The following is a 144,179-nucleotide window of genomic DNA, read 5'->3' as shown; positions in this document are numbered from 1 at the left end:
GGTCAGTCTTAAAGTGGTACTTAAGTAGTTTATAAACCGTTAGTTATTAGTTTATAGACCTTTTGTAAATCTGTAATAGCAAAGTTATTCCATAATGGTTGAAATTCATTGCTACACCTATTGTCAAGTGTAGCCTATTACAGGGATCAACAACTAGATTCAGCCGCGGGCCAATTCTTTCTTCAGCGGATGGTCAGAGGGCCGGAACATAATGACAAATGATTTGTAGACTGCAAGTTGACCGCAAGAAGCCCGAACAGATATAATATGTGACTAAAACATAATCATTTTAAACCTTGCTTACATTTGTATACAATCACGTGTCTATTATGCGTGGGAATACTTGGGAACAGATGTACAAAATGAAAATCCCTTGGAGACGATTTCCTGGTGTTTTTACAGTCTTTTATGTCCAACAATGAAAATTCAACCAACATTAAAAAATATGTAATTCTCAGAAAACTTGGAGGCGAATGAAAATACCAGTTGCTGCCAGTTGGGGAACCCTGGCCTATAATCTACAAGCTAAAAAAACATGCATCATTGGCTGTGGAATCACATGACCAAATGTTCATTGTTCAAAGTCAGGTGATACTCATGTGTGTGGTGATGAGGATACTCAACGCATGAAGAGAGGACAGAAAGACCCGATATATGGTGTCACAGTCAACTGACAGTTGTGTCTGGGAGGGCAATCGAGCAAAGGGTGAGTCTGATAAGTGTATATGTCACTTAAATGGCATTAGGCAGTTATGAGGCGAGGGTATGTGATAGTAATGTGTATGGTGGGAGTCATAGTTGTGTAAATAGACATGACGGCACTAACCCGGGAGCGGCTGTGTACGAAGGTGTGTGTGATCCTCAGCATGTGCGTGTACTCGGTCAGCTCCAGAAGATTCCGCTGCAGCTTCTCTTTGTTCCTGGCCACCTCGCTAAGCTCCACCTCCAGCCTTTGGAGCTGCTCCTGGGGGACCACAGCAGACAGACCACACACGGTCAACACCCCTTGACCACAGCAGACAGACCACACACGGTCAACACCCCTTGACCACAGCAGACAGACCACACACGGTCAACACCCCTTGACCACAGCAGACAGACCACACACGGTCAACACCCCTTGACCACAGCAGACAGACCACACAGGGTCAACACCCCTTGACCACAGCAGACAGACCACACAGGGTCAACACCCCTTGACCACAGCAGACAGACCACACACGGTCAACACCCCTTGACCACAGCAGACAGACCACACAGGGTCAACACCCCTTGACCACAGCAATCATATGGGAATTAGTTCCCCTCAACCATTAATAACACACAATCAATACCCTAAACCACACATGGTCAATACTATCTTCAAACATTTACCAACTCAGCGATTCATCCACAGTGAACATCAACCACAGCACTCGTTCATTACATGACGAACAGAATCTCAGACCTACCATGATTTCAAGGACATGTTTGGGGGGAGGGGCGACTGGACAGATTTCATCATCTTCTGGCACAGCAATATTTGCCTTTCGGATCTCTCTCAAAAGGTACCCTGTATAAAGAAAAAAAAACGTTTTTTAATTGTTTAATCAGATAAACAAACACTGATTGAGCACAAAAGAACAGACAATCATCATGGGGATCTGTTGAAACATCCAGAGTATTTACAGTTATAAAATCCAGACATGTTTGATCAAAACATAAAGAGGTCTTGCTAAAATTATCTGTAGAAGAACAACTGAGATCTATATCTAGCACAAAGCCAGTATTTCACAGCGGAATGACTTGTAATTCAATCCCACTGCATTGCTGTTACCAAAAGCAATATGTAATTCTCTGTAGAGGTAACCAGAGCTTGATCAAACCGCACCAGTAAATCAAAGGTACAGATGTAGGATCTTAATTTGATCTCTCTTTTGTTGTTGAGAATTTTCCTATACCGCAGGAAAGGCAAACTTGTAGTCTATTTTACGTTTAAAAAGGCTTCTAAAGATTGTAATTTCCACTTTGAAATGTCAGACTTGATTTGCCCTAATAAAAAATGTATCAACCCCTACAAAAATGTCCATTAGTTATAATTCACATAATAATTCACAGGATTATTGTGGGGCCGCAGGTGGCCTAGTAACCAAAAGGTTGCAAGTTCAAATCCCTGAGCTGACAAGGTAAAAATCTGTCATTCTGCCCCTGAACAAGGCTGCTAACCCACTGTTCTGAGGCTGTTGTTGAAAATAAGAACTGACTTGCCTAGTTAAATGAAAAAAAATATGCAGAATTATTTTCCCGCTGTAGCAAACTGGCTCAAATTAGGATCCTCAAATTAGTATGGTAGTAGTAGTCTTGGTCTAGTGTCCATCTCAGTGACCTCACCCAGAATTCTCTCCATCTCTTCACATCTCTTGATTTCGCTGACGAAGCGTCGCTGGAACGAGTTGACACTGGGGTTGATCTGAAACCAGAGGAGCACAGTGGTCAGTGACTTTGCCAGGAGGCCCAATACTCACATCCTGGAGTTTATGAAATAGATTCCTTTCCAGTCCATTTTATTTTGCAGAATATTTCATCTAAATATCAACATTTAATTTTGAAAGGTCCAAATGAATTTGCTTTTGAAATCTAGGTTAGGTCACAACAATGAAATTAAACAAACCCAGTGAGCAAGGTACATGGGTAACAGGTTTTTGGAGCCCCTGAATTATATAGACAGACAAACCATATGTAGTTGCATAGAGACCTCCATCATGACTACCAGACAATCACAGAATAGGGGGATATGTGATCAAATAAGGCTTTTATTGATTTGCTTAATCAGTTTGTGCTACATTGTATTTTATTTTTTACAAATAATTGATCCACGAGTAGCACATTAACTGGACTGATAGACACACTTAGGCATAACCCTGGGTGCACTGGTAGTCCGATACAGACAGACAGACACACACAAAGAACAGTTTTGGTCCTGACATATAATTGACAACTGACAGACACTGAGTAGGCCTAACTAACTGATATACACTATGCTTCTATTATTGCATTGCAAGTCTGCACATTGGCCCGACAGACAAGTGCAATAGCCTACTTACATCTCGAAACTCGACCAGACCCATTTCTCCCAGCTCACTTATGCAATCGTATGCTGAACCGGACTGTAGAAATAACTGCGCCAAGCACATCTCTTCACTTCGGAACACCGACCCCATCTTATCTGCCACCGGCACCTTGCTGACGAAATCTCCTCCGGCCTATTAATTCACTCTACGACAACTGTAGCAGTAGTTGCATCCAATAAATCATACCAACGCAAAATCACAACTCTGCCGGTGTCTATAATGCCAAGCTCCGCAATAACGTTTCCGAAAATTAATACATTGTATCGAGTATGAGCTCTCTCAATTTGGCATAATTACTCTGCCTATTAGTTATTTCATCGATAATAACGCTCGAGCTCTTACACTAGATCATTAGGTCTGCTAAATTGTAAGAAAACAAACAATACACCCTCACCCTTCTATCGCTTCGCACATATTTTATCGAGCGTGTCAGATAATACGCGTCATCCTGTGTCGCTATCACAAAGAGTCAACTATATCCCCGTCGCAATGCTATGTGTAAGATTGCTCATTATGCAAAATAGAAAAGAAAAATATATTTCAGTCATGCCAGAAGACAATATCCAATATTGTACATAAAAAGTACAGGTTAAAATGTGGGTAATTATAAATAAAATACTTTCCTTTAATCGCAGTATGTTGGCTGCCTATATAGTACGAGCGTGCCTGCAAGTTGCCAGATATTTATATTTTAGTCCTCAAATTGAATCTTGACACCCGAGTATACGCCGCTATTATCAAAAGTGTATAAAGGTAGGGTATGGCCTACACCCACTATAGTCTATACACTCAAATAATAATACACTTTGATAGCGAAATTACCAATACGAAAATACCACATTATTTTCAATAAAGCCTATGACTCATAGGCTATGAGCCTTTCTGACAATATATAAATAAACACACAGCCATTAGGCCTAGTACAGTCAATGTATGTCTATAATATTTCCAAAAACACAGAGAATTGTAGATTAATTTCTATTTGAATGTTCATTTTTTATGCTAGCTTATATGGAGGGCGAAATTGCCTTACAGCTATCATTTAGTTTGGGGGATTGTATAAAATCTGGCAACCAGAGCGTCCTTTCATTTATTCAGTTCCATCATTCAAATTAGGGTGAACCATCTGCCCTTTCTTTGTGTGTGTAGGCCTGTATAAGGATTGTAGGTGGTGGTAGGTTAATAAATGCTGTCCAATAGGTTCTCTTTTTAAATCAAGTCAAGTGTCAAACTGTTTACTTACTGTGATCTTTTTTCTTTTTACATTTTCTTACCCACTTTGATCTCATCAGCACTCTGACTTAGTCTAGTGAATTGTGCAGTTTGTGTCATCATGGTTCTTTTGATCCCCATCATTGATCTTTTTGAATCCTTAACCCAAATAGCTTCAGAATTTCAGTTAGGTAACATGCAGAACTTGTGAATAAGGCAGGGCCGGGTTACCATGACATTATCAATATTATTAATGATGCTAGTAACACTTACTAATGTACACCATTAGAATTTAATGCGTAAGTGTTCACTAAATATTGGTATTGGATGTTATCTTACATGTTTGATAAATCATTTTGTCTATACACAGGCTTTACATAACTTGTTTCAACATCTGTGTATACAAATATTCTCTGTTCCGACAGCTTAAAAATCAGTAACATAACATGACAGATTGATGTCCAGTGTCCATCAATGATCCCTAACCAACTTGGCAAAACCTTTGCCAATAATGGATAAATGTTGCACCCCTAAGAGGTGTGCATAAAGATTCATGGCGGTTTGCTGCCAAATGTGCCTCCTCCAAGTATTGATTCAAGCAACACTTATGCGATCAAGATATAACAGGTTATTTATTTTTAACTAATTTGAAAAATGTAACAAGGCAAACACTTATTCTCTCTAGCAACATCATCTCTTACATCAAGTCCTAGTGCCGAGAAGTACACAACACAACACTGAGAAATATGGCATTCACTCAACACTTTGGCATGGTGACAAGAATAAGAAGCTTAGCCAAGTTTATCCAAGAAATTAGGTGCTTCAAGTGGAAATTAGTTTTGACAGATCAAAATGACTGACCACCACTGGAAACAACCACTGCCCTGCATGTACAGGACCGTGAGTTGCTAAACGACAGACTGTTCAACGTCTCATAAGGTCCTTTCCAGTCTGACATTGGCTCAGAGCCTCAGGTGACAGTCTATTGAGCTCCTGTGAGAGAGCAGTGACAGTTTCCAGGATCCTCTGCTTGTCTCCCTCCTCCAGCCGGGTCCCACAGCGCTGGGCAAACCTATCCGGGTGCCAAATGGTCTGCTGGCGCCTGAGGAGTTTACAGAACACTGGCATGTCTTTCCTATCTGCACCATGCAATCACCTCCACCATCTCCTCCACTGAGCCCTTTGGTGCCGGCCAGGGGATGTCCCGATAACTCAGTTTTGTGGTGGCCGCTGCTGCAGTGTCAGTGTTGAAGGTATCTGCACATCGCTCCTCGTAGCGCCGCTTCTTCCCCTGACGCGTCTCCTCCTCTTTCTGTGCGGCACGCGCCAGGTACTCTTCATGCTCCCTCTGTAGCCTCTCATGCAGCTCTCTGTTAGCCCGATCCTCCTCATCCACCTCTTTCTTCCTCTTCCCATGAAAACCTGAGGATGCCAGTCTTTGAGCCTCTGCATGCTGTTTAGTGACATACTCCTGTCTAATTCTATCTGCCCAGTCTTGAAAGTCCTCCTCATTGGTATCTTCCGCAAATAAATCATCTGCTGAAAAAAAAAAAACATAAATATGACGATGTACAATTATTTAAATCAAATTATTCAAGAGTGAAATATTACCATCATATTGTCCAAATGTTTCAAAAATCTCATCCTGGCATTCCCCAATGAGCTTCTCTTGCCACTTTCTCAGCGTCTGTCCCTTTTGAAGACTTTTCCCTAGGTGCAGTCTTTGGGAGAAAAGTAACATCAGAAACAGTTCTCAAGGATGTACACACCATACAATCATGTCCTAGCTCTCTCCTAAAACACATATTACACATGCATATGGCAGAGACATTCATACCTTCTCAAATTTCATCCATTGCAGCAGGTCCCGAGGTGTAATTCCTGCATTATTTGGTGCACCCATGGCATCTGGGCAACTCTTTTGAAGGGGCAAGACGAGGTCATCCTAAACTACATGATAAAAGGGGATAAAAAAAAATAGGTTAGAAGGCATGTTTTATCCTAGCTGCATCTTTTTGTTGTTAGTAATACTGGCAGACCTTCACCTCTTTTGCCATGTTTCAGAGCCTTGTTAGCAGCAATGGGTAGGGGCGTGTCCCCTTTCTTGTCTTTCTGAAGGATGTTGGCTCCATACTTCAACAAAAGCCGAAGGATGGCGTCATCACGGAGCGAGCAGACCAGATGCAGGGGAGTCCTGCGCTTTTTACCCTGGGAGAAGTTGACGTCGAGGTCGGAGTGTTTCCGGAAGTAGGACTTCAGCTTCATTAAACTGCTATCTTCCACGTATCTTATCATCTTTTTCTGTTTACGAGTCGCCATGATCTCCCTCCGTATGGAGACTTACTCTAATTCTAATTTAATTCAACAAAGACTTAACAGCTGTAACAATACATAGCTAGCAGCTTCCAAAGTTAGTTAACCAACAACAATCAATAACGTTAGCTATAGGTTGTCATAAAAGAGCACAACAGGTGGCGTAATCCTAATACCCGTCTTCGGTGCATACTAAAATGCCTTTGTCAGTTGATCAAGCCAATTTCAATGTTTCGCAACCCCCATTAGTTAGCTAGCATGTCGATTAGCTGATGTTACCTCGACCACATTTGCGGAAACACGGACTAATAACAATGTAACACCGACGTCAATATGCTGTCCTGTCGTTAAATTCCCCTGTATATTTATTCGGAGTCTTTTAGTTCCGGATGGGTTGTAATTTCGAATTCAATCACTAAGTGGCAGTATACTGCTGTAGTATACATGGCTTTGACTTGCAATGCAGTTCATTTAAATCTTAAACTTAAACCCTTGCATTTATTGCTCGTGTAAAAAGTTTAAACCATTCTTTCACCGAGTGGATAATGATAAAGCTGATTTTATCGTAAGTGATCATACTTTTCTAGGCAGACAGCGTATAAGGAGAAGCAGGGGGTAGAGCAGGTGACCCCCCTGTGCTGGTTTAGCAATGTGAATCATTGAGACGTTGATAATTTGTAGGAACTATACATCTACTCTATAAATTACATAAAACAATATTACCATGGGTTATGTTGCTATAGAGCTAAAGTTTGTTGTGTTTTTCACTTTTAAATTGTAGGTTCCCTTACAAAAAAGTCCCACAGGATTTTCAGGGCCATTTTCCTGTAGGACAACCTGCAGGATCTCTTCCTCATCCTTCATAGAGAATTTACTGTAGGACAATACACAATTTCAAAAGAATGGACAGAAAGCGCAGGATATCAGATTGCATGACAATTTTATTATTCAATACAGCAACAAAGGATGAGTTTTATTGTCCATTTCAGCTCCAGCGCTGCATAAAAGATGATTCCTTGGAGAATCGCCTGCATGGCTGTCCAGTGCTGCTGCCTGTGTTAGTCAGTCTCACTGTTGTTCATAGGCTTGGTCTTAACTGGGGAGGAGATTAAAGTGATTAGATGGGCAGCGTTCACAGGATGTAACGGCAGAAACGGTATGTGTGCGTGTGTGTTACATGAGGAACAGTGACAAAGGAAATAACAGTTAGGTCATACTTACCAGAATCGTACTTACTATCATAAATCGTACTCAATGAAAAGTGTCGAACTTGGAACAGAAACAAATTTGATCGTTTTTAAACATGGCTATTATGGCCAAATCGGTGGTATTATTAATAGGTTGTCAACTCAGTCACATGGGTAATGATTAGCCTATGTAATGATATAGGCCTACTATTAAACATGTTACAAAAGAACACTGAAGAAATAACTTCCTTTTTACTTTTATTAAATATTGATATTCTCTTGTCTCTCTATCCTGAAAGAAAAAAAGCACAACTCTTTGGTCCAAACAGGTGTATAAAATCGAGCACACAGCCACGCAATCTCCATAGACAAACATTGGCTGTTTAATGGCCTTTCTGAAGAGCTCAGTGACTTTCAATGTGTCACTGTTATAGGATGCAACCATTTCAACAAGTCAGTTCGTCAAATTTCGGCCCTACTAGAGCTTCCACGGTCAACTATATGTGCTGTTATTGTGAAGTGGAAACGTCTAGGAGAAACAACGGCTCAGCCACGAAGTGGTACACCACAGAAGCTCACAGAAGCTCGTAGCGCAAACAAATAAAAAGCACAATAACTGTTCATCTGGAGCTTCATGAAATGGGTTTCCATGGTCGAGCAGCCGCACACAAGCCTAAGATCACCATGCGCAATGTCAATCGTCGGCTGGAGTTGTATAAACCTCGTTGGCATTGGATTTTGGAGCAGTGGAAACGTGTTCTCTGGAGTGATGAGTCACGCTTTACCATCTGGCAGTCCGACAAGCGAATTCTGGGTTTAGTGGATGCCAGGAGAACGAAACTTGCCCGAATGCATAGTGTCAACTGTAAAGTTTGGTGGAGGAGGAATAATGGTCTAGGGCTGTTTTCATGGTTCGGACTAGGCCCCATAGTTCCAGTGAAGGGAAATCTTAACACTACAGTATACAATGACATTCTAAATTATTCTGTGCTTCCAACTTTGTGGCAACAGTTTGGGGAAGGCCCTTTCCTGTTTCAACATGACAATGCCCCCGTGCACAAAGCGAGGTCCATACAGAAATGGTTTTTCGAGATCGGTGTGGAAGAATTTGACTGGCAGAGCCCTGACCTCAAGTCCATCAAACACCTTTGGGATGAATTGGATGTTCCAATGTTCCAACATGTAGTGGAAAGCCTTCCCAGAAGAGTGGAGGCTGTTTTGCAGCAAAGGGAGGACCAACTCTATATTAATGCCCATGATTTTGGAATGAGATGTTCGACAAGCAGGTGTCCACATACTTTTGGTCAAGTAGTGTATATACAGTTGAAGTCGGAAGTTTACATACAATTAGGTTGGAGTCATTAAAACTCGTTTTTCAACCACTCCACAAATTTCTTGTTAACAAACTTGGTTAGGCAAGTTGGTTAGGACATCTACTTTCTGCATAACACAAGTAATTTTTCCAACAACTGTTTACAGACAGATTATTTCACTTATAATTCACTGTATCACAATTCCTGTGGGTCAGAAGTTTACATACACTAAGTTGACTGTGCTTTTAAACAGCATGGAAAATTCCAGAAAATGATGTCATGGCTTTAGAAGCTTCTGATAGACGAATTGACATCATTTGAGTCAATTGGAGGTGTACCTGTGGATGTATTTCAAGGCCTACCTTCAAACTCAGTGCCTCTTTGCTTGACATCATGGGAAAATCCAAAGAAATCAGCCAACACCTCAGAAAAAAGATTGTAGACATCCACAAGTCTGGTTCATCCTTGGGAGCAATTTCCAAACGCCTGAAGGTACCACGTTCATCTGTACAAACAATAGTATGCAAGTATCAACACCATGGGACCACGCAGCCGTCATACTGCTCAGGAAGGAGACGCATTCTGTCTCCTAGAGATGAACATACTTTGGTGCGAAATGTGCAAATCAATCCCAGAACAACAGCAAAGGACCTTGTGAAGATGCTGGAGGAAACAGGTACAAAGTATCTATATCCACAGTAAAACGAGTCCTATATCAACATAACCTGAAAGGTCGCTCAGCAAGGAAGAAGCCACTGCTCCAAAACCGCCATAAAAAAGCCAGACTACGGTTTGCAACTGCACATGTATGTAAACTTCTGACCCACTGGGAATGTGATGAAAGAAATAAAAGCTGAAATAAATCATTCTCTCTACTATTATTCTGACATTTCACATTATTAAAATAATGTGGTGATCCTAACTGACCTTAAGATCATTTTTACTGCGATTAAATGTCAGGAATTGTGAAAAAGGAACTGTATTTGGTTAAGGTCTATGTAAACATCCGACTTCAACTGTATAACTGGAAACTTGTTTTGTGCAGTTTTTACAAATCCAAATTTGATCAAAGTAAAACATTTTATGAGTTACTAAAGGGGTCCGGGCAGCCGAGCGGAAATGGAGGAAAACTCGCCTCCCTGCGGACCTGGCATCCTTTCACTCCCTCCTCTCTACATTTTCCTCTTCTGTTTCTGCTGCTAAAGCCGCTTTCTACCACTCTAAATTCCAAGCATCTGCCTCTAACCCTAGGAAGCTGTTTGCCACCTTCTCCTCCCTCCTGAATCCTCCTCCCCCTCCCCCCTCCTCCCTCTCTGCGGATGACTTCGTCAACCATTTTGAAAAGAAGGTCGACGACATCCGATCCTCGTTTGTTAAGTCAAACGACACTGCTAGTCCTGCTCACACTGCCCTACCCTGTGCTTTGACCTCTTTCTCCCCCCTCTCTCCAGATGAAATCTCGCGTCTTGTGACGGCCGGCCGCCCATCAACCTGCCCGCTTGACCCAATCCCCTCCTCTCTTCTCCAGACCATTTCCGGAGACCTTCTCCCTTACCTCACCTCGCTCATCAACTCATCCTTGACCGCTGGCTACGTCCCTTCCGTCTTCAAGAGAGCGAGAGTTGCACCCCTTCTGAAAAAACCTACACTCGATCCCTCCGATGTCAACAACTACAGACCAGTATCCCTTCTTTCTTTTCTCTCCAAAACTCTTGAACGTGCCGTCCTTGGCCAGCTCTCTTGCTATCTCTCTCAGAATGACCTTCTTGATCCAAATCAGTCAGGTTTCAAGACTGGTCATTCAACTGAGACTGCTCTTCTCTGTCACGGAGGCTCTCCGCACTGCTAAAGCTAACTCTCTCTCCTCTGCTCTCATCCTTCTAGACCTATCTGCTGCCTTTGATACTGTGAACCACCAGATCCTCCTCTCCACCCTCTCCGAGTTGGGCATCTCCGACGCGGCCCACGCTTGGATTGCGTCCTCCCTGACAGGTCGCTCCTACCAGGTGGCGTGGCGAGAATCTGTCTCCGCACCACGTGCTCTCACCACTGGTGTCCCCCAGGGCTCTGTTCTAGGCCCGCTCCTATTCTCGCTATACACCAAGTCACTTGGCTCTGTCATATCCTCACATGGTCTCTCCTATCATTGCTATGCAGACGACACTCAATTAATCTTCTCCTTTCCCCCTTCTGATAACCAGGTGGCGAATCGCATCTCTGCATGTCTGGCAGACATATCAGTGTGGATGACGGATCACCACCTCAAGCTGAACCTCAGCAAGACGGAGCTGCTTTTCCTCCCGGGGAAGGACTGCCCGTTCCATGATCTCGCCATCACGGTTGACAACTCCATTGTGTCCTCCTCCCAGAGTGCTAAGAACCTTGGCGTGACCCTGGACAACACCCTGTCGTTCTCCACTAACATCAAGGCGGTGACCCGATCCTGTAGGTTCATGCTCTACAACATTCGCAGAGTATGACCCTGCCTCACACAGGAAGCGGCGCAGGTCCTAATCCAGGCACTTGTCATCTCCCGTCTGGATTACTGCAACTCGCTGTTGGCTGGGCTCCCTGCCTGTGCCATTAAACCCCTACAACTCATCCAGAACGCCGCAGCCCGTCTGGTGTTCAACCTTCCCAAGTTCTCTCACGTCACCCCGCTCCTCCGCTCTTTCCACTGGCTTCCAGTTGAAGCTCGCATCCGCTACAAGACCATGGTGCTTGCCTACGGAGCCGTGAGGGGAACGGCACCTCCGTACCTTCAGGTTCTGATCAGTCCCTACACCCAAACGAGGGCACTGTGCTCATCCACCTCTGGCCTGCTGCCCCCCCTACCTCTGAGGAAGCACAGTTCCCGCTCAGCCCAGTCAAAACTGTTCGCTGCTCTGGCACCCCTATGGTGGAACAAGCTCCCTCACGACGCCAGGACAGCGGAGTCAATCACCACCTTCCGGAGACACCTGAAACCCCACCTCTTTAAGGAATACCTGGGATAGGATAAAGTAATCCTTCTAACCCCCCCTAAAAATATTTAGATGCACTATTGTAAAGTGGTTGTTCCACTGGATATCATAAGGTGAATGCACCAATTTGTAAGTCGCTCTGGATAAGAGCGTCTGCTAAATGACTTAAATGTAAAAATGTTAAATGTACTGTAAATGTTTTAGTGCTGCATTATGGTCAAATTTTTTCCTTCACCAATTATCAGTTTGACTTTTCCCTCATCAAGGACCGGCTTTCCTGAAGTCCCTTTATTGGCATTTCCAATTTTCCAGATAATCCATGAGTAGCAATCACCTCCCTCCCAATCCCAGCCACAGCCAGGTCTTTCACATAGCTGTGCTGGAGGTGCCACCTCTACTGCAGGCCTGCAGTGTGGCATTACTTATGCCCAAAGGGGTCATCCCCTCTGCTGATGGTCTTGGCTGTATAAATGTTAACATAATCATACACTAACATCTTATCACACTGTTCAACGTTAAAACATGATAAAGAATAGCAAACAATCTAATGGTGAACATGGGTGCAATTGGTGCTATCATAAAGGAGAGGGGGTAGAAAAGGGCAATGGGTCCACTAGAGTGTATCCTACTGTTTAGAATGAGCCAGAGCCACGCACAGACACCAAACACCGCAGAGAGGTTGCCTTGGTGGTAGAGTCAGGGAACATCATACATGGTGTTAAGGGCCCATCTCCTTTAGTGTTCCTTACCATTTCCAGCGGGATTGCAGGGTTTGCTTTTGATTGCATGCACGGCATCTTACTAGGCATATGTCATCAAATGACTACACTGTGGTTTGAGTCCAAATATCACCATGAGTCCTGGTACATTGGAAGAGAAGTAGAGCGCATAAACAAAATATTGCTTGCCATAAAACCACCTGTAAATGTGACAAGACCACCATGCTAAATTCATTTACTCAAATATTGGAAAGCCACAGAGTTCCAACACTTCCTGCTGCTCTATAGCCTCCCCTGTTTAAATGGGATTTTACCCAGGCAGTGCTTACAACATTTGCTGCTACTGGTGCAGGGTACAGTACAGTATCTATTGTCTACTGAAAGACACAGTTACCTCTCATGACATTGATATGGCTGCGATGTCCTTTGAGAATTTGTTATTAGGTTTGAACAATTGTATGGGAAATGTCAAGTCAGCTACAATGTCCACATACTTTTGCATGCACCTACATCTGTCCGAAACTGGGGACCTTTGTGGGCTCAAAGTGCATTAATCTTTGAAAGTAGTAATGGGAGACTTGGTACCAGGACAAATAGTGGAAATGTTCACTCTCTACCAACACATCCCAAGATTACTCACTATTACATTCACCACAGAATCAAACCAAGCTAGCAAAAGGTTTGTTGAAGAAATATTAAGGGGCTACTATCTCGCCAACAAATGTGAAAAAAATAAGTGTATTTTTACTAGGGTATCCTGTTGCACAGAGCCCGACATCAAGGGAGGCTTTTCTCCTTGAAGAGTCAGACGTTACTTACAAAAAACATGATTATTTCACCATAGAGCGATCATTAATGGGAATCACATTTATTCCAAAACACCAAGTACCTTATCGAAACTAGTAAACCATGTAGTGGTCACCCAACATGGGTCAGTGGGATGGTCATGTTTTTTGTTGACGTAGGCAGTGAAGTGGGCTACGCAGTGATGACAACAAGATGCACAGTAAGAGACTAAGAGACAGGAGGCACTGCCTCTTGGATTCTTAAAGAGATTGGCAATTCAAATAAGGTTCAATAAATCAAATGCACAGACATCTGTACCACCTGTGTTTACCTGAAAGGCATCCAAGGTGTACAAGGGAACTACATCTGTTTACAACACAACAAGTGGGAGGTAGACTGAGAAAGGGTGGAAGCGCTGAACTTAACTATTTATTTATTTGTTATAAAAATGTATACAACTTTTTACATTATATTTATACATTCAGAGTATGTATGAATAAAGGTGTTTCTTAAACTGGCAGCATGATATATAAATACATTATTACATTGACTGAAACCTACTGAAACCATTATTAATTGTGTTGGTATCTATCAAATAAAAGTAGCGTACACTATATTTATTGCATGTGGACATTGTCATTTATACATTTGAAATTGCCATATCCTGCAGCCAGGAATATCAAAATCCTGCAGATTTTGGACCTGCAGGAATGTACTTGGTCCTCCAGGAATGACCAAATCCTGCAGGAATATATATATTTTTAAAGTTTTTTAATTTAACCGTTATTTAACTAGGAAAGTCAGTTAAAATGACGGCCTACCGGGGGAACAGTTGGTTAAATGCCTTGTACTCTCAGGTATCAAGGTAAGACCCAGATGCAGACTGTGTCGAAGTAACAATATTTATTACAGCAACAGGGGCAAAGGTACAGGATGGCAGGCAGGCTCAGGGTCAGGTCAGGCAGAGGTCGGTAATCCAGAGGTTGGGCAAGGGTACAGGATGGCAGGCAGGCAGGCTCATGGTCAGGGGCAGGCAGAGTGGTCAGGTGGGTGGGTACAGGGTCAGGAAAGGCAAGGGTCAAAAACCAGGAGGACGAGAAAAGAGAGACTGGGGAAAAGCAGGAGCTGACACAAAAACGCTGGTTGGCTTGACAAACATGATAAACTGGCAACAGACAAACAGAGAACACAGGTATAAATACACAGGGGATAATGGGGAAGATGGGTGACACCTGGAGGGGGGTGGAGACAATAACAAATACAGGTGAAACAGATCAGTGTGTGACATGTTCAGGGGCAGAACAACATATTTTTACCTTGGCAGCTCAGGGATTCAATCCAGCAACCTTTCGGTTACTGGCCCAACACTCTAACCACTAGGCTACCCGCCAACTCTGCAGGACCAAAATCCTGTAGGTTTTGGTCCTGCAGGATACCTGCAAGAACGTACATTGTTGTGCAGGATTTTCTAAATTTCTCTAGGACAAGTCATACTCCTACTGGAGTCCTGCAGGAACATCAGGGCTTTTACCTTCAGGATTTTGTCAATACTACACGATTTCTGCTGGACACCTGCACAATTCATGCACAAAGGGGCAAATTCCTGCTGGATTCCTGTAGGAGTTTTTTGTAAGGGTTGCCCCCCCCCCCCCGTACATCTTTATATTCATTATATTTGTCTGATCATTGCTTCTCATCTCTAGTTCCTCCTTTCCTCTCCTTTGGGGTTGATTCTCTGCCATGAATCTGTTCTGGGGGTCCTTATTCAGCTTGCCACCTGTCAGGAAGAGGAAACTGTGTAGGCTATAAGAGAGCATCTGTGTGTGTGTGTGCGTGCGTTGCATGTGTGTTGTTTGTGTGGTGTGTGTGTGTGTGTGGTTTGGTTGGTTTGGTTGGTCGGTCGGTTGGTGGGTGGGTGGCAGCTAGTTGTTGTTGCAGGCACCAACACCAATGGCACTTGCAATAATAGAACCCAAATACTGAAATGTGGAACAGCAAAATGAATTGTTTTTTACAAGAGTTTGTGTGTGTGTGTGTGTGTGTGTGTGTGTGCGCGCGCGCGCGTGTGTGTGTGTGTGCGTGCGCGCGCGTGTGTGTGTGCGTGTGTGCATGCATGCGCGCATTTGATAATGTGTGTGTGTGTGTGTGTGTGTGTGTCTGTGTGTGGTGTGTGTGTGTGTGTGTGTGTGTGTGTGTGTGTGTGTGTGTGTGTGTGTGTGTGTGTGTGTGTGTGTGTGTGTGTGTGTGTGTGTGTGTGTGTGTGTGTGTGTGTGTGTGTGTGCATTTCATCGTGCATGTGTGTGAGGGAATTTTTATATACACTGATTCTGTAACATATTTTTATTCAATTTGTATTAATCATACTGAAATTGTCTATGCATAGAAAATAACGCATCTTTGCATTACAAACTTACTCTGATCAAATGAGGATGGAATTAGCTAATGCACCTCTTGACCTTAACACATTTGTACCTGTCTCCAGGTCTGTCTGTCTGTCTGTCTGTCTGTCTGTCTGTCTGTCTGTCTGTCTGTCTGTCTGTCTGTCTGTCTGTCTGTCTGTCTGTCTGTCTGTCTGTCTGTCTGTCTGTCTGTCTGTCTGTCTGTCTGTCTGTCAGTGTAGCTGTCAGTTCCTGAGATGGAGTAATGTTATGCTCAGAGGGCTTGAATGGGTCCAGCTGAACTGGCTCTGTGCTGGGGCTGATGACAGAGGCTTCATTTAGTCCTTGGGTGGGCCTGAGAGAGGGAGATGGCTTCTGTGCAGAGAGAGGGCTCCCTCACAATGGGGATAGAGAAGGAGATGAAGGGGTGCTTTGTGCCCTAGAGAGGAGGATCCGTTCAGGATAATTCAGTTCCTCACACCCGTAGTTCCGGAGTGGTCCCCTAGTCAGAACCCCTTCTTCCCCCATGGCTGTCGGAAACTACGTGACTCCCTTAACGATACCCCTCTTGTGTGAAAGGGCTCCACTATGTCACCTCAGGTGTTTGGGTCACATGCTCACGTCTATGTGTAGACTGGGCTGAAAAGCAATAGATAGGCAGGGTGAGGATGCATTCTTTGGTTTCTCACAGACAGTCTATTTCAGCAGGGTGAGGTGGATCAACCCCCCCACCCATCCCCCCTATCCCACTATTCAATTGCCTCAGAGTGGGGTCGTGTGCCAAGTTTGATCAGATCCTATCACAGCATTACGTAACTGCTCCTGCTAACACCCTGAACTCCTATAGGGTCAGGTGGGGCGTGTGTCTCTCGCGCCAGGGGGATGAAGCGGAGCGATGCTGCTGAAAGACAGGATATCCCTGGACAGGAACCCCTACCTTGCCGCTTGTCTTTCCTGCCTGGCCTGCTGACTCTATCCTGTCCACTTGAGGTCCATCACCCTCCAGAGAGGGAGGAGGGTAAGGCAGGCAGCAGGAAGGCAGGGGTCCTCCAAGACGCTCCAGGGGTCATCTCCCCATCCCGCCACAGCACGACCAGGCCTGGTCCAAGGTCCGGTTTGTGGCCTGGGCTACCTTCTCCCCATTGTTCAGATGGAGGAGAAACGTGCACACACTTCCTCTGGATCTATATTTGCTTTTGCCTGGCCTGGTTTCTTCTGCTCTGATTTATGACAGCTGGAGATGTATGACAAGAGGCCTGACTTTATACCTGTTTTAATAGCATTACCCCATTGTGATTTTAACTCGGGTCACTCAAAACAGGTAGAGGAGTTGTGGAGGTCTGTTGGGAGGGAGAGGTGTTTGGCTGAAATGGCTCATCTCCTAACCTAGGGTCCTAACCTAGGGTTAGAGCGTTATCTACAATGATTTTGAAACACAATGCTGCTAACAAACAACACATCAATGTAAGCAAAAGAAGAAACTGTTAGTTGACCCACAATGTGCTGGGGTTGGTAAATATTCACAGCGGTTTGCCTGGATGTGGTAACACCTCTCATACAGTGTCATGGGCGTTTTGACATGTCCACGGACGATAGCCATTAGGGCAAAGGATATAATAACTAGCACACTGCAACTCAACTTCTCTCCCCTAGTCTAATGACATTCTGTGGTATAATCAATTGGCCACCTATTTTATAAAGGTGAAATGATTTCTATGCTGTTTGATATGTTTCTATGTTGTTTATTAAGTGTGAGGTTGTCTTTGCATAATGTGTATTGCACTGGAAATGCCTGTAAGGACTTGATATTGATAAAGCAGATTGTCACATATTCTATTGCTGGTGTTGAATTTACCTCTCAAATGACTATTCTATATGTTTTCAAGTATTATAAGTACCATTGATGCTTGCCTTTAGCTAGGTAGGGGCTACATTGGTCATCTAGATGGCTCAGTGGGGTGTTGATGTGTTTGTCTTGAAACAGGAGAACTGGCTAACAAGGAGAAGATGAAAGAGCAGAGACACCAGTGCCACTGCAGAGCTGTCCCAGCTAGCACATAATGTTCTGAGAACCATATGTTTCTGAGAGCTTGGTGAGAGCGTGGTTGTCCAATGGTTATTTTGCAAACAACCTTCCCACAACTTTTTGGGAATGATGCAGGATAGTTGCTTGGCTTTGGAACATTCTCAGCACATTTAAAGGATTCAAGTTTTCAAGCTATATAACTTACAAAATACAGAAATAAAGCTGGTATGATGCGTTTTGCATTATATGATGCTGCATTTTGCTTCAAAGAACGTTCTAAGAATGTTATTTAAAAACATCCAAAATTTGATTGCTGACATATAAAACATTTTTGGAGTGCATCAACAATAGATTAATGAAATAAATACCAAAATATGGTTTTTGGGTGAAATCTTCCTTTAAGGAACTTGACAAAAAAAAAAAAAATTATTGGTATTTCATTACTTTAACAGAACGTTATCTAAAGGTTTTAACATGGTTACATTTCATTTCAATTTTGGAACGTTTGATATTGGCAATGTTCTTAAATAGTTCAGGGAACATCAAGAAACAATGTTCTTCTGTGGGAATTTCAGTACTTCAGGATAATGTTTCCTGCAGGTTTCCTCATGGTTCTATTTAAAGGTATGTTTTCAAATTGTTCCAAGACCGTTAAGAAACAACATTCTTCTGTGGGAATTTCATTACTTTAGCATCAAGTTTTATTCAGGTTTCCTCGTGGTTCTATTTAAAGTCATGTTTTCAAATTGTTCTGAGAACGTCAAGAAAACTTTCCATAAAAACCTCAAGAAAACTTTAGTACCGTTCAGAGAACGTTCTAAGAATGTTATTTGAAAACATATACATTCCGTTCTCAGTATCAACAAAACTCTCTCTATCCTCTATCTTGTGAAGTGTGTTCAGGTGTGTTGGCCATGCACACTCATTGACCACACCTGATCTTAATGAGTGCTTGTTTCCTATGAAATGGGGTCTGTTTGAATAGACTAAAATGAACAAACATGGCATGCTAGCTCCATCCTGGTGGTGCAGTGGACTAATTCCATGGATAGAAAACAGAAGATCATAGATTTGAACCTTACTCACGCTGTGCCACAATAAAAAAGGGATGTGTTTGCATGATTAATGCCTAAGCATATGAATGTCCATGTGTCTGATCTGTGCTTGGAGTTCAAAACAGTTAACCTAAGCTAGTAGTGTTATTAGAAGTCTTATTGAAACATGTTCTCAGAACGTTATTTTATTACCTTCAAATAACCTATAATTTCCATTCTCAGAATGTTAATAAAACCTCCCTCTCACTAAAGGCTTCAGTCATGAAAAGATTCTACTTAAATCTGAATTGGTTCTCCAGCAGATTAGTATGAATGGCTCACCCTGTGGTCAAAAATAGCCTTTTCCCCTTTATTCAGATTGCAACCTCTCACTTTCGGTTATTTGAAAATGAAATAATTTTTGAAATATAGCTCTTTTTAAAACAAGCCATACAAAGCTGTTTGCAATTTCAGTTTAATCCACCAGAAAAGACAGAACAAATATTTCAACAAATATTATGATTAAACTCAAATACACTAATTGATAAAAAAACATTTTAACGTTTTTTTTAAACGGTTTAATCTTTGTTAATGAGTTCGTAAATTCACTCTGGCTTTCTACTCCGATTTCAGAACACTCTCCTCTGAGTGTGCCAGAGTGCAGAATAACTGAGGAATTTGCAAATGTGCAACACCAGTTGAGCGCACTCTGAGTCTGAGCGCACTCTGACCACACTCTGAGTCTGAGCGCATTCTGACCACACTCTGAGTCTGAGCACACTCTGACCACACTCTGAGTCTGAGTGCACTCTGACCACACTCTGAATCTGAGCGCACTCTGACTGTACTCCGAGCGCACTCCGAGCGCACTCTGGCACTCCAAAGTGAATTAATGAACACACCCGATATCATAAATAGGACTGATGGAGTTATGTCACACATGCAGTTAACAAAAATATATGGAAATATCTGCTCTATCCAAAATTACAACCAACTGATTGTAGCTATACCGCGAAACTGGAGGAGGAAAGTGGAAGAGGGAGAAGCTAAGGAACTTGTCTGTTGGCCCTGCAAGACCAAAATGAGTTAAAAGAAAATTGATAAAGAAAAAGAATACCAGTTCCATTTAAGGACAAAATAGTTGGGAAGAGATTTTCGATGTGCCGATTCCATGGCACAGGGTTTATGAACTGATATACAAAACAACACCGGATTCAAAACGTAGTCTTTCCATTTAAATTATTATATACAAAATTCTTGCAGCCAATAGAATGTTATGTACAGTATATGGGGGATACAACCATCCCAGCTCTGCTGTTTTTTTGCAAAGAGACAGAATCATTAGATCACTTGTTTTGGTACTGCCCATATGTTGCTTGTTTTTGGTCACAGGTTCAGGAATGGCTGAAAAATTACAACATTCACCTAAAATTAAGTCTGTAAATAGCACTGCTGGGTGACTAGAAAAGCCTTAGTCATTCAATCAATAATATATGAATACTCTTAGTAATAATGTTCATCTTTAATTTACAATCTGTAGAAACTATGAGAATAGAAAGGTTCAGAACTTTTGTGAAACATCACAGCACAGTTGAAAAATATATGGCAAGTAGAAATCAAAACTGGATGGTTTTTAGAGATAGATGGGAGGGGTTGAGGGGAGCTGAAGGGTAGGACTAATTATTATTATTTTTAATTAAAAATGAAACTAGTTTAAAATGTACAGTGTCTGTGAAATGTATATAGAATGTACAAGCAAAACATATTTTTTTAAATATCCAGGAAAACTTTCAGGGAACCATAATAAAATGTTCACAACCGTTCACAGAATGTTTTTAAAAACAGTTTTATTGGTCAGGAAGCGTATGGCTTCATTCCTAGAACCAATGGGAAACCAAAAACGTACATTCCCACTATTTCCAAGGAACCAAATGTGCTAGCTGGGGTGTCTTTATGCCATGATCAATAGTTCCAACATACATCATACAGTGTTCATTTTCTCGCCTGTTAGAAAAAAACGACATTCACTATCAATCTCAAATGAGTCTGTTTGCTAAAGTGTCAGCAAAGCTGTATAGATCAAGTCCGGGGTAGCTCAGTTGGTAGAGCATGATGCTTGTAACGCCAGGGTTGTGGGTTCCATTCCCATGGGGAACCAGTATGAAAAGGAATGCTCTCACTACTGTAAGTTGCTCTGGATAAGAGTGTCTGCTAAATAACTCAAATGTGAAGAACCTATGAGACTAACATTGGAGCTATTTGCCCTTTGAGAAGGAAAACTCTATTTAGTTGTTTTGTCAACTTGTTTGTCATCCCATGCGAAGTCCATTAAGGGAATCAAATGAGAGGATTTTGAATGAGAAATCCCTATGGTAAGACTGCTGTCATAAATATAGGCCCACTTGAAACCCACACACTGTTATTATATAGGAATGTTGATTGGAAATCTCTTGTGTAATCTATTTTGAAAAGCATTGTGGCATACCATCCATGCCATCTCACTCAAACTTGTAACCCAGTGGGGTGCAGGGACCAGAGGGACGAATGTCTCTCATGTTGCTATGGCTAAACGCCCTCTTTAGCTCAAAGAGAAGCTATGTTACCAAGCATATGCAAGGTTCAGGCTGTGAAATCTGTATAATATGATCAAATTACATCCATAAAACTTGAAAACCTCGGAGTATAATCTATTCAGATTGTCTTTCACACTTTTCTCTGACCGTGCACAGTGGTGTCGGCAGATGGGGGATAGGGCTGTGTTTTTACACAGAGCGATGCCAGGTGTGTCTGATGTGGACCCAGTCAAGACAGCTGCTGATGAGGAAGACATGGGGACTTGAAATCTCATGTCTGATAAATTAACTAACCATTCAATATCGTCTTTATCTCGACTAAAGTCTCTATCAGACATGAGATTAGTCCGTAGTGTAATAGTGCTTGAGTTTAACATGCATGAGGCTCTGGAGCTGTGAAGAAGCAGAATAAACATGTTTGCATTATCGGGCTTCTCAAACACGCAGAGAATTCCATGACGAGGAATTCCAACATGGTGCTGTAATGATAGAGAGCATGTCTAGTTTGTAGATAAGCGACAGGGATGCGGTTTTCTAATTGGGAAGAGTTTGACTGGTGTCTGTACATTTTGAGACAATGAGAAATAAACAACTTATAACAAGTCTCCAGGGCCACACTTTAACTGCTGAATCAGATTCAGCTTCCTCCAAGCCCAATTTATCATGTCAACAAAGGCAAATATTGTCTCACAGGAGGAGTGTGGTGTCTGTAAGTGGCCCAGAATTATTAGCCCACTCCTCCTACCCCCCCGCTGTTACTGATTATGTCCAGAACAAAGCTCATTACAGCCAAATCTGTTAATCATGGGGATGGTCTCTTACAGGTCAGTGAACTGCTGTACCCACAGTGCTTGTCTGCAAATGACTCATACAATAGTTAAATTATCTTTATTGGCTTAAACTGGTCTCAGTGCAAAGCATCCCAACAATGGAACAGTGAGTTGATAATGGTACACTGCAATACTTTGACATTACACATGGGGAGTGAATCTTAGATATTTGCTTTAAAAGAAGCTACTCAAGCTTACATGTTGCTGAAGGGAGCGAGGGAGAGATGTGGTAGCATGGTTACACTGGTTTACATGATCAACACAGTTCTCTGAGAAAGAATACATTGTCCTCCATCATTTTATCAACACATTTTCAAGAAATTTCTGTTAATGGTCTGAAGGGGAACACTGTCGTAAAGGAGCAAAGCGGGAAATAGAACTCATATGTATTTCCCGTAGACACAGCTTTGATTCTGTTCTAACTGCACACAATGGGAGGGAGACTGTCACCCTTCAACTCTGTGTGCTTACAGGACAAAGCATGTCTACATTTAAAAAAAAACATTTTAGTCATTTTAGCAGATGCTCTTATCCAGAGCGACTTACAGTAGTGAATGCATACATTTTTTTCTTTTTGTACTGGCCCCCGTGGGAATCAAACCCACAACCCTGGCGTTGCACACACCATGCTCTACCAACTGAGCCACAGGGAAGACAGTCTACTGAATAGTGTTTGCATGACATTGTAATAAGTAACACAGTGACACAAGAGAGGATTTTAGTTCAACAGAAAACTTTTTATTTCAAATCATCACATAAAAGCATTGTACAGCATGTATTCACATCTTTGTCAAATAAAAACAAGTTAATTCATGCCTTCCCCAATCCTGATTCAATAAACACATACACACACAGACTCATACCTTCACACACACACACACACACTAGAATGTAATCTGTCAGAGCAGCCACCTATTAGTTGGCTCTCCTCCCTCGACAACATTTGTCAGCTGCCATCTGTCCATCTGGGACCACCCCCCTCCCTCCATGCCCTTATTTCCCCTTACAACTTTTTAATCAAGCTGCAACACCTTTCCTGGACCTACACACACACACACACTTACATCATGACTGGGGCAGAGGAAGAGGTCTCACCTCTTTCCAATGAGCAAGTGCTTAAAAGAAAACAAGAACACCATGGTACAAATGCATGTATAATACACTCCTCCAGTGTTAAAAGCCAGAGCCATGGGACAACCCACCCAAGAACTTGCCTTAAGTCAACACGGAACACCAGGAGAACAATATGAGCTGCTTTGTCCCTTTGAAATACATTCAACTCTGTCCAAAATGTCTGGGGTCTGGTTTGTATCACCCTGGCATGGAGCTTGGCCCTCTGTATCAAGCAGTTCAAGGGGTTTGTACAAACTACCTAATCACTGAGAGGGAGCTTGGAGGATGTCAGTGGTCATGATTACAGCCAGAAGACTGACTATCAATTTCCTCAGTCACACAGTCTGGAGGACACGTACATTTGCACTCAGTCTGCAGTCCACATGTATGTGGCTGATTAGGTAATGATATCATTTTGCTGGATAGGTATTGATATCATGCACCTCTGAAATCTTAGATTTACCTGCAGTGTTCAGGTGACGATGGAGGCAGGACAGGAAAAGGCAGCTGGAGACCTATTCCCTCTGGCTGGCATCCCTCTCCCATGCCCTGACCCCAGCATAAACGTCACACCTTAGTGGCCAGCGACTGGGCCTCTGTCTTCTGGGAGGACATGGAGCTGGCGGGGCTGGTGTGCATGGCCTTCTTCAGGTTGAGCAGACAGAGGCATTGGGAACGGAAGCGGAGGTCGAAGAAAGCATACAGGAAGGGATTGAGGCAGCTGTTGACGTAGGCCAGGCAGGTAGCATAAGGGTGGGCCAGCAGAAGGAAGCGGAGAAAGGCGCAGGTGTTTGGAGCCAGGTTCAGGTAGGAGAGGGCATCAGCGCTCTTCAGCACGTGGAAGGGCATCCAGCAGGCAGCAAAAACAACCACCAGGGTGGTGATGATCTTCAGCAGACGCCGCTTCCTCTGGTCTTCCTTACGCAGGCTGTTGAAGTGGCGTGTCACGGTGCAGCCGATGAAGCAGTAGCACACCATCATGGCCAGGAAGGGCAGGAGGAAGCCCAGGGCAGAGGAGGAGATGCTGAGCCCTGCGATCCACATGGACTCCTTCTGCTTCAATTCATTTGATTGACTGATTGTTTGATTACCCCCACCCAACACCAGGCTGAAGTCCATGCCACAGGAGATGAGGTCGCTGTTCTCGTCATCCTTGGTGGTGCGGAAGATGAGTGTGGGGGCAGCCAGTAGGCCGGAGAGGAGCCAGATGGCCGTCAGGGAGGCCTGCATGTGGCCACGCGTACGCAGCTGGGTGCTGGACAGAGAGTGCACGATGGCCAGGTAGCGGTCAAAGCTCATGGCGGTGAGACAGAAGACGCTGGCGTACATGTTGAGCAGCACCACGTAGCTGCTGATCTTGCAGAGGGCCACACCGAAGGGCCAGTGGTAGCCCAATGCGGTGTACACTGCCCACAGTGGCAGAGTCAGCACGAAGGTCAGGTCAGCCATGGCCAGGTTGCCTATGTAGATGTCTGCTGACCGGCGCTTGGCCTGAGCCCTCCACACAGTGAAGATGACCACACCGTTGCCAGAGAGACCTAGGATGAAGATGAGCATGTAGAGGACTGGGATGACTGAGTAGGACGGCTTCCACTCAGAGTAGTCACACATGGTGCTGTTCTCCTGCTCTTCATAGTCATAGTCATAGTATTCAGGGGTTGTCCACTTCTCCATTCTTCTTAGAGTGTCCTTTTCTTCGTTAAAAATGTATATTATTTTATCAGGTAAAATAAGGTTGATCGAATGGATCAATAACGTTTATGAAGCAATTAGAAACTTGGTCCAAATCCGTGTGCAAGAAGTTCATAAAAAGCGCATAAAATAGTTCCTGCGCAGCCGAGGGTGATTTCAGGTCTGGTGTCACAGCGCTGGGCAGGTTGCCTTTTTAAACCCCGGCAGTTCCTCACACAACCCTCTGTCACCTCCTCCCAGGCCGATCCCAGCACCCCCCTTTCCCTACCCACGCCCCCCGCGACTCCATAACGTTGTGAAGAGAACTCTCCAATAAACGGTAAGCAGACCTCAATTTAAAAGCGAAAACGTAATGAATATACAAATAGGGCATTGAAAGAACATTATTGCAACTCTCATGACGCACACTTTTAATACATGTTAAAAACTGTAGGCGAATTGTGGGATCTGCTCTACATGTTTTACAGCCTTCAGAAGTCCTAAAAAATATAATTGAATTGATATGGAATTGATTTGAACAATATTCGTTTTCCTGCCTGTCTAGGCAAGTCGGGGCAAGCACCTAGTCTAAAAGTAGACAATTACAATAATAAAGTGGCAGCATTTAAGGGGAAACCACTGCCAAAATAGGCAATTGTACACTTGAGCACCCAAATTAGAATAACACATTTCCATGTCAATGATCGCACAATTGCATAGTACTGCTTGTTCAAACATGTTGCGTGTGTCGTGTGCAATGTATCAAATAAAATATTATGTTATTACTGCAGTGCTACAGGATGAGTATAATTTAGTAGTATCAAACTTAATTAATTTTGAATTATCAAATATCATGGTCCAGCAAATGAACATTGATAGAGAAAATTTGACCATGAAATATTATATTATAAATATCCTATTCTCTTTCTAATGGGAATTTGTTGTGCTGCATGAAATAGGACAGAAAACGTTATTGGCCTATGTTTTACATATATATTATTTACATGTTTCACTTACTGTTTTCTTATCTGGCCATTAGATGTCCCAGGGTGGGGTTTGCCCTATGTTACTTATTTAAGAACAAGAAAATATAATGTATTATAATTGACCAAAACAAAGCAACCCAAAAAGCACCATACTTTTTGGATATAGGCAGCCAAGAGACTTGGCCTGCCAGGGTTCATTCCAGTATTCCCACATCCAGAACACTGTTATTGTTGACAGTCACTGCCTGTTATTTCTTTAGTAAATATTGGCTTAATTCTATTTCATGAACTGCATTGTTGGTTAAGGGCTTGTAAGTAAGCATTTCACAGTAAGCATTTCACAGTACCTGTTGTATTCGGCGCATGTGACAAATACAATTTGATTTGATTAGATGTTAGAATTGTGTCACTGCAGACTGTCATCATAACAAAGTAAAAGGTTTTTTTCCCCTGACTAATCTGCTGCTTAAGGGACAGTTAGACATGTTCTGTATCCTGTGGGTCAGTGTGTGACGTGGGATGAGACAAGACAGAGGTAGTGAGTTGAGACCAGGTATATGTAGGCCTAATATTGTATCATTTTAATACAGGTGCTCAGTAGTTTGTCTCATATCCACTCAGAAATAGGAATCTGTCCAAATGGTTTAGTTGGTGAGAATCATCAGTTGACTGATGTAAAGTGAATCTGATCTAGTCCCTGTGTATCCATGCTGAAGGAGCCCAGGTTGGAGGGCTCATTCTCCACCCTCCTCTGTCTCTCAGCAGTGTAGCAGCAGTGGCGCCATGGCACTGACCTTCTCAGACACAACTATCACTCAACAATCTGCTCAGCCGGTCCCCTCCTCCTCCATCCCCCTATTCCTGTCTCACCCACAGCTCTCTCTCTCGCCATCCCCCTACCCCTCTCCACCCATCTCTCTCTTCCTCTGATGATGAGCCAGAACCAGGCTGTGTGGAAGTCTCTGGTTCTCGGCAGCACTAGTCTTCAAACGTCACTTACCCTATATTAAGCAGTTTGTTTTTGCTACTTGTTTTGGTAGTTTGTGTGGTGATTAAACTGATTTAATTGTGTTTCTCCCTCTGCTTTGACTCCCCCCCCCATCTCCTCTGCTCTGTCCCCCCCCCCCTCCTCTGAGCTGTCTCCTGAGTACTTTTGCAGGACATTTGGCAGCTCTGAGCAGGAAAGGAGCAGAGTGAGTTGAGTCAACCCAAGCTTTCCCTGTTCTAATAGGATTCTATTTATATGTGAGATTGTGTTTTGTGCGGCATTGTAAGGGCGTTGGGAGGATATGCTGGTCAAGGCAGTGAAATCTAAAGTTAAATCAAATATTACACCTAATCCAATTCACACCCACCCACCATCCAGCACTAAATAAGTTATCATCCCTTTAATGAGCAGACAGGCTAATTTGACAGGGATCAGAGATAAGAAACAGATGGTTAATGCTGATGATTAACATGAATGACATCTTCCAATGTTCCTATGTTCCAAAGGAATTTCAAGTCCAAAGGAATTTTAACTTTTCATTTTGTCAGTCAGTGTGAGCATAGTTCTGTTTCTCCAACATTCCATTGGTGTTTTTGCTATTGCGCTTTTTATTTTTGCTCTCATCCTCTCATGTGTGGTCTTGTGTTGTAAACCACACACAGGTAAGGCACCATAAATCTTCCTATACATGTACAGTATGTCCTGCTGCTGATCACATCACATCTCTTGTCATCTCCTTTTCTCACACCCAAGGTCTTCATCCATCATCCATTGGTTTAGAGCAAGTAAAAAAAAATATTGAGAGATATTGCATAACGACAAAACCTATTCCCCCTCAGGAGACTGAAAAGATTTGGCATGGGTCCTCAGATCCTCAAAAGGTTTTACAGCTGCACCATCGAGAGCATCCTGATATGCATCACTGCCTGGTATGGCAACTGCTCGGCCGCTGACCGCAAGGCACTACAGAGGTTAGTGCGTACGGCCCAGTACATCACTGGAGCCAAGCTTCCTGCCATCCAGGACCTCTATACCAGGCGGTGTCAGAGGAAGGCCCTAAAACTTGTCAAAGACTCCAGCCACCCTAGTCATAGACTCTTCTCTCTGCTACCGCATGGCAAGCGGTACCGGAGCGCCATGTCTACGTCCAAGAGACTTCCAAACAGCTTCTACCCCCAAGCCATAGGACTCCTGAACAGCTAATCAAATGGCTACCCAGACTATTTGCATTCTGTGCTCCCCCCTCACCCTCTTCTACACTGCTGCTACTCTCTGTTATTATCTATGCATAGTCACTTTAATAACTCTACCTACATGTACATATTACCTCAATTACCTCGATTAACCGGTGCCCCTGCACACTGACTCTGTACCTGTACCCCCTGTATATAGCCTCGCTATTGTTATTTTACTGCTGCTCTTTAATTATTTGTTACTTTTATTTATTTTCTTTAGGTATTTTTCTTAAAACTGCATTGTTGGTTAAGGGCTTGTAAGTAAGCATTTCACAGTAAGGTCTACACCTGTTGTATTCGGCGCGTGACAAATACAATTTGATTTGATTTGATAAGAATGGAGACCACTCACAAACACATACACACACTCACGCACAAATGCACGATTACACGAAAACATACACACACGCGCGCTACACATATAGACATCCAGACGGTCTACATCTGTCTGCATGGCTGCTGAGAGCCCCTTTGATCTTTCATCGTCACATGACCTGTGTGTTAAAGTTTGTTTATGAGCCAGGGTTCTGTTGTGTCTTTTGCACCAAATGAGCAGGAGGTGATACGGCCGGTGTGATGTGTGATGTGTGAGAGAGAGAGAGAGAGAGAGAGAGAGAGAGAGAGAGAGAGAAAGAAAGAGAGAGAGAGAGAGAGAGAGAGAGAGAGAGAGAGAGAGAGAGAGAGAGAGAGAGAGAGTCGGCCCAGTTGTTTGATGTGTGTGTGTTAAGCTGTCAGAGACCACATGCATTGGTCCACTGTAACTTACTGTGACAGCTGGCTCTGCAGGGATTGATTTGCGAGCTGACCAACACAGAGCCAGTCAGTCCCGACTACAGCCAGTGACATTACATATCTGTTTTATAACTTTATATTGAGAGTGTACAAACACATTACACACAGTGAGGAAAATAATATCAAAGTCACACTAGTGAAGCACCGTCAATATCAAAATAAGATAGATATGGTGTGTGGACAGTCTCAAAAACAAGCTACCCTTCCCAGTTGGAGAGTGCGAACATTTGGGTAACTTTACGGTCCATCCCACTGTCCTCTCCACCTCCCTTCAACCAGGGGGTTGAGATGATTGACACCAGCCTGCTAAGCACTGGAGCCACCAAGATGGACGAGGTTACACCTCCTACAGCCCAGCCCCCACTCCCCACTCCCCACTCCTCACCCCTAACAACCCTACTCATTCACATGGACCACTAATGGGGAGAGGAAGACCACATGATGGGCAGTGTGACCGTCTGTCTGGACATGTCCAGCAAGTGATTGACTGGACACGTCTCTGCTTCTGTGAGAGCTCAGACTGCCTGATACCGTTGGCTAGCGCCGAATGTTCACGCGAGAACATGTCATAATACTGTGGAAGTGGTCTACCACACAAATCACAACAAAACACAAACCCCAAACCCATGGGAATGCTCCAAAGATAGATGAGGGATGATCGTTTATGAATAGTTCAGGCAGTGTAATGTCATGTCATGCCCTTCATGTCTATAAGGAACATGGGTTACCTGTGAGAAACACTTGGACAAACTATCCAAAACCTGTACGTCTTGTGCCACTTAATAGGAAAGAACCCACAAGATAGTAGTCAGAGAGAGGGGATCCAAAGGGCTGTGAATAACTGACCTCATAACAGGCCTCTCTATTGAGTTCACCTCCAGGCAGCTTTGTAGGGTTTTAAATATTTTAATGAATTCCAAAGAGCATAGTTACAATTAAATGTGCATAATTTCCTTATTTTCTTAACTGCTTCCTGCAGTATGTTCTGTCCTAAATTGTGCTTTGTCCCACAGTGACCTAAGCACTTAGAATCCTGAATGAGCTTTTTGAGGCTCATCTCCTAATTTCTTTCTCTGCATCTCTTCTGCATTTCCATTTCAGCTTTCTCCAGCAAGACTTTCCATCCATCTACTGTAATCCTTTATACACCCCAAACACAGACGTGTGGCCGGATGACAACACGCATCCAGACCTCCGGTCTTCATCGTCCTGACGACAGAGTACCGGTGATTATAAATCTGCATGATTGGGCCTTTCCCTTGGCCAATTAGATGAGGTGAAATATAGGAGGTCACGTCTGCTGTGGAGGCAGCATGCAACCAGTGCTCTGTTCACTTAAATGTCCCTTATCAGCCCCCATCAGAGGACCTGGGACACAAAGAGAAGGGGCCCAGAGTGTGTCCCTTTGTTCACAGAAATGTGTCCTTTCTACAAGATTTCCTCCCTTGCATTTTGTGGCATTCCTTTAGCAACGGACATCCACATTGTTAAGATAAATAGAGCAGTTGGATAATGGATGAAGATACTCTAAACTTTTTGAATTTGTATAGTTCATCAGATATTGACTGAATTATAGTTCAGGTATTCAACTTATTATCAAATTGCACTTTTTGGGGGGAGGATGCACTCATATATACATTTTCTTATTGTATCAGGTATTTTTTTTTATTATTTTATGTTAAAAATAACGAAAAACAGATGTGACTACTTTGCATAAACACACTGGGTGTATTTGCATATATGAATATATTAACATAAAGGGGTGGCACAGGGCTGCAATGACCAAACACTTGCTCTGTCTACTCTACCTGCACTCACCTGCTCTGTCTAAACTGTCTCATAAATTACTGTTGTTGTCCCGATTCAAAATCAACACACTTGGCTCTAGATTACACCTATCTGTACATACTTTACGTTGTTTGCAAGATCAGACGTAATATCACTTTAATCCAAGTGTTAAGTTGCTTTCATTTCAGAGAATCTAAATTGTACACATTTCAACTGTATCTTTATTTTTATTTAACCTTTATTTAACTAGGCAAGTCAGTTAAGAACAAATTCTTATTTACAATGACGGCGTACCTCAGCCAAACCCGGACGACGCTGGGCCAATTGTGTGTCGCCCTATGGGACTCCCAATCACGGCCAGTTGTGATACAGACTGGATTCGAACCAGGGTGTCTGTAGTGATGTCTCAAGCACTGAGATGCAGCGCCTTAGAACGCTGCGCATTAAATTATAACTTTTTTTCAAATCCACAAAAAATGTGTTATCTTTCTTCTGTTTCTTGGGATGTGTCAAGATGGTGCGTTAAATCCCGACAAAGCTCTACAGAAAGTTTTCACCAACAACGAATTTGGCAGGAGAAGTACCGCCCCCATTCATTTTCAATGAGGGCAGGGGATTGGGGGAAGCAGTGGAGGTCGGTGACGTTTAAGATGAGGGAGGACGATTATGTATTTTATGAGCATGGCCTTATTTTTATTACAACATATTGGATGACTGTCATTGATATTCCATTCACCCAGCTCAATGTATCATCGATAGGTTTAGGCTACTAGATGATACTCAAATTGTCCCTATACCCATCATGAGGTTGCTACAACCTAGTGTAACCGATGTGAAATGGCTAGTTAGTTAGCGGTGGTGCGCGCTAATAGCGTTTCAATCAGTGACGTCACTCGCTCTGAGACTTGAAGTAGTTGTTCCCCTTGCGTTGCAAGGGCTGTGGCTTTTGTGGCGCGATGGGTAACGATGCTTCGTGGGTGTCAGTTGTTGATGTGTGCAAGGGTCCCTGGTTCGAGCCCAGGTTGGGGCGAAGAGAGGGACGGAACCTACACTGTTACATTGATGCTGTTGATGGCAAAATCCCTTGCATCACATTTTCATACTGGGTCACAAAATACAAAAATACAATACAAAATATAACCTGTGTAAATACCTGCTGTTAAATGGGAAACAGCACGGTAGTTGTGCAGGGCTTAATGATACTGATGGCTGTCGATGGCAAAATCTGTAGCATGAAGACAACTGTGTTAGCAGTGGGCTTATGTGACCATTACAACGGTGTATGCTAGCTAACACACTTATCTACAGCAATCATATGCCAAAGCACATCCCAGAAAGCGGGGCCAATCACAACACACCTTATTGTCAATCGTTGAACCAACCAATACGAATGCTTGAACATTAAGTACACATTTCTTTAGAGGCAAGTGGAAACATAACCAACCCTGTTACACTAGCCTATGAATCAAAGGTTACAACATAGGTGCACAAGTCGAAAGAAAAACTAGAGTAATCAAGGTGACAGACAGTGACACATTCAATACTGCCTTGCACACTGTTGCCTGCATCTAGCTGATCTAGGGTGTAATCGTTTGTCCAAAAGTTGCAAACGAGAGTTTCTATTGGACAGATTCAGGTAAGTTTCTCATATTTCGTTCCGTTTCCTTCCGTTTAAGAAACATTTTTCCAACAGAATCGGCTGAATGAATACACCCCTGATCACACGCAAACACAGTCCACTTTCATAGCAGCCACATACAAACAGCATAATTATTTTGCTCATTGTATAATTCCTTCTTATGTCTACGCGCTCTCCTCCTCTCATCTTTTCCCTTCGCTTGTGGACTTCAGTGCACAACACATCAGCTGTCTGAGACCATGTGAAACCTTCATATCATAACCGCTAACCGTTACACACAGCCTACATCGTTGTAGCCATATTAGCTAACGTCATAGTCAACATAGCAACTAGAACTAACGCTTTAGTAAACCCACTACAATCATGCAGTACAGTGTACAGTCAACAAGTAGTTTAGCAGTTACACATGCGGGCCCAGGTGGCAATAAATTAATAAAACCAAAAGCTTACCTTGACTTGGAAGAGTTCCAGGGTTGGATAGTCATAGCCAGCTAGCTAACATAGAATCCCTCTCTGTTTGAGTCAGGTGTTTGAGTCGGCTAAACTAGCTAGTGAAAGTGAGAAAAAAAATACAAAATATAGTTAGCTCTTCCTCTCTCTCTTGCTTCTCCTTAATTTTTAAAGAAATTCATTTGTTCAAAATTGTTCAACTATTGTCTTTCTCTTTCTTTGAGTCAACTACTCACCACATTTTATGCACTGCAGTGTTGGCTAGCTGTAGCTTATGCTTTCAGTACTAGATTCATTCTCTGATCCATTGATTGGGTGGACAACATGTCAGTTCATCCTCTGAAAGTTCATCCTCTGAAAGTTGTCATAATTACTGTGTAATTCTATGGAAGGGGGTGAGAACCATGAGCCTCCTAGGTTTTGTATTGAAGTCAATGTACCCAGAGGAGGACGGAAATTAGCTGTCCTCCAGCTACACCATGGTGCTACCCTACAGAGTGATGTTGAGGCTACTGTAGACCTTCATAGCAAAACAGTGTGTTTTAATCTATTACTTGTGACGTGAATATATTTAGTATAGTTTTATCTAAAAAGGATAACTTTTTTAATGTTTCACTGTTTTTATTTTTATGAAATTAACTGAGGTGGATGGCCTTCCCCTTCCTACTCTGAGGAGCCTTCAGTGGTGGGAAGGTGAGTGGCAAGAACCCTTCTAGCGGAGCAGTAGAAAAAGTTGAGCTCCGCTGTACTTTATGCAAATTTTAAGCGAAGTGAAGCCTTGGAGCGAAGCACTGTCAAGAGGAGGCTCCGCCTCTGGTTAAAAGCCACTGTTAGTGTTCTTATAGATTTAACGGAAAGACAATGTATTCCATTGAGTCCATTTCAGCCATTACCAAGGTGTGTTTGACAGGTAATTAGTTGCATGTCACGCCCTGACCTGAGAGAGACGGTTTGTTTCTCTATGTGGTTAGGTCAGGGTGTGGGGTGGGCATTCTATGGTGTCTATTTCTTTGTGTTGAGCCGAGTATGGTTCCTAATCAGAGGCAGCTGTCTATCGTTGTCTCTGATTAGGAATCATACTTAGGCAGCCTTTCCCCACCTGTAGTTGTGGGATCTTATTTTTGTACTGCTTGTTGTAGCCTGCAAGACGTGATGGTCGTTTGTCATAGTTTACTCTTTTGTTGAAGTGTTCTGAGTTAAAATAAATTCAAGATGAACATGTACCACGCTGCACCTTGGTCTACTCCTTTTGACGATCGTTACAGAAGATCCCACCACCAAAGGACCAAGCAGCGTGGGCCGGATGACTGGACCTGGAAGAAATCCTGGATGGGGCAGGACACTGGACAAGGCCTGGGGAGTATCGCCGTCTGCAAGAGGAGATAGAGGCAGCAAAAGCGGAACGGCGATACTGGGAGGAACAGGCAAGGAAACAACGGAAGCCCGAGAGGCAGTGGCAAAAACATTTTGGGGGGGACACACGGGGAGATTGGCGAAGTCGGGGTTGAGACCTGAGCCAACTCCCCGTGCTTACCGTGGGGAGCGAGTGACCGAGCAAGCACCGTGTTATGCATGGATGCACACTGTGTCGCCAGTGCACACTCACAGCAGCCCGGTGCGCTCGGTGCAAGCTCCTCACCGTTGCCGTGCTAGAGTTGGCATTCAGACAGGAAGGAGTGTGCCTGCTCAGCGTTCCTGGTCTCCGGTGCGTCTCTTCGGCCCAGGTTATCCTGTGCCAGCTCTACGCACGGTACCCCCCCGTACAGGACGGTGTGTGCCAGCCAGGACGGGGTGTGCCAGCCCTAAGCTCCAGACCTCCAGTGCGCCTCCACGGCCCAGTATACCCTGTGCCTGCTCTGCGCACCCATTCTCCTGTGCGTCTCCCCAGTCCAGTGAGACCGGTTCCAGCTCCACGCACTGTCACGCCCTGACCTGAGAGACGGTTTGTTTCTCTATGTGGTTAATGTAAACTAGATCTCTTTCCTCCATTGAAAAAGCCTATAAGACTATCCTACTTTAGTTGCTTCAAGTTGTCTTACTTTAGTTGCTCCAAGTTGTCTTACTTTAGTTGCTCCAAGTTGTCTTACTTTAGTTGCTCCAAGTTGTCTTACTTTAGTTGCTCCAAGTTGTCTTACTTTAGTTGCTCCAAGTTGTCTTACTTTAGTTGCTCCAAGTTGTCCCACTTTAGCTGCTCCATGCTGTCCCACTTTAGCTGCTCCATGCTGTCCCACCTTAGCTGCTCCATGCTGTTCCACCTTAGCTGCTCCATGCTGTTCCACCTTAGCTGCTCCATGCTGTTCCACCTTAGCTGCTCCATGCTGTTCCACCTTAGCTGCTCCATGCTGTTCCACCTTAGCTGCTCCATGCTGTCCTACTTTAGCTGCTCCATGCTGTCCCACCTTAGCTGCTCCATGCTGTCCTACTTTAGCTCCTGCACCTAAATATAAATGGTACTGGCACCCAAAATCTGTACCGGCATCTATTTCAGTCCAAGTCAAGCTTTGGGCACAGTGCATTATTTATGACAGTTTTATAGCCTTAACTTCAAAGCAGAAAAAAATAACTATGTCACTGATCTTACCGTGAGCTCCCTATCTAAAACTTGCTCTGCCCCCCTCTATGATGTCACAATAAAGTGATGTGATTTTGATCATGTGGTTTCTCTGCAAGGGTTTAGCAACAATAGTTAAAATGTTCTCTTGTCAGAACAAGAAATAAACACGTCAGGATTAAGCTGTCCCAGTTTATATGATGTTCCACTCTTTCAGAATTCACCCTACATGTAGTTCAACTTGTAATTAAATTACATTTAGCAGTAGCTTGGTGGTAGTTGAAGTAAATTCAAATCTTGGTAGTGTTTTCAGTAGTTTTTTTTGCCATGTAGTGGTGTAGCTAACTACTGGAACTACACTCTACTTTATTTGCTAATATAAAATACATATGGGTGAAGTATGCAAGAATTTCCTTTCTTTTTCGGTAGTTTTGTGTTTAATAGGCTAAATTACACATCTGACTCCAGAGGAATCAGTTCTTGAAATGTGTAGTCTAGATATCATTTAGATATCATCATTTTTTTTTTTACAGTGACTTGGAAGTAGTGAAGAACTTTCATGTGGGATAGACAACCAGGTGAGGGGAGTTCCTTACTAATTACTAATTCGTGACCTTAAATCATCAATCAAGTACTCGGCCCTCAGTGGAATGAGTTTGACATGTGCTCTAAACCTTGGCTGACGCACCAGTGTCCGGTCTCTGTTTGTGGGTCACACTTCACTATTGTCACGCCCTGACCATAGAGAGCCCTTGGTTCTCTATGGTGTAGTAGGTCAGGGCAGTGGCGGTTCTAGACCATTTCAACTGGGGGGGCCAAGCTTGGGCCAGTTGTACTGTTAGAGGGGCCAGTTACATTAGACGTTATTGTTGTCATATCTTTTCTTCACATTGCAGGCATTAGCAGGCAAAAGACCATGTTCATAATCATCATCGTTGCCACTGTCTAATAACATATGTAAAAAAAGAACGATAGCAAAAATTTGTTATGTAAAAAGTATTTCATACTCCACATTTAGGGGGGCCAAAATTGTTGTCACAGGGTCACTGCCCCCCCCCCCCCAGAACTGCTAGTGTCAGGGCGTGACTAGGGGGTGATCAAGTATATCTATTTCTATGTTGGTGCTAATGGGGTTCCCAGTTAGAGGCAGTTAGCTGTTTATCGTTGCCTCTGATTGGGAACCATATTTAGGTAGCTATTTCCCCACCTGTGTTTTGTGGGATATTGATTGTTTGTTAGTGTGTTTGGGCACTACGTCCTCACGGTCTTTGTAAGTTTTGTTATTTTGTTTTGTTAGTTTCACATAAATATGTGGAACTATACTCATGCTGCGCCTTGGTCCGCTCATTTCTAAGACCGTGACAACTATGCTGGCCACCTTGTTTAGATAAATCATCCTCCTTTCACTCAGTTGTTTTAATAAAGAGGGACTGTGCAATATGAATATTTAGAGTAAACATGTGCACAAGAGGGAAAATCCCAATCCATTGTTTTCATATTGGGTATAAATAGCTAATACAACAGAGAATACAACAACCATCATATGAAGGTGGGGCCCCAACAAGTCTTATAAGCAGGAAGGAAGAGAGAGTTTAGACCCAAGAGGGAAGAGAAGATAGAGATTCAGAGCTAACAGGGACTTCCTGTCTGGCACAGGATGTGGACCAGTGCTTCAGGCCATGACCTCAGGTTTGGGTAAATAAGATGTTGGGGACTGGGGAGCACCCTACAGTATATGATCATGTTTCCCATAACACTGTGATTGATCCAAGCAGTGGCAGTTGGCGGTAGGAGCACAGGAGGGGCAAGACGGAGATAAAGGATAAAAAGAAAGATAATTGCATTGAAATACTCAGGATGATGAGAACATGGTCTCTGTCTCAATCACTTTGGCCTCTTCCCCTGATTTGAGGATCCCATCTGATTCATATAAACCTGTTCAGGAGGCGATGGAGATAAGAACCGGGGCCTTGGCCCATGCTGTCTAAAACAACAACAACAGACCTGCAATAAAGTGCCAGCGTTTTCCTCTTCCTATGGGTAATATCTGGCATTGTATTGGACCATGAGGCCCTTCCTCCCCCTGCTTTACTACTCTTCTCTCCGGGGTCTAATTAGGACCGGTATCGTTCCCACCATCTGAACTGGTGGGCAGGAGAAAGGGAGGAATTCCAACGTTTTAACAAACTGTGAGGAATATTCTAAATGTATGGTGAGATTAGTGGTCCTCTGGTGTGTTATCCTCCCTATGTAACATGAGAATCGTCAAAGCCGTTTTACGGTAGGTCTTGGTTTCGAGGCATTTTTGTAACCCAACCCTACATTTTATCTGAGGTGAAGTTCCAGAGAAGAACACACACACACACACACACACACACACACACACACACACACACACACACGTGCTATGGCGTTTGTACGTAACACCCATGACCACACCAGTTGGAACAAAATAAGCTATTGTACCCTGAGACCAAAGGTCCTGCCGCCCATATGGTTTTGTCATCAGTCTCAATTATAATAGAACTCTGAGGTCGCTGCAGTTACCTCTCAGGTTCAGGTTCTGTATCTACCAATTCAACCCTTATATGCTCCCTGCAACACACACATGTATGACATCATGTACCATTTTGCCTATTGTTTACTGTAATCAGAGTTAAACGCACTTCCTGTATGTGTATTCATTTCTACCACAAACATTTGGCCTCTGTTGTACCATTGACCCCCTGGCGTAGCTCTCCCGGGGCCGTGGCCCCTCCCGTCGCCCTAACTCATTCTTATCACTGGCTCCTCTGCTGCTGTTGCTGCTGCAGTTCCCAATTCATATCAGCGTATGTCTGTCTGTGTGTGTCCCAGCAATTATACTGTATATCTATGGTCCCAGCTTTATCAGGGCAAGTGTTCCATGGTGCACACGACACACACACACACACACACACACACACACGTCCCTATTCCCCTCTGTGCGTATGCTCTCTGAGCCCCTGGTTTCCTTGCTGGGGGAGAGAGGACTGGATGGACGGGAAAAGGGGAGACAGTGGGGATGTGACACAACAATGGCAGGAAAAGACTCGAGATCAAAAACAGATTAGCGGCAAACACATAGACAGATAAACACAAAACAAACTTCCCCAAACGACAAATCAACAAAAAGCAGTATATACAGGGAGTACCAGTACCAGATCAATGTGGAGCTATATACAGGGAGTACCAGTACCAGATCAATGTGGAGCTATATACAGGGAGTACCAGTACCAGATCAATGTGGAGCTATATACAGGGAGTACCAGTACCAGATCAATGTGGAGCTATATACAGGGAGTACCAGTACCAGATCAATGTGGAGCTATATACAGGGAGTACCAGTACCAGATCAATGTGGAGCTATATACAGGGAGTACCAGTACCAGATCAATGTGGAGCTATATACAGGGAGTACCAGTACCAGATCAATGTGGAGCTATATACAGGGAGTTCCAGTACCAGATCAATGTGGAGCTATATACAGGGAGTACCAGTACCAGATCAATGTGGAGCTATATACAGGGAGTTCCAGTACCAGATCAATGTGGAGCTATATACAGGGAGTACCAGTACCAGATCAATGTGGAGCTATATACAGGGAGTACCAGTACCAGATCAATGTGGAGCTATATACAGGGAGTACCAGTACCAGATCAATGTGGAGCTATATACAGGGAGTACCAGTACCAGATCAATGTGGAGCTATATACAGGGAGTTCCAGTACCAGATCAATGTGGAGCTATATACAGAGAGTACCAGTACCAGATCAATGTGGAGCAATATACAGGGAGTACCGGCACCAGATCAATGTGCAGAGGTACGGGGTACTTGTTGCAGATATGTAAAGTGACTAGGCATCTGGATAAATAATAAAATAAAGAAAAGAGTAGCAACAGTAAATGAGTGTAAAAGTGTGTGAGTGTGTGTGTGTATGTACAGTTGAAGTCGGATGTTTACATACACCTTAGCCAAATACATTTAAACTCCGTTTTTCACAATTTCTGACATTTAATCCTAGTAAAAATTCCCTGTCTTAGGTCAGTTAGGATCACCACTTTATTTTAAGAATGTGAATTGTCAGAATAATAGTAGAGAGAATTATTTATTTCAGCTTTTATTTTTTTCATCACATTCCCAGTGGGTCAGAAGTTACCATACACTCAATTAGTATTTGGTAGCATTGCCTTTAAATTGTTTAACTTGGGTCAAACATTTCGGGTAGCCTTCCACAACCGCCCACAATAAGTTGGGTGAATTTTGGCCCATTCCTCCTGACAGAGCTGGTGTAACTGAGTCAGGTTTGTAGGAATCCTTGCTCGCACACGCTTTTTCAGTTCTGCCCACAAATTTTCTATAGGATTGAGGTCAGGGCTTTGTGATGGCCACTCCAATACCTTGACTTTGTTGTCCTTAAGCCATTTTGCCATAACTTTGGAAGTATGCTTGGGGTCATTGTCTATTTGGAAGACCCATTTGCGACCAAGCTTTAACTTCCTGACTGATGTCTTGAGATGTTGCTTCAATCTATACACATACTTTTCCTGCCTCATGATGCCATTTATTTTGTGAAGTGCACCATCCCTCCTGCAGCAAAGCACCCCCACAACATGATGCTGCCACCCCCGTGCGTCACGTTGGGATGGTGCTCTTTGGCTTGCAAGCCTCCCCCTTTTTCCTCCAAACATAACGATGGTCATTATGACCAAACAGTTCTATTTTTGTTTCTTCAGACCAGAGAACATTTCTCCAAAAAGTATGATCTTTGTCCCCATGTGCAGTTGCAAACTGTAGTCTGGCTATTTTATGGCGGTTTTGGAGCAGTGGCTTCTTCCTTGCTGAGCGGCCTTTCAGGTTATGTCGATATAGGACTCGTTTTACTGTGGATATAGATACTTTTGTACCTGTTTCCTCCAGCATCTTCACAAGGTCCTTTGCTGTTGTTCTGGGATTGATTTGCACATTTCGCACCAAAGTATGTTCATCTCTAGGAGACAGAACACGTCTCCTTCCTGAGCGGTATGATGGCTGCGTGGTCCCATGGTGTTTATACTTGCGTACTATTGTTTGTACAGATGGACGTGGTACCTTCAGGCGTTTGGAAATTGCTCCCAAGGCTGAACCAGACTTGTGGAGGTATAAAATCTTTGTGGAGGTATAAAATAATGTCTTGGCTGATTTCTTTGGATTTTCCCATGATATCAAGCAAAGAGGCACTGATTTTGAAGGTAGGCCTTGAAATACATCCACAGGTACACCTCCAATTGACTCAAATTATGTCAATTAGCCCATCAGAAGCTTCTAAAGCCATGACATAATTTTCTGGAATTTTCCAAGCTGTTTAAAGGCACAGTCAACTTAGTGTATGTAAACCTCTAACCCACTGGAATTGTGATACAGTGAATTATAAGTGAAATAATTTGTCTGTAAACAATTGTTGATAAAATGACTTGTGTCATGCACAAAGTAGATGTCCTAACCAACTTGCCAAAACTATAGTTTGTTAAAAAGAAATTTGTGGAGTGATTGAAAAATGAGTTTTAATGACTCCAACCTAAGTGTATGTAAACTTCTGACTTCAACTGTATGTATGTGTGTGTGTGTGTGTGTGTGTGTGTAGTGCTTGTGAATGTGTGAGGGTTTTGTGTCAGAGTAACAGCCTATTGTGTGTGATTGAGTGTGTATATGATGTGTATGTATAGTTTAGTGAGTGTGTGTAAGGTCAGTGCAAGCTGGAGTCAGTGCATATAGTCCTGGTACCATTAATTGACAATTTAGCAGTCTGGCTATTTAGCAGTCTTATGGCTTGGGGGTAGAAGCTATCTCGAGAGCTGACATTCCAATATGGTTTGCTGGATTGTAGCAGAGTAAGCAGTCTATGGCTTGGGTGGCTGGAGTCTTTTGGGCCTTCCTTTGACACTGCCTGATATAGAGGTCCTGGATGGTAGGGAACTCTGCCCCAGGGATGTACTGGGCTGTCTGCACCACCCTTTGTAGCACTTTGCAGTCAAGGGCGGTGCAATTGCCATACCAAGCAGTGATGCAGCCAGTCAAGATGCTCTCTATGGTGCAGCAGTATAACCTTTTTAGGACCTGAGGGCCCATGACAAATCTTTTCAGCCTTCTGAGGGGGAAGAGGCACTGCTGTACCCTCTTCACTACTGTGTGGGTGTGCGTGGACCATGTGAAGTCCTTAGTGATGTGAATGCCACGGAACTTGAAGCTCTCAACCCGCTCCACAACAGCCCCGTTGATGTGGATTGGGGCGTGCTCTCCCCACTTTTGTCCTATAGTCCACAACCAAAGATAATAAGAGGAGACAAGAAGAGTTTGGTCTGTTTGCAGTATGCATGTTGAAGGGGGTGTGTCGTCTATGATCATTCATTTCCCTTCATTCACTTCCGGAAGTTTACTCGAAAGATGAGTGAACCATTCCTTCACCTCATTATAGCATCTTTGGTCTGACAGACTTTTATGTGACACCCAGAAGGCATTGTATAATGTCAACAAACATGGCACCACACATAGCTGGCAAATAGCTTAGCATTAGTTCATTTTAATCAGTACAACCTTCAAAAAAGTATTTTACACACATCATAGGTGTCCATTACAATCTATGCAATAATCGGAATACATTATTTGTTACCAGTACTTGAAAACATTTGAATAAAACTGTAAATAGAGTATGCTCCATATAATACACTACCGTTCAAAAGTTTGGGGTCACTTACCCGCAAAACACCAGTCTCAATGTCAACAGTGAAGAGGCGACTCCGGGATGCTGGACTTCTAGGCAGAGTACCTCTGTCCAGTGTCTGTGGTCTTTTGCCCATCTTAATCTTTTCTTATTATTGGCCAGTCTGAGATATGGCTTTTTCTTTGCAACTCTGCCTAGAAGGCCAGCATCCTGGAGTCGCCTCTTCACTGTTGATGTTGAGACTGGTGTTTTGCGGGTACTATTTAAGAAGCTGGCGGTTGAGGACTTGTGAGGCATCTGTTTCTCAAACTAGACACTCTAATGTAATTTTCCTCTTGCTCAGTTGTGCACTGGTGCCTCCCACTCCTCATTCTATTCTGGTTAGAGCCAGTTTGCACTGTTCTGTGAAGGGAGTAGTACACAGCGTTGTACCAGATCTTCAGTTTCTTGGCAATGGAATAGCCTTCATTTCTCAGAACAAGTATAGACTGACGAGTTTCAGAAGAAAGTGCTTTGTTTCTGGACATTTTGAGCCTGTAATCAAACCCACAAATGCCGATGCGCCAGATACTCAACTAGTCTAAAAAAGGCCAGTTTTATTGCTTCTTTAATCAGAACAACAGTTTGCAGCTGTGCTAACATAATTGCAAAATGATTTTCTGATGATCAATTAGCCTTTTAAAATGATAACTAGGATTAGCTAACACAACGTGCCATTGGAACAAAGGAGTGATGGTTGCTGATAATGGGCCTCTGTATGCCTATGTAGATGTTCCATAAAAAATCTGCTGTTTCCAGCTACAATAGTCATTTACAACATTAACAATGTCTACACTGTATTTCTGATCAATTTGATGGTTTTTTTATGGACAAAAAGTTTGCTTTTCTTTCAAAATCATGGTCATTTCTAGGTGACCCCAAACTTTTGAACGGTAGTGTACATACATACATACATACATACATACATACATACTGAATGCTACAGTAGAAACGACAACACAATATACAGAAAATAAGGCACTTACCTTGATAGGAACGCACACATGTCCAAAGTTATTATTTGTAAGGAAAACAACAATGAAGGCAATGCGACAGCCAGCCAGAAAATATACCAGTTTGTGCAAGACTGCGCAAATGTCTGCATACTTGATCTGCGGAAACACTGGGTAAGTGCTTGGGCTCTCCTCGAAGAGAGTGAGAAGTTTGTTCGGCTCAGTAAAGCCTCAAACATAAATTGTCCGCAACACTGAAATGGCTACTTCTATGTGAATTAATGAGGAGGCGGAAGACACCTCAATTCAAACTGTTGTTAGAAAATAAAAGTTATTAGAAAATAAATTGAAATTGACAAGTTGAAACATAACCTATAATGCATCGCGTGTTAACTGTTCTGTTGCGTAACAATCACATTTTGGAACAGTGAGTACATTCTGACATTACTTGCATAAAACAACTCACGCTGGGACGACCATTAGAGATATTTGGAACTCACAGGTGAAAAGGTTAGCAAGATATAGGCTAGAAAGAGTTTTGTTGATGCTGAGAACGGAATGTATATGTTTTTAAATAACATTCTTAGAACGTTCTCCGAACGTTAGAACATTTTTCTTGTGGTTTTTATTGAAAGTTGTAACATTCTCGGAACAATTTGAGAACAGGAAACCTATAGGAAACGTTATGCTGAAGTACTTGTTGGGGGTTACCCTGGGGGTCAGGTATGGGGCTACACCAATGCCATGATTACTGTATATATGTGATAACCTTTGTATGCTTGCAATGCACAATGATGGAAAAGTACTGGGTACTGCTTTAGTTCTCAGGCTGAGAATTGTCTGCACCTGCTGATAGTCACACAGGCTCAAGGCCGAGATAGCAGAGAAACCACAGTCTAGACATTTTTTTCTCATCTTAGATACTTTGTATCTAATCCAATGCAACAATGTTAAGATATGATTGACGGTAGGTTGTATAAAGAGTGTGGTCTCCTGTTTCGCCACACAGATCTTTACTATTGACTACTGAGGTATTCTGTATGTGAATCTTTGTCTGCAATTGCATTTTATTACTAAAGAGTTTTAGACCAAGGTTCCTGTGTCTTTGTCATCTATCTGGAAGACTGATTGTTAAAGGAAACTTACATCACCCAATGCAAAGGACCTCTCAACATACTTAAATTGCCACAGAAGTATGTTGTTTCTTAAGGTTCTTGGAACAATTTGAGAACATGACTTTAAATAGAACCATTTGGAAATCTGTAGAAAATGTATCGCTGAAATACTGAAATTCGCACAGAAGAACATTGTTTCTTAACGTTCATGGAACAATTTGAGAACATGACTTTAAATATAACCATGAGGAAACCTGTAGGAAATGTTATGCTGAAGTGCTGAAATCCCACTTAATGTTCAAGCAACTATCCTGCACCATTCCAAGAAAGTTGTGGGAAGGCCGTATGGAAAATAACAACTACGCTCTTACCAAGCTCTAGTAAACATATGGTTCTCAGAACATGACATGCTAGCTGGGTAGTGTTATCTAGTGTGCACAATAAAAATGCACATACACTTCCTGTCCTTGGTCTACTGTAAAAGCATCTGTTTGACCCCTGACCCCTGCTACTCTGAACCAACTTCCTGTCCCACACGCGCAGGAGGAGACTACTGAAATTTGGGTTCATCAAAGCTGTTTCCCAAAGACATGAAGGACATGGAAACATCATATGAATGGATTGGGGAAATCCATTTCATTCAGTGGCGGCATTGAATCTCATGGTTTAGGACAATCAGATGATGAATAACAAAGTGACAGTTATAATTAACTTGCCCCTCCTCAATGGGAGTGTTCCATTTTACATTTGTAAATATAAAAAGAGAACTTTGCACTCTTTTGCATGTGACAACTAGAGTAATATGCTGCAGTGTTTTATGGCCTGTATATATAAATGTACTTTTGCACATTTCAGACAGCATCACAATAGTAGTGGTTCTCACTATAAAGGCAAGATTATAATTTTTTCTTCAGATGTTGCATGTCAGATTAACCAATCAAGACAAAAAGAGTGTCGTAATAACATTGACCTGTGCCCTTGAACTCTAGATTCTCTCTGCACCCCTTCATGAACAGCGAGACAGTGGGCCGAATGACTGGGATAACTGGAGAGGGAGACCCTCAGTCACCAAAAAGCTTTTGAGGAGCATTAGGGCTCATTAAACCAGACTGTAATCCCCCAGACAGACACTGTCCACATATGGCCATGTGAGATCATCCCTCCACACCACCATACATCTCCCTATAAAACATTTATCACATAATGGAAATATGATGAGCAAGGGATTCATAACACAGGATCCTAATCTTTTAAAACATGACTGTACCACTTTGAGAAGGAAATGTTGAGAGTCTGTACGGGTGGCTAGTTATAGTCATACCTCAGTGGTTATGGTGGGCTACACTGCTACAGTATGTCTGGGTCCCATAGGTTGGGTTGGTTCTAGGGGCATGTCTGGGTCAAGTCTTGTTCTGCACAGATTAGCTAAGAGGCTATTCACTGGTCTCCTATTACGCCCCCTGTAGTCTGGGCCTCTGTCTGAATGTCTCTGTGGAGCAGGGGGGGGGGGGGGGGGGGGGGGGGGGACAGGTGGAGAGCAGAAAGAGATACATTGTTTACCCCGGTAAACAGGAGAAAGGCCAAAAGAAGACAAGAGAGAAGCCATGGAAAAGTTTCCAAAGACAGGCATCCTTGATAGTTGGACACAATGATGGCAGCTCGGAGGAAAGAGAAAGACATAGACTCCATCGTCTGATCTCTAATTCATATCTTATCTTTTGGCCATCTGTGAAAGAGAGGATTCCCTCTCTCCTTTTCCTTGGGGTGTAGTAACTAAATCATCTCCACGGAAGAAACTATCCACAGAGGCCCTAAAATGTATTCCGTTACAAAGGATTGTAAGTGTATGGAGAGGACACACCACAAAATGAAGAGCAGACATCTCAGGTCTGTGTTACCTTAAGTTACAGTGTATCTATGGCAGTGAGACAGCTGCAACAAAAAGTCAAAGAATATTTCAGGATGTTTTGATGTAAAAAAAAGAGTGAGAAAATTGCTTTTCTGATCATTATGACTGTCTAGATCAGGGTTTCCCAAACTTGGTCCTGGGGCCCCCCTGGGTGATTCAAATAATCAAAGTTTGATGAGTTATTTGAATCAGCTGTGTAGAGCTAGGGCAAAAACCAAAACGTTCACCCAGGGGTGGCCTCAGGATCGAGCTTGGGAAACCCTGGTCTAGATAAATGCATCAGAGCGAGGGAGAAGGCTGTCCTTATTGTTGTGCTGCTGCACATTTTACAGGCTCTGCACATCCATTAACGCGAGACGTGTTGTGGGATTCCGCCGTCTTTGAGATGCAAATACCGCTCAGAGCTGAAAGACCCAGAGAAACAGGTGTCCAAGGAAGTGGCTAATGTGTGTATGGGAGGGTGGGGGACTGGGGGAGTATATGGAGATCACATAACCCTCTGTCCAGTCCTCTCTGGTCTTTCTGTTCTGCCATCACTCTCCTTTGCACCAAATATCCCACCATATCAAATGAGAAACAGACAAAACAGATTAGTCCAAGAGTATTGAATTGTATTCATGTAAACATGATTGGTTTGGTAGAGATACAGCAAGTAGATACAGGGAGATGTAGTCTCATAAGCAAACAAAAAGGGTGAAAGGAGTGCTTTTACTATGTAATCATCATCACCCATGGCCATGTGGAAAGTTGATAGCTTGACTATTCTGATTCTATTCTGAGTATTACTTACAATGAGACCAACAAGGCCTAACACTTCAGCATTTAGGTTGCCACAATTTGAAATGTTTACAGATTAAGTTCCAGCAACAGAGAATCTCCCAAATGTCCCCCTGAGTGCTTCATTTCTAACCGTTTCACCATTAGTAGCCTATTCACTATTCCCAAATGTGGTCCAAGCTGGAAGAGATCCATCCACACTTAACGTGGGTGTACAAAACATGTCCCAGGATCAACGCTCATTAGCACATTTCAATAGGATTGGACCCATGCTAGTTTCCTGTTCAAATGACAATGACACCCCCTACTGTATACACAAGTATATGAAAAACTGCTGTAATCTCTCCACAGCTCACGTATAGCTTTGTAATATCATCTGGCTGCCAGTTCCTGCTCTTTTGAGAACATCATGTGAGGAGTGGAATAGAATGGGAGATGGAGGAATCCAGTGGAGGCAGAGGGCTCGTAGAGAGGACTACTGGCTACTATTCTGAACTTTGTGTGGCGAGTTTTCTAGCGGCCAGAGCTGCTAAGGCATCACCTAAGTGGGTGTTTTACAGAGTGGAAGAGAAGTCCAGTGGCTATATGACTCAGGCTGGTTCCCAGACTTGCCCTCTACAGGATCAACAGCAGACTCCATCACCATCCTCTGACCAGTTCTCTCCACTCAAGCCATGAACTGACCCTCTATCTGCAGAGGATGCAGCTGTCAAAGACTTGGCCTCTTTTGGTTGACCGGTCATGATATAGCTTGTTTGTTAGTCTTTTGCTTATGAAGAGCTTTGAGATTTCTATTATGAAAAGTGCAATAGACGTCTACTACATTATTGTGGTGTGTCAGAGTGTTGGTTAAATGTGTGGCAGAGGTTACGTGGATATAGACGTCACACAATAAATAAACACATGCAACTTTACAGAAGACAAACAAAATACATTTTATTCTTAAAGGAGTTGACCAGGGACAAAGTGCTTCATCTTAGACAAATATAAATCTATAGTATGTGAAGTTCTAAACTATGTGCAAGTGTGAAAATCAATAGCAATTGACAGAACTCACCCTTTTACCATCTTTTTTTTCCTTTTTTTTTAATCTAGTTACTTCATATAAAACGATCCCTTCAGAAAATAACTTCTGCAGTTCTAATCTAAAGGCAAATATTTGACTAACACACCTGTGTGTAATATTGACGATTACATATATGCAATTATGCACAGATCTAATAAACGAGTATACACAAATAGCGTATACTTAAGCTCATTATATAGACAACGCTGAATCAACATGGCTGAGTATGACATGAGCGTCATCGTTTGGCATTCTCCCACTACATAACTACACACGCTCTGTTCCCTGGAGCTCTGCACAGAATCATACACACTAAGGAATGATTTAGACAGCATGGCTCTTACAACACATAAACATGGTAAACCATCAAATCGTTGGTCTAGTGACAGGAATTGTCCAGCAAATGTTAATTTACTTCATTAGAAACTATAAAAGATGATACGGATGATTGGTTTCCCCTTGAGCCTGTTGTTCAGGTCCTTCATTGGTCAGGGCTGAACAATGGCCCCACAGAGCCCTCTAGTGTTCATCAACATCAACTACAACCAGAGAGAAAGGATGCACCAATGAGTGAATGAGAACAGCATTTATCTTTATACAATATGTTGGCAACCTACGCTATCCAAACCATATTCTATTGTGATTACAATTTAACTATTAACATTTCCTGTTAATCTAACAATGCAGGATTGGTGTATGTTGGCAATGTAGTGTCTCATACTACAGTACATATTAAGTGACAGACATTAAGTGACAGAAACAGGCATAGTGCTCAAGCATCCAGTAATGACCCCGGATCAGCTGGGACAGGGCCAGGACTCCTGGCTAAACAGACTTCATAGTTATGGCACCTGATCTTGAATCAGCCTAAAATACTTAATTAAATAAGAAAAAGATTGAGATAAACTGACGTGATTGTACAGTCTGCCGCTGAAATCAATCTACCCTAAGCCAAAGTGCCTGTATACCCGTATGGTCCACTGAACGAAGTGCTGCACTCTCCCAACTGATGATTAAATTGTCATTCCCCATACATGTGTGAAAAACAACAGTCTGCTTGGTCTACACTTGTAGTAGCACCCAGGGCAATATGGAAGATACACTAAGGCCAGAGGCTTCCATTCTTATGGAGTGTTTTGCTATAGATGCATTTGGCTATAATGGAAAGAGTCAGTCAAAAGGGTGGGAATGGGAAGGGGCAGGGTCAGAGGTTAAGGGTATACTGGGGATCTGGAGTCAGTGAGCAGTAAACAGGCTTTGTAATCCCCGGCTGGTCCAAGCCCTTTCCATCTGCTACAGGTAGGTGTCATGTTCTGTGCTAATCAGGCTCTGATTGGAGCCCTGCAGGGGTGTGTCTTTGAGGGGTGGGGAGGGCTTGGTAGAGGTGTCGCTGGGTTCAGGGTTGGCTGCCACCGGGGTAACGTTCTTCTTCCCATTCTTCTGCTCTTTGGTCTTTTTCCTCGGCTTGTCCTCCTGCTGGCCCTCCCCATTCTTATTGGTTGCCAGGGATGACTCAACTATGATGGTGGGGTTCTGTCTCAGGTCTTGGCGATTGGGTGGTTCAGCGGCCATGATAGCCTTGGCGCCATGCATTCTGGGAGGGGACTTGCAGTGCAACTCACCCCGGGTCTCCTTCCAGCGCCGCAGCTGGGCCAGGTGCTCCTTCTCAATGTCCCGCTCTGACAACGGCAGCTCTATAACCTTGGACAGAGCATAAGAGGCAGTGGTTAACCTAGCGGTCTTAAACTCTTGTCAGCTTGACAAGGTAGCAGAAATCATGACTGTAATATCATAGTTTTATTAAAGTGCCACTAGGTGGCAGCAGGGTCTTTTCAGTTTACACCATAGCCCTTAGCATTTAACCTGTTAGGGCTAGGGGGCAGTATTTGCACGGCTGGATAAAAAAATGTACCCGATTTAATCTGGTTACTAATCCTACCCAGTAACTAGAATATGCATATACTTATTATATATGGATAGAAAACACCCTAAAGTTTCTAAAACTGTTTGAATGGTGTCTGTGAGTATAACAGAACTCATTTGGCAGGCAAAACCCTGAGACATTTTCTGACAGGAAGTGGATACCTGATGTGTTGTATTACCTTTAAACCTATGCCATTGAAAAACACAGGGGCTGAGGAATATTTTGGCACTTCCTATTGCTTCCACTAGATGTCACCAGCCTTTACAAAGTGTTTTGAGTCTTCTGGAGGGAGATCTGACCGAACAAGAGCCATGGAACGATGATGGCCCATTAGACACCTGGCGCGCGAGTTCATGTTGGGTACCCTCGTTCCAATACGTTATAAAAGAGAATGCATTCGTCCACCTTGAATATTATTCATGTTCTGGTTAAAAAAGGCCCTAATGATTTATGCTATACAACGTTTGACATGTTTGAACGAACGTAAATATATTTTTTCCCCTCGTTCATGAAGTGAAGTCCGGCGGGCTTAGATCATGTGCTAACAAGACGGAGATTTTTGGACATAAATGATGAGCTTTTTTGAACAAAACTACATTCGTTATGGACCTGTGATACCTGGAAGTGACATCTGATGAAGAGAATCAAAGGTAATGGATTATTTACATAGTATTTTCGATTTTAGATCTCCCCAACATGGCGGCTAGTCTGTATCGCAACGCGTATTTTTCTGGGCGCAGTGCTCAGATTATTGCAAAGTGTGATTTCCCAGTAAGGTTATTTTTAAATCTGGCAAGTTGATTGCGTTCAAGAGATGTAAATCTATAATTCCTTAAATGACAATATAATATTTTACCAATGTTTTCTAATTTTAATTATTTCATTTGTGGTGCTGACTTGAATGCCGGTTATTGGAGGGAAACGATTTCCTGAACATCAACGCCACAGTAAAACGCTGTTTTTGGATATAAATATGAACTTGATAGAACTAAAAATGCATGCATTGTCTAACACAATGTCCTAGGAGTGTCATCTGTTGGAGATTGTAAAAGGTTAGTGCATAATTTTAGCTGATTTTATGGTTTTGGTGACGCCTGTCTTTGAATTGGCACAACATTACACACAACTCTTGTAAATGTACTGTCCTAACATACTCTAAATTTATGCTTTCGCCGTAAAACCTTTTTGAAATCGTAAAACGTGGTTAGATTAAGGAGATGTTTATCTTTCAAAGGGTGTAAAATAGTTGTATGTTTGAAAAATTTGAATTTTGACGTTTATTTGGATTCAAATTTGCCGCTCTTGAAATGCACCTGCTGTTGATGGAGTGCACCACGGGTGGGTCGCTTGCGTCCCACCTAGCCCATAGAGGTTAACACAGCCCTGAGATTCATCACATTCATGTCAGCAATTGTCAAAGTGGCTAAAAACCATGACACTGAGCATTTTCCAGTATGGATGTTTCTAGAAGTCTGGCTGTGAATGGTGGTTGCGCATCACTACCTCCCGCACTAGGAATCCTTCCAGCATGTAGCGTGTGTCTATGGTCTTGAGCAGCTCCATGGTCTCGTACTGTCCCTGACACGTCTTCAGCTTGTCCTGGGAGCCCAGCATGCACTTCAACAGCACCAGGCCCACCCGGAAGATGATCTTCACCCCTGGACGACCGGACAACACCAGACAAACAGATGAAGTCGCACTGTGTCCTGAGAGTCTTGACATATTTGTGTGTGTTTTTTTTGTATGTTTGAATGTGTCTGTAATATAGGTGATTATGAGTATGCTGGGGTGTGTGTCCATGTCAGTGGAATGTAAATGTGTGTTTACTGTGTGGAATCAGCAAATTACATACATTGTACGTGTTTCATATAGCCACATGCATTAAACATATTGCACTCCACAAAGATCCTGTTAAATTACATTCTGCATCTCACCCTCACAAAGGAACATGTCCCAGACACGTAGCACAGAGGCCCAGGGCAGGGTTCTGGAGAAGGCACACATAAACCACTCCGTCATGTACAGGATGGGGTCCAGCTTGTGCTTCTTCAGGTGGCGGTGGGCCAGAGGAGACACCCGCTTCAGCAGAGCAAACAGGATCTCCCCATCCAGCTGGATCGCCTCCTTCAGGAGCACACAGGAACCACCATCAGAATGGAGGGGTTGAGAGGCAGAGAGGGGTGAGGGGGAGAGAGAACAGACTCCTTCCTCTTTTTTAAATGTAATAGTTTCATTAACCGGCCCACATTGCCTGGTCACCCGCTCACTCAGGGCCATTTGTCATTAGCTGGTCACAGACATCAGGCTACAGGACACGTAATGACAGCAGCACATGTCAGCTAAAGAGCTTGCCCAGTCATATGATACCTGCATTCAACATGTGTCACCTAACATTGTACAGCTTTTCTTTTCCAAGACACGGTGGTTCCAGACAATGATAAACATGCTGAATTAATGTTTAACTGTATTTTAGTGACAGGTAAGCTCATCCGAGTTACTCTCTAGCTCTGCCCTTGGGAAAACCCAACGAACTGCCCGCGGTAAGCCTGATCTTTAAACCCCAATATAAAACCTCTCCCTGTCCCAACCAACAAACAGCGGATTCTCTTCAACATGGGACCTGGGTTCCTTGTATTCTTTGTGTTCGAGTATCAGTGTGGTACGCCTGTGGTCAGTCTTACCAGCCCTACACTGTAGTATCCAGGAAGGTACTTCTCACAAATCTGCACCAGACCCCAGAATGCATCCTGTTAAATAAAAGCGCAAACATGAATTCAGCACGGCTGTGGTGTATGCCACATTCCTCTAGTGTGAGTAACAAGAGTATTCAACATTTTTTGCATATACAGGGATGGTATGCGTGGACTGACCTCAGCAGGCATGTGCATTAGCAGCACAGCAGCGATGGGAGCTTGAGCTTGGCAGTAACCCTCCTCAGGCCGGTGCAGTGTGTAGGCTTTGAGGACACGGTACAGGTCCTGCTGCCTACACACGCACATGATTTTGGGTTACAAAAAACAAACATGTACTGAGAAACAGCCATGGGTCCATGTCAAGTGAGCTACTCACCCATGGCCTCCTCTCGCCACAAACATCTCATGGAAGGGGAACTGTCTGTGGAGGTCCTTCTCGATCACATCCACCCACTTAGGGTCTCCTGCCTGCCTGTCCAGCTCCTTTAAAAACCAGTTAGCTGAATTCACATGCTTCATGTGTAAAAGTACAAGACTGTGTGTATGAATTTGTGTGTAGCGATGGTGGTTAGTGACCGACCTCGAACTTGCCCTTGTGTTGCTCCCTCTTCACCTTTCCTCCTGACAGGTAGAGCCACGCCCGGCCTCGCAGAGAGGGGGGGATGCCCTTCTGACAGCGCAGCTTCATCTGGGGGGCAGGGAGTTAGTGCTTCTGTCACAGCCACTCAATCATGCACAGTGAGATTAAAAATCATGGCAATTCATTCAGTGGAACAGATTCAATATGAGGCAAGGGGGGTAGATTGTTCAAGTATGTGTTCAATTACTTTCCTTACATACTTTCTGGTGCTTACTGCATAACAGTCACTCAATAAGAGGAGAAGGGGTGACACATGAAACCTTGCAATGTTATTAACATGCTTTCGATAAAGAAAGCGGTTATGGTCAGCATTGGGATTTCGGTATCCTATCAGCCGGTGTTGAGCAGCAGATGTTGGACTTGCTGACCTTCTTGTGTCTCTTGGCCATCCATTTGTCCCAGTTGTTGAGCATGTCCAGCCATTTGGCCTCTCTCTGTCTCAGCACTTCAGGAGGGATGTCTTCAGCTCTGTGGGAGTCAGGGGACAGACAGAGGGTTAGTCTACAGCTACACACCCGTCTCCAAAACACAATGCATACACCAGCGAAACCAGAGGCAAGTGAGGGAAGGAGGGAGGGCCAAACAGGAAGACCCATCCCACACAGGAAGCTGGTTCCTGTAGCTTCCGAAAATCATTCGCCAGAGGAGCGTACTTTCTTTTTCTTACAGAAAAAAAACTTTTGACTAGAAAAGTGGAGCCATATGATCGTAGTGTCCATTGGAACCAGAATGGAAATGGAAAAAGATAAGAGACAAGGACAATAGCTGCCATTGTTGCGCCTCTCCAGATGAAAAGAAGAGAGAGAAAGCTGACAACATAGTTCTGGAGGACTGCTGGGCTTGGGCTCCTTCCCTTGGTAGGAGGAGAGTGCGGTTCAAAGGGGCCCTAAAGAGGCTGCGTGTGTTTCAGTGTCGCTCAGAGAAAGAGCATCTTTACTGTAACCAGCTGACGGACACACCCAGTACACTGGACCGACTGTGGTCAAATTACCAAGGGGGATGCAGAGAGGAGGGGAGAACACAACACCATGACAGTATTTTTGCACTCATTAAGCATAGCCTATCCTTTTTCTCTGGAATGAATGAAACTAGGTTGTCTGTTATAGGGCTACATGAATATGAGAGACAGACAGAACCCCAGGACAGCAACATAATTAGACCCAACCAAATCATGACAAAACGATAATTACTTGACACATTGGAAATCATTTACAAAAAAAAATGAGCAAACTAGAATGCTATTTGGCCCTAAACAGAGAGTACACAGTGGCAGAATACCTGACCACTGTGACTGACCTAAAATTAAGGAAATCTTTGACTATGTACAGACTCCGTGAGCATAGCCTTGCTCTTGAGAAAGGCCGCCGAAAGCAGACCTGGCGCTCAAGAGAAGACAGGCTATGTGCACTGTCCACAACATGAGGTGGAGACTGAGCTGCACTTCCTAACCTCCTGCCAAATGTATGACCATAGAGACATATTTTCCTCAGATTACACAGAGCCACAAAGAATTTGAAAAGTCACATTTTGATAAACTCCCATACCTATTGGGTGAAATACCACAGTGTGCAATCTCAGCAGCAAGATTTATGGCCTGTTGCCACAGGAAAAGGGCAAACAGTGAAGAATAAACACCATTTTAAATACATCCTATATTTATGTTTATTTAACTAGCTGCACATCATTACATCGTATATATAGACATAATGACATTTGAAATGTCTTTATTCTTTTGGAACTTTTGTGCGTGTAATGTTCACTGTTCATTTATTATCCATTTCACTTGCTTTGGCAATGTAAACATATGTTTCCATGCCAATAAAGGCCCTTAAATGGAATTGATTTGAGACACACACGTTCTGTCACAGTGGTGGCAACTGTGGTAACCGTAGCAACATTAGGAGAAGGACAACATGTCCTTCCCTTCCAATGGAGCAGGACCGAACAGCCAGATAAGCCTGCTACAGAACCCACAACAAAGAGGCTTAACAATAACACATGACAGATTGGACAGGCTAAAACTAACAAGCTCTTAGCCTAAAAGGCTCTGTCTGACAAGTCTGCTTTATGTTTGCGTTTGTTTTATTTCCTTTTAGGGACAGCCCTGCAGTCATTAGTCTACATCCAACCAAATGGGCTGAACACTTAGGCCTAAATTCTCTTTCCGTCCAGCAGGCCAGATCAGATCACATGACATAGATACTAGACCTAAAACCCCAGAGCGGAAGAGTGGCCACTCATGCTGTGTACACAGCAGTGCCTCACAAGCAATTGCTTTACAAGGTGGAGAAATAGCAGCAAGCACAGGGCTAAGCACAGTGATTAGCATTAACCTTGCTGGATTAGTGAAGACTATCATATTACAGGTATCCCGGGTCGAGGTTGATCTCAGAAATGGAGACTAGGTAAACAGGGACAGGTGTAGTCCAAAGATGATCATTCTGAGCTAGGGTTGTGCGATATGTTACTCCAAATGTTGCGATATCCGATATAAAATAATTTGCGTCGTTAACGACTAAATCATTCCAGACTGTGCATTTTGTGCTCATTTACAATATTAGTCAGATTCTCATGAAATATTCTGTGTGGCAACAAAAAAACAAGGCTTAGTTAATTAATTTAGACTTCATTTTCAACATCTTGATATAGCCTAACTGATTAAACTGCATAGTTTTGATTTGTAAAGTTCAAATAGAGTATAGTCTTGCACATCACGTTAGATGTCAAACATCACAATAAAATCATATAATCAGCCCAACCCTATTCGGAGCACTCACTCTCAAATACAAAACACCATACAAACAGCACAGTGCAGGGATGTGGTATACTTCATCACATCCTGGCACTCTTGGGGGAAGGGGCGGGGCAACGGCCGATCCCTTCCTACTCCTCACAGGAAATCCATCCTCAGACAAAACAGTGGGACACTTGCCACGACCCGCAAAGCACACAAAAAACAGGAAATTATCTCGCCATTCCTACTCTTGCTCAGCAACCACTCACTGGGAGCCTAAACACTGGAGAGAAATGCACATCACAATAGGCTGTAAGCAGATGAGTTAGAAGGCGTTTGTTCAGAACAAGAGGTGACACATCAGGCCTGTATTCTGTTTTGCAAGGCAGCAGTACCCGGTCTAACATACCACATTGGTAAGCAAAATGAGAGGGAAAACAATGCCATAATACACAAAAAGGTTGTCAAGTCACCATGGCAGCAGTAAACAACTAGAAAACAACAAACTAAGAGTCTGTATGGTGATCTTGCTTTTTACAATGGAGAAAACCTTGTCATACCATGTAGACTAATCTACAAAAGATGTAATGTCTGAAACTGATTATTTAAGGTACTGCAGGACTTCCAGAATCTTATGCAGCGAAAGGGCCCACTGAGAATAATCTGTTGGATTGTCCTAAACGCCTCCATTTGTAACAGTACAGCCAACAGTGACTTGGCTGAGACAGTCTCGCAAAAAATTAAAATGGCTGACAGTCACCAGAAGAGGCCAATGAATTAAAACAAAGCACCCAAGTCTACTATAGTCTATAAACAACTACCCTATCCTAAGTGTTGATGGGCAATTTCAAGGTAACAGAATCACTTAAAATGTATGCCAAACAAAACAATTTATTTCAAAGTTTAACCACACAACTGTACTCAAAAGGACATATTTTAACAATTTACACTGAAATTGTACAAAAACACATTCACTGGAAGAACTGTGCAGATACAAAGTTTGGTAACAAAATGTCTGTATAATCTCACCTTCAACGCTAAATATCTGCTCCAAATTAAGATTCAACGAGGTCCGCATAAAGAATGGGGTGTCAGCTATGACATGACACCTTGAGTTTGAAAAAAAAAGTAAAGTGGATTTACACGCAGTAACAGAATTACAGTAACATAATTACATCATGGTCCCTGATCTGTACTACAAAGAAATGCATAATTATGGATTTGAATGTCATTCTCTTCATGGTGATGTATCCTAAATAGGTACACAAATGTAGAAATATGCAATATCCTGCTTTGCATATATGGGTATTACTCTACACACTGTACTTTCCAAACTTGTGAAACAGACATCTGATTGGTTCAGATTCATTCCAGACCAAAACTCTATCTATAGACGTTCAAATCAAGGCCGGCCTGGACCGGCCCAAGTTTTTTGGTCTGCGGACATCGAAATCAAGGCTAGGGCGGACTGATCAAATTTCAACTACTTTTCAACGTCCATGGACACCAGTGTCGGTTCGGTACAGATGCTGGTTACAGTTAATGGAAGAGAGGAGGCTCATGGGTAGGTGTCAGTAAGAGCCGGGAGAGGTAACATTAAGCAGCGAGACGCAAAGAGGGAGCGAGGGAGGGGTTGTCCAGACTGTTTTAACACTCTCGCTTAGACCACTAGACTGACAGAAAGAGAAAAGAAAACACTTATGAGCTGAACATAACAGAATGCCAGTGGAAGGAAGGACAGTAGCAGGTGACTACTATGATATGCCATTGTAGACAATTCAATTGCAGTAATTCCTTTACTGATTTTTTTGGTAATTCGGTTACCGATTTGTTAACAGAATTACAAGTTTTAAATCAATTAATAAGTTAGGGCTTGGCGATGTCAAAGACATTTTTTATTTCACCTTTATTTAACCAGGTAGGCAAGTTGAGAACAAGTTCTCATTTACAATTGCGACCTGGCCAAGATAAAGCAAAGCAGTTCGACACATACAACAACAGAGTTACACATGGAGTAAAACAAACACAGTCAAAAATACAGTCGAAAAATAAGTCTAAATACAATGTGAGCAAATGAGGTGAGATAAGGGAGGTAAGGGCAAAAAAAAGGCCATGGTGGAGAAGTAAATACAATATAGCAAGTAAAACACTGGAATGGTAGATTTGCAGTGGAAGAAAGTGCAAAGTAGAAATAGAAATAATGGGGTGCAAAGGAGCAAAATAAATAAATAAATACAGTAGGGGAAAAGTAGTTGTTTGGGCTAAATTATAGATGGGCTATGTACAGGTGCAGTAATCTGTGAGCTGCTCTGAGAGGCGGTGCTTAAACCTAGTGATGAAGATAAGCGTTTCCAGTTTCAGAGATTTTTGTAGTTCGTTCCAGTCATTGGCAGCAGAGAACTGGAAGGAGAGGCAGCCAAAGGAGGAATTGGCTTTGGGGGTGACCAGAGAGATATACCTGCTGGAGCGCGTGCTACAGGTGGGTGCTGCTATGGTGACCAGCGAGCTGAGATAAGGGGGGACTTTACCTAGCAGGGTCTTGTAGATGACCTGGAGCCAGTGGGTTTGGCAACGAGTATGAAGCGAGGGCCAGCCAACGAGAGCGTACACGTCGCAGTGGTGGGTAGTATATACGTTTTTACGTTTTAGTCATTTAGCAGACGCTCTTATCCAGAGCGACTTACAGTAGTGAATGCATACATTTCATTTTCATTTCATAATTATTATTTTTTCTCTGTACTGGTCCCCCATGGGAATCAAACCCACAACCCTGGCATTGCAAACACCATGGTCTACCAACTGAGCCACACAAAGAACCATGTCTTTGACGACAGTGCTTCTTTATAATAAATTGACCCATAGCCATCTGTGTTTTCTAGAGAACAAACTGAAGGAGGCGTTTGTATATATTTCATAATGAACTCCTATCAGTTCAGTGACCTATCACAATTGGATAAGACACAAAACATGTGATTGGTAAATGAGTTGCAAAAACATGACCAAAAAAGGCGATCTTGAAGCATATAAAACACATATTTTATTTAAATTATCTTTGATATAAAAGCCTCCTTCATTTTCTATCTGTAAATGAAACTGATGAAGGTCCACACACACACACACACACACACGCAAACGCACACACACACAGTTTGCACAGGGCAGTGAGGGCACATATCTAGCTAGCTGTGTTTTGTAGTTGTTGAATGGGTTAGGGTTAGTTGTTGAATGGGTTAGGGTTAGTTGTTGAATGGGTTAGGGTTAGTTGTTGAATGGGTTAGGGTTAGTTGTTGAATGGGTTAGGGTTAGTTGTTGAATGGGTTAGGGTTAGTTGTTGAATGGGTTAGGGTTAGTTGTTGAATGGGTTAGGGTTAGTTGTTGAATGGAATATATGAATATATGGGGCTTTGGTGACAAAACGGATGGCACTGTGATAGACTGCATCCAATTTATTGAGTAGGGTATTGGAGGCTATTTTGTAAATGACATCGCCGAAGTTGAGGATCAGTAGGATGGTCAGGAATGTTTGGCAGCATGAGTGAAGGATGCTTTGTTGCGAAATAGGAAGCCAATTCTAGATTTAACTTTGGATTGGAGATGCTTGATGTGAGTCTGGAAGGAGAGTTTACAGTCTAACCAGACACCCAGGTATTTGTAGTTGTCCACGTATTCTAAGTCAGAGCCGTCCAGTGTAGTGATGCTGGGCGGGCGGGCAGGTGCAGGCAGCGATCGGTTGAAGAGCATGCATTTAGTTTTACTTGTATTTAAGAGCAGTTGGAGGCCACTGAAGGAGAGTTGTATTTCATTGAAGCTTGTCTGGAGGGTTGTTAACACAGTGTCCAAAGAAGGGCCAGAAGTATACAGAATGGTGTCGTCTGCGTAGAGGTGGATTAGAGACTCACCAGCAGCAAGAGCGACATCAATGATGTATACAGAGAAGAGAGACGGCCCAAGAATTGAACTCTGTGGCACCCCCATAGAGATTGCCAGAGGTCCAGACAACAGGCCCTCCGATTTGACACACTGAACTCTATCAGAGAAGTAGTTGGTGAACCAGGCGAGGCAATCATTTGAGAAACCAAGGCTATTGAGTCGCCGATGAGGATGTGGTGATTGACAGAGTCGAAAGCCTTGGCCAGGTCAATGAATACGGCTGCACAGTATTGTTTCTTATCGATGGCGGTTAAGATATCGTTTAGGACCTTGAGCGTGGCTGAGGTGCAACCATGACCAGCTCTGAAACCAGATCGCATAGCGGGAGAAGGTGCGGTGGGATTCGAAATGGTCGGTAATCTGTTTGCTGACTTAGCTTTCAAAGACCTTAGGAAGGCAGGGTAGGATAGATATAGGTCTGTAGCAGTTTGTGTCAAGAGTGTCCCCCCCTTTGAAGAGGGGGATGACCGCAGCTGCTTTCCCATCTTTGGGAATCTCAGACGACACAAAAGAGAGGTTGAACAGGCTAGTAACACGGGTTGCAACAATTTCAGCAGATAATTTTAGAAAGAAAGGGTCCAGATTGTCTAGCCCGGCTGATTTGTAGGGGTCCAGATTTTGCAGCTCTTTCAGACCATCAGTTGACTGGATTTGGGAGAAGGAGAAATGGGGAAGGCTTGGGCGAGTTGCTGTGGGGGGTGCAGTGCTGTTGACCGGGGTAGGGGTAACCAGGTGGAAAGCATAGCCAGCCGTAGAAAAATGCTTATTGAAATTCTCAGTTATAGTGGATTTATCGGTGGTGACAGTTTCCTATCCTCAGTGCAGTGGGCAGCTGGAAGGAGGTGCTCTTGTTCTCCATGGACTTTACAATTTGATTAATTCAAAATGTTTTTGCGCAATATTCCAAATGCCTGTATAGCAAGAATCAAGGTTTTATTCTTTTTTATGAGCTCTTAAGTCCGCTTGTTCTCATGCTGTACATTTTACATTTACATTTTAGTCATTTAGCAAACGCTCTTATCCAGAGCAACTTACAGTGGTGAATGCATACATTTCATACATTTTTTCCCCGTACTGGTCCCCCGTGGGAATCAAACCCACAACCCTGGCGTTGCAAACACCATGCTCTACCAATTGAGCCACACGGCTCGTCTCGTCTTCTTCGCTCCTGTGTGCACCTTCCGATTTATACCAGAGATCTCGTGGAGTTGCAATGATCATGAGAACGGTGAGGAATCAGCCCAGAACTACACGGGAGGATCTTGTCAATGATCTCAAGGCAGCTAGGACCATAGTCACCAAGAAAACAATTGGTAACACACTACGCCGTGAAGGACTGAAATCCTGCAGTGCCCGCAAGGTCCCCCTGCTCAAGAAAGCACATATACATGCCCGTCTGAAGTTTGCCAATGAACATCTAAATGAGAGTCGTCCCAAAGGCAGGCGACAAGCTTAGGTCCAAAATAAGCCCATAGAAACACACGCCTCATTTTGGAGAAACAAATTTGCGAGAGTGAAACCACTCGCTTCGCCTCTTCCGCTATGGTCTACACACACACCAAGCCCCTCCCCCTGCCTCTCACGCCAACAAAGTTGAGCGATCACATCTTCCTCTCTGACAAGAGGTTTCAACTCAGTATTTGCATTCGAGGTTTGGTCCAACAGAGTCGGTCATATGGACACCAAAACATATTTACATTTACATTTTAGCAGACACTCTTATCCAGAGCGACTTACAGTAGTGAGTGCATACATTTCATATATTTTTTCCGTACTGGTCCCCCGTTGGAATCGAACCCACAACCCTGGCGTTGCAAACACCATGCCCTACCAACTGAGCCACACGGGATATTGACTGTAATAGAGAAGTTAAGTTTTCTAACGATACCCTTTTATTGTCTCAACTACTCAAGTTGCGAGCAGAGCAGACACCTAAAACAAGTATCAATGAACATTGATTCTAGAAAATACTCAGTTTGTCGAGCACAGCATTGGGGTACCACATAACGCTAGCAGTATTTTATCCAAAGACTGTTATACTAGCAGTTTAGTCTGTTTTATAAACGTGCAGTAAGTATAAAACAATTATATAAAGGAATTTCTCATTGAGAAATAATGTAGGCCACTTGATTTCAACATCTGAACAAAGTGCAGAGGTCAACATGCTTTTCAAACTGTTGGGAGACAGAAGGGTGTGTTCATAACAATTTAACTGTTCAACGTTGTTAGCTAGCAAATAGAGCCAAGTTGGCTAAACTTGAAATATAAAAGAATAGCTGGCTAATCACATGGCCTTGAGAGATTATTGATGAGACCCATGTTAATTTTCCATAGCCTAATGCAGGGATAATCAACTAGATTCAGCTGCGGGCCGATTATTTATTGAGCGGATGGTTGGAACATAATTACAAATAATTTGTAGACTGCAATTTGACACAAACATAATTTTAAACCTTGCTTACATTTGTATATGATCACCACTCTCTATTATCCGTGGGAATACTTGGGAACAGATTTGCAAAAGTTGATTTTGGAATTTTTACAGGTCTTATGTCCAACAATGAAAATTCTAGACTAAACAAAAATTATAAATGCTGCATGTAAAGTGTTGTTCCCATGTTTCACGAGCTAAAATAAAAGATCTGATATTTTCCATACGCACAAAAATCTCTCAAATTTTGTGCACAAATTTGTCTACATCCCTGTTAGTGAGCATTTTGCCTTTGCCAAAATAATCCATCCACCTAAAAGGTGTGGCATATCAAGAAGATGATTAAACAGCATGATCATTACACAGGTGCACCTTGTGCTAGGGACAATAAAAGGCCACAGTAAAATGTGCAGTTTTGTCACAACACAATGTTACAGATGTCTCAAGTTTTGAGGGAGGGTGGAAATGGCATGCTGTCAGCAGGAACGTCCACTAGAGCGGTTGCCAAAGAATTTGATGTTAATTTCTCTACCATTAGGCGCCTCAAACATTGTTTTAGAGAATTTGGCAGTACATCCAACCGGTCTCACAACCGCAGAGCATGTGGAGATCCTGGCGTGGTACACATCCGGCTTCATTTGCGGGATCGTCTGAGACCAGCTGATGAAACAGCTGATGAAACAGAGGATAATTTCTGTCTGTAATAAAGCCCTTTTGTGGGAAAAAATAAATAAAATCATTCTGATTGGATGGCCTGGCTCCCAAGTGTTTGGGCCTATGCCCTACCAGGCCCACCCATGGCTGTGCCCTGCCCAGTCATGTGAAATTCATAGATTAGGGCATAATGAATTTATTTGAACTGTAAGTCAGTAAAACTATTGAAATTACTTGTTACATTTATATTTTAGTTCAGTATAAAAAAATTAAGTAAAACCACGTGGGCCAAATTCAACCCTCAGACCACCAGTTGGGGGACCCTGGCCTAATGCCTGCTACAAGAAGTTAGTCATTATTATTGAATGTGCATTATGAATAGAACTAGTTAAATTTGTAACAAAAAAAAGGGGCATTGTCATTGACTTGAAAGACCAATCAGTGTTTATTGCAACAAAAAATGCAGGTTAAACTATTTTCATAAAATAAATTATTAGTGGGTCCCATGGTTGTGGAAGGCTTCGATTAAGCCTAGGTATAACTTCCCAAGCCCTGAATTCATTAGATTACTGCTGATTGTTTGAAATGCAGTGTATTTGACCTTCAATTTTACAACAATTATTTAGAGAAGATATTTGAAAAAATGATATAGTACCCATCAAAAGTTGGGACACCTACTCATTCAAGTGTTTTTATTTTTACTATTTTCAACATTGTAGAATAATAGTTAAGACATCAAAACTATGAAATAACACTTAAGGAATCATGTAGTAACCAAAAAAAGTGTTCAACAAATCAAAATATATTTGAGGTTCCTCAAAGGTGCCACCCTTAGCATTGATGACAGCTTTTCACACTCTTGGCATTCTTTCAACCAGCTTCATGAGGTAGTCACCTGGAATAAATGTCAATTAACAGGTGTGCCATCTTAAAAGTTAATTTGTGGAATTTCTTTCCTTCTTAATGCATTTGAGCCAATCAAATCAAACTTTGTCACATGCGTTGAATACAACAAGTGTAGACCTTACCGTGAAATGCTTACTTACAAGCCCTTAACCAACAGTGCTGTTCAAGAAGAGTTGTGCTATATTTTTCATTGTGCTCCTAAATTTACTTGTGTGCGTCTACATTTTTCAACATAGGAGAACATGTCACCATAGAACCCTGAATTTATGTTAGTCAAGGAGGTTTCCTCTTCCTGCGACAACATTTAAGCAAACACATGCCCTGGTCACCTCAACTGCATTGTGTTTTGTAAACTAGACGCATTTATGAAATTGCTTCTTCTAAAGAGAAATTATATAATGGATGACAGTCAAAATGACATTTTGGCCAAAAAGTCAAAGTCCGCTCGATCCTTCATTGAATCAGATGACTCATTCATCACAAAACCCTCTGATATGGCGAAATACTTTAATGACTTTCATTGGCAAGATTAGCAAACTTAGGCATCACGTGCCAATAAACTCTGAACCTTCAAATCCATGCATTACTGATCAGATTATGAAAGACAAGCATTGTCGTTTAACTCTAACGTGAATGTGGAAGAGGTGAAAAAAATTGTCCATCAATAATGACAAACCACCTGGTAATGACAACTTGGATGGAAAATTATTGAGGACGGTAGTGGACTATATTGCTACTCCTATTTGCCATCTCTTCAATCAAAGCCTACAGGAAAGTATGTGCCCTCTGGCCTGGAGGGAGTCAAAAGTCATACTGTTAACCAAAAATAGCAAAGCAGCACCCTTCACTGGTTCAAACAGCCGACCAAATCAGCCTGCTACCGACCCTTAGTAAACTTTTTTGGGAAAATGTTTTTTTCACCAGATGCAATGCTTTTTCACAGTAAACAAATGAACAACTGACTTTCAGCACGCTTATAGGGATCGTCAATCAATATGTACGGCATGAACACAAATGACTAATGATTGGCGGAAAGAAATTGATAAGAAGATTGTGGGAGCTGTTTTGTTACACTTTAGTACAGCTATTGACATTATCGATCATAGGCTAAAAAATGTATGACTTTACGTCATCTACCACACCATGGATCGAACGTTACCCATCTAACAGAACACAGAGGGTGTTCTTTAATTAAAGCCTCTCTAAAGTAAACCAGGAAGAGTTAGGCATACCTCATGGTAGCTGTCTTGGCCCCGTAGGTTTGTGTATTTTTACTAATGATCTACCACTAGCATTGAGTAAAGCCTGTGAGTTTATGTATGGGCATTTCCATGTAAAAGGACCCATGAGCACCAACATGTAAAGTTCATAGGAGCATGTCAAATTGGGTGTCAAATGAAAGCTAAAAGTCTATATTTGAGAAATGAAGGCATACATTTCCTACCACTTTTCATCCCAAACATGTTGAATAAGCAACATATGGAAAAGGGGTATTTGAAAACAAACTAGAAAAGGTATTAAGGTATTAGAAATACATCAAAACACAATAATGCTGAAGTAAAGATCCCCGCCAACTAACATCAACACATATTTAGTTTTGGAGAAAATGTTCTGTCTGAACTAAGTTTAAGAAACATTGCCAAAACCCACATATATTTAAGATACACTACATGACCAAAAGTAGGTGGACACCTGCTTGTCGAAGATCTCATTCCAAAATCATGGGCATTAATATGGAATTGGTCCCCCCTTTGCTGCTATAACAGCCTCCACTCTTCTGGGAAGGTTTTCCAAAAGATGTTGGAATATTGCTGCAGGGACTTGCTGCCATTCAGCCACAAGAGCATTAGTGAGGTCGGGTATTCTGTTTATTCATGGTTACAGGGATACTATGAGCGGGATATCAAAAAGGTCCATGTAAACAGCTTACCCCGAATAAGACCTTAGGCGGGATTTGAGCAACTATCCAGAATACTGTGCGCATGTAAATGTGGTCAATCTTTCCTGGCTCAACGTAGAGGAGAGATTGACCGCAACACTAGGTCTTTGAGAGGGGTATTAGTGTTGAAAGCTCCAAACCCTCTTTCCAAACAGCTAACACAGATCAAAACACCTATACATACCTGACAAGACATGCCACCAGGGGTCTCTTCACAGTCCCCAAGTCCAGAACAGACTGTGGTAAACGCACAGTACTACATAGAGCCATGACTACCTGGAACTCTTCCATGTCAAGTAATTCAAGCGAGCAGTAAAATCACATTTAAGAAACTGATAAAACAACACCTCATGGCACAACGCAGACTGAGGTGACACACACAAACCCTGATGTATTGGTATTCTGGATTTTATATAGTAAATGTTTAATATTAGAGTAATATTGTATGATGCATTGTTTTATTTATGATCTAAGTGGTTGTGTTTTGTGGTGATGTAACTGTTTTAACCCTGTTTGGACCGCAGGAAGAGTAGCTGCTGAGAGGGTGGAAAGATAGAATGAGGGTTGATACACCCGGGGACCGTGGCAGAACTGCAGGTCCTTTTTCTATCAGTTACTCTGAGTGATGCAGAGGCTTACATGACAGAGGCTTTCTCATCCATCTTGTCTGACCAGACACTCTGTACACAGCTTCCTCAAGGAGGTTCACAGAGCAGCAAACTATAAACTTGCTAAGGGTGGGGTAGGGGGTCATTCTGGACAACGCAGGTGTTACCAAAGGCTAGTAAGGGACTCTAGACAGAATATGGCAGGTCATTTTTTGACAAATTACATCTGAGTAACACAGAACATGAGAGGAATAACTGTTTCTGTTGACCTCCAAGTCCTCCTGTGGGGCTGAGTTGGTAGAGGATGGCGCTTGCAACGCCAGGGTTTTGGGTTCGATTTCCACGGTGGAAGAGTATGAAAAAGTACCAAAATATATGTACTCACTACTGTAAGTAGCTCTGGATAAGAGCGTCTGCCATTTTCTGTGTCTTTGGTGGAGAGCATCCACTGGAGTTATACCGCAAATAACAGGCTACTGATTCAAATGTGAAGTGAATATTGGAGAATTACAAACAATAAAAAGTGGTGTGTTTAGTCAGATGAAAAGGGTGCCTAATCTGGAAGGAAGATGCCTTTGACAATTTTGTCAGCCACAGATCTTGGCTACTTCATTGCTGGTGGAAAGTTATAAACAGACGGGTCATACTTACGATTGTTCTGAATATTGTTGTGCACCCCCAATAAATCCATATTTATCCGTCTGTCTCTCGCTGGTATAGCCATTTAGTTCTGAGTCCGAGCCGAAAGAGTTGCCTTCATCTGGCAGTGCCAGGCTTTCTCTGGTGCCCCGCAAACTTTTGATGGACTCTGCTGACTGAAGTCCATTACCTGGCTCAATTCTAATTCTTGCCATTTAAACCACCCTCTCTCTAGCTTAACTTCTTCTTCTAATACCATTAGTCAAGTAAACCTCCAGTTATTTAATTCTAAGTCAAACATTTCAGTGAAAACCTTAGCTACTGTCTGAAGTGAAGTTTATGGCCGTCAACTATCGTAACTATCGTAACCCTAGTCAGCTATCGTAACCCGCATAGCATCGTCGAGGTAAATTAGAGCGACATAGCTAGCTAACTAGTCTAAATCAAAAACCACTCGACTAGCTACAGTTAGCTAACCAACCAATTAACGTTAACGAAAACTAAAATGGAAAGTTAGAATCAATGAACTGGATAGACAGCTAAAGAAGCTAGCTGGCTAGGTTAGCATTAACGGTAGCTAACCGCTAGCAGTGAGAAACATGCCACTATTTGTCAACAACACCATCACAAATCAGAGCAACACAAAAAGCAGTCTAATTGTACCGTTACTAGCAAGCAAGATGGTGTTGTTGAACGACTGGTCAGCCAGATAAAACCATTGAAATCCAGTATGAATCAACCTCTCATCAATAACTCGCTCTGACAGGCCTAGAGCAGATTAATTAGACCGAGACACTGCTTGCTAGCGTCAGCTGACAGTCAGTTTAGCAAAGACCATGTTCGAGGTCGTTTATTTATAAACTGGGTTGTTCGAGCCCTGAATGCTGATTGGCTGACAGCCGTGGTATATCAGACCGTGTACTATAATAAAAAATAAAACAAATACGTTGGTAACCAGTTTATAGTAGCAATAAGGCACCTTGGGGCTTTGTGATAAGAAGAGCCCTTAGCCTTGGTATACTGGCCACATACCACACCCAGGCGTTATTGCTTATATATATACTGAACAAAAATATAAACGCAACATGTATAGTGTTGGTCCCATGTTTCATGATATGAAATAAAAGATCCCAGAAATGTTCCATATGCATAAAAAGCTTATTTCTCTCAAAATGGTGTGCACAAATTTGTTTACATCCCTTATAGTGAGCATTTCTCCCTTGCCAAGATAATTCATCCACCTGACAGGTGTGGCATATCAAGAAGCTGATTAAACAGCATGATCATTACACAGGTGCACCTTGTGCTGAGGACAATAGAAGGCCACTCTAAAATGTGCAGTTTTGTCACACAAGTCTCAAGTTTTGAAGGAGCGTGCAATTGGAATGCTGAATGCAGGACTGTCCATCAGAGCTGTTGTCAGAGAATTTCATGTTAATTTCTCTACCATAAGCCGCCAACCAACGTTGTTTTAGAGTATTTGGCAGTATGTCCAACTGGCCTCAACGGCAGACCACGTGTATGGCGCCGTGTGGGCAAGCAATTTGCTGACGTCAACGTTGTGAACAGAGTGCCCCCATGGTGGAGGTGAGGTTATGGCAGGCATAAGTTATGGACAACGAACACAACTGCATTTTATTGATGGCAATTTGAATGCACAAAGATACCGTGATGAGATCCTGAGGTGAATTGTCGTGCCATTCATCCGCCACCATCACCTCATGTTTCAGCATGATAATGCATGACCCCGTGTTGCAAGGATCTGTACACAACTCCTGGAAGCTGAAAATGTCCCAGTTCTTCCATGGCCTGCATACTCACCAGACATGTCACACATTGAGCATGTTTGGAATGCTCTAAATTGACGTGTACGACAGCATGTTCCAGTTGCTGCCAATATCCAGAAACTTCACACAGCCACTGAAGAGGAGAGACAACATTCCACAGGCCACAATCAACAGCCTGATCAACTCTATGCAAATGAGTGTTGCGCTGCATGAGGAAAATGGTGATCACACCAGATACTGACTGGTTTTCTGATCCACACCCCTAACTTTTTTTTAAAGGTATATGTGACGAACAGATGCATATCAGTATTCCAAGGCATGTGAAATCCATAGATTAGGGCCAGAGGAATTTATTTTAATTTACTGATTATAAATCTAACTCAAATTGTTGCCTGTTGCGTTTATATTTTTTTCAATATATACATATATATGTATATGACAAAGATTGGATAAGTTTAGTTCTTGGAAACCATATCAATATGGTATAGACATATTTTGCAAGTGTTCATATTTTTATTTTATTTTATTTAACCTTTATTTAACTAGGCAAGTCAGTTAAGAACAAATTCTTATTTACAATGACAGCCATATAATATGAATGTGGTTCCAGACAAGCCAAACACTTGTCCAGGGCTCGTGAGATCATCTGCGCAGCGCAACTACAACAAAGATGACCTGGAACGCGCCCATAAATCTCGGATGTTTGGTTTTAATGTCTATGGCTGTTGTCAGCAAATAGTGTTAGTTGATATTTGTCGCCACCTATCGATGCATTTAGCTAACATGTCCTAAATTACTGCTCCATGAGATGAAAGTGAATGTCTCTTTTTCAGTGGCTACAATGAATTTTGAGTGCACTGAGGTATTGATTCCACAGAAATGGAATGATAACACTTTAACGCAATGGATGATTCTCAAAATGGTGGTTTGGCCTCAAACCTTCCAAAATGACTGGTGCAGGTGGTAGGGGATACTGTCAAACTGTCAACAGACTTTGTTTGCTGTTAACCCTCTTGATGTTGTCCTACCATGAGGGCCACAAATGGCTCAGAGAACGTGTGGGTTTGGGGAGGACCGTATTTAACCTCTTCTGTGCAAGTGCAAATAGCTGACCTTATTCATATCAAGCCCCTCCGGCACAAATATGGGAGACACCTTTAAGGTTAATGTTTGAAAAATTGTCTTGGATAATGCCTGATAGGAATAGAGGAATATAATGAAAATGCATTTTATTCATAAATAAAACTACTTATAAATAGCCAAATAATAATAGCTAATAATAAATTACTTATAGTGCTCAGGGCTGTTTGACTGGAAACACCACTAATCAACCTGGACACTGTCCCAGTTATGATTACACACAACTCACTTATGAGTTGCCTCTAATTTGAGATGTCAGTCTATATTTGGTAGTATAAGTGGGCCTATATGTGGAGGACAGAAAACCCCTGATCGGTTACCAGTGTGTGGCACCCTGGCACTGGCACAAATACAATAGGTCGGCTAGCACATGTCTGTCTCGTGGTTTCCGTGCAGTCCTTTCACACTCTGCTTCCACTGGGTCTGTGAAGAGCTCAGATCACAACACACATCACATTTAGCATTGTTCATCATGTGGGTGGATATGGAAATTGGTTTGGCATTTGTATTCAATACATAGCCTGCAGATAGGGGGCTGTTTGGGTGGTGACACAGAGGCATGTGAGTTTGTTCAAGGTCACAAAGGCTCATATGCCATATTGTCTGAAACGTGTGGGAAAAGAGAGAAGATAGAGCGATGAACTGAGAAAGATATTAAAGACTGAATGAGATACAATGACAAGGTGGAAATAGGATTATAAAAAGGGATGTGCAAGACAATGATTGAGAGAGGGGTAGACAGAAAGAGAGGACTCTAGAGCAGGTATTCCCAAACGGGGATACGCGCAATGCCGTCGTGGGTACGCCAAATAAAAATATTATGAACTTTTTCTATTTTTTTCCTTCACATTTTCAAACAGTACATTTATATTTTCCAACGGGGCTATACATTTGGGTGAGTTTTTTTTATCGCCTGAGTAGCCTCGTTTCACTGCCAAAAATCAAATTAAACCATCTAGTGTTCAGCGAAATAACAATACAATGTCAAATACAGGTAGCTTAGTCAAATAATTAACATCCAATCACATTAACCATTGCTCTCTCGCGGGAAACCTTCACTCCTGCGCAGACATTTAGAAACGAAACATGACAATTTGAAAAATAAGCCACAGGAGTTTTTGAGCGAGAATAAAGACGTCTTTCGAGTAGTAAGACATGTATAAAAGCAACAGATACCATTAATAAGAAGGGCTAGAAGTGTCTTATATGGTGAGCTAACAAGTGGCTAGGACAGGCAAGCACCTTACTAGTGTGGAGGACTTAATGCTTCCTGCTGCCATGGATATCGCTGGGGGGAAAAGGCCAAAAACTATACAGACAATTTCTTCATCAAACAACATTGTTTCACGACGCATCAGTGACATGGCAGGAGATGTTTTGAAACAATTACTGCTTCCCATACAAGCCAGTGAATTATATGCGTTACAGCTGGATGAGTCAACAGACGTGGCGGGCCTGGCACAGCTCCTGGTAAATGTCCTTTATGTTTATAGGAGGTAAATTAAGGAAGACAACCTCTTCTGCAAACCACTGGAAACCAGGACAACAGGAGAGGATATTTTTAAAGTACTGGACAGCTTTGTGACATCAAATGGACTTTGGTGGTCAAAATGTGTTGGTATCTGTACTAATGGCACAAAAGCCATGACAGGGAGGATATAGTGGAGTGGTAATGCGTATGCAAGCAGTTGCACCCGATGCCACTTGGGTACACTGCAGCATCCACCGAGAGGCTCTTGCTGCCAAGGGAATACCTGACAGCTTGAAAGACGTTTTGGACACTACAGTGAAACTGGTTAACTTTGTTAAAACAAGGCCCTTGAACTCTTGTGTATTTTCTGCATTATGCAATGATATGGGCAGCAACCATGTAACGCTTTTACAACATACAGAAGTGCGCTGGTTATCAAGGGGCAAAGTATTGACACGTTTTTTTCAATTGAGAGACAAGCTTAGTTTTCTTTACTGACCATCATTTACACTTGTCGGACCGCTTGCATGATGACGAGTTTCTCACACGACTGACCTATATATGGGTGATGTTTTATCTCGCCTGAATCATCTGAATCTAGGATTACAGGGACTCTCCGCAACTCTATTCAACGTGCAGGACAAAATTGAGGCTATGATTAAGAAGTTGGAGCTCTTTTCTGTCTGCATTAACAAGGACAACACACAGGTCTTTCCATCATTGTATGATTTTTTGTGTGCAAATGAACTCAAGCTTACAGACAATGTCAAATATGATACAGCGAAGCACCTGAGTGAGCTGGGTGCACAATTACGCAGGTACTTTCCTGAAACGGATGACACAAACAACTGGATTCGTTATCCCTTTCATGCCCTGCCTCCAGTCCACTTACCGATATCTGAACAAGAGAGCCTCATCGAAATTGCAACAAGCGGTTCTGTGAAAATGTAATTTAATCAGAAGCCACTACCTGATTTCTGGATAGGGCTGCACTCAGAGTTGCTTACCTTGGCAAATCGCGTTGGTTAAGACACTGATGCCCTTTGCAACCACGTACCTATGTGAGAGTGGAATCTCGGCCCTCACTAGCATGAAAACTAAATTCAAGCACAGACTGTGTGTAGCAGTTTAGCTTCCGGCCCTCTCCTCGCCCCTACCTGGGCTCGAACCCGGGACCCTCTGCACACATCGACAACAGCCACCCTCAAAGCATCGTTAACCATCGCTCCACAAAAGCCGCAGCCCCCCAACTACTTCAAGGTCTCAGAGCGAGCGACGTCACCAATTGAAACGCTATTAGCGCGCACCCCGCTAACTAGCTAGCCATTTCACATCGGTTACATGTGTGTGGAAAATGACTTAAGACTGAGACTCTCTCCAATACAACCCAACATTGCAGAGTTATGTGCATCCTTTCAAGCACACCCTTCTCATTAACCTGTGGTGAGTTAGCTACAATTTTTGATGAACAAATAAGGTTTTATATGTAAGATGGAAAAATAAAACCAAATTATTGATTATTATTATTTGTGCCCTGGTCCTATAAGAGCTCTTTGTCACTTCCCACGAGCCGGGTTGTGACAAAAACTCACACTCATTATGTTTAATAAATGTATTGCATAGTGTGTGTGTGGCAGGCTACAATGATGGCAAAAAACAACATTTTAGAGTACGCTGACCCTGGTGCTAGAGGGGGTACGCAGCTGGAGGTTGGATGTTTGAAGGCGTACGGAACTATAAAAAGTTTGGGAACCGCTGCTCTAGAGAATGATTTAGTGTTATACATTCATCCACGGGGCAGATTTCAGTCCCCTCCCTTCGGCATCCTTCCATCTCCTTTTCCCTCTCATTCTCACCCTCATGTTCAGTCACATGCTGCTGCAGGAGCGCACAAATAAAAAAATCACAAGCTTGGCCTCACACACACTCAGACACAATGCCAATGCTCATTAATGTATTTGCACAAAGTTCGCTGTATGTGGGAAATACACAGGAATTGTATTGTCTTTTGTCACAACAGGGTCCAATCTGTTACGTTCAGAACTCTAGAAATCTGGTGGATTTGCAAAGATGGGGAAAGCTTCCTAAGACCTGAGGGGAAATGAGGTCAGCCTTATTTGCAGTAATTCTGAGGGTTTTTCCCTGCCTTAATCCTCTCACTCAAACTGCGGGATCATTGGTTGGGCACATAATTGCAAAAAACAAACATGAAACAAAAATAAAATGGTAACTAATCCAGACCAGTGGTTTTGGGTTTTGATAAGCCGTCTTCCACGTGAGGGGAGATCATCACACAGATGATGGTCAGGTTAGCTCTTACATTATACCAAAGTCCTTTGACGAATGCTTGGGAGGCAATCAAGAACATTGCAAGGGGTTGATTGACAGCCATGCGATCCCTGATGGGTTGAGGTGACCAGCATTTGACCGTGACCGTAAGGCAAACTAATCAAGTACCTTCCCATCATGACATGTGAAAAAGATCCCAGCTTTATAGAGCTGACCTCAACAGGGGAAGTTAATCTGCAAGCTAGGCAATGTTTCACACTGCTAGTGAAATTTGTCAGAGGCAATGCCATCACAGTGAAGGCTGCAATCAACAGCCATGCATAGTGTCCTTTTGAATGACGGCTTCATATAGTAACACAGGGGGAAAGCAATGCAGTATAAAAACTAGGTATTATGTGATAAAGATAAATTAAGTCTTGAGATGGTTTAATGAAATTCCAGTTTTAGCCTTTACTCTGCATAACCACAAAAACCCAGAGGCATGCATCTTAGTATAAATACTATATTCTTTATTTAAATATTTTGCAACTTTGAAAACATATTTACAGAAACTAGTCCTGCATTATTACACTGCGCACACACATGTAGCTTTCATACTCACAAACATTGCTTAGAGAAAAACACACAGACCTTGTCTTGACAGCAGAAGCACCATTGAAAAACTGTCATGAGTGTGGACAGAATTACAGGGACTTAATTGACATTGAGCAACATACAAGATACATCTATTTGTTAAGGCGGAATCGGTGCTCACCATTATCAATAAAAAAAACACTTCAACCTGCCTCGCCCTTCCTGCTTCAACACAGAGTGTCCTTAAACCATAGAGGTTAACTGTCTCAAAATCAGATCAGGTAATAATTCATTAACACAGTGCTGTCAGAAAGAGCAAACTGGAAATATGAGAATTACCAAATGAACATCGGTGCATGTTTAAGTGTTTGAAGGACAACCTTTAAATTAAGGGGAGCTGATCAGACATTGAGGCGAGGCAAGCTGTGAGTGACAGGGGCACCTTTGCAGGTAAGCAAATTCCAGTAGTTCAAATAGCTGGGACAAAGACAGCTTGTCATGCAAATACAGAACATATAGGAGACGATATTCATGAAATGAAGTCAAAGGCTACAGAAAATTAACTTAAACCAAATTGAAATAGTATTTAGTACACAAACATACATTTAATTGTACCCATTGATCTTGCCTGTATGATTGCTTGATGTCCTTTTAAATGATTTTTTATGCAAAACTAAGCAAGATGATACATAGTGACAACTTAATTGGTCTCCATTACACTATGTTAGCCTGACTGTAGGTTTTAGATGGTCATGCTTGTGAAGTTCAGCTCTCCTTCTTTGGTTTCTTTAAGGATTCAAAAGCCTGCATTGTAGTTTGTTGCTCACAGACTACCTGTCACATACAATTTTATTTATTTTACCGTTATTTTACCAGGTAAGTTGACTGAGAACACATTCTCATTTACAGCAACGACCTGGGGAATAGTTTCAGGGGAGAGGAGGGGGATGAATGAGCCAATTGTAAGCTGGGGATGATTAGGTGGCCATGATTGTATGAGGGCCAGACTGGGAATTTACCCAGGACACCGGGGTTAACACTCCTACTCTTACGATAAGTGCAATGGGATCTTTAATGACCTCAGAGAGTCAGGACACCCGTTTACAACTAGAGATGCCAATACAACCCTGTTCTGGTCACATTGCATTTTAGGCACAAATATAAAGACACCTTAGTGGTCTTTGACTGTTGTGCACCGAAAATACAACCGGGCATCATTCCCCACAAGCAAAATGACAGATTACCTCTCAAACAGATTGACAGATATGCTCTCAATGTGAAAATACAGAGACATTTCATGTTACAGTATTGGTGCATGTTTTACTCCAAACCCAGATAAAATCAATGGGGCAAAGATAGTGAATACTTCTCTTTGGTGCACTGGCTTCATAATCATAACAGAGCAAACACTGGCTAACAATGAAGAGAGGTGTTTGTATTCTGCTATTATGCAGAAGAATCAACAGCATGCCAAGACCAGTACAGGATGATCAAAAATAACAAAATGGCGCACACACCATTCACATAAATAATGTACAGTCAAACACATTGAAATGACAAAATAAAAGCAGCAAGTAAATCATTATTGGGAGACAGAACAAATCTAGAAAAAAATATTTTTTAGAGATGACACACCCACCACACAGACTACATATGATTCCTACGGAGTAGTAAGATGGTGTGATTCCTGCTGTGTAGTAAGATGGTGTGATTCCTGCTGTGTAGTAAGATGGTGTGATTCCTGCTGTGTAGTAAGATGGTGTGATTCCTGCTGTGTAGTAAGATGGTGTGATTCCTGCTGTGTAGTAAGATGGTGTGATTCCCGCTATATGGTGTGATTCCTGCTGTGTAGTAAGATGGTGTGATTCTTATTTGCCATCCATGGCGCTATATAAGGCGTCACAAAATAATCACATGGTGAATCCATATGTTGGATGACACATTTCAACCGTCACATCATGGCTCTCAAACTAATAACATTAAAGTTATAAAAATAAATCATTTTTTCTTTATATATAATTCATACCTGCCCTATTGGTTCGGTTGAAAGCATTCCCAGATGCTAGCATTAGCTTTGCAAGTTAACACGTATCAACAGCAAAGACATTCAAACAAGAACCTACACCCACTTAGTGCGCACGTACGCACGCACAAATCGACAAAGACATGCCACGCAGACATGCCGTCAGTTCTGACACTACTATCGAGTCAAACGTGTCCATGTCAATGTCGTGGTTCTTTCGGCCCACGGAAGGGAGGGATTGAGAATATTTACCTTTATAGATTGTGAATGCTCGTTCGTACACATCTGTCACAAAGCAAAATGATCATCCTTATCAGCGTCAAAGTGAAGACACACTCTGCCTTGTTTCACAACACACAATATTTACAAATCCATGAGGCTGTGTGCACTGACAGAACTTTTCAGTAACCTCAATGTGGTGACATTTCAGACTAGCCTAAAGGTGGCACTCTGGAGAAATCCCTGCTAGGAGGCGCTAGTAAATGGTACTGGCCAGCTACCCCTTCATACAAGTCCAAGACAACACCAAACTCATACTGTATCTACATCCTTTCTTATTACAACCCACAACCCTCTCTAAAACCCACAACAACACAGTCCCTCTCAATTCCCCAGTCTTAGTATTCAGTCACACACATAGAAGACTTGGAACAGATCATCACACAGCTACGACATTTACAACACAGACACTCAAATCTCCCTAACAACCACAAACCATGTCTTACTTTACTTATAATACCACTGCTTGTTTCAGGGCGACTGAGCCCAACTCTATCCCCGTATCGGGTCCCTCCCCGCAAAAGCAAACCCCCCTGCATTCAGGACTGCACTTCGGTCACAGTCCCAATGAAGTGATGTTTTGAAATAAGATATGGGAGAATGGGAAGAAAGCAGTGTGCTGTTCTACACCGTGTGCATCATGATTAACACGAGAAAGTCTTAACTGCCTGCCTCCTCTCACTAATACAGTACCAAAACAAAATGGAAAAATACAGAGAGCTAAATTCTGTGGTGAGGAGTTTGTATTCCATGTTGTGGCGGTGAGATAGGAAGGTCAGTGAGGGGATATGGGGGGGGTCTGCAGTCCATCCGACAGGAACCAGTGCACTTGAGGAGGCAGGTGGAAGACTTGAATGGCGGGAAGTAAACGGATCCAATAAGCATCACACACTTAGTCTGTGTATTCTGCCACAATGGACAGCAGCACCGTGATGTCATCAGGCTTCCCCCCTGCAGGACACAAGACAAAAGAGAACGTGTCAATTGGCTTTCCAGAGATTCAAAGTCAACCTTGAATAACCCAATCTGCAAGCTGACGGTGGGCATAAAAATACAGTGGAGCTGGAGGTGCCATTAGGGACGTAAAGTTCTTCCCAAGAACCCGATACGTACCTCTTACATTCAGGCCATTGTCACAGGCAAACTGAGCGAAAGGGGACATGTAGTTGGGGTCATAGGCCAGTTCGTGCGCTTGCTTTGCAATGCTCTGTGCCGTCTGCTGGATGCTGTCATAGTTGGCGCTCTGAGAAATACAAGCATTAGGACAAAGAAATGTGTGCAGGTATTTACTAAGGTGAATGTGTAGATTTAGGTGGGTGTGCAAGCAGCTAGGAGGTACTGCGATGTGTTACCTTGAGCTTTTTGAGCTCTTGCAGGATCATGTAGTCGGGCATGTTGTCGAAGAGGCCATCCGAGGCGGTCAGGATGATGTCACCCAGCTGGACATCGAAGGAGGCGCTATCAGCGGCCTCAGGGCTGGGGAGGAGAACACAGGACAGCACTGTTAATCAGGGCCAGCCAGAGGGCACCAGAGAGCTGCAACCAGATAGACAGTACAAGTGATCCTCACAAACATGATCAGGAAGAATCAGGTCAAAAGGTGACTGTGCCTCAGAGGGATATGATGGCTGGGTAATAAGACAGCCAATTCCTCCTGGCACACAGTGCAGCCTGCCCTGCTCCAGCCCCACCCACCCACCCAGCACCATATCTGGCTCCTAGCCAGGGTATGGGAGCCGGACGTAACCCTCTGCCCTTGAAACTGTGGAATTGCCCCTTATTCAACCCCTACCATACCAGAAAGACAGAGAGCAAATGTGAACGTGTGTGTGTGTGTGTGTGTGTGTGTGTGTGTGTGTGTGTGTGTGTGTGTGTGTGTGTGTGTGTGTGTGTGTGTGTGGGAGAAGTACGTATGCATGGAAGCATAGTGACGTTGTGCAAGTTTGCGTGTTAATGCGATCGTTATAGGAGAGCCCGAAGGTCTTGCAGTGAGGACTGCAATATAAAACAATAAAGGTCTCATTTAAATGTAGAAACACATGGAGCTCAAAATAATCCCTATTTTTCAGAGATTCCTGGAGAGAGAAAAAGAACAAGCCCAGCGGAAAGAGGTCTGGCGGGTCTGCCCCCTGTCTGCTACTGGCCTGTGTGTGTGTGTGTGGTGTGTGTGTGTGTGTGTGTGCGCGCGCGTCTGGCATGGGCCCAGGCACTACACACTGTTGGCAGAACAGCTGAAGTAAGGGGTTGGTTGCTGTCACATGGTCCCTCAATAGAAAAGAGAGAAGGAAAACATACCCTGCCAGCACCTAGGAGCTCACGTGGTCTCCAGGCCAGGCTGAACATTGCTTGAGGGCTATTGGTGGGTGGGCTGTTTGGCCTAAACTAACTAACGAGGGCACAGCGTCACATGGCTGTTATTGAGCCAATAATAAAGTCCTAGAATGAGGACAAAGCTTATTCGTTATCTAGCCAACGTTCCTTTCAAATCCTTCTGTGAACTGAAGAGAAATTCTAGATACGATTTTATTTAACCTCATTTCCAATGACAACCTGTCATTTGCTCCAGGTATATCGTCTAAAGCAGGGATGGTCAAACTCATTTTTGCCCCAGGGGGCGCAATCGGTCTTCCACGAGGTCCGGCGGGCCACACTGAAAATGTGTTATCTTTCCTCACCATCAAAATTAGACAAAAATAGTAAACTATCTATAGTTGTTGGAATTTCCAATGCTCTCTGACTGTCTAGCTTTAGCAAGCTGGACACAGTGAAGAAACAGAATAACATTCTACAGCTTTAATTTGGTGTTAGTCATTTTAAAGTCTATGGCAGGGCCAGAAAGCCAGTTCTCTCAATACCAATGGTAATTTGAGACCAGGTGGAGGGTCAGAGAAGGAGGTGAAGGGGACTGACCTGTCACTGAGTACCACTCCCTCTGCCCCTGGGGGAGCAATGGACAGCTGGAAAGGGGTGTTGAAGTAGTGCTGCTGTTCGTCTGAGCGGTGCACCACCTCTCCCCCTCGCACCACCAGGAAACCAGAGTCCCCTAGATTACACGTGTGCAGTTGGTGGCTCCTTCGGTCCAGGACCACGATACATGCTGTGCTGCTCCCTGGGAGGGGGAGAAGAGAGGGAATATACCAACATATGGTGGTTAGCCATCACCTGATATCCATTTCTCCTTGTGTTAAAAACTGTGGGGTTACCAGTACAGCAGGGAAGGGGTGTGTGAGATCACATGCCGGACCAGTCAGTCTGGCACAGTCTAAAAACAGAAGTCCTTCCCCTGTCCCCACTCTGCAGCTCCTACTCTACCACTGTCCTTCAGAAGGGACGGTCAAGCACAGACTTTGGCTTTAGCTGCTATCACACTATCCCAAAATAAGAAGCGGGACACTTTTGATAGGCAAACATCGTGTGACTTGGTGGACAGGAGTGTCTCAGAGCAGGCAGCCTTGCCTGTGGTGTCGGGTCTCAGTTGAAAATGTGCCCTCAGTCTGTCACGTTTTTTACACGCCAGTGCCGTTAAAAAAAAACATGTGGACCCGTGAGCGGAGTCAGTAACTGCTCCTTCCACTGACCTTTTAGGTGCTCTGGAATGGACCGAAATGGTAACTGAGAGGGGGGGGGGGGGGGGGGGGGGCTAGAGACTGGGTCAGGTGTTTGTCCCAATGACCTCTGTGGAACTGGACCTTGGAACTGGGTGGTGGCAGACTGAAGGACGGCACCATTTCAGCTATATGATTATTACATCACCCAGTTCCAAGGTCCAGTTCATAATCAAAGAATGATCTCCAGCCCCTTTAGAATTAGAACACAGGGAAGTCAAAACAACCAGTAGCGTTAACTTTATTTTACTTGGGGAGCAGACAATTTTTTAATTAGGGCCACATTGAGGGAGGAAAGCTTTGTTATAATGATCTTTTTGGATGGATTGATAGTGCAGCTCAGCGGGCAGGGAAACCCAGGCAACAGCACACAGTCTCATGCTGCAGATGTTATTTACCAGAGCACAATGCATGTGTTAGTTGGAGTGCGTGTTACTCACCTGGCCTGTCCCCCCACATGCATTATACTGTGTGTGTGTGTGTGTGTGTGTGTGTGTGTGTGTGTGTGTGTGTGTGTGTGTGTGTATGTATGTATGTATGTATGTATATATATATATATATATATATATACACACACACACACATACATACACACACACAGTATAATGCATGTGGGGGGACAGGACAGGCCAGGTGAGTAACACCTATATAAAAATAAGATATATATATATATATATTCTGATTTTCAACGCCGACACCGATTATTGGAGCAGCAAAAAAAAGCCTATATCGATTAATCGGACGATTTTGATATATATTTGTAATAATGACAATTACATCAATACTGAATGAACAATGAACCTTTTTAGTTTAACTTAATATAATACATAAATAAATCTATTTAGTCTCAAATAAATAATTGAACATGTTCAATTTGGTTTAAATAATGCAAAAACACAGTGTTGGAGAAGAAAGTAAAAGTGCAAATATGTGCCATGTAAAAAAGCTAACATTTAAGATTAACATATGAAAGCTGGTGGTTCAATATTCCCAGTTAAGAAGTTTTAGGTTGTAGTTATAGGAATTATAGGACTATTTCTCGCTATACCATTTGTATTTCATTATACCTTTGACTATTGGATGTTCTTCTAGGCACTATAGTATTGCCATCCTAATCTCGGGAGTTGATAGGCTTGAAGTCATAAACAGCGCTGTGCTTCAAGCATTGCTAAGAGCTGCTCGCAAACACAGTAAAGTACTGTTTAAATGAATGCTTACGAGCCTGCTGCTGCCTACCACTGCTCAGTCAGACTGCTCTATCAAATCATAGACGTAAATATAATAAACACAGAAATACGAGCCTTTGGTCATATCCTGAAACTATCATTTCAAAAACAAAACGCTTATTCTTTCAGTGAAATACGGAACAATTCCATATTTTGACGAACGGGTGGTAACCCTAAGCCTAAATATTGCACTACCTTCAATGTTATGTCATAATTATGTAAAATTCTGGCAAATTAATTACGGTCTTTGTTAGGAAGAAACACAGTTCGCAACGAGCCAGGTGGCCCAAACTGTTGCATATACCCTGACTCTGCTTGCACTGAACGCAAGAGAAGTGACAATTTCCATAGTTAATATTGCCTGCTAACATGCATTTATTATAACTAAATATGCAGATAAAAAAATGTACCTCTGTGTATTGATTTAAAGAAAGGCATTGATGTTCATGGTTAGGTACATTTGTGCAAGGAATGTGCTTTTTTTTGCAAATGCGCTTTTGTTAAATCACCTGTTTGGCAAAGTTGAAGTAGGCCGTGATTCGATGATAAATTAACAGGCACCACATTGATTATACGCAACGCATGACAAGCTAGTTAACCTAGTAATATCATCAACTATGTGTAGTTAACTAGTGATTATGTGAAGATTGATTTTTATAAGAAGTTTAATGCAAGCTAGCAACTTACCTTGGCTCATTGCAGCTATAAGGTCCTTTTGACGCTGCACTCGCATAACAGGTGGTCAGCCTGCCACGCAGTTTCCTCATGGATTGCAATGTGATCGGCATCCAAAAAGGCAGATTACCGATTGTTATGAAAACTTGAAATCAGCCCTTGAAATCAGCCCTTGAAATCGCACATGCCGATTAATCGGTCGACCTCTAGTGTGAATTACTCACCTGTCCCCCATATGCATTATACTGTGCGTGTATATATTACTCACCTGGCCTGTCCTGTCCCCCCATATGCATTTATACTGAGATTGAGTGAATGTAGTATGTGTACTCACCAAGCAGGGGTACTTTGTTTTGTAGGAGCTCATAGTAGCCAGAGGTGAGGATGCCCACAGGGCTGCTGGGGGTGAAGCGGCCCTCCTTCACCAGTCGCTCACATGTCCTCATCAGGGTGGCAGAGAACTGGGACGGGTCCACCCCGTAGTCCCTCCATCCACCTACACCATCCGCCACACCTGAGACACACAGAGAAAAATAAGTGTATAAGTATCAGAACAGTGAATGGTTATGGACAATTCCACGGTAAAGCATTAAAACACACAGAGAATCTCCCTACCGATAGGTACTTATCACAGTGGGAGGCCGTTCCTTCTCTTGCTAGAACAAAAGCGGTAAGTGCTGTGTGCCGACCCGGTAGCGACAAATCTACCATTTCTCCTTGTAGAATCCCAATGCTTGTCAGTTTCCGACAACTTAACTTTGAGCACATCAGAAAGCATGCACCCCAGGCCATTTTCTCCGTACATCCACGGATGAGCCAGTCACACTTCATACGCAATGTAGTCTATGGGATGGCAGCTAGCCAAGTGCACACGACACTAAATACCTCCTCCAAGATAGCTAACCACTACGGGTGTAACAGTACACTTATTCGTACCAAAACGTTCGGTACAGGGACCTCGGATCGGTCTGGAATGTGAACCCAAATGAATACATAAAAAAATAAATACTTCTAATTAAAACACTAGGCCTAGGGCCTCCCGAGGGGCGCAGCGGTCTATGGCACTGCATCGCAGTGCTAGAGGTGTTACTACAGACCCGGGTTTATTCCCCGGCTGTGCCACAACCAGTCGTGGCCGTGAGTCCCATAGGACGGCGCACAATTGGCCCAGTGTCGTCCAGGTTAGGGGAGGGTTTGGCTGGGGGGGGGCTTTACCTGGCTCATTGCCAGTTGAACGGTGTTTCCTCCAACACATTGGTGCAGCTGGCTTCCGGGTTAAGCCGGCGGGTGTTAAGGAGCGCGATGAGAGAAGATCAAAAATTGTGAAGGGGGTAAAATACAAAACAAATGTAAAACACTAGGCCTATAGGCTATACACTACATTGCCTGGAGTAAATCTGAACTGAAAAAAACTAGAGCCTAAGCGCATGTTGTAATCAAAATACTAATCTTAAATTGGTGCATTTCAAAACAGTCCTTTTGTGACAAGCAGCCAGGAACTAGTTGTGTACAATGGCGGGTGGTGGGGTCAATAAACCAGGAGGATTCTCCATCATCATCATTTAAATCTCCAGTTTGGGAACATTTTGGCTTCCCAGTATATTACAATGGCGATGGACAGAGAAAGTATGCTGTATGCAATTCCACGGTAACAGCATTGCCTCGTCATTTTCTACTATCAAAGCTGTAATAACACCAACGTTGTCCACTCCATAAACCCTGCACAAAAGGGGTTCTCTCTCTCTCAGCACAGTCCGTCAACCCTCAACTACAGCAAAAAAGAGAAATAGCCGATCCTTAAACACCAAGCAATGGAACATAGCAAAAAGCCATGAACCGCTCATTCTAGACCTATCACTACTGACTGCCCAAAAGGTACAAGACTGACAATATAAATAAATAGAATTAAACCACTTGATTAAAACTGGCCTAAAAAGAAGAACTCGGGGTCCCTTGCCTTGATTTACAGCCATGTGACCGGCCGGTTAAGCATCTCTAGAACATAGTACACAAAAACAAATGACTAGGAAAATAACATCCATAAGGTCTCTCCCTTTTAAACTGGTTGTAGCCCATGAAGCAATAGTCAGGGCTGCAACAACATTCTCAATGTAGGCCACAAGGTGGAGGTATGACCGGTGACCACACACCTTGGAGCCTCACTATACGATTAACCACACAATGTGGTTTCCCATTACAGCCAGTGCTGCTACCAGGGTAAGGGCCTCCCTGGACACCGCATCCTCTTCCTGGGAGCCTACTCTGCCGCTCTGTGAGCCTGAGAGACAGTCTGATAAGCACCGTGGAGTAGGCTGATAGTGATACGTCTTGTGGTCTACTTAGCTACAGTGCTTAAGAGTAATTTGGGGATTTGGCAGCATGACGGACACTGTTGACCTTTGAACTTGGCTGTCTCAGGTCAGGTGTTACATCAGTATCAATCTGGAGACTGGGTCAAATGAGCCACACAGACTGACAGAAGTGGCCTGGCATCGGTGCGCACTGCAGTGCTGTCACTCCTCCCTGCACAGACCCAGAAAGACCAGTTCTACTGGGCCCTGTTCTCCCTCAGATGGGCTCTGTCTGCTGCTTAATAACAAAACCTTCAGTCTTTGTGGAGCTGACTCAGAGGAGAGAGGTGAGAATAATATTTCAAAGCTTCACTTTCTTTGCAGTGCTGCAGGGTGGAAGACCTTTGGTAAAAGGAGGGAGAGAGGGCAGAGAAGAGAGAAGCCATGAACACACACTGCATACCTTGATAAGCTTCCCCCTCCCTCCCTACCTCCCTCTCTCTCTCTCCCCTTCACAGAGAGCACAGTGCCAGAGGACAGGTTTCCAGGGAAAAAAAGGACATCCATCCAACTACTCCATACAAACAAACAGACACACATAAATTCAAGATTCCACAGTGAGGGCCCATACAAGGAGAGCCCCCTCTGCTAGCTAAGCAACGTTGTTTGTTGGTGCCTAAAACACACTTTCATACACTGAACAAAAAATATAAAACGCAACATGTAAAGTGTTGGTCCCATGTTTCATGAGCTGATATAAAAAAAATGACGCATTTCACACAAAGCTTATTTTTCTCAATTTGTGCACAAATGTGTTTACATCTGTTAGTGAGCATTTCTCATTTGCCAAGATAATTCATCCACCTGACAGGTGTGGCATATTAAGAAACAGATTAAACAGCATGATCATTACCCAGGTGCACCTTGTGACCGGGACAATAGAAGGCCACTAAAATGTGCAGTTTTGTCACACACACAACGCCACAGATCTCAAGTTGAGGGAGTGTGCAATTGTCATGATGACTGCAGGAAAGTCCACCAGAGCTGTGGACTTGGCAGTACGTCCTACCAGCCTCAAAACCGCAGACCACATGTATGGCGTTGTATGGACAAGCGGTTTGCTGAAGTCAAGGTTGTGAACAGAGTGCCCCCATGGTGGCGGTGTGGTTATGGTTCGAGCAGGCATAAGTTACGGAGGTATCCATGACCAACAAATGCATATCTGTATTCCCAGTCATGTGAAATCCATAGATTGGCTGATTTCCTCATATGAACTGTAACTCAGTAAAATCAATGACATTGTTGCATGTTGCATTTATATATTTTTGTTCAGAATAATTTTCCTGAACATCACCAGATTCACAGGGAATATATTATAGTATGGAGAAGCAATACACCCTGCAACAGCTTCATAATACTTGTCAAACAGAGAACAGATACGGTATAGTGGTTGATGGGATTGGCATGGGAGGGGGGTCCGTGGGTGGCTTTTGACAACTCATGTGTTACTCATTGGTACGTTTGGTCCAAATCGAATGTTGGGTACTACTATTTACTGAATGTTGTTATCTAAATCCTATAAATAAATAAAATGTGGTGGAAACAATTATAGCTTAAAAGGGAAACGTCGCCCCTGCCGAGGTGGATCCAGTTGAGAATGGGTGTCAACAGGTAGATAATGTTACTCACTGGAACAGCCACTCGTTCATAGAACATCAGCTTGCGGATAACTATTCATTTTTGTATCGATAACTGTAATGTTTAGTCATGGTGTGGTGTTCAGTACCTAGATGTGCAAACTGCAAGGAAGCACAGGCTGCTGGGGTAACATTTCATCAGTTACCTTACTAAGAAGACGAGCAGAGGTAACGTAGATAACTTCGCTAGCTAACGTAACTAGACAGCGAACTACATTTGTTTGTCTAAACCAAAATCTAGCTAGCTTTCAGAAAACGCCGGCAGGACATGCCAAAGTAAATAGCCAGCTGCTATTTGGCAATGTGAGCTAGCTAACGTGAGCTAGGTTAGCTACAGCCTACTGGACCGTATCTAACTGTTAGCTAATTAACTAATGCAGAAAATAACGTGAGTTTGATCCAATCAACATCAAGCTCAGCACCAGGAACTAGTGTATGTCATCTTGACTCTATGATTAGCAAATACATATACTGGAGCTAGACATAAACATGGTATGTGTCTTATGGGGATAACGTAAACTCACTCATTTTTGTACATCGCCTTGGTCTGTACAATTGACGTAATACTTCCAGATCAACTGTAATGTCAATTCCATTGTAAAGCACAATTTCTCCCCTTTCCAACAGAATCAATTACATGACCTCCACGCTGCCTGTTTCTGCATGAGTCAAGAAGGCAATGAGCGCTGTCGGGTCTTTTTAAAAATGGCGGGTGGGGAAGCGAAACTAACGCGTGGTAGTGAGAAGGAGAGGTGTGTGGCAAAACGGCTTCTTTTTCACTCGATCTGTCCAACTTAACGCCTCTAAAATGTAAATAAAACACTATAAAGAGTTTATATAATGTGTCATTACATACATACCTAAAGTGATCTTCGGAAGTAAACAGCGGCTTTGAGAGTCATGATGTTTGCAGTGATGACGCAAAAAATGACTAGGTATCCCCCCCTTACCCCCGTCACTGTCCATTTCTTGTTTTTAAACGATGAGAGAAGTGCTACACCTGGTGGAGAGAGATTGTAAGACAGAAATAGTTGCTTTATGCGTGCTGTACGTTACGGCATGACACGTCACGATGTAACGGAGAGTCTGTTTTTTCAACTTTTCTCCAATACTATAGAGCCATTCCCATGTCGATCAACGCTTGAATAGAAACGTAGTTCACACCCCAGATGTTGAAGTCAACACAGTCGCTACAGTCCCATTCGTTTTCTTTGCAGCCTTGTTTGAATGTCGCGGTTGCGCACATTTGTACGGAGTGGGGTGAGTTTACGTTACTTGGTGTTTAAGTAGGCTACAACGTCTACTGTAGTTTTATCTGTAGACTTAGTTGATTGTTTATGCAAAGTTTGAAATCTAAATTGGAGAAAAGCAGAGTTATTAGTAAGGAGGGAAAGGTGTGGGTGACCGACTGGTGTCTTTTTTCGGGGGGGTTGTTTTGTGTGTGTGAAGGTTAGTATGCATGATCTATTGACACGAGGGGGATGGGTGGATATAGTACCTTGTTTGAGTGTGTATTGATGGTTACAGTAGTAAAATATTGTCCTGCAGACTAATCCTGCTTCTGATGACACCAGCTTTGGTAGTACAGATCCTGTAGAACCATTGGATGAAAGCTTTCAGCCGGGAACAAGCTCAAAATCATCTGACACGGAAGAGGGGGAAAAAAACTGCACGAGGCTGGCAAGAGCCAAAGTGTCATGGAGCTCATGAATCATGGAGCTCATGAATTTCTGCCAGACCAGCTGCCATTGCCCAACACAAGACAGAGTTCACCAGCTGAAGAACATTCAGGACCCTGCCTGGAACAGTTTGATTGATGTTGTAGTACAATATAGAATCCCTAGTATGATCACAACTGTATTGTAGTATAGATATTGTTTGATCTTTCACATATGGAGTTTAATCAAATGTTTTATATGTTATACAAGTGTACTGAGAAGTGACTAAATGATTCCAGCTGAATCAGAAACCAATAAAGTGTTGACTTCACTTCTGGATCAATTCATTGTGATATTCATGAAATGTATTTGCAAGTAACTAGATACAATCTTATTGCTAAAACAAAAGATGCGATGCAAGGAGGTGATATATAATTTTCATTTGATGGCAAGTAAACATGTTTCAAATAAAACCGATTAGTCGGTCAATGTAGGAAATAAGTAGACATGGCGTGTATTCAAGATAGTTTATTTGCTGTGGAAACCGAGGTGAGTTTACACAGCAGTATGCAGGAACAGTAATGTATGACATATACAGTACCGTTCAAAAGTTTGGGGTCACTTAGAAATGTCATTGTTTTCCATGAAAAATATATAGGAAATATAGTCAACACGTTGACAAGGTTATAAATAATGTTTTTTTAAATTTAAATAGTGTCCTTCAAACTTCGCTTTCGTCAAAGAATCCTCAATTTTCAGCAATTACAGCCTTGCAGACCTTTGGCCTTCTAGTTGTCAATTTGTTGGGGTAATCTGAAGAGATTTCACCCCATGCTTCCTGAAGCACCTCACACAAGTTGGATTGGCTTGACGGGCACTTCTTAATAAGTACCATACGGTCAAGCTGCTCCCACAACAGCTCAATAGGGTTGAGATCCGGTGACTGTGCTGGCCACTCCATTATAGACAGAATACCAGCTGACTGCTTCTTCCCTAAATAGTTCTTGCATAGTTTGGAGCTGTGCTTTGGGTCATTGTCCTGTTGTAGGAGGAAATTGGTCCCAATTAAGCGCTGTCCACAGGCTATAGCATGGCGTTGTAAAATGGAGTGATAGCCTTCCTCCTTCAAGATCCATTTTACCCTGTACAAATCTCCCGCTTTACCACCACCAAAGCACCCCCAGACCATCACATTGCCTCCACCATGCTTGACAGATGGCATCAAGCACTCCTCCAGAATCTTTAATTTTTTTCTGCATCTCACGAATGTTCTTCTTGGGATCCGAACACCTCAAACTTAGATTCGCCTGTCCATAACACTTTTTCCCCAATCTTCCTCTGTCGCGGGTACTATTTAATGAAAGTGCCAGTTGAGGACTTGTGAGGCGTCTGTTTCCAGCTACAATTGTCATTTTACAACATTAACTTCTCTAGGGTAGGGGGCAGTATTTTCACGGCCGGATGAAAAACGTACCCAAATTAAAACGGCCTACTACTCGGGCCCAGGAACTAGAATATGCATGTTATTAGTAGATTTGGATAGAAAACACTCTGAAGTTTCTAAAACTGTTTGAATGATGTCTGTGAGTATAACAGAACTCATATGGCAGGCAAAAGCCTGAGAAAAATCTAACCAGGAAGTGAGAATTCTGGTGCCTGTAGTCTTTTCAAGTCATTGCCAATCGAACACACAGTAAGTTAGGGTTCATTTTGCACTTCCTAAGGCTTCCACTAGATGTCAACAGTCTTTAGAAAGTTGTTTGAGGCTTCTAAAATGAACATAGAGCGAACAAGGTGGGGAAGTTGGTGACCCAGGGAAGGACATCAGTTCATTGGCGCGTCTTCACGTGAGAGTTGGCTGTGTTCCAAAATGTTTTTCAAGACACTGGAATCGTCCGGTTGGAATATTACTGAAGTTTCACATTATAAAGGCCCTAAAGATTGATGCTTTACAACGTTTGACATGTTTGAATGAACGTAAATATAACTTTTTTTTAAACTTTTCGTCGTGACATTTTCCGCGCGCTTCCTACACTTGGAGTAGCTAACCGAACGCGCTAACAACAAGGAGCTATTTAGACATAAATTATGGACTTTATCGAACAAAGCAACATTTATTGTGGACCTGGGATTCCTGGAAGTGCCTTCTGATGAAGATCAAAGGTAAGTGAATATTTCTAATGCTAATTAATATTTTAGATGAGTCCGAAATGGCGGGTATCTGTATTGCCTAGTGTATTTTTCTGAGCGCAGTACTCAGATTATTGCAAAGTGTGCTTTTCTCTTGAAGCTTTTTTGAAATTTGTCACAGCGTTAGCATAAAGGAGATGTTCATCTATAATTCTTTGACAGTTCAATATTTTATCAACGTTTATGACGAGTATTTTTGTAAATTGTTGTGCTGATTCAACGGCAGTATTGGAGGCAAAATATTTTCTGAACATCACGCGCCAATGTAAAATGGGGTTTATGGATATAAATATGAACTTGATCGAACAAGAAATGCATGTATTGTGTAACATGATGTCCTAGGAGTGTCATCTGATGAAGCTCGTCAAAGGTTAGTGCTGCATTTAGCTGTGTTTTGGGTATTTGTGATGCATCTAGTTGCTTGGAAAATGGCTGTGGTTATTTGTGTCTATGTACTCTCCCAACAATCTAATGTTTTACGTTCGCTGTAAAGCCTTTTTGAAATTGGACAACGTGGTTCAATTCAGGAGAAGTGTATGTATAAAATGGTGTAAAATAGTCCTGTTTGAGAACTTTGAATTATGACATTTTGTGGTTTTGAATTTGGCGCTCTGATTTTTCACTGGTTTTTGAATAGTGTGAACCGTGGGTGGGACGATAGCATCCCACCTGCCCGAGAGAGGTTAACAATGTCAACACTGTATTTCTAATCAATTTGAGGATCACCACTAAGATTGTGAAATGCCAGAATAATAGGAGAGAATGATTTATTTCAGCTTTTATTTCTTTCATAACATTCCCAGTGGGTCAGAAGTTTACATACTCAGTATTCGGTAGCACTGCCTTTAAATTGTTTAACCTCTTACATCTAGACGTTCCGCTAGCGGAACACCTGCTCCAATATCCAATGATGGGCGTGGCGCGAAATACAAATTCCTCTAAAATCCGAAAACTTCCATTTTTCAAACATGACTATTTTACAGCATTTTAAAGACAAGACTCTCGTTAATCTAACCACACTGTCCGATTTCAAAAAGGCTTTACAGCGAAAGCAAAACATTAGATTATGTCAGCAGAGTACCCAGCCAGAAATAATCAGACACCCATTTTTCAAGCTAGCATATGTTACAAAAACCCAGAAGACAGCTAAATGCAGAACTAACCTTTGATGATCTTCATCAGATGACACACCTAGGACATTATGTTATACAATACATGCATGTTTTGTTCAATCAAGTTCATATTTATATCAAAAAACATGTGACGTTCAGAACTAGCATAGCCCCCGCACACTTCCGGGGAATTTACTAACAATTTACTAAATTACTCACGATAAACGTTCACAAAAAGCATAAATTATTTTAAGAATTATAGATACAGAACTCTATGCACTCGATATGTCCGATTTTAAAATAGCTTTTTGGTGAAAGCACATTTTGCAATATTCTAAGTACATAGCCCAGCCATCACGGGCTAGCTATTTAGACACCTGGCAAGTTTAGCCTTCACCAAAATCAGATTTACTATAACAAAAATGTTCTTACCTTTGTTGTCTTCGTCAGAATGCACTCCCAGGACTGCTACTTCAATAACAAATGTTGGTTTGGTCCAAAATAATCCATCGTTATATCCGAATAGCGGCGTTTTGTTCGTGCGTTCCAGAAACTATCCGAAATGGTAAATCAGGGTTGCGCGCATGGCGCATTTCGTGACAAAAAAATTCTAAATATTCCATTACCGTACTTCGAAGCATGTCAACCGCTGTTTAAAATCAATTTTTATGCAATTTATCTCGTAAAAAAGCGATAATATTCCAACCGGGAATCTCCTTTTCGGTAAACAGAGGAAAAAACACAAAGACGGGGGCGGCCAGTGCACGCGCCTAAGCCCACTGTCCCTTGATCGGCCACTTGAGAAAGGCGATAATGTGTTTCAGCCTGGGGCTGGAATGACGACATTCAGGTTTTTCCCGGGCTCTGAGAGCCTATTGGAGCCGTGGGAAGTGTCACGTTACCGCAGAGATCCTAAGTTTTGGAATGAGATGTCAAAGAAAGACAATAAATGGTCAGACAGGCCACTTCCTGTAAAGGAATCTCTCAGGTTTTGACCTGCCATTTGAGTTCTGTTATACTCACAGACACCATTCAAACAGTTTTAGAAACTTTGGAGTGTTTTCTATCCAAAGCTAATAATTATATGCATATTCTAGTTTCTGGGCAGGAGTAATAATCAGATTAAATCGGGTACGTTTTTTATCCAGCCGTGAAAATACTGCCCCCTAGCCATAACAGGTTAACTTGGGTCACACGTTTCAGGTAGCCTTCCACAAGCTTCTCACAATAAGTTGGGTGAATTTTGTCCCATTCCTTCTGACAGAGCTGGTGTAACTGAGTCAGGTTTGTAGAACCTCCTTGCTCCACACGCCTTTTTCAGTTCTGCCCACGAATTTCTATAGGATTGAGGTCAGGGCTTTGTGATGGCCACTCCAATACCTTGACTTTGTTGTCCTTATGCCACCTTGCCATACCTTGGAAGTATGATTGGGGTCATTGTCCATTTGGAAGACCCATTTGCGACCAAGCTTTAATTTCCTGACTGATGTCTTAAGATGTTGCTTCAATATATCCACATAATTGTCCTTCCTCATGATGCCATCTATTTTGTGAAGTGCACCAGTCCCTCCTGCAGCATAGCACCCCCCACAACATGATGCTGCCACCCCTGTACTTCACGGTTGGGATGATGTTCTTCGGCTCCCCCTTTTTCCTCCAAACATAACGATGATCATTATGGCCAAACAGTTCCATTTTTGTTTAATTTATCCAAAAAGTACGATCTTTGTCCCCATGTGCAGTTGCAAACCATAGTCTGGCTTTTTTATGGCAGTTTTGGAGCAGTGGCTTCTTCCTTATGTCGATATAGGACTCATTTTACTGTGGATATAGATACTTTTGTACCGGTGTCCTCCAGCATCTTCACAAGGTCCTTTGCCGTTGTTCTGGGATTGATTTGCACTTTTCGAACCAAAGTATGTTCATCTCTAGGAGACAGAACGAGTCTCCTTCTTGAGTGGTATGATGACTGCGTGGTCCCATGGTGTTTATACTTGCGTACTATTGTTTGTACAGATGAACGTGGTACCTTCAGGCATTTGGAAATTGCTCCCAAGGATGAACCAGACTTGTGGAGGTCTAAAAAAAAAAAATTGACGTCAAGCAAAGAGGCACTGAGTTTGAAGGTAGGCCTTGAAATACATCCACAGGTACACCTCCAATTGACTCAAATTATGTCAATTAGCCTATCATAAGCTTCTAAAGCCATGACATCATTTTCTGAAATTTTCCAAGCTGTTTAAAGGCACAGTCAACTTAGTGTATGTACACTTCTGACCCACTGGATTTGTGATATAGTGAATTATAAGTGAAATAATCTGTAAACAATTGTTGGAAAAATTACTTGTGTCATGCACAAAGTAGAGGTCCTAACCGACTTGCCAAAACTATAGTTTGTTAAAAAGAAATTTGTGGAGTGGTTGAAAAACGAGTTTTAATGCCTCCAACCTAAATGTATGTAAACTTCCGACTTCAACTGTATATACTTGTGATGATAAGAACATGTTTTTGTCTGAATTACAGCTGTAACGACCCTTTGGGAAGAATTAAACTTGGTTAAGCTTCTCTAGTGTCCGTGAGTTATTTACTCTGAAAAATTAGAACCTAATAGTATCCAGCATACTGTCCATCGTGTGAGGGATAATTTGTTCAAATGGCACCAACAACACAGTTCTCCCCAAGTAGAACAAACTCAAAAATAATCTGTAGGCCACAAAGCAGTATTGTCTGTTAGAGGATGACAAAAACGCTATTAGATCATGGGCAATCATTGTGTAGCGTCTGTATTCCTACTGTAGCAGCATGATGCTTAATATTACACACCTCCAGACACACGCTAGCTAACTACAACACAAAGGTAGTTACTAAGACTAATATGAGAAAGCCAAAGTCATGCATTTACTCTTCGTCAAAGCATTTCTTCAGTTTTGCTCCTAGTGAAATGCACTGAGGCAAGCTAGCTAATGTTAGCTATAACGTTAGGCTACAGTACATTTTGGGTATAGTAAACAAAGCTAGCTAGCTCATCTTGGCTAGTAGTGGCACTAGCAAGTCCCATTAATCAAACTTATACTGTACTGAACAACACTGCCTTGTGTAAAAAGAGAGATTATATTGCTAGCTAACTACCCAAAGCAAAACAACGTGTTTGTCATTTGCCTTCTTGGTCTGCAGTGACTAGGGCTGTTACGGTGACCGTATTACCGCTACACTTGCAGTCAGGAATCATGAACACAGTCAAATTCCATGTGACCGTTGAGTCACGGTAACTAAGCTTCTCCAAAACTGTGCTCTGATGGTCATTAGTAGAATACCAAACTTGCTAACAGCCAGTTGCTAATGGCCAGTACTCTGCGCTCTATTGTCCCTCTAATCACTCTGAAATGAATGCAAATCAAGTCGAAAATCAAAGCAAACACTTCATGAGAGCCCTGGCATTCTGAGTGTGAGCGAAGTAGGATAATCAATTGCGCAGCGAGAGCCAGTTCCTCATCGCTGGTTGATGCATAGAATAAAATGTGTTCCTGTGGTGCAACATTTCTATAGGATATGCAATTGCTTGCATGAGAAAACAGTTGATGGCCTCTATTAAAAATAGGATCCATTGAGCTTTCTGTAGGCTAAGCCTAGTATATTTATTTCTCAACTTTTCATACAGTGCATTTGGGAAATATTCAGACCCCTTGACTTTTTCCACAGTTACGTTACAGCCTTATTCTAAAATTGAATAAATAAAACATTTCCCCCATAAATCTACACACAATACCCCATAATGACAAAACTAAAACAGGATTCAAAATGAGAGATGTTTCTACAACTTGGAGTCCACCTGTGGTAAATTAAATTGATTGGACATGATTTGGGAAGGCACACAGTTGACAGTGCATGTCGGAGCAGAAACCAAGCCACAAGGTCGAAGGAATTGTCCGTAGAGCTCCGAGACAGGATTGTGTCGAGGCACAGAACTGGGGAAGGGTACCAAAACATTTCTGCAGCATTGAGGGTCCCCAAGAACACAGTGGCCTCCATCATTCTTAAAATGGAATAAGTTTGGAACCACCAAGACTTCCTAGAGCTGGCCACCCGGCCAAACCGAGAAATCTCAGACCATGAAAAACAAGATGCTCTGGTCTGATGAAACCAAGACTGAACTCTTTGGCCTGAATGCCAAGCGTTACATGTTGAGGAAACCTGGCACCATCCCTACGGTGAAGCTCGGTGGTGGCAGCGTCATGCTGGGGGGATGTTTTTCAGCGGCAGGGACTAGGAGTCTAGTCAGGATCGAGGTAAAGATAAAGAAGCAAAGTACAGAGAGCTCCAGAGTGCTCAGGACCTCTGGGGTGAAGGTTCACCTTCCAACAGGACAAGAACCCTTAAGCACACAGCCGAGACAAAGCAGGAGTGGCTTCGGGACAAGTCTCTTGGAATGTCCTTGAGTGGCCCTGCAAGAGCTCGGACTTGAACCTGATCAAACATCTCTGGAGAGACTTGAAAATAGATGTGCAGCGTCATTATTTGGTATTGGGTGTAAATGTCATTATGGGGTATTGTGTGTAAATAGTGAAAACATCAAATCTATTAAATAAAACACATGGAATCATGTAGTAACCATAAGTGTTACTCAAATCAAAATATATTTCAGATTCTTCAAAGTAGCCACCCTTTGCATTGAAAGCTTTGCACACTCTTGGCATTCTGCTCACCAGCTTCATGAGGAATGCTTTTCAACAGTCTTGAAGGAGTTCCCACATATGCTGAGCACTTCACTCTGCGGTCCAACTCAACCATCTCCATTGGGTTGAGGTCAGGTGATTGTGGAGGCCACCACTCTCCTTCTTGGTCAAATAGCCCTTACACAGCCTGGAGGTGTGTTTTGGGTTATTGTCCTGTTAAAAAATAAATGATAGCGCAAACCAGATGGGATGGCGTATCGCTGCAGAAAGCTGTGGTAGCATTCCTGGTTATGTGTGCCTTGAATTCTACATAAAATCCCTGAGTGTACACAGAAAAGCACCCCCACACTATCACATCTCCATGCTTCACGGTGGGAACCACACATGCGGAGATCATCCGTTCACCCACTCTGCGTCTCACAAAGACACGGTGTTTGGAACCAAAAATATGGACTCATCAAACCAAAAGGACAGATTTCCACCAGTCTAATGTCCATAGCTCATGTTTCTTGGCCCAAGCAAGTCTCTTCTTATTATTGGTGTCCTTTAGTAATGATTTCTTTGCAGCAATTCGACCATGAAGGCCTGATTCACGCAGTCTCCTATGAACAGTTAACCTGTTGGGGATAGGGGGCAGTATTTGCACGGCCGGATAAAAAAACGTACCCGATTTAATCTGGTTACTACTCCTGCCCAGTAACTAGAATATGCATATAATTATTGGCTTTGGATAGAAAACACCCTAAAGTTTCTAAAACTGTTTGAATGGTGTCTGTGAGTATAACAGAACTCATATGGCAGGCAAAAACCTGAGAAGATTCCTTACAGGAAGTGGCCTGTCTGACCATTTCTTGCCCTCCTTGATCATCTCTATCCAAAACTTAGGATCTCTGCTGTTACGTGACACTTCCTACGGCTCCCAGAAGGCGGGAAAAAGCTGAATGATGTAATTCCAGCCCCAGGCTGCAACACATTAGCGCTTTTGGCAAGTGGCCGATCAGAGGACAATGGGCTTAGGCGCGTGCACGAGTCGACCCCATGCTTTATTTTCTTTCGTCTTTTTACCTAAACGCAGATTCCCGGTCGGAATATTATCGCTTTTTTACGAGAAAAATTGCATAAAAATGGATTTTAAACAGCGGTTGACATGCTTCGAAGTACGGTAATGGAATATTTAGATTTTTTTTGTCACGAATTGCGCCATGCGCACGACCCTTATTTACCATTTCGGATAGTGTCTGGGACGCACGAACAAAATGCCGCTATTCGGATATAACGATGGATTATTTGGGACCAAACCAACATTTGTGATTGAAGTAGAAGTCCTGGGAGTGCATTCTGACGAAGACAACAAAGGTAAGAACATTTTTGTTATAGTAAATCTGATTTTGGTGAAGGCTAAACTTGCCTGGTGTCTAAATAGCTAGCCCGTGATGGCAGGGCTATGTACTTAGAATATTGCAAAATGTGCTTTCACCAAAAAGCTATTTTAAAATCGGACATATCGAGTGCATAGAGGAGTTCTGTATCTATAATTCTTAAAATAATTATGCTTTTTGTGAACGTTTATCGTGAGTAATTTAGTAAATTGTTAGTAAATTCCCCGGAAGTTTGCAGGGGGTATGCTAGTTCTGAACGTCACAAGCTAATGTAAAAAGCTGTTTTTTGATATAAATATGAACTTGATTGAACAAAACATGCATGTATTGTATAACAATGTCCTAGGTGTGTCATCTGATGAAGATCAAAGGTTAGTGCTGCATTTAGCTGTCTTCTGGGTTTTTGTGACATTTTATGCTAGCTTGAAAAATGGGTGTGTGATTATTTCTGGCTGGGTACTCTGCTGACATAATCTAATGTTTTGCTTTCGTTGTAAAGCCTTTTTGAAATCGGACAGTGTGGTTAGATTAACGAGAGTCTTGTCTTTAAAATGGTGTAAAATAGTCATATGTTTGAGAAATTGAAGTAATAGCATTTCTAAGGTATTTGAAAATCGCGCCACGGGATTACACTGGCTGTTGCGTAGGTGGGACGATTTCGTCCCACCTAGCCCAGAGAAGTTAAAATGTAATATTGTCATTCAAAGAATTATAGATTAACATCTCGTGAATGCAACCGCATTGCCAGATTTAAAAATAACTTTACTGGGAAATCACACTTTGCAATAAACGACGTGGTATGCTCAGAAAAATAGGCTAGGCGATACATGTTAGCGCCATCTTGGAACCATCTAAAATCAAATATACCATTGTAAATATTCCCTTTACCTTTGATTATCTTCATCAGAAGGCACTTCCAGAAATCCCAGGTCCACAACAAATGCAGTTTTGTTCGAAAAAGTTAATAATTTATGTCCCAATAGTTCCTTCTTGTTAGCGCGTCCCGAAGGCTACTCATAATGTACTGAACCGCGCGGGACTTGTCGTCACGAATGTGCAAAAAATATATATTTACGTTCGTTCAAACATGTCAAACGTTGTATAACATAAAACTTTAGGGCCCTTTTCAACCAGAGCTTCAATAATAATCAAGGCGGACGATTGCATTGTCTTACTAAACGTTTCGGAACAAAAGGGTTCCCATGGGCACCCGCGTCATAGTAGTAATGGCCCTCCCCCTGTGACCAACTTCCCAAGCCTCTCTTTGGGTCAGTTTCTATCATAGAAGACTCAAACCACTTTGTAAAGACTGTTGACATCTAGTGGAAGCCTTAGGAAGTGCTAAATGATTAATAAGTCCCTGTGTGTTTCAATGGCAAAGGCTTGAAGTAATTCCACACATCAGATTTCCACTTCCTGTTAGGATTTGTCTCAGGATTTTGACTGCCATATGAGTTCTGTTATACTCACAGACACCATTCAAACCGTTTTAGAAACTTTAGGGTGTTTTCTATGCAAATCTACTAATTATATGCATATTCTAGTTACTGGGCAGGAGTAGTAACCAGATTAAAATCGGGTACATTTTTTTATCCGGCCGTGCAAATACTACCCCCTATCCCCAACAGGTTAAATGCTCATCACAGAATATCTGTGTGCGCACTCAAATTGTTTTGGGAAAAATATCCTTTCCATTTTATTCAGCTATGTTCAATCGTATTGTTTTTAGTATACAATCATTTAAAATAAATGCCACAAGAATTATATGCAAATCTTGCCTGCTAAATGAACTAGTGTAGCCCACAGCGATATGGCATAGCCAGATCAGAGCCTAACATAAGGACAACTCAGAATATGCTCTCCTGGTCTTCGGAAATAGGCTACAATTTCTTTAGACCTGCCTAAAATAAATTGATTTATTTTGATGGTGTAGACTATATAAAACAGGATGTATTAGACTTTTTTTTAAATGTAGATGTTCCAAAGGTTCTCAGCAGTGTCTTGTAGGATATGCATGGAAGCCGGAGATGCTTAAAGTGTTTGTTAATTAATGGTAAATTACAGATAGACCAGCAGTTATTTGAATGACAATCACCGGCTGTCATAATCTCATGACCACCACAGCCCTAGCAGTGACCACCGTAGGGATGGTGACAAGTTTCCTCCAGAAGGGACGCATGGCATTCAGGCCAAAGTGTTCAATCTTGGTTTCATCATTCCAGAGAATCTTGTTTCTCATGGTCTGAGAGTCCTTTTGGCAAACTCCAAGCGGGCTGTCATGTGCTTTTACTGAGGAGTGGCTTCCGTCTAGCCACTCTACCATAAAGGCCTGATTGGTGGAGTGCTGGGGAGATGGTTGTCCTGGAAGGTTCTCCAGTCTCCACAGAGGAACTCTGGAGCTCTGTCAGAGTGATCATCGGTTTATTGGTCACCTCCCTGACCAAGGTCCTTCTCCCCAGATTGCTCAGTTTAGCCGGGCAGCCAGCTCTAGGAAGAGTCTTTGTGGTTCTAAACTTCTTCTATTTAAGAATGATGGAGACCACTGTGTTCTTGAAGACCTTCAATGCTGCAGACATCTTTTTGTACCTTTCCCCAGATCTGTGCCTCGACAGAGTCCTTTCTCTGAGCTTTACGGACAATTCCTTCGACCTCATGGCTTGGTTTTTGCTCTGACATGCACTGTCAACTGCGGGACCTTGTATAGAAAGGTGTGTGCCTTTCCAAATTATGTCCAATCAATTTACCACAGATGGACTCTAATCAAGTTGTAGAAACATCTAAGGATGATCAATGGAAACAGGATGCACCTGAGCTCAATTTTGAGTCTCATAGCAAAGAGTCTGAATACTTATGTAAATAATACATTTGCAAAAATGTCTACAATCCTGTTTTGGCTTTGCCATTATGGGGTATTGTGTGTAGACTGAGGAGAAAATGTTTTATATAAGGCTGTAAAGTCAAGGGATCTGAATACTTTCCGAAAGCACTGTAGGAATATCGTTGAGTCAAGTCCAATGGCTCTATTGAACAAGGACAACCATATCTACTCTATACTAATGTGATCGTGCAATCGACGAAACACAAAGGCCACAATAATTCCCTACAAATCATGGCACCATTAAGTTTTTGATCAGACAGCAGGGTCAATCATCCAATGACGTTATTGAACGAACTCCCCGGCGCAAAAAAAATAAAATAAATACCACTGTCGTGCATAATTATGTCTGAAACACCTCTCACTCATTATGTAGGGAGACTGGAACCCCCCCCCCCCCCCGACCCCCAAAGTGTGTAGTGGTGAAGTTTCCCTTTCATTTCTCAGGGATAAAATTATATTTCCACAAAATAAGGTTTCAGGAATGCTAATCGTATCTGTTACTAAGTACAAAAACGATTTCAGAACAATCTAAATTGGTGGGTGTCAAAATCCTCTTTCGTGTGCTTTATGAGGTGGTACGACCCTATAGCACCCAAGTGTGACACTATATACATAAGCCCAGAGCCAGCATTCTCTGTGGGTGTTTGACCCAGTCTCCTGTCTTCATAACCAGTTAATTAACCACAGAGAAAAACAGCACAGCCCCTGGCCTGATGTGGCCCGTCATGAGTAATCAGTAGACCTGAATATGAGCACACCTGTATTTCCCTAAACACGAGCAGACTAGAGCTATCCATCACTACGCAAAAACTCCCAACAATGTTATCACAAAATAGACATAATGAGCATACTGAACAGCTCTGTTGCAGTAATGTTTCAGGTTGGTAGAGGCAGGCAGGCCGTAGCCTACACTAGACATCCAACCATTTCATTTTAGTTCGGCATGACCGGTTGCAATGACTGATCCTGTGACGAATGAGTCAAATCGAGCACGTTTTTGAAAGGCATCTCATTCACTGCCTTTACATGATGCAGTTAGGCCCAATGTTCCCTCTAACAGGCTGACCACACCGCTCGCGTCGTGTGCGCGAACGTTGCAAAATAAATTTAGAAATCTGTTATTCAATTATTGCACCCATACTGCGCGTGCGCCAACGAGCGTCTGCGTTGCCAAGGGCTAAAATAGAAGTCATTTCTATTTCTGACGCAGATCGCGGTGTAAGTCCCGCCTCTCCCATCTCCTCATTAGTTTATAGAAGCAGGTACCCACATGCCATCTCCTCATTGGTTATACCCACGTGGGTGACTGAAAGACGAACGAGGTCAGTGGCGGTAAAGCACCTAATTTATGAAAGTTGCCAATCGCATTATAAAGTCAAGAGAAGAAAAAGCCTGGAAGGAGGAGAGATGACTAGAAACGATTCGGTTGACCGTTTTATGTGTGGATTAATTGTCGGAGTAGAGGACCTTGTGCATTTCAGGTAAAATAACAACTCAATGTTTATATCCCAGGACAAATTAGCTAGCAACAGCAAGCTAGCTAAATAGGACAAATTAGCTAGCAAGTGCAAGCTAGCTAGCTAAATTGCCATACATGTTTAATGCTTTTAGACTTGTCCCCAAGTTAATATAATTGGTTCAGAGTTTGTTTTGATATTTTAACCTGCGTGTCGTGATCACGTTTGGTGTGGGGGGACAAAATAAATATATGCACGATGGCGCACGCGTGCAGACGGTTTGGGTTCCGTGTAAGCTGCGCGCGGGACTGCAACATGGAAGAAATATCAGCCCATGCAAAAAAGCACATGATTGAACTTTCTAGAGTTTCCCCCGTTAGTTAACACTATCAACGTTTCCCTTTACTGTGGGAATGGTGATCGAATCAAAGCAATATTAGCCACTTCAGAGATTTTGTTGTAAGCAGAGCTCATTGGAGTAGGATTCTATTGCATTGACAGGCACAGCTCAGGCCCGTACTCTACACGGACCGTTGCGCCATAACCAATCAGAGCTGCAGTAGGCCTATATGCAAACAGACCATTGCCATATATGGGTGTGTGCCATTCACCTTGAACTGGATTGTTTTACAGCATGAGCATCACGATTATGATGCTCTTGTTTTGAGATCAACGCGAGAGCTGCATGTAGACACGTGCACATTTGTTCATATTCTTTGCTAGTTAGGGAGCTATTAGCCCAGTTATAACTAATTTGTACTCAGCAATAGGGGAGTACTTTCTTCCTACAACAGTACAAAACGTGTACATTTCTCGCCATCTTTGAAAAGCAAGTTAGGAAAATAGCTTTTTTTTTATGTCTTAAAGGGGCAGTGTTGTATTTTGAGACAGGCTTGAATAAACTAAGTAGCCAATAGGCAGAGGGTAACATAATTTGTGTGATTCTCTGTAATAATGGTATGAGAATAATAATGAATATTATTTTGTGAAGTGGTTTCTTGCAACAAACAACAAAATATTCAGTCACCTCCTTGTCTGAAGGACAAGTGGATAAACAGGTCAATGTCAAGCCCTGCATATTTCTTTCTAAAGTCTCATGGAATGTAGACCTACATTGAACACCACACATTGGCTGCTACTATAGGCTGAATGGTAGAACAGCTATTTCCATGTTAAGCGATGCATTTTGTCCATTGTTTTTATTTTTTGGTTGGCCACTCTGGTAGGCCTACATTATGATCAAATAGCCACAGTAGCCTACTTGGGCACTTAAAACAGTAAATTAAAGCGGGTACAGCCTCAGTGTTCACAGGAAACACATCGTAAATTGCACAGGATTTTCACAACATTCAAGTTCGCGCTCAGCAGTCCTGAAATTTGCTCAATGATGGAATTTTTTTGAGAAAAGATTGGTTAGGCCTACATCTTATCAAAACAGGGCAACATGTAACTTTTTGATTGACCCGACAATTCACATAGAAATGTGAGTTATACATTTGTCATTCTCATTGAAAGCAAGGTCTAAGAAGCGGTAGATCTGTTCTCTCTTTTATTTTTGTTTTTGTACAACAGCTTTAAACAGCTGAAAATACAACATGTTTGGTTTTGTGAAATATATATATTTTACAGCGGTTTTTATATGGGTACAATGATTCTCTAAACTATACATGTTTCGTCACAAACTGAAACTAGGCGAACTATTACAATTTTAGCAACCAGGAAATGGCTTGGAAATGAGTGATTTGTGCATCTTTAAACCAAGCTAAGACAAACTAGCCTAACCCCAACTCTATTCAATGATGTACAATAAGAGTGTTAGCGATATCAATTTAATCCAGAAAACTGTCAGTTATTTGTTCCACCTGATAGATAGTTGTATCATTCACTCTGCTCATTCTAAACAGACCCCCCCCCCCCCCCCCCCCCCAGCTCAACCACGTGGCATGTGTTTTTCTGCAAGTAACAAAAGGCTCAACACCCAGAAGCATATGCCTAATCTTCTCAAATGAAGTGTTGGTTGGTATTTGTCCATTGCTACTATTGTGCAAATGCATTGCATTCTCCTGATTTAATTTAGTAATTTCAATGGGTTTCAAATAACCCCTTTTGTTCCAATGAATGAATTGGTAAAATGACAACACATGGTGGTTGATGTAAGGACAAATGCACTTCCCCGTGCATCTATGAAGCTGTGTTCATAACCAAATGGGAAGGTGGTATTTACCCATGTACGACTGGGACAATCCACTTGAATGCCCCTCCAACTGGTAATTACAAGTGGGAAACTATCATCCCTGAGCTCTGACCCCTCCCACGTGCTGATCTCACCTACTAATGACCTTGATAACAGCCTTTTCGGCAGTTAAATGCAACAAAACATTATTTATAAAAATCTCTATTAATATGGTTTTTTAACACTAATTTGTTTCCAAATCCACTGGCCACACACTGGTTGAAACAACGTTTCTTCGTCATTTAAATCAAGTTATGTTGAACCAACGTGGAACAGACGTTGAATTGACGTCTGTGCCCAGTGGGAGCATGATAGCTGTACTTTTAGTTTATGGTTGACACAGCTTGTTGGCCATTAGGCAATCGGCGTTCTCTGCGAGTTCAAAGCACGTGAATGCATCCAACTGGTGATTACCACCTTCCCACTTGGTTGTGAATGGAGCACGAAACGTGAAATTGTCCTGGCAACATGGCTGCCTCCATGCTCAACCGTTCTGACCTTTAAAAAGCACAGGACAGTTTACCCTAAGCGTTCGTGAAATACTTGGAAAATCCACAACAACTGATAGCTAATGAATATTAAGATATATTCACTTCTCCTGAAATTGTCATAATAGCATAATACATTTCGAGAAACGCCTGCGCAACGATCCAATTGTTATGTGCGTTGAATATCCGAACAATTAGTAGCAAACGTTACAATTTATTGCTCAATTCAACGTGCGACAGCCACATTTTGTCACGCTGATAAAATAGATGGTGTATACATAGTACTACTTTGTGTAGCCTACATGTTCACATTATCGCCACTAGTAGCACTGGGGGGGGGGCTTTTCCAGACTTCTAGGTGAAAGGTCGTTACAATTACTCAACAAAGTATACATTTTTCCCCCCCAACAAAGTATACATGTTTGGCAACTCCAGGCGCCGCAATATTTCTCGGTCGCGTATAGTCCTACAAACCACAGCTGTACCGTAGAAGTATTGTAAAACAGGGGGCCAACTTAAAACAGGGGTTCAGTCAGGAAAGGGAATACCCCCTTTGTTTTCGTGACATGACTGTGGGTGACATGTGCTAGGCTACATGAAGGTCAAATCTGAAAAATGCTATTATCCCCCAAAAACCGAGCATATTTAAGGGTGTCTTTTGTTAAAATCCACGACTGCTAGGCTACTTCAACGGTGTCTTTACCAAACAGATGAACGGAATATTAAAAGACTTACCCAAGACGTCAGCGGACCTATGCCGGGCAATGAAACAAGCGTCATCCCCGTAACACATCCCTTTCTTCAAGATCCCCTTACGAAAGTCTTTCCCAAACCCGCAGCTAGCTGTGACCAGGCTGTAGTCCCGACCATCAGTTTGAGAGAGTCCGCCAAGGACAGCCCTCGCGACCAGTCTGCCATAGGAGAGTACGGATAACATTCCAAGAGCGAGCGTCCGTCTCTACCTGCCGAGACCTTCTCTCCACTCCACTTTCGACGTCCCGTGTCTACTTTTGGAGACTATTCTTCCACCATTCGCTTTGGATAATTCTGCCACTGAATAAAACGCACGAGTCAGTAGACCGATAACACAATCGTAAAACTGGTCGCCGGAGTTTGTCCAATTCTTTATAGGGTGAATTTGCACTGGTTCTTTAAGTTTTGGTGGATTTCATTGACACAGGTCCTCCGGTGTGCACCATCCTTGCCGACATGTTTCCACAGTCACACACAAATACACCCGAAACACAGCTCAATACGGGTCCTCCAGTCTTGTGATTCGTTTGCTCGACGTCACAACTAATGCGCACGCAAATGCAGGCTCTCCCTGCGCTCCACCACAAATCCATTTTAAGAGTTGCGCTTTATTTACTTGTTAGGAACACCGGGAGTTCAGACGCCATATAGGCGGCATCAGTGCTTCATGCGCAGCCTACATATATGGGAAATTCTATTTTAACAGTGCATAAATCTAGGTCTACTGCTATTTCAGTGTTTTGCACGATTCATTCTAAGGCTATTTATTTCACACAGAGTAGTTTGGATTGCAAAACAAAGCCATCCTTGAACTCCTTGCCTAATTAAACGAAAGACACATTTCAAGAGACTGTATGACCTGGATAGATAGCAGCATTAGTGCAAAACTGAAAGCGTGAACCACTGCATTTAATCATGGAAAGGTGACTGGGAAATGGACGTGTAGCCTACAAACAGACCAGTTGCGACCTCCTGCAATCAAAGAGGAAAAACGACAATACATGGACAAGGTGGAGTCGCAAATCAACGCCTCAGATACAAGACGTAGGCTATGTGGCAGGGACTCCATACGGATTACAACGGGAAAAGCCAGCGCCTCGCTCCCGGCGAGCTAAACCACTTCTTCGTCCTCTTCGAGGAAAACAGCATTGTGCCCCCGACGCTTGAAGTCGTCCGCATGCTTCCCAGCCGAAACAGTTCGTAGAGTTTGTGCATATATTATGACGACGTTTTGGACTTCGGTGAGTTTTTTCCACGCTGTTCGGGAACAGGAAACATTTTCTGGAGGCAAGCGAAGTTCGGAGCCTAAGTCTACGCCCCTTCGTTGGTGATTGGTCAACAATAGGGATTCTTCAATTAAGTATTTGTTATCATCGAAGGAGAGATGAGTCAGTTAGATGCACGACTAAGATCTCTTTGGCAAACACGTGAAAATGAATGACAGAGTTACAGTTCAAAGGAAATCAGTCAGTTGAAATAAATTCATTAGGCCCGAATCTATGGATTTCACATGACTGGGAATACAGATATGCATCTGTTGGTCACATACCTTAAAAATAAAGGTAGGGGCGTGGATGAGAAAACCAGTCAGTATCTGGTGTGACCACCATTTGCCTCATGCAGCGCAACACATCTCCTTCACATAGAGTTAATCAGGCTGTTGGTTGTGGCCTGTGGAACGTTGTCCCGCCCCCCCTGAACTGTAACACGCTGTCGTACATGTCAATCCAGAGCATCCCAAACATGCTCAATGGGTGACATGTCTGGTGAGTATGCAGGCCATGGAAGAACTGGGACATTTTCAGCTTCCAGGAATTGTGTACAGATCCTTGCGACATGGGGCTGTGTGTTATCATGCTGAAACATGAGGTGATTGCGGCGGATGAATGGTACGACAATGGGCCTCAGGATCTCGTCACAGTATCTCTGTGCATTCAAATTGGCATCAATAAAATTGCAATTGTGTTCGTTGTCAGTAGCTTATGCCTGCCCATACCATAACCCCACCACCACCATCTCTTCATCTTTTTCTGCGAAATGTATTTTATTTCAGCTCGTGAAACATGGGTCTGACACTTTACATGTTGCGTTTATACAAGTTTGCTGATGTGAACATTGTGAACAAAGAGCTACCAGTCAAAAGTTTGGACACACAAACTCATTCAAGGGTTTTTCTTTATTTTGACTATTTTATACATTGTAGAATAACAGTGAAGACATCAAAACTATGAAATAACAGATATGGAAACATGTTGTAATCCAAAAAGTGTTAAACAAATCAAAATATATTTCAGATTTTAGATTCTATAAAGTAGCCACATTTTGCTTTCATGACAACTTCAAATCAAAGTTTATTTGTCACGTGCGCCGAATACAACAGGTGTAGTAGACCTTACAGTGAAATGCTTATTTACAGGCTCTAACCAATAGTTCAAAAAAGGTATTAGGTGAACAATAGGTAAGTAAAGAAATAAAAACAACAGTAGAAAGACAGTGAAAAACAGTAGCGAGGCTATAAAAGTAGCGAGGCTACATACAGACACCAGTTAGTCAGGCTAATTGAGGTAGTATGTAGATATGGTTAAATTGACTATGCATATATGATGAACAGAGAGTAGCAGTAGCGTAAAGAGGGGTTGGTGGATGGCGGGACGCAATGCAGATAGCCCGGTTAGCCAATGTGCGGGAGCACTGGTTGGTCGGGCCAATTGAGGTAGTATGTACATATGTACATTAATGTATAGTTAAAGTGACTATGCATATATGATAAACAGAGAGTAGCAGCAGCATAAAAGGGGGGGGGGGGGCACACAATGCAAATAGTCCGGATAGCCATTTGATTACTTGTTCAGGAGTCTTATGGCTTGGGGGTAAAAACTGTTGAGAAGGCTTTTTGTCCTAGACTTGGCACTCCGGTACCGCTTGCCATGCGGTAGTAGAGATAACTGGGGTGGCTGGGGTCTTTGACAATTTTTAGGGCCTTCCTCTGACACCGCCTGGTGTAGAGGTCCTGGATGGCAGGCAGCTTAGCCCCAGTGATGTGCTGGGCCGTACGCACTACCCTCTGTAGTGCCTTGCGATTGGAGGCCGAGCAATTGCCCTACCAGGCAGTGATGCAACCAGTCAGGATGCTCTCGATGTTGCAGCTGTAGAACTTTTTGTGGATCTCAGGACTTATGCCAAATCTTTTTAGTTTCCTGAGGAGGAATAGGCTTTGTCATGCCCTCTTCACGACTGTCAGCCCTGTCGATGAGAATGGGGGCGTGCTCGGTCCTCCTTTTCCTGTAGTCCACAATCATCTCCTTAGTCTTGGTTACGTTGAGGGATAGGTTGTTATTCTGGCACCATCCGGCCAGGTCTCTGACCTCCTCCCTATAGGCTGTCTCGTCGTTGTTGGTGATCAGGCCTACCACTGTTGTGTCATCTGCAAACTAAATGATGGTGTTGGAGTCGTGCCTGGCCATGCAGTAGTGGGTGAACAGGGAGTACAGGAGGGGACTGAGCACGCACCCCTGGGGTGCTCCAGTGTTGAGGATCAGCGTGGCAGATGTGTTGCTACCTAACCTCACAACCTGGGGGTGGCCCGTCAGGAAGTCCCGGATCCAGTTGCAGAGGGAGGTGTTTAGTCCCAGGATCCTTAGCTTAGTGATGAGCTTTGGTGTTGAACGCTGAGCTGTAGTCAATGAATAGCATTCTCACATAAGTGTTCCTTTTGTCCAGGTGGGAAAGGGCAGTGTGGAGTGCAATAGAGATTGCATCATCTGTGGATCTGTTTGGGTGGTATGCAAATTGGAGTGGGTCTAGGTTTTTCTGGGATAATGGTGTTGATGTGAGCCATTACCAGCCTTTCAAAGCACTTCATGGCTACGGACGTGAGTGCTACCAGGTCTGTAGTAATTTAGCCTTCCCTGTAGCTCAGTTGGTAGAGCATGGTGTTTGCAACGCCAGGGTTGTGGGTTCAATTTCCACGGGGGGCCAGCACAGGAAAAAAATAAAAAAATAAATACATGTATGAAATGTATGCATTCACCACTGTAAGTTGCTCTGGATAAGAGTGTCTGCTAAAAATTTAGGCAGGTTGACTTTGTGCTCTTGGGCACAGGGACTATGGTGGTCTGCTTGAAACATGTTGGTATTACAGACTCAATCAGGGACATGTTAAAAATGTCAGGGAAGACACCTGCCAGTTGGTCAGCACATGCCCGGAGCACACGTCCAGGTAATCCGTCTGGTCCCGCAGCCTTGTGTATGTTGACCTGTTTAAAGGTTTTACTCACGTCAGCTACAGAGAGCGCGATCACACAGTCGTCTGGAACAGCTGATGCTCTCATGCATGCCTCAGTGTTGCTTGCCTCGAAGCGAGCATAGAAGTGATTTAGCTCGTCTGGTAGGCTCATGTCACTGGGTGTGCTCCCCTTTGTATTCTGTAATAGTTTGCAAGCCCTGCCACAATCTCACACAAATTATCAATGAACCTACCAGGTACCACCCCAAAGCCGTAAACACGGGCACCCTCATAGATATCATCCTAACCAACTTGCCCTCTAAATTCACCTCTGCTGTTTTCAACCAAGATCTCAGCGATCACTGCCTGCATCCGTAATGGGTCAGCGGTCAAACTACCTCCCCTCATCACTGTCAAACGCTCCCTGAAACACTTCTGCGAGCCCGGGTATCCTGGAAGGATATTGACCTCATCCCGTCAGTAGAGGATGCCTGGTTATTTTTAAAAAAACGCCTTCCTCACCATCTTAAATAAGCATGCCCCATTCAAGAAATTTAAAACCAGGAACAGATATAGCCCTTGGTTCTCTCCAGACCTGACTGCCCTTAACCAACACAAAAACATCCTGTGGCGTTCTCAATTAGCATCGAACAGCCCCCGTGATATGGAACTTTTCAGGGAAGTTAGAAACCAATATACACAGGCAGTTAAAAAAGTCAAGGCTAGCTTTTTCAAGCAGAAATCTGCTTCCTGCAACACAAACTCAAAAAAGTTCTGGGACACTGTAAAGTCCATGGAGAATAAGAGCACCTCCTCCCAGCTGCCCACTGCACTAAGGATAGGAAACTCTGTCACCACTGATAAATCCACTATACTTGAGAATTTCGATAAGCATTTTTCTACGGCTGGCCATGCTTTCCACCTGGCCAACCCTACCCCGGTCAACAGCACTGCACCCCCCACAGGAACTTGCCCAAGCCTTCCCCATTTCTCCTTCCCCCAAATCCAGTCAGCTGTTGTTCTGAAAGAGATGCAAAATCTGGACCCCTACAAAGCCAGGCTAGACAATCTGGACCCTTTCTTTCTAAAATGATCTGCCAAAATTGTTGCAACCCCTGTTACTAGCCTGTTCAACCTCTCTTTCGTGTCGTCTGAGATTCCCAAAGATTGGAAAGCAGCTGCGGTCATCCCCCTCTTCAAAGGGGGGACACTCTTGACCCAAACTGCTACAGACCTATATCTATCCTACCCTGCCTTTCTAAGGTCTTCGAAATCCAAGTCAACAAACAGATTACCGACAATTTCGAATCCCACCGCACCTTCTCTGCTATGTAATCTGGTTTCAGAGCTGGTCATGGGTGCACCTCAGCCACGCTCAAGGTCATAAATGATATCTTATCCGCCATCAATAAGAAACAATACTGTGCAGCTGATTTCATTGACCTGGCCAAGGCTTTCGACTCGGTCAATCATCACATCCTCATTGGCAGACTCAATACCCTTGGTTTCTCAAGTGATTGTCTCGCCTGGTTCACCAACTACTTCTCTGATAGAGTTCAGTGTGTCAAATCGGAGGGCCTGTTGTTCGGACCTCTGGCAGTCTCTATGGGGGTGCCACAGGGTTCAATTCTTGGGCCGACTCTCTTCTCTGTATACATCAATGAAGTCTCTCTTGCTGCTGGTGAGTCTCTGATCCACCTCTACGCAGACGACACCATTCTGTATATTTCTGGCCCTTCTTTGGACACTGTGTTAACAACCCTCCAGACGAGCTTCAATGCCATACAACTCTCCTTTCGTGGCCTCCAACTGCTCTTAAATACAAGTAAAACTAAATGCATGCTCTTCAACCGATCGCTGCCTGCACCTGCCCGCCCGTCCAGCATCACTACTCTGGACGGTTCTGACTTAGAATATGTAGACATCTACAAATACTTAGGTGTCTGGTTAGACTGTAAACTCTCCTTCCAGACTCACATCAAGCATCTCCAATCCAAAGTTAAATCTAGAATTGGCTTCCTATTTCGCAACAAAGCATCCTTCACTCATGCTGCCAAACATACCCTTGTAAAACTGACCATCCTACCGATCCTCGACTTCGGCGATGTCATTTACAAAATAGCCTCCAATACCTTACTCAATAAATTGGATGCAGTCTATCACAGTGCCATCCGTTTTGTCACCAAAGCCCCATCTACTACCCACCACTGCGACCTGTACGCTCTTGTTGGCTGGCCCTCGCTTCTTACCCGTCGCCAAACCTGCTGGCTCCAGGTCATCTACAAGACCCTGCTAGGTAAAGTCCCCCCTTATCTCAGCTCGCTGGTCACCATAGCAGCACCCACCTGTAGCACGCGCTCCAGCAGGTATATCTCTCTGGTCAACCCCAAAGCCAATTCCTCCTTTGGCCGCCTCTCCTTCCAGTTCTCTGCTGCCAATGACTGGAACGAACTACAAAAGTCTCTGAAACTGGAAACACTTATCTCCCTCACTAGGTTTAAGCACCAGCTGTCAGAGCAGCTCACAGGTTACTGCACCTGTACATAGCCCATCTATAATTTAGCCCAAACAACTACCTCTTCCCCTACTGTATTTATTTATTTTGCTCCTTTGCACCCCATTATTTCTATTTCTACTTTCTTCCACTGCAAATCTACCATTCCAGTGTTTTACTTGCTATATTGTATTTACTTCGCCAACATGGCCTTTTTTTGCCTTTACCTTCCTTATCTCACCTCATTTGCTCACTTTGTATATAGACTTATTTTTCTACTGTATTATTCACTGTATGTTTGTTTTACTCCATGTGTAACTCTGTGTTGTTGTATGTGTCGAACTGCTTTGCTTTCTCTTGGCCAGGTCGCAATTGTAAATGAGAACTTGTTCTCAACTTGCCTACCTGGATAAATAAAGGTAAAATAAAAAATAAGACGCGAGTCGGAGCCGGTGTAGTATGATTCAATCTTAGCCCTGTATTGATGCTTTGCCTGTTTGATGGTTCATCGCAGGGCATAGCAGGATTTCTTGTAAGCTTCCAGGTTAGAGTCCCACACCTTGAAAGCGACAGCTCTACCCTTTAGCTCAGTGTGAATGTTGCCTGTTATCCATGGCTTCTGGTTGGGGTATGTACGTACAGTCACTGTGGGGACGACTTCCTCGATGTACTTATTGATAAAGCCAGTTACTGATGTGGTGTACTCCTCAATGCCATCGAAATAATCCCGGAACTTTGCACACTCTTGGCATTCTCTCAATCATCTTCATGAGGAATGCTTTTCCAAGTCTTGAAGGAGTTTCCACATATGCTGAGCACTTGTTGGCTGCTTTTCCTTCACTCTGCGGTCCAACTTATCCCAAAACATCTCAACTGGGTTGAGGTTGGGTATTGTAGAGGCAAGTTCATCTGATGCAGCACTCCATCACTCTCCTTCTTGTTTTGTTTTCCAGATTGACTGATCATGTCTTCAAGTAATGATCGACTGTCGTTTCTCTTTGCTTATTTGAGCTGTTCTTGCCATAATATGGACTTGGTCATTACTAAATAGGGCTATCTTCTGTATACCACCTCTACCTTGTATGAACACAATTGATTGGCTCAAACGCATTAAGAAGGAAAGAAATTCCAAAAATGAACTTTTAACAAGGCACACCTGTTAATTGAAATGCATTCCAGGTGACTACCTCATTAAGCTGGTTGAGAGAATGCCAAAAATGTGCAAAGCTGTCATCAAGGCAAAGGGTGGCTACTTTGAAGAATCTCAAATATAAAATATATTTTGATTTATTTAACACTTTTTTGGTTTCTACATGACTCCATATGTGTTATTTCATAGTTTTTATGTCATCACTGTTATGTCATCACTGTACAATGTAGAAAATAGTAAAAAATAAAGAAAAACCCTTGAATGAGTAGGTGTGTCCAAACGTTTGACTGGTACTGTATGCATATACATACATTATATGTATATATATTTATAGTCCAGTCTCTGACATTGCTCGTCCTGATATTTCTTAATTTTTCTGGAATATGTGTGTAGGAGGCCTATTGTCTTTTTATTTTACTATTTTTATTGCTAGGTAAAACTGCACTGTTGGAGCTAGAAACACAAGCATTTCGCTGTACCTGCGATAACATTTCCAAATCTGTGTACGCGACCAATAAAATTTGTTTTGATTTGAATTTGATTTGAATAATTCCTGAACACAAGAATATAAACTCTTAATACATCCATTTGTCGCCACCTGGTGTTCACAACATGTAAACCTTGGATAGGCTTTGCGGCCACAGCAAGAACAACGCAGTTGTTTTGGGTTCCGCTGTTGTGATTTTGTATCACTTCTCTTTGTATGACACATACAGGCTACAGTAGCAGGCCTATGGAAAGTCCCTGAGTGGGGACAATGAGTAATATCAGTAGTGGGTGTTGGTGGAAAAAGTGTAGCAGTATGGCAATAAATTGAGTAAGCATTCCTATAAGAAGTTGTTAGCACTAAAATGGTTGAATGCATTGGACATTAGCTGAATCATGCATTGGAAGCGAATGGGATTTGCGCGTAAATTCACATTACAGCGGATTTCAAATTGATTGCTTAGCCTAGCCTAAATGTTGATAAAATATAGAGTGAACTGAAGTCTGTATTAAATGGCTTATAACAGGGACAGAATGTGTTATTATCGTCACCGCTATGAGTGCTATGACAGGGACGAATAGCCTATGTGCGGTGACCCATGATAAATAGATCCCTCCCTTCTGGATAAAAGCAGTGAGTGAATGACAGAATCATAACAGAAACAGTTAGATTGAAAAGACTACTTTCTTCAAAAGGAACAGAATCGTCTCGAATCAGCAAGGGTATCTTATTGTACGATATTCCCATTGGTTGTAAATAGGTAGCAGGTGGCATACAGCCCGGCTGTCGTGCATAAAAGCGCTATAGCGCCATTTTATTGAATAAGACCGTATTATAATTTGCAAATAACGGGTCCGCTTCCAAAAAATAGAACTGCGTGTATAGCCTAATATTCCTTCACGCTCCAGTTATATCTGAGATAAAAGAGATGTCATATTTTATATACATAAAACAGCCAAGTACATCTTCCCGTGGATATGTGTTGTCTTTTATGGCACCGTGGTAGCCAATTTTATTACATTTAGCCAACTGATTAGCTTTAAATAAAAGTCGAAAAATATAAATGCTTTAGAAATTATTATTTTTCTTCACAAAGGTAGTGGACTGGGCCTTTACTAGTCCTGTATTAGCGGACCGATATAGCCGTCTGTAACACAGGCAAAAAAAAATTCAGCAACCCCCCCAAACATCTTCCCGCAGCTATGGCTACATGTTATTTTCTGTTACTTTAAGGAGAATCTTGTCCATTTTTTTCTGGAAACAGAACACGGTAGGCTTATACTTATAATTAAGCAAATACGGGAGTGTCAGTGACCTGAGTGGGTTAGCTCAGTTTTAAGTCAAAACAGAAATAAGGGAATAAGGCTTCAGAAAGATTATTGGACTAACAGGCTGACTCCAGCGTTGCAAAATAAATGTAGAAATCTATGTTATTCAATTATTGCACCCACACTGCTCGCTGTGTCAACGAGCGTCTGCGTTACCAAGGGCTAAAATAGAAGTCCTTTCTATTTCTGATGCAGATAGCGCTGCAAGTCCTGCCTCTCCCATCTCCTCGTTGGTTTATAGAAGCAGGTACCCACGTGCCATCTCCTCATTGGTTATACCCACGTGGGTGATTGAAAGACAAACCATGTTGCTGGTTGTCGTGGTAATACTATAAAAGTTTAGATGGCAATCACCATATAAATTCAAAGATGAAAAAGCCTGGAAGGAGGAGAGATGACTAGAAACGATTCGGTTGACCGTTTTATGTGTGGATTAATTGTTGGAGTAGAGGACCTTGTGCATTTCAGGTAAAATAACAACTCAATGTTTATATCCCAGGACAAATTAGCTAGCAAGTGCAAGCTAACTAGCTAAATTGCCATAAATGTTTCATGCTTTTCGACCTGTCCCCAAATTAATGTCATTGATTCAGAGTTTGTTTTTATATTTTAACCTGTGTGTCGTGATCACGTTTGGTGTAGGGGGACAAAATACATTTATGCACGATGGCGCACGATTGGCGCACGATGGCGCACGCGCGCAGCCGGTTTGGGTTCCGTGTTAGTCCAAAAATGTAAATGACGCCATCATCTTTTCCCCCAGGGCATTCATCATGGGGAAACTATGTGAGCTGGCCCTTGTGTCTCTGGCCCTCCTGGCTCTACTTCATACTGACTCTACATGGGCCAAGAGAAGTGGCAGCAGTAGCAGCAGCAAAAAGTCATCATCCAACAACAGGGGTTCAGAAAAAAAGCCATCAAAAACATCAAACACGCAGACAGGAAGCTACCCCAGACAACCACAGAGCCCCAACAGGAACCCCAACGCATACCCAGCAGGAGGTAGTTACCCAGGGAGAGGTACCAATCAGAACCAGAACCCAGCCGGTGGATACCCTGCTGCAGGTGGCTATCCTGCTGCAGGTGGCTACCCCAACCAGCAGTATCCAGGCAGAGCCAATCCTGGGGGATATCCAAACCAGAACCCTGCAGCTGGAGGTTACCCAGCCGCTGGTGGCTATCCCAACTAGCAGTATCCAGGCCGGGCAAATCCTGGGGGATATCCAAACCAGAATCCAGCAGCGGGTGGTTACCCTGCAGCAGGAGGCTACCCCAACCAGAACCCAGGGAGAGGAGGAGTCAATCCGGGATACCCAGCCGGAGGTTACCCTGCTGGAGGTTACCCAGTAAGAGGGGGAAATACTGGCTGGGGGCAGGCAGGGGGCTACCCTGGTGGAGGGATGGGAGGAGGTTACCAACCCAAACAATAAGATCCTCAGTCCCCGCTATGGTTATGGAGGTGGGCATGGGGGTATGGGAGGTGGCTCTCCCTTCTCACGCTCAGTTCAGAATATGGGGCACTACCCCTCTACTCAGTCCAAGGGCTTTGCTAAGAAGGCTCTTATGGCAGGGGTTGGGGCCGTGGCAGGTATGGCAGTAGGCTATGGCCTTGGGCGTTTCCCTCGCCCACATTTCAACTTCCGCAACCCTCAGGAGGAGCAGTCCTACAACAACTACATGTACAGCAAATACGGTGAACGCTCCACAGATGAAAACGACTATGGCCGGGACTATACCTACAAAGTACCACCGCGGGCAGAGTCATATGACAGCTTCATGTATACCTGCATGAAGAGGAACGACCTTCTGCAGGATCAGGGCAGCGACTCCCAGGCCACACCTAGCAACCAGAGGAACAACCCCCAGGGAGCCAACAGCCAGAGCCTGCCTATCACTCCTGAGGTGGGGAACAGCAGTCCAGCTAGCAACCAGGAGGGAACAGACACAGTGAAGCCTCTCATCCCAGCCCCTGCGGAGATAGCTGGAGAGGATAAAGGTAAGGAGGAGGATGACAGCCTCACAGTGAGCATTGAGGAGATTGGTTACCCTGCATTGGTGGAGCAGCTGAAGAACCGTAAGTGTGTGAAGCTGTACATGAACTACTCTGAGCGTTTCCTGGAGAAGCAGACAGCTGAACGTAGCAGCGGCAGCGGCAGCGGCAGCAACAACAACAACAACAACAACAAGTATGAGAACAGTCGCAGTAACCCCCTCGGCCAGGGGCTGGTACAGCTCATAACCACCTTCCTCATGGTCCTGAGCAGCACTCTCCTGCTGCAGTAAGACAGGAACACATAGCCATGTCCCAGTTGTCTGGAATAGCTTCATTATTCCTTTCCTAGTCACCCCTCCTCAATATTCCACTGATTTCTTGTGAGGATAGGTTAATTAAATAAGGTGTAGGTGGAGATATAACCAATCCTTTAACTAATCCGTGGTCATGAAGGAAAGAAGCCAGTGGAAAAGAACTTCCAGCAAAATGAGGACAATTTCCTCCACATTTTATGGGGACATTTGCGCTTTAATATTGTTTTACCGTTTCTCTAATTGCCAATCTCCTTTGTGTCTCTAACATTTGCAACGATCCCCTGTCAATTTGGATCACCTGCTGTAGTACTTCCACACTTTTTTTTCCATTGCACTTTTTGTTGCAGAGTAGCTCCTGGTAGACTACTCTGTTGAGCTCTGTATTTTGTTCTGTAAAACACTATGGTTTGGTCATGCCAAATGCATGATGCTTTAATATCAGTGGTGGAAAAAGTACCCAATTGTCATACTTGAGTAAAAGTTAAGATACCTTAATAGAAAATGACTCAAGTAAAAGTGAAAGTCGCCCAGTACAATCCTACTTGAGTAAAAGTCTAAAAGTATTTGGTTTTACATCTACTTAAGTATAAATAGTCAATGTAATTACTAAAATATACTTAAGTATCAAAAGTATAATTAAAAGTATAAATCAATTCAAATTCCTTATATTTATCAAACCACACGGCACCATTTAAAAAAAATGTTTTTATGTACCTATAGCCAGGGGCACGCTCCAAAACTCAGACATCATTTACAAATGAAGCAAGTGTTTAGTGAGTTGCCAGATCAGAGGCAGTTGGGATGACCAGGGATGTTCCCTTGATAAGTGTATGAATTAGACAATTTTCCTGTCCTGCTAAGCACTCAAAATGTAATGATAACTTTTGGGTGTAAGGGAAAATGTATGGAGTAAACAGTACATCATTTTCTTTAGGAATGTAGTGAATTAAAAGTAAAAGTTGTCAAAAATATAAATAGTAAAGTACAGATACCCAAAAAAAAGACTTAAGTAGTATTTTCAAGTATTTTTACTTAAGTACTTTACACCACTGTTTAATATTGTATGTGTGTATCTATTACGATATATTTATGAATGTAACACTAACACTACAAGTACATAAAATGCTTAAAATGTTATCCAGTTTTTACCTGTTATGTGTTATTATGTCATAGGACATGAGGTAAGTGTCGTGGAAAATCTGACCAGAAAGTAGAGACTGTAGATTCTTTAAACAACCTTTTTTATTAAGATTTGCAAAAATGAGACCGGTCAAACATCACCCCAGTGGTGTATGGTTGAGAGCTCAACAAAGAATAGTTGTGTCTCAGTTTATATAAAGAAAAAGTATAACCCCTCTTTGGGTGGTGTGACAAACAAACAGAACAATATTGTGAGGAAGTACTGGTTGGTGACAAAGGATTATGGAACTAAGAAACTGCGGTTGGTCTTTGGTGAGGTCTTGTCGAGAAATGTTGCACAATTTCTCAATGCACATTGTCTCGACACTGTTTCTAAAAGAAACCGAAACCATTTGCCCTGCTCGTCTCTTACAGCTTAGTTCAGTCTACACCTCAATATGGAATAACAGCATTTTGTCCGTCAGTCACATAGACAAAGAGGAAGTGTAAAAGCAGAGGGAGCAAGTCTCATCAGTACATCATATGACTTTAATTAAATGCAGATACACTAGATAAACATTATTACAGCAATTTCTGCCACGATATAAGGTACTATCATCCAATTAGGGGTTCTGTGTCTTTTTGCCAAAGTCACTCTAAAAATGAGTGGTTCAACAAGGGTTCTTCTAAAATCCTCAAAGTTCTTTGAAGAACCTTAAGGTTCTTGGCACTGAAAATGCCCCCCAAAAGGCTCTTCTAAGAACCCCATAGGAGGTGAGGTTCATCGAGGAACCTCTTTAGTTGGTGGGGGTTCTTGCAGGAACCTAACTGCCCAACTGAAACGTTTGGATTTGAAAGGGCAGCAGGTGCAGGCACTTAACTGAAAAATGTTAAGGTTTGTCCCTTGTATGATCTAAATTGATATTGCTTTATGATGATACCAACTATCTTTTCATATTTGTGAAAATCTTTCTAAATCAAAATTCAATGGAAATCAATCAACAAAGAGGTAAAATTGTCACGCCCTGATCTAGTTCACATGTCTTTGTGATTGTCTCCACCCCCCTCCAGGTGTCGCCCATCTTCCCCATTATCCCCTGTGTATTTATACCTGTGTTCTCTGTTTGTCTGTTGCCAGTTCTTCTTGTTTGTCAAGCTTACCAGCATTTGTCCTGTCAGCACCTGTCTTTTCCCAGCCTCTCTTTTTCTCGCCCTCCTGGTTTTTGACCCTTGCAAACCACCCACCTGAACCCGCCCACCTTCTTGGAACCAGGAAGCACTGACCCGAAGAGTTGTCTGTATTGCTGGACTCTTGGTCATCTTGTGTCCTCTTGTCCTCTAAAGAAGCCAGGCTCACCGGTAGGAGCAAGGACTTTGGTGGGCTATATGGAGAACGTTCCTGCTTCCCCTGCCTGCACCCCTTTTCATGCCATTCTGCTGTGGGGAGACCAGTCCAAATCTCTCCGGGTTCTCATTGACTCTGGGGCCGACAAGAGTTTTTTGGACGCTACCCTGGCATCCGAGCTGAACATCCCCACTCAGCCCCTCTCCATTCCCATGGACGTTAGAGCGCTGGACGGGCGCTCTATAGTCCGAGTCACCCACAACACCACTCCCGTCCACCTACAGGTATCAGGGAACCACAGCGAGGCTATCCAGTTCCTGCTCATCAAGTCCCCTCTGATTCCCATGGTATTGGGATTCTCCTGGCTCCAACGACACAATCACCTCATGAACTGGTCTACTGGTGCCATCATGGGCTGGAGACCGTTCTGCCACGCCCATTGCCTGAAGTCAGCACAACCTGCCCCGGGACATCTTCCTGTGGACTCAGAAGGTGCCCCAGACCGCTCCGCCATTCCCGCGGAGTACCAGGGCCTCCGAGAGGTGTTCAGCAAGGCCCGGGCCATGTTGCTTCCGCCGCACCAACCCTATGACTGCGGGATTGACCTTCTCCCTAGCACCACGCCGACCCGGGGACATCTATACTCTCTGTCGTGACTGGAGACCAAGGCTATGAATACATACATTGGGGACTTCCTAGCTGCTGGATTTATCTGACCCTCTTCCTCTCCCGCTAGTGCAGGCTTCTTCTTCGTGGAGAAAAAGGACAAGACCCTGCGCCCATGCATTGACTACCGGGGACTCAACGACATTACGGTTAAGAACCGTTACCCGCTACCACTCATCTCCTCGGCCTTCGAGCCGCTCTAGGGGGCCAATGTGTTTTCCAAGCTGGATCTACCTGATGCGAATATGAGAGGGGGACGAGTGGAAGACCGCCTTCAACACGGCCAGTAGCCACTATGAGTATCTGCTCATGCCCTTTGGCCTCACCAACGCCCCTGCTGTGTTCCAGGCTCTAGTGAATGATGTTCTCCGTGACATGTTGAACCGGTCCATCTTGTCTACATTGATGACATCCTCGTCTTCTCCCGCTCTCCTCAAGAACACGTGCTCCACGTCTGGCAGGTCCTTCTGGAGAATCAGCTGTTTGTGAAGGCGGAGAGATGCGAGTTCCATCGCTCCTCCATCCCCTTTCTGGGTTGCATCATCTCTGCTGGGAGTGTCCAGATGGATCCCGGGAATGGGAGAGCAGTGATGCATTGGCCTCAGCCTACATCCAGGGTGCAGCTGCAACGTTTCCTGGGGTTCCCAAATTTCTATCGCCGCTTTATCCGGGGTTACAGCACCCTGGCTTCCCCCTTGTCAGCACTCACCTTGCCCAAGGTTCCATTCACGTGGTCCCCAGCTGTTGCCGGGACCTCAAACATCGCTTCACCACAGCTCCCATCCTGGTTCATCCGGACCCATCTCGTCAATTCGTGGTGGAGGCCAATGCTTCGGACGTTGGTGTGGGGGCTGTCCTGTTTCAGCGTACTGCCCTTGACCTCAAGCTACATCCCTGTGCCTTCTACTCCCAACGCCTTAATGCCACAGAAAGGAACTACGATGTGGGGAATCGGGACCTTCTCGCAGTGAAGATGGCGTTGGAGGAATGGAGGCATTGGTTGGAAGGGGCGGAACATCTGTTCATCGTGTGGACTGACAACAAGAACCTGGAGTATCTCCGCACCATCAAGTGCCTCAACTCCAGGCAAGCCATATGGGCCCTGCTGTTCACACGGTTCAACTTCTCCCTCTCGTACCGGCCGAGATCCAAGAATATCAAGCTGGATGCACTGTCCCGCAACTATAGCCCCACGACTACTACCCCGGAACCCGAAACCATCCTTCCCACCTCATGTCTGGTGACGGCACTCAGCTGGGCAATAGGGAAGAAGGTCCATGAGGCGCAGCGTTCCCAGCCAAACCCCAGGAGGGCCCTGATAACCGGATGTTTGTTCCTGACACTGTCCATTCCGCAGTCCTGGAATGGGCCCACTACTCCAGGCTGGCCTGCCACCCAGGCGCCCTTTGGACCCTGGCCTTTGTGCGACAGCGTTTTTGATGGCCTACCATGGTCCTGGACTTGTCTGCATTCGTCACCGCTTGCACAGTTTGTTCACAGAACAAGACTCCTCTGCAAGCTCCGGCTGGTCTCCCCCAACCTCTGCCTGTCCCCGACCGTCCCTGGTTTCACATCTCCCTGGACTTTGTCACGGGTCTTCCCCCATCTGATGGCAACACCGCCATCCTGACCGTGGTGGATCGGTTCGCCAAAGCCACCCATTTCATTCCTCTCCCCAAACTACCGTCTGCCAAAGAGACGGCCCAGCTCATGATGCAGCACGTCTTCCGGATCCATGGACTGCCCGTGGACATGGTCTCTGACCGGGGTCCTCAGTTCTCGTCCAGGTTCTGGAAGGCGTTCTGCACCCTCATTGGATTGTCAGCCAGCCTACCCCCGGGTTCCACCCCCAGTCCAACGGCCAGTCGGAGCGAGCCCACTAGGACCTCGAGACCACCCTGCGCTGCCTGGTCTCCGCCAACCCCAACACCTGGAGCCAGCAGCTTGTGTGGGTCAAATATGCCCGCAACACCCTTCCCTGTTTTTCCACGGGCCTATCTCCCTGTGAGTGTTCCCTGGGGTATCAGCCCCCGCTCTTCCCTGAGCAGGAAGAGGAGGTCGGCATACCTTCTGCCCAGATTTTTGTCCGCCACTGTCGTCGTACCTGGAGGAGAGCCCGGTCGGCCCTCCTCCAAGACCACCTCGAGGTATCGACGACAAGCGGATCACCATCGGACCCTGGCTCCTCGGTATCGTCTCGGGCAGAAGGTATGGCTCTCCACCCGGGATCTTCCCCTCAGGGTGGAGTCTCGCAAACTGTCCCACTGGTTTATCGGCCCTTTCCCCATCTCCAAGGTTATTAGCCCCTCTGCTGTTTGTCTTCTGTTTCCCCGTACCCTTATACACCCCGCCTTTCATGTGTCCCATATCAAGCCTGTGTCTCACAGTCCCTTGTCTTCCATTTCCAGGCCCATCCCTCCTCCCCGTGTCATCGATGGCCATCCGGCGTACACTGTGAGACACGTCCTGAGGGTTTGACCACAGGGCAGGGGTTTCCAGTACCTGGTTGACTGGAAGGGTTATGACCCGGAGGAGAGGTGCTGGGTCCCCGCTAGAGACATCCTGGACCCAGCCCTTGTCGCTAACTTCCACCACAGGCACCACATGGAGGGGGGGGGGGGGGAGGGTACTGTCACGCCCTGATCTGGTTCACCTGTCTTTGTGATTGTCTCCACCCCCTCCATGTGTCGCCCATCTTCCCTATTATCCCCTGTGTATTTATACCTGTGTTCTCTGTTTGTCTGTTGCCAGTTTGTCTTGTTTGTCAAGCTTACCAGCGTTTGTCCTGTCAGCTCCTGTCTTTTCCCAGCCTCTCTTTTTCTCGCCCTCCTGGTTTTTGACCCTTGCCTGTCCGGACCCTGAACCCGCCCGCCTGACCACTCTGCCTGCCCCTGAGCCTGCCTGCCGTCCTGTACCTTTGCCCCTATCTGGATTACTGACCTCTGCCTGACCTGAGCCTGCCTGCCTGCCGTCCTGTACCTTTGCCTCAGTTGCTGTAATAAACATTGTTACTTTGACACGGTCTGCATCTGGGTCTTGCCTTATCCTGATAAGAATATGCAGGCTATAAGAATATGTTGAAGGCTAGCTCTATTGGGTGCAGATGACTGAACTACTCACTTTTGTGTCAGTCTGCAGATAAACAGACGAGGAGCCATACAAAAGTATGTCTATTGGTATTTTATGCTGATCACATTTACCATCCTCCTCCCTTACCTCTTCAATGAATATCCCATAGGCCTCTACATTATGGACAAGGTATGTGTATGAAATGTATGAAATGTATCACAAAAACCAAGGTATGAATACTGTCATGTGCATGTTTTGTTAATCATCTGTATATTAAAAATGTTTTGGAGTCACAGACTTCACCCTCCCTATATCTCTGAACATAACAGGAAACATGTTCGATCACCATGCACTACAAAATCACTCTAGCTATGGATACGGAGAACATCAACACGCCAGAGGATATACCCATTATACTTGGGTCTCTGCTGGGAGTTTACCTCAAATTTGGATTTTTTTATTCTGCTTTGCCACTAAAATCATAAACACTGACACCTAAAATATTGTGTTATTGTTGTTGTTGTTATGCGTATTAATAATAATGGGGGGGGGGGGGGGGGGGGGTAGTTGAAAAACTTACCCCAAAAGGTTCTTCAAAAGGTTCTTCGTGGAACCATTAACCTCTTACATCTAGACGTTCCGCTAGCGGAACACCTGCTCCAATATCCAATGATAGGCGTGGCGCGAATTACAAATTCCTCAAAAATACAAAAACTTCAATTTTTCAAACATATGACTATTTCACAGCATTTTAAAGACAAGACTCTCCTTTATCTAACCACACTGTCCGATTTCAAAAAGGCTTTACAGCGAAAGCAAAACATTAGATTATGTCAGCAGAGTACCCAGCCAGAAATAATCAGACACCCATTTTTCAAGCTAGCATATAATGTCACAAAAAACAAAACCACAGCTAAATGCAGCACTAACCTTTGATGATCTTCATCAGATGACACACCTAGGACATTATGTTATACAATACATGCATGTTTTGTTCAATCAAGTTCATATTTATATCAAAAACCAGCTTTTTACATTAGCATGTGACGTTCAGAACTAGCATACCCCCCGCAAACCTCCGGTGAATTTACTAAATTACTCACGATAAACGTTCACAAAAAACATAACAATTATTTTAAGAATTATAGATACAGAACTCCTTTGTGCAATCGAGGTGTCCGATTTTAAAATAGCTTTTCGGTGAAAGCCCATTTTGCAATATTCTGAGTAGATAGCCCAGCCATCACGGCTAGCTATTTAGACACCCAGCAAGTTTAGCCCTGACCAAAGTCAGATTTACTATTAGAAAAGTTTGATTACCTTTGGTGTTCTTCGTCAGAATGCACTCCCAGGACTGCTACTTCAATAACAAATGTTGGTTTGGTTCAAAATAATCCATTGTTATATCCAAATAGCGGCGTCTTGTTCGTGCGTTCAAGACACTATCCGAAGTGTAAATAAGGGTCATGAGCATGGCGCATTTCGTGACAAAAGATTTCTAAATATTCCATTACCGTAATTCGAAGCATGTTAACCGCTGTTTAAAATCAATTTTTATGCCATTTTTCTCGTAAAAAAAGCGATAATATTCCGACCGGGAATCTGCGTTTAGGTAAACAGACGAAAGAAAATAAAGCATGGGGTCGACTCGGGCACGAGCCTGAGTCTCACAGTACTGTGACCAGCCACTATCCAAACACGCTACTTTTTTTCAGCCAGAGCCTGCAAAGCCACGATTCAGCTTTTTGCCGCCTTCGGAGAGCCCATGGGAGCCGTAGGAAGTGTCACGTAACAGCAGAGATCCCCTGTAATGGATAGAGATAATCAAGAAGGCCAAGAAATTGTCAGACTGGGCACTTCCTGCATGGAATCTTCTCTGGTTTTGGCCTGCCAAATGAGTTCTGTTATACTCACAGACACCATTCAAACAGTTTTAGAAACTTTGGCGTGTTTTCTATCCAAAGCTAATAATTATATGCATATTCTAGTTTCTGGGCAGGAGTAATAATCAGATTAAATCGGGTATGTTTTTTATCCGGCCGTGAAAGTACTGCCCCCTAGCCATAACAGGTTGAAAGGGGTTCTTAAAAGGGGTTCTTTGAAGATCTTATAGGGGTTCCCCCACAGTTTAAATTTGAAGAACCCCTAAAGGATACTCCAGGAACCTTTTCTTTTTGGAGTGTACATTATAGACAAGGTATGTGTATGAAAACCATTACCAAAACAGTTTTTTCATTCACATTCACCACAAAAACCAAGGTATGAATTCTGTCGTGTGCATGTTTTGTTAATCATCTGTTTTGTTGATCATTAGAAAGCAAATTACGGACTCCTCTTTAAATCTGCGTATTCCTCCAAAGCTCCGTTGTCCTGAGTCTGCACAACCCTGCCAGGACCTAGGATCAAGGGAGAGACTAAAGTGCTTTAGTACTATATCTCTTGACACAATGATGAAAATAATCATGGCCTCTAAACCTTCAAGCTGCATACTGGACCCTATTCCAACTAAACTACTGAAAGAGCTGCTTTCTGTGCTTGGCCCTCCTATGTTGAACATAATAAATGGCTCTCTATCCACCGGATGTGTACCAAACTCACTAAAAGTGGCAGTAATAAAGCCTCTCTTGAAAAAGCCAAATCTTGACCCAGAAATTATAAAAAACTATCGGCCTGTATCGAATCTTCCATTCCTCTCAAATTGTTTTGAAAAAGCTGTTGCGCAGCAACTCACTGCCTTCCTGAAGACAAACAATGTCCACGAAACGCTTCAGTCTGGTTTTAGACCCCATCATAGCACTGAGACTGCACTTGTGAAGGTGGTAAATTACCTTTTAATGACGTCAGACCGAGGTTCTGCGTCTGTCCTCGTGCTCCTAGATCTTAGTGCTGCTTTTGATACCATCGATCACCACATTCTTTTGGAGAGATTGGAAACCCAAATTGGTCTACATGGACAAGTTCTGGCCTGGTTTAGGTCTTATCTGTCGGAAAGATATCAGTTTGTCTCTGTGAATGGTTTGTCCTCTGACAAATCAACTGTAAATTTCAGTGTTCCTCAAGGTTCCGTTTTAGGACCACTATTGTTTTCACTATATATTTTACCTGTTGGGGATGTCATTCGAAAACATAATGTTAAATTTCACTGCTATGCGGATGACACACAGCTGTACATTTCAATGAAACATGGTGAAGCCACAAAATTGCCCTCGCTAGAAGCCTGTGTCTCAGACATAAGGAAGTGGATGGCTGCAAACTTTCTACTCTTAAACTCGGACAAAACAGAGATGCTTGTTCTAGGTCCCAAGAAACAAAGAGATCTTCTGTTGAATCTGACAATTAATCTGGATGGTTGTACAGTCGTCTCAAATAAAACTGTGAAGGACCTCGGCGTTACTCTGGACCCTGATCTCTCGTTTGAAGAACATATCAAGACTGTTTCAAGGACAGCTTTTTTCCATCTACGTAACATTGCAAAAATCAGAAACTTTCTGTCCAAAAATGACGCAGAAAAATGAATCCATGCCTTTGTTACTTCTAGGTTGGACTACTGCAATGCTCTACTTTCCGGCTACCCGGATAAAGCACTAAATAAACTTCAGTTAGTGCTAAATATGGCTGCTAGAATCCTGACTAGAACCAAAAAAATGTGATCATATTACTCCAGTGCTAGCCTCCCTACACTGGCTTCCTGTTAAGGCAAGGGCTGATTTCAAGGTTTTTCTGCTAACCTACAAAGCATTACATGGGCTTGCTCCTACCTATCTTTCCGATTTGGTCCTGCCGTACATACCTACACGTACGCTACGGTCACAAGACGCGGGCCTCCTAATTGTTCCTAGAATTTCTAAGCAAACAGCTGGAGGCAGGGCTTTCTCCTATAGAGCTCAATTTTTATGGAATAGTCTGCCTACCCATGTGAGAGACGCAGACTCAGTCTCAACCTTTAAGTCTTTACTGAAGACATATCTCTTCAGTAGGTCCTATGATTAAGTGTAGTCTGGCCCAGGGGTGTGCAGGTGAACGGAAAGGCTGGAGCAACAAACCGCCCTTGCTGTCTCTGCCTGGCCGGTTTCCCCTCTTTCCACTGGGATTCTCTGCGTCTACCCCTATTATGGGGGCTGAGTCACTGGCTTGCTGGTGTTCTTTCATGCCGTCCCTGGGAGGGGTGCGTCACTTGAGTGGGTTGAGTCACTGACGTGGTCTTCCTGTCTGGGTTGGTGCCCCCCCTTGGGCTGTGCCGTGGTGGAGATCTTTGTGGGCTATACTCGGCCTTGTCCCGGGATGGTATGTTGGTGGTTGGAGATATCCCTCCAGTGGTGTGGAGGCTGTGCTTTGGCAAAGTGGGTGGGGTTATATCCTACCTGTTTGGCCCTGTCCGGGGGTTTTCATCGGATGGGGCCACAGTGTCTCCTGACCCCTCCTGTCTCAGCCTCCAGTATTTATGCTGCAGTAGTTTATGTGTCGGGGGGCTAGGGTCAGTCTGTCACATCTGGAGTATTTCTCTTGTCTTTTCCGGTGTCCTGTGTGAATTTAAATATGCTCTCTCTAATTCTCTCTTTCTCCTTCTTTCTTTCTCTCTCTCGGAGGACCTGAGCCCTAGGACCATGCCTCAGGACTACCTGGCTTGATGACTCCTTGCTGTCCCCAGTTCACCTGGCCGTGCTGCTGCTCCAGTTCCAACTGTTCTGCCTGCAGCTATGGAACCCTGACCTGTTCACCGGACGTGCTACCTGTCCCAGACCTGTTGTCCCAGACCTGCTGGAACCCTGACCTATTCACCGGACGTGCTACCTGTCCCAGACCTGCTGTTTTCAACTCTCTAGAGACAGCAGGAGCGGTAGAGATACTCTCAAAGATCGGCTATGAAAAAGCCAACTGACACTTACTCTTGTGTTGCTGACTTGTTGCACCCTCGACAACTACTATGATTATTATTATTTGACAATGCTGGTCATTTATGAACATTTGAACATCTAGGCCATGTGCTGTTATAATCTCCACCCGGCACAGCCAGAAGAGGACTGGCCACCCCTCATAGCCTGGTTCCTCTCTAGGTTTCTTCCTAGGTTTTGGCCTTTCTAGGGAGTTTTTCCTAGCCACCGTGCTTCTACACCTGCATTGCTTGCTGTTTGGGGTTTTAGGCTGGGTTTCTGTACTGCACTTTGAGATATCAGCTGATGTAAGAAGGGCTATATAAATACATTTGATTTGATCTGTATAATTAATAAATGTGGGATTCAGACTTCACCCTCCCTACACCTCTGATGAATATAACAGGAAACCTGTTTGATCACCATGCACTGCAAAATCATTATGGCTATGGATACAGAGAACATCAACATTAACACGCCAGAGGATATATCCAATGGACATGGGGCTCTGCTGGGAGTTTACCACATTTAGATTTTTTACTTATGCTTTGTCACTAAAATTATAAACACTGCGAACTAAAATATAGTTTTATTGTTGTTATTGTTATGCTTATTATTATTAATAATAATGGGGGGGGGGGGGGTAGTTGAAAAACTTACCCCAAAAGGTTCTTCAAAAGGTTCTTCGTGGAATCATTAACCTCTTACATCTAGACGTTCCGCTAGCGGAACACCTGCTCCAATATCCAATGATAGGCGTGGCGCGAATTACAAATTCCTCAAAAATACAAAAACTTCAATTTTTCAAACATATGACTATTTCACAGCATTTTAAAGACAAGACTCTCCTTTATCTAACCACACTGTCCGATTTCAAAAAGGCTTTACAGCGAAAGCAAAACATTAGATTATGTCAGCAGAGTACCCAGCCAGAAATAATCAGACACCCATTTTCAAGCTAGCATATAATGTCACAAAAAACAAAACCACAGCTAAATGCAGCACTAACCTTTGATGATCTTCATCAGATGACACACCTAGGACATTATGTTATACAATACATGCATGTTTTGTTCAATCAAGTTCATATTTATATCAAAAACCAGCTTTTTACATTAGCATGTGACGTTCAGAACTAGCATAATTTACTAAATTACTCACGATAAACGTTCACAAAAAACATAACAATTATTTTAAGAATTATAGATACAGAACTCCTTTGTGCAATCGAGGTGTCCGATTTTAAAATAGCTTTTCGGTGAAAGCCCATTTTGCAATATTCTGAGTAGATAGCCCAGCCATCACGGCTAGCTATTTAGACACCCAGCAAGTTTAGCCCTGACCAAAGTCAGATTTACTATTAGAAAAGTTTGATTACCTTTGGTGTTCTTCGTCAGAATGCACTCCCAGGACTGCTACTTCAATAACAAATGTTGGTTTGGTTCAAAATAATCCATTGTTATATCCAAATAGCGGCGTCTTGTTCGTGCGTTCAAGACACTATCCGAAGTGTAAATAAGGGTCATGAGCATGGCGCATTTCGTGACAAAAGATTTCTAAATATTCCATTACCGTACTTCGAAGCATGTTAACCGCTGTTTAAAATCAATTTTTATGCCATTTTTCTCGTAAAAAAGCGATAATATTCCGACCGGGAATCTGCGTTTAGGTAAACAGACGAAAGAAAATAAAGCATGGGGTCGACTCGGGCACGAGCCTGAGTCTCACAGTACTGTGACCAGCCACTATCCAAACACGCTACTTTTTTTCAGCCAGAGCCTGCAAAGCCACGATTCAGCTTTTTGCCGCCTTCTGAGAGCCCATGGGAGCCGTAGGAAGTGTCACGTAACAGCAGAGATCCCCTGTAATGGATAGAGATAATCAAGAAGGCCAAGAAATTGTCAGACAGGGCACTTCCTGCATGGAATCTTCTCTGGTTTTGGCCTGCCAAATGAGTTCTGTTATACTCACAGACACCATTCAAACAGTTTTAGAAACTTTGGCGTGTTTTCTATCCAAAGCTAATAATTATATGCATATTCTAGTTTCTGGGCAGGAGTAATAATCAGATTAAATCGGGTATGTTTTTTATCCGGCCGTGAAAGTACTGCCCCCTAGCCATAACAGGTTGAAAGGGGTTCTTAAAAGGGGTTCTTTGAAGATCTTATAGGGGTTCCCCCACAGTTTAAATTTGAAGAACCCCTAAAGGATACTCCAGGAACCTTTTCTTTTTGGAGTGTACATTATAGACAAGGTATGTGTATGAAAACCATTACCAAAACAGTTTTTTCATTCACATTCACCACAAAAACCAAGGTATGAATTCTGTCGTGTGCATGTTTTGTTAATCATCTGTTTTGTTGATCATTAGAAAGCAAATTACGGACTCCTCTTTAAATCTGCGTATTCCTCCAAAGCTCCGTTGTCCTGAGTCTGCACAACCCTGCCAGGACCTAGGATCAAGGGAGAGACTAAAGTGCTTTAGTACTATATCTCTTGACACAATGATGAAAATAATCATGGCCTCTAAACCTTCAAGCTGCATACTGGACCCTATTCCAACTAAACTACTGAAAGAGCTGCTTTCTGTGCTTGGCCCTCCTATGTTGAACATAATAAATGGCTCTCTATCCACCGGATGTGTACCAAACTCACTAAAAGTGGCAGTAATAAAGCCTCTCTTGAAAAAGCCAAATCTTGACCCAGAAATTATAAAAAACTATCGGCCTGTATCGAATCTTCCATTCCTCTCAAATTGTTTTGAAAAAGCTGTTGCGCAGCAACTCACTGCCTTCCTGAAGACAAACAATGTCCACGAAACGCTTCAGTCTGGTTTTAGACCCCATCATAGCACTGAGACTGCACTTGTGAAGGTGGTAAATTACCTTTTAATGACGTCAGACCGAGGTTCTGCGTCTGTCCTCGTGCTCCTAGATCTTAGTGCTGCTTTTGATACCATCGATCACCACATTCTTTTGGAGAGATTGGAAACCCAAATTGGTCTACATGGACAAGTTCTGGCCTGGTTTAGGTCTTATCTGTCGGAAAGATATCAGTTTGTCTCTGTGAATGGTTTGTCCTCTGACAAATCAACTGTAAATTTCAGTGTTCCTCAAGGTTCCGTTTTAGGACCACTATTGTTTTCACTATATATTTTACCTGTTGGGGATGTCATTCGAAAACATAATGTTAAATTTCACTGCTATGCGGATGACACACAGCTGTACATTTCAATGAAACATGGTGAAGCCACAAAATTGCCCTCGCTAGAAGCCTGTGTCTCAGACATAAGGAAGTGGATGGCTGCAAACTTTCTACTCTTAAACTCGGACAAAACAGAGATGCTTGTTCTAGGTCCCAAGAAACAAAGAGATCTTCTGTTGAATCTGACAATTAATCTGGATGGTTGTACAGTCGCAGTTCAAAAACTTACCCCAAAAGGTTCTTCGAGGAACCATTAAAAGGAGTTCTTTGAAGATTTATAGGGGTTCCCCCACAGTTTCAATTTGGAGAACCCCTAAAGGATACTCCAGAAACCTTTTCTTTTTAGAGTGTACATTATGGACAAGGTATGTGTATGAAAACCATTATCAAAACAGTTTTTTTCATTCCCGTTCACCTCAAATTCCAAGGTATGAATTCTGTCGTGTGCATGTTTTGTTTATCATTTTCATTTTTAGAAAGATTTGCACAAATATGAAAAGATAGATGGTATCATCATAAAACAATATCAATTAGATCATAACAAGGGACAACCCTTAGTTAAGTGCCTGCACCTGCAGTCCTTTCAAATTAAAATCAAAATGTTTCAGTTGGGCGGTTAGGTTCCTGCAAGAACCCCCACCAACTAAGAATGTTCCTCGATGAACCCCACCTCCTATGGGGTTCTTGGAAGAACCTTTTGGGGGCAATTTTCAATGCCAAGAACCACAAGTTGAATTTTTAGAGTGTAGTTCAAAAATGAACCCCGAAAGGTTCTTCATAAGGTTCTTCGAGGATCCACTAAAAGGGGTTCTTTGAAGAAGCCTTTTAAAGGGTTCTTTGAAGAACTTATGAGTTCCCCCACAGTTTCAATTTGAAGAACCCCTAAAGGATACTTCAGGAACCTTTTCTTTTTAGAGTGTGGTTTCACAGAAAGTACAGACAAGCATTATGTTGACCGTCTGTCATATTAAATCCATTTTTTTCATGCATTTCCGTGTGCGTTATACTGTACATCAGTGGTTCCCCAACTCCAATCCCAGAGTACCCACAACCACACACATTTTTGTTGTAGCCCTGGACAAACATAACGGATTCAACTCATTGAGTGCCTGATGATTAGTTGACAAGTTGAAACAGGTGTGCTTGTCCGGGGCTACAATAAAAATGTGTACTGTTGGGGCTATTGGAGGACCGGAGTTTGGAACCACTGTTTTACATAATAGTTCACATAATATTTGTATTTGTACCCTAAATGTTCAATCTTATGTGGTCTGCAGTATTTGGTTTTAAAATTTGCCTGTTTTGTAAATACTCTGCCGTAATTAAGTAGGTAATGGTCAGTGTTTTGTTATTAATCATCCCTATTTCTGTTCCTATTTTTCTTTTGTGCTCTCTTGTCCCATCTCTCTACCTCCCCATCTAGTCTCCTTCTCCATGTCCTCCTGTCCCCTGGTTATCAGAAGTGCACTTATTTCTCTTGGCGAATGGATATACATTACTCTTGGTTTTAACATAGAGAACAACGTGCATTGTTTTAATGTGTCTTTAAAATACTTTAAGGATTGGACTCTTTTTTTCAATTTTCTTCTAAAATGACATACCCAAATCTAACTGCCTGTAGCTCGAGACCTGAAGTAAGGATATGCATATTCTTGATACCATTTGAAAGGAAAGACTTTGAAGTGTGTTATAAATGTGAAATTATTGTTGGAGAATATAACACATTAGATCTGGTAAAAGATGATAAAAAGAAAAAAACATGCATCTATGTCCAGGGTTTTCAAATTCTTTGAAATGCAAAAGAAAGGCCATTGTACAATTTAGGAGTCTAGTTGAAATGTAGATTTTAGCCACTAGATGGCAGCAGTGTATGTGCAACGTTTTAGACCGATTCAATGAACCGTTGTATTACTGTTCAAAATGTTGTATCAAGTCTGCGCAAATGTGCCGAATTGGTCAATTGATACATTTTCAAGTAGAGGTTAAAATAACCACTTTGCCATGCTCAAACTCAATGGTGAATTTTACCATTATCTTGCTGAAATGACTTATGTCTTCTTCCATTTCCCAAGTACAGAATGACTAAAAACAAAAAACAAACACATAATCCCATTTCCTTTTGTGCTCATTGAAAATGTGCGGTCATTCTCATCTAGGAAAACATGAGGGCAGTTACCATGATTATCTCACAGAGCACATATAAGCATTTAAAGACATCTGTTACTAGAAAACTAGTTGCCTCAGGGGAAATTGTTACAGAACAGTCATTACTGAGTTAGGAAATTGAACAGCAGCGTTACAATTCCCATACTGTCAAATGAAAAATGATCATTAAACTATCTTACAACAGAACACAAATACCTCAACTCATCTCATTCACTAAAAATATGGATTTGATTATGAATGGAATACTAAGCCTATTATTAATTTAAAGCTATTTTTTGTGTTTCTGTGATAAGAAAAAAAACAATTCCACTATTTTTCCAATATTTGCTGAAGCCTGGCACACAATGCTTATACTTGAAGTATTATACTGTTGAGTTTATTTTCAAGTATTTTAATCCAAATGCAGAGGGAAGGCCATTTCATTTCTTATTTACTGATCCCCTCCCCTATACTTATCCATGTCACTATATGGTCCTGAACTTAACTACTGCCACATGCATAATAATTAACATAATAAAGCAAGTTATAGAAACAGAAATATTTTATTAAATTAAACTATAGTGTACCAGAGTAGATAAACCAAGCTATGTGAATAAAACAAGTTTCCTTATGATAAGTAATAAGGTAGTTCTGCAATCCCATCCCACTGGGAACACACTGGTTGAATCAATGTTTCCACATCATTTCAACGAAATTATGTTGAACCAATGTGGAATAGACATTGAATTGACATCTGTGCCCAGTGAGATTTTAAGATTTCCATAGAAAATAGTAATAAGTAGTTTGAAATTACTTTAATATGGGTTACAAAAACGTATGTTTGCTATTTGCAGATACAAAAGCTAGTGAATAATCACACATTTTTTGCAAAGGCAAAAGATGTCTTATAACAGTATTAAAATCAGAGCAAAGTAGATGTTAATGGAAACAGCAGCATCCTACCTAATTTCATCCAGCTATTACAGCTGATAAAGCTGAAAAAGGATCTAGCACAGTCCAGTTTGACAGTCCGTAACACATGATTTTACAACACAATAACATACAAACCCCCTCCTTGACATATTTTTTTGCCAGAGGTAATAAAGTTTGAATGAGTATAGCTTTGCAAAGGTGGTGGTGGGACTAACCCAAAGGACAACAAGATCAGGGCTTATTCAACATTTATTTGAATTTATAAGCAGTCCACTCTAGTCTTTTGGCCCAGCAATTCAGATATAATCTTCTTCCAAGGAAATGGTTTATGACTAGATTCCCCTTATCCAGTCCCCTAAGAAGAAAGGCACCATTGATCCCAGTGTGAGGAGGATGTTACGCATGGGTCCAGGTCCGGGGCCAGCAGCGTTTCTGTAACGATGCCAGTCAGACTGGTTGTGAAACCCTTGACCTTCAGGATGGTGGAATCTCTGGTCCTCCGAAGATGAGTCTGCGTCGTAGCCATACCCACTTCCCCTGTAGCCATGTCTTGGCCTACCGAGTGACCCCAGCCCGTAGCCAATGGCAGCCCCACCCAGTGCCCCGGCGGCTGCTGCCCCTGCCATCTTCAGCCCCTGCTTGGAGGAGCCATGGCTCTGGGAGGGGGGCCCTTTGTTTCCCACCCCTGTACCCTTTCCCCAGCCCCTGAATCCACCCCCGCGTTTGCATAGGGCACCTGGGCACAGTGCTGCCACCAGCAACATCCATGCCCACAGGAGGAGAAGCTTCTGCTGGCCTATCATGTCTGGAGATTCCTGCAAAAAGAAAACAAACTTAAGCTTGAATAACATTTGGTGAAATGTTATGAATGCTAATTTAAGAACAATCTATTGTAAAAGTTTTAGAAAGTCATCCCAGGTAAGAGGAATTAAAATATATGTTTTAGCGTTTTGTCAATGGGATGTTCTGAATGAGATGAAGGCACATTAACAGCCATAAAGCACAGTCCAATTCAATGTACCTGTTAGTTGTAGGGAACCAAAACAAACCCTGCACCAAACAGACCGTTGGTCAAGAGTCAATTGTAATCTATGTCATTCAGACAGGCATTAAAGCTGATTACACGCCCCAGCACATTTCAAAAACATTGTCTGCACTTTTGCCAACAAACAAACAAGACAAAACAAATGGTACCTCATCAAATGTGAGGTCTAGAACATGCCCCATGCTCTGCCGACACCAGCACTTCTATACAGTACACGAGTAACCTCTTTTTCCTAGTTCCAATCAACAGGTTATGAAAGACCATTCTACCTAATGAGAATGTAGCGTGGGAGGGTGCACGTGCACACTAAGTAAGATAGGGAACATGCTCGACTCTAAAGCCTCTTGTATAAACAAGTAATAAAGGTGCTTGGAACCAACATAAATCCTATAAAACATTAAGAAAGGCCAGCTTTCACATCAACATGCTTTGCAATCAAATCATATTCAATAGAAGCTTAAATTGCAAATTATATTCAGTAAAGGCTTCAGTAACACTTTACTTGACACCCAGTGTCAAAGCCCACATTTATTCAAAAAAAAAAATCCCTGCCAAGAAGTTTCCTTTCATTTTGAAAGTTTGTTTCTTAAATCCTTTGTTGTTGTTGTACTGAATTCTTTACAGTAATTTTTTTCATCATATTTGATAGAACTTGTAGAAAATACACTTTATGACACAGTCAGGAAGCATTATGACCATCCTCTTATGTAGGTGTCATAACCAGCCATAAAATAACTCAATATATGTCACAACAGGTGTAAATATATGTGTCATGACAGTGTTGTGATCATATTATAACAGGTTATGACAATTTATTTCAGCTCTTATGACATATTATGACATGGTTATTGCCTTGTCATAACGTGTTATGACACTGAGTGTCAAGTTAAACGTTAGCAAAGCTTCAAAAGGTCTGACTAATCTATATCTATGTACTGTAAGGGGCATTTTGTACACCTATTCTGTACTTGGACATACAGTATACCACAAAATCTTTTGAAAAGGTAGTGATCTCTCCTATTATATTTTCTATCATAGTAACAGCAGTACTATATAACACAGTAATAACAGAGTTATACAAATCAACACAAAATTACACATTTATCCTGTGCAACAGGTATTGTATAAATGTCAAAGCAGTGGGGGAAGAGGTTTTGTATTTTAGAGCCTACCTGGTCGAATGGTCACTGAGAAGACTTTTCTTGGTAATGCTGGAGTGGATCAGTCTGTTTTCACATTGAACTGCTCTGGGTCTCCAATGGTTACCTTACACTGCCAGTCACAGTCACAGCATCCAGTCAACAGCCTTATAATGACAACATTGCTCCTCCCTAGAAAAACATCTATCTCTTACTATTGGCTTATGATTGATAGTTGAATTGCTTATGTTAATTATTCTTTGTTCCTTTCCCCCACTGCCTCTTTCCCCCTCCTCACTGTTTGTTCAACCAATGCAATGTCTGCATTTGATCTCAGTGTACAATTTTAGTCATTATTTCAATGATGCTCCACATTTCTATCAGTTCTCTTAGTTGCCTGGCATCTGCCCTTTCTCTTCCACACCATAGAAAAATTACATCCAGGCAGTTATCATGGTGACCGAACAGGGAATAGAGAAGAGGTGACATTTGAAGGTCTCTCAATTAGATGTCTTCATTATCTTTATTGATTATGGTCCATAATTGAAAAGACAATAATGATATAGTAGGAATAAATACATCTCACGGACTTCTGTAAGGTACATAATCTACATAAACATAGGCCTGTGCCCTATATTTATTTTATTTTACCTTTATTTAACTAGGCATATATCACAGACATAACCACAATGTTAGTCTCATGAGTGTGTGCAGATTAATCTTCTACTGCTATCCACATACGGCACAAGCAATGAAAAAGTAAACATAGACTTTGAAACTAATACATATTGAAATCTTACTGCAATAAACCAACATGAAATACTGTAGGGAGATATTATGATGGGGCCTCAGCGGTTTGAAACTTCATGTCATGCCATGTTGGTTAGTGATATGTCTTCTTTTATTGAAGCGGAGCGTACTGGACCATGGCCGTGACCAAAATAATCAGGCAGATTCAGATTTTATCTTATGGCCAAGAATTCAGAAGAAAATAGTACTTACTGTTCATAGGCAAAAAAGTTGCAGAAATATGAGTTATCAACTTAATTCTAAAGAAAAGTATTTTCTATGTGTAGATAGTTAGTGGTTAGGATAGTTAGTGCATGCCTGAAACTGTAGTAGACTCACCAACATGAGCAGTGGGGAGGCCACCAACCAGCAGGCTTTAAAGATGTTTGGAGGCTGTCCCAGAATCCTCGTCATCATGGTAGAGAGCCGCTGTAATTCTGAAAATCAAGTATACATAAGCAAACAGAAGAACTGCATCATCATCATTATCATCATCATGTCTACGTGAAAATAATGAGAGCTGAGGAAAAGTTTGTCATTGTCAGACATTGTCCTTGATTTTCTCTCAGTTCTAGAGTGAAAATCAGTAATATCATACTGTACAACAGTTCACAATAATTTAGGGCCAGGTGAGGCAAAAAGAGACATTGAGCTGAACTTAGGAGTATTTTTGTAATAATAATGTATTTTTATTTGTTTTTATTAAACTCAATCTGATTGGTTGGGCCTGGCAGGGCCTGGCTCCCCAGTGGGTGGGCCTGTATCCACCCAGGCCCACCCATGCCTACGCCCCTGACACACACCTGGATAATGCAGGGAAGGCCAAGCAGAAAAATCAGAAGGCACAGTAATAAGACCACCAGCTCCATACTCTTCAGGAGAACGTTAGGACCAAATGTATCCATGATGCAAGTCCCCAGGAGCTCCAAATGAGCAAACTACAGACATGACAAAACCAAAATCTTTCAGGAAAACAGATTGATTGTGACATTTTCCTTAGCACTGAACTGCGGGATGGATAACAATTGTGAAACTCATAGTACAATACAACATATTTCAGATTTTTAAGAAAAGGAAGGCCCACAGCTAGGCACAGGCATGGTGGAGAAGATCTCTGGGTAAACCACAAACACCAGGCCGGGCCCACCACACCGTTCATGAAAATGGATTGCTCCAACAGACAGTGAGTCAAGTGGCTGTGGTTTGCTATATAAAACATGCAGACAGGCATCAAGGCATTCAGTTACTGTTCGATTTCACGATAGAATGGGCAAAATGAGTGACCTAAGCAACTTTGAGCGTGGTATGATCGTTGTTGCCAGGCACGCCGGATCCAGTATCTCAGAAATGGCTGCCCTTATGGGCTTTTCACGCATGACAGTGCAATAAATGGTTGAACTAATTCCTGCCTCCAGTCTCATCATTATTTAATTATTATGAAGATGTGGTTATGAAACCCACAAGACATAGCACCCTCTATTAAGGGTTCTTCCTAGAAGTCTCTATAAATTGTTCGACCAAGAACTCTTTTTTCATCTAAAGGTTCTTCCTAGAACCCTACAGGAACGGTTCTACCGAGAACACTTTTATCTTTGAAGGGTTCTTCAAAGATAAAATTAAATTAAACTCTTTATGACAATACATTACATATATCACAAGGCCTTTCTTTGAGGGCCTAGTTATACCATAACACAGTGGTGTTAGGAAACTCCTGGTTTTACAGGCCACATTAGGTCTGCAAGTCACATTATAAGCCTTTTCACACTGCTTTGTTCTTAGCCCCGGGCTATCTTAGCCCCAGGCTAGACTGGCCCTGGGCTAGCTTAGCCTGTGCTCGCTCACACAAGCATTTGTTAACCCTGGGCTAAGCTTTAGCCCCAGGCTAAGGATTCACATTTGTATTCCAAAACCCTGGGATAACAGACAAACACAAGATGCAACCAACACACACAAACAATGTTATAAGCAATAAGACATGTATTAACACATTATTTCATCTTGCTTCTAGGTTAGCATTTGATTTCCAACAGTGATGGTTTGTATAAACCTTGCTGTCTGCCTATCTGACCTCGGAAACAATGTTACACTTTTGGAATTCGATCTCGCTCCTGTACAGAGAATGTTGTGGCTGAACTTTTCTGATCCAGGCGAAATCATGCAACAATATTATTATCATTGATATATCCAATTAAAAGTAAATGGAAAAGCTACAATATGACAACAAACTTTTGTGTTTTCTGCCCTTCAGCTGTAGAGTTTGTAGCTTTAGTTTGCAAAGGGACTGTACGCTATTTATAATGAGGGACACCTTGAGAAAATGGGATCTCTCCTTCAGTTAAATATATTTTTACCTGAACACTTGAAACAGGTGCATCCTGTTTCCATTGATCATCCTTGAGATGTTTCTACAACTTGATTAGAGTCCACCTGTGGTAAATTCAATTGATTGGACGTGATTTGGAAGGCACACACCTGTCTACATAAGGTACCACAGTTGACAGTGCATGTCAGAGCAAAAACCAAGCCACGAGGTTGAAGGAATTGTCCGTAGAGCTCCGAGACAGGATTGTATCGAGGCACAGATCTGGGGAAGGGTAAAAAATTGATTTGCAGCTTTGAAGGTTCGCAATAACACACTGGCCTCCATCATTCTTCAATGGAAGATGTTTGGAACCACCAACACTCTTCCTAGAGCTGGCTGCCCGGCCAAACTGAACAATCGGAGGAGAAGGCCTTTGGTCAGGGAGGTGACCAAGAACCCGATGGTCACTCTGACAGAGCTCTAGAGTTCCTCTGTGGAGATGGGAGAACCTTCCAGAAGGACAACCATCTCTGTAGTACTCCACCAATCAGGCCTTTATGGTAGAGTGGCTAGACGGAAGCCACTCTTCAGTAAAAGGCACATGACAGCCCGCTTGGAGTTCGCCAAAAGGCAACTTGTCACGGGTGTCGTAGGGATTAGACCAAAACGCAGCGGGAATGTGTAAACTCATCTTCTTATTTTATTCAAGAAGGAAAACAAAAAAAAACACGTATACAAAAACAACAAACGACACTAAACAGTCCCGTCAGGTGCACGAACACAAAACAGGAAATAACTACCCACAAATCCCATAGAAAAAACACCCCTCTTAAAAAAGACCTTCAATTAGAAGCAACGAGGAGCAGCTGCTTCCAATTGAAGGTCAACCCAATAAACACCACATAGAAGTAGACATACTAGAACTAACATAGAAATAGACTAACAAAGAACATAGCCCAACAAACCCCGAAACACTCTAAACAAACACCCCCTGCCACGCCCTGACCAAACTACAATAACAAACAACCTCTTTTACTGGTCAGGATGTGACACATCTAAACACTGTCAGACCATGAGAAACAAGATTCTCTGGTCTGATGAAACTCTTTGGCCTGAATGCCAAGCGTCACATCTGGAGGAAACCTGGAACTGTTAAATTATATGCAATGTCTAAATCTATCTTCTCTAAGGCCTTCTCTCTGCTATCTGCATCATCAATCATGAACGCTCAGGGTGGGGAGTATGGAGCACAGTTCACAATGCATGAACAATCATCCTACAGTGGTTACTTTTTTCTTGTGACAGGTAGGTCTACATTTGCTGCAGAATAGCCTATGCTACAGTAATATAAGGACTGAATGCGCATCTAATTTATACATCTCCATCTGGCTTTCGAGGGTCACCTTATTTTTTAATTGCAGCTGTAGAGTTTTGAAACAGCATATCAATCGAATATTGTTGCTTTAAATCAGTGCACTCGAGAGCAATCTCTCACTGTCTATCTCTCTTCATTATGGACCATTCTACTCCCAATGTTTGTACAGTGGGGGGAAAAAGTATTTGATCCCCTGCTTATTTTGTACTTTTGCCCACTTACAAAGAAATGATCAGTCTATCATTTTAATGGTAGGTTTATTTGAACAGTGAGAGACAGAATAACAACAAAAAAAATCCAGAAAAATGCATGTCAAAAAATGATTTGCATTTTAATGAGGGAAATAAGTATTTGACCCCTCTGCAAAACATGACTTAGTACTTGGTGGCAAAACCCTTGTTGGAAATCACAGAGGTCAGACGTTTCTTGTAGTTAGCCACCAGGTTTGCACACATCTCAGGAGGGATTTTGTCCCACTCCTCTTTGCAGATCTTGTCCAAGTCATTAAGGTTTCGAGGCTGACGTTTGGCAACTCGAACCTTCAGCTCCCTCCACAGATTTTCTATGGGATTAAGGTCTGGAGACCGGCTAGGCCACTCCAGGACCTTAATGTGCTTCTTCTTGAGCCACTCCTTTGTTGCCTTGGCCGTGTGTTTTGGGTCATTGTCATGCTGGAATACCCATCCACGACCCATTTTCAATGAGCCTGGCTGAGGGAAGGATGTTCTCACCCAAGATTTGATGGTACATGGCCCGTCCATCGTCCCTTTGATGCAGTGAAGTTGTCCTGTCCCCTTAGCAGAAAAACACCCCCAAAGCATAATGTTTCCACCTCTATCTTTGACGGTGGAGATGGTGTTCTTGGGGTCATAGGCAGCATTCCTCCTCCTCCAAACACGGCGAGTTGAGTTGATGCCAAAGAGCTCCATTTTGGTCTCATCTGACCACAACACTTTCACCAGTTGTCCTCTGAATCATTCAGATGTTCATTGGCAAACTTCAGACGGGCATGTATATGTATTCTTGAGCAGGGGGACCTTGCGGGCGCTGCAGGATTTCAGTCCTTCACGGCGTAATGTGTTACCAATTGCTTTCTTGGTGACTATGGTCCCAGCTGCCTAGAGATCATTGCCAAGATCCTCCCGTGTAGTTCTGGGCTGATTCCTCACCGTTCTCATGATCATTGCAACCCCACGAGGTGAGATCTTGCATGGAGCCCCAGGCCGAGGGATATTGACAGTTCTTTTGTGTTTCTTCCATTTGTGAATAATCGCACCAAATGTTGTCACCTTCTCACCAAGCTGCTTGGCGATGGTCTTGTAGCCCATTCCAGCCTTGTGTAGGTCTACAATCTTGTCCCTGACATCCTTGGAGAGCTCTTTGGTCTTGGCCATGGTGGAGAGTTTGGAATCTGATTGATTGCTTCTGTGGACAGATGTCTTTTTTACAGTTAACAAGCTGCGGTTAGGAGCACTCCCTTTAACAGTGTTCTCCTAATCTCAGCTCGTTACCTGTATAAAAGACACCTGGGAGCCAGAAATCTTTCTGATTGAGAGGGGGTCAAATACTTATTTCCCTCATTAAAATGCAAATCAATTTAGAACATTTTAGACATGCGTTTTTCTGGATTTTTTGTTGTTATTCTGTCTCTCACTGTTCAAATAAACCTACCATTAAATTATAGACTGATCCTTTCTTTATCAGTGGGCAAACGTACAAAATCAGCAGGGGATCAAATACTTCCCCCCCCCCCCCACTGTATATGGAGATTGCATGGCTTTGTTCTCGATTTTATACACTTGTCAGCTACGACTGTGGCTGAAATAGCCGAATCCACTAATTTTAAGGGATGGCCACATACTTTTGGCCATGTAGTGTATATATGTCCTAGGCTTCCTCTTTCAGGTAATATATTCAATGCAGTATTAGTCTTGTATTTAACTAATGAATGATTTGTTATGTATAATAAGCTAATAACTTACAGACTCTGTCTCTTGCGCAATACACACCTGTGCTCCTCTGGCCTCTATCCTTACAAAATGTTCCTTAGCTCTTGGAGTCCCAGGAAAAGCTAGACTAGAATAGCTTGTGTAACGCAGGTCAACTAATGTTGAATACTATTCGTTACTAGTGAGATTCCAATAACCAATCATATTATACTATATTGATATGTTTAAGTTGACAGCTATTACAAATCAGCTGTCAGAAGCTGCATGACGAGCAGTTTATTTTAAGCCAATCAAAACTCAATATTCTCTTAGTCCCTCTCCTAACCTCACGTTATACACCGGTTGGCGTCAACATGCTAAAAAAAAGAGAGCTTGAACGGACCGTGAAGAGCTACCGCCATTCCATGGAAGAAAAACTAAGTATGAAATTGTTGACAAGTTGTATGAAACTCAACTAAAAAGAGAGAACTGGATATTAACCCTCACTTATCTATACAAACGTGCTGTGAAGGGATTCAGGGAAAGATTGATGCCAGGATTTGGTGAGTTTCATAAGGAAAACGAGCTGCTAGAAATTAGGCTAGATAAGCTATTGCTAGCATTTTGTGCGTGTTCATACTAAACCAAGCATGCACACAAGCCGTTAACATTTAGGCTAGCTTAGCTATCAATCACTTGAAATAGCAAACGTTAGTGATCATGCTAATCATGCATGGCGAACTATTTTAGATTTCATACTTTTATAAAATGTGACTAACTGTAACGGCCGTCATCAGAAAGAGACCAAGGTGCAGCGGAGGATGTGTTCATCATAAAGGATTTAATGAATCGCATGAACACTACAAAATAAACAAAACGACCAGCAACAGTTCTGTCCGGTTACACACTAAACAGAAAACAATCACCCACAAACCCCAAAGGAAAAACAGGCTGCCTATGTATGACTCCCAATCAGCAACAACAAACTACAGCTGTTCCTGATTGAGAGCCACACACGGCCAACCAAAGAAACAAACCAACATAGAAA

General features: G+C 42.9%; 4 protein-coding genes, 1 long non-coding RNA gene and 1 pseudogene across 8 annotated transcripts in view; 1 reads left to right on the top strand and 5 right to left on the bottom strand.

Moving 5' to 3' along the window:
• Nucleotides 1-3,800, bottom strand: part of LOC106564794 (V-type proton ATPase 116 kDa subunit a 2) — an 11,272-nt gene extending 7,472 nt beyond the window's left edge. Inside the window, exons 1-4 of the mRNA XM_014131179.3 lie at nt 3,084-3,800; nt 2,371-2,449; nt 1,452-1,552; nt 827-964 (exon numbers count right to left, since the gene is read on the bottom strand). Of these exons, the coding sequence (XP_013986654.1) occupies nt 827-964; nt 1,452-1,552; nt 2,371-2,449; nt 3,084-3,200 (435 nt within the window). The 5' untranslated portion in view covers nt 3,201-3,800. The remainder of the gene's footprint in view (nt 1-826; nt 965-1,451; nt 1,553-2,370; nt 2,450-3,083) is intronic.
• Nucleotides 3,801-5,449: 1,649 nt separating this feature from the next.
• Nucleotides 5,450-6,946, bottom strand: LOC106565840 (uncharacterized). 2 transcript variants are annotated; one of them, XR_001319742.3, is made up of 4 exons: nt 6,368-6,946; nt 6,160-6,272; nt 5,934-6,043; nt 5,450-5,861 (listed from the first exon to the last, which is right to left on the bottom strand). It is a non-coding gene; the product is annotated as an uncharacterized LOC106565840 (long non-coding RNA). The 2 variants fall into 2 exon arrangements; XR_001319743.3 differs by having other exon boundaries at nt 5,450-5,858.
• A 16,214-nt stretch (nt 6,947-23,160) lies between these two features.
• On the bottom strand, nt 23,161-25,425 carry LOC106564789 (apelin receptor B). Its single transcript, XM_014131165.3, has one exon. It carries the CDS (start codon nt 25,229-25,231, stop codon nt 24,125-24,127), a length of 1,107 nt encoding a protein of 368 aa, XP_013986640.1. The 5' UTR covers nt 25,232-25,425; the 3' UTR covers nt 23,161-24,124.
• Nucleotides 25,426-48,079: 22,654 nt separating this feature from the next.
• LOC106564777 (TBC1 domain family member 10A) lies at nt 48,080-68,156 on the bottom strand. 2 transcript variants are annotated; one of them, XM_014131151.3, is made up of 10 exons: nt 67,346-68,156; nt 53,861-53,960; nt 53,433-53,540; nt 53,229-53,335; nt 53,030-53,144; nt 52,841-52,906; nt 52,094-52,283; nt 51,663-51,817; nt 49,858-49,936; nt 48,080-48,774 (listed from the first exon to the last, which is right to left on the bottom strand). In XM_014131151.3, exons 1-10 carry the CDS (start codon nt 67,546-67,548, stop codon nt 48,755-48,757), a joined length of 1,143 nt encoding a protein of 380 aa, XP_013986626.3. In that variant the 5' UTR covers nt 67,549-68,156; the 3' UTR covers nt 48,080-48,754. The 2 variants fall into 2 exon arrangements, with proteins under 2 accessions (XP_013986626.3, XP_013986618.3); XM_014131143.3 differs by lacking the exon at nt 48,080-48,774 and having other exon boundaries at nt 49,154-49,936.
• Nucleotides 68,157-74,508: 6,352 nt separating this feature from the next.
• Nucleotides 74,509-106,414, bottom strand: LOC106564772 (protein phosphatase PTC7 homolog). The gene is made up of 6 exons (XM_014131133.3): nt 105,193-106,414; nt 82,736-82,915; nt 79,806-80,004; nt 78,248-78,371; nt 78,009-78,138; nt 74,509-77,846 (listed from the first exon to the last, which is right to left on the bottom strand). Exons 1-6 carry the CDS (start codon nt 105,392-105,394, stop codon nt 77,788-77,790), a joined length of 894 nt encoding a protein of 297 aa, XP_013986608.1. The 5' UTR covers nt 105,395-106,414; the 3' UTR covers nt 74,509-77,787.
• Nucleotides 106,415-114,154: 7,740 nt separating this feature from the next.
• LOC106564767 (uncharacterized) lies at nt 114,155-123,348 on the top strand (annotated as a pseudogene). The gene is made up of 2 exons (XR_014374513.1): nt 114,155-114,288; nt 115,658-123,348. The product of XR_014374513.1 is annotated as an uncharacterized LOC106564767 (transcript).
• The last annotated feature ends 20,831 nt before the right edge of the window (nt 123,349-144,179 follow it).

This window comes from Salmo salar, chromosome 01 (genome assembly GCF_965601325.2).
Source record: "Salmo salar chromosome 01, fSalSal1, whole genome shotgun sequence".
NCBI classification, from domain to species: Eukaryota; Metazoa; Chordata; class Actinopteri; order Salmoniformes; family Salmonidae; genus Salmo; species Salmo salar.
The sequence above is the reverse complement of the archived record's forward strand: the minus strand, read 5'-3'. Positions and strand labels throughout refer to the sequence as shown.

Excerpts from the sequence above, each read along its gene's own strand:
- LOC106564789 (XM_014131165.3), bottom strand. The coding sequence starts at position 25,231 with ATGGAGAAGTGGACAACCCCTGAATACTATGACTATGACTATGAAGAG.
- LOC106564777 (XM_014131143.3), bottom strand. The coding sequence starts at position 67,548 with ATGGCAAGAATTAGAATTGAGCCAGGTAATGGACTTCAGTCAGCAGAG. Across the intron at positions 53,145-53,228 it reads GTGGCGAGAGGAGGCCATGG|GCAGCAGGACCTGTACCGTG; the intron begins GTGAGTAGCTCA and ends GTGCGTGTGTAG. Across the intron at positions 49,937-51,662 it reads AAGGATTCCTAGTGCGGGAG|GTTATAGAGCTGCCGTTGTC; the intron begins GTAGTGATGCGC and ends GCTCTGTCCAAG.
- LOC106564772 (XM_014131133.3), bottom strand. The coding sequence starts at position 105,394 with ATGTTATCCGTACTCTCCTATGGCAGACTGGTCGCGAGGGCTGTCCTT. Across the intron at positions 82,916-105,192 it reads TAGGTCCGCTGACGTCTTGG|GTGTGGCGGATGGTGTAGGT; the intron begins GTAAGTCTTTTA and ends TGTGTGTCTCAG. Across the intron at positions 78,139-78,247 it reads AAGAGCTCAAAAAGCTCAAG|AGCGCCAACTATGACAGCAT; the intron begins GTAACACATCGC and ends TGTATTTCTCAG.